The sequence below is a fragment of the Talpa occidentalis genome, unplaced genomic scaffold (genome assembly GCF_014898055.3).
Source record: "Talpa occidentalis isolate TD23 unplaced genomic scaffold, MPIMG_talOcc4v2.1 talOcc4.16, whole genome shotgun sequence".
Lineage (NCBI taxonomy): Eukaryota > Metazoa > Chordata > Mammalia > Eulipotyphla > Talpidae > Talpa > Talpa occidentalis.
In genome coordinates this window covers 30,621,743-30,765,921 of record NW_023601653.1, presented here as the reverse complement: position 1 = coordinate 30,765,921, position 144,179 = coordinate 30,621,743, and the positions used below count along the sequence as shown (strand labels likewise).

General features: G+C 39.7%; 2 protein-coding genes and 2 long non-coding RNA genes across 14 annotated transcripts; 2 read left to right on the top strand and 2 right to left on the bottom strand.

The window, feature by feature from the left end:
* Positions 1-48,372: 48,372 nt before the first annotated feature.
* PHLDA1 (pleckstrin homology like domain family A member 1) lies at positions 48,373-57,344 on the bottom strand. Its single transcript, XM_037515245.2, has 2 exons — positions 56,178-57,344; positions 48,373-55,737 (listed from the first exon to the last, which is right to left on the bottom strand). The coding sequence occupies exon 1, from the start codon at positions 57,342-57,344 to the stop codon at positions 56,202-56,204; it is 1,143 nt and encodes a 380-aa protein (XP_037371142.1). The 3' UTR covers positions 48,373-55,737; positions 56,178-56,201.
* A 409-nt stretch (positions 57,345-57,753) lies between these two features.
* LOC129145956 (uncharacterized) lies at positions 57,754-65,733 on the top strand. 3 transcript variants are annotated; one of them, XR_008552203.1, is made up of 4 exons: positions 57,754-58,166; positions 58,894-59,090; positions 65,180-65,257; positions 65,545-65,733. It is a non-coding gene; the product is annotated as an uncharacterized LOC129145956 (long non-coding RNA). The 3 variants fall into 3 exon arrangements; XR_008552201.1 differs by lacking the exon at positions 65,545-65,733 and having other exon boundaries at positions 65,180-65,510; XR_008552202.1 differs by lacking the exon at positions 65,545-65,733 and having other exon boundaries at positions 57,754-58,406; positions 65,180-65,510.
* Positions 62,380-101,452, bottom strand: NAP1L1 (nucleosome assembly protein 1 like 1). 8 transcript variants are annotated; one of them, XM_054696201.1, is made up of 16 exons: positions 98,830-99,132; positions 92,110-92,146; positions 87,912-87,997; positions 86,106-86,208; positions 80,387-80,528; positions 80,077-80,157; positions 79,021-79,149; positions 78,000-78,071; positions 76,804-76,943; positions 76,236-76,381; positions 76,125-76,144; positions 74,693-74,815; positions 74,149-74,178; positions 73,602-73,652; positions 72,486-72,557; positions 68,825-71,805 (listed from the first exon to the last, which is right to left on the bottom strand). In XM_054696201.1, the coding sequence occupies exons 1-15, from the start codon at positions 99,053-99,055 to the stop codon at positions 72,522-72,524; spliced, it is 1,422 nt and encodes a 473-aa protein (XP_054552176.1). In that variant the 5' UTR covers positions 99,056-99,132; the 3' UTR covers positions 68,825-71,805; positions 72,486-72,521. The 8 variants fall into 8 exon arrangements, with proteins under 8 accessions (XP_054552177.1, XP_054552180.1, XP_037369850.1 ...); XM_054696204.1 differs by lacking the exon at positions 98,830-99,132 and adding an exon at positions 101,361-101,452 and having other exon boundaries at positions 68,826-71,805; XM_054696202.1 differs by having other exon boundaries at positions 62,380-72,557; positions 79,021-79,146; positions 98,830-99,133.
* LOC119247488 (uncharacterized) lies at positions 101,436-102,593 on the top strand. Of its 2 annotated transcripts, XR_008552200.1 has the most exons (4): positions 101,436-101,519; positions 101,771-101,951; positions 102,174-102,280; positions 102,392-102,593. It is a non-coding gene; the product is annotated as an uncharacterized LOC119247488 (long non-coding RNA). The 2 variants fall into 2 exon arrangements; XR_005125768.2 differs by lacking the exon at positions 101,436-101,519 and having other exon boundaries at positions 101,546-101,951.
* The last annotated feature ends 41,586 nt before the right edge of the window (positions 102,594-144,179 follow it).

Here is a 144,179-nt window from a genome sequence, read left to right as displayed (position 1 = left end):
CAGAGTTTAGGTTGCCTGCCCGAGATCATAAAGCTGAAATATGGCAACTCTGGGAATTCAAACAGATTAGTTCATTCACTTATACATCCATCTATTCATTCCTCAATGTTCATCAAACAGTAACTCTGTTAAGGAGCAGATCTTGGTACTGATATATCAGCAAACTAGATGGATGCCTCTTGCCCTGAAGAGATTTCAGCCTGATACCAAATCCTACTTTTTAACCACTACATCTATCGTCTCCCAAATTGGAGAGCAAGCAAATGTTCCAGTGTAATATACTGGCCCCTTTCCTGGAAAAGTTCTCATAACTTGACTTACCTGGAGACTATAGCCTGATATACTAAATTGCCCCCCTTCTTAAACAAAAGGAAGAACTGCTTCATAGATCTGGAAAATTCAAACTATATTCTGGAATTGCCGCCCGGGAAGACTGACCTCTACATTTAATGTGGGCTGGATTTGAATCCAGCACTGAGGGCAGAGGTCCAGAGTGTCACACACAGTTGCTCACTGCCCCCCTCCAGCACAGGGGGCCAGCCCACCTAAGCAGGGGCATGTCCAGTTCACTTCCTTGTCAGGCTGGCATCCCCTTGTTCTAAGATTGTTTCTCTATCTCTCTCTCCTTTTCACAGCCAGACCAGGCAGGCAGGCTCCTATTTAGTATTCTTGTGTGATTTTGCATCACTCTTCTAAAGGTCAAGGTCACTAAAAGTCCCAGAGATAGCTAAGGTCGGAGTGGCAGAAAAGTAAGGGTGGAGCTCCTCATAGCAGCCAGCACTGAAGGAGCATGGGGAGGAGACCCAGAGACAGGAGTGCCCATGTCTGACCCCCAACACCAAATTCAGACTCATTTTCAGAATCACAAGTCCCTCAAACCAGGACAAAGTAAGTTGAAATATAAGATCCTGCTTTCTTTCCCCACTCTCTTCTCACAACATGTCCCCGCAGATAAAAATCTGACACATTTTAGAGGAAAAACTATAATTTCCATAGCACTAACCCATCATATAATTTCTAGTTTTCAGAAGATTTATTGTAATGTGCTGACACGCATATCATTTTGGGGAGACAACTCAAGTTTCGGAACAGAAGCATTCCACAAAAATGTCCGTAAGAAAATACAGCCTGTCTTCCACAACTAAGTGAGGTTTCATTTAATATTCATTAAAATGTGACTTGCTTTCAGCTCATAAATCTTGAAAACAGATTCTGGCCCCCATTGTACTGTTTTCATTGGCTAAGCCACTTTTTCTTTTCCTTGACACTTTATAGTTTATGTTTAAATATGAGACACAGCTGGTTTTGCCAGTGGGGGTTTCTGCTTTGGCTTTACAAGAAAACACAGAACAAAATCCTCAAAGATTTACAACAGGTGTTCTATTTTCTTCTCCTAGTGAAATAGTATGTTGTGCAGCAATAAAAAAGTAACACAAGGAAATATCCAACCTGGCAGGATAGAAAATATGAGACTTGGTTAATTGACAGTTCTAGAGCAGCTGCCATCTTTTAAAGGATAAGTGTACATCTCTATAGATGCATTTATTCTGTCTGTCCTGTTTAAAGAAATCATCAATACTAAGGTTATAAACGCTAAAAAAAAAAAAAAAAAGTCCAAATTACAAACCCAGGAGAGTTGGTGGGGAGGGGAAAATGGTTATAGCAAGGGAATTCTAAAGGATGCCTTGAGGACATAGACATTATTTTAACTTTTGCTTATGTGGCAGGACAACTAATGCTTTATGTGGCCAAATAGTCAACCAGGTTGAGTTTTTATCAAGCCAGAGAAATGGAACCACCAAGAATTTAGATCTAAGAGTTACTATACTATTAGAGTCAGCCTTGACATGTGAGTGATGTCCTATGTGGGGCTTAATTTTTAGGTAGCTCTTTAAAAAAAAAAGATTTATTTATTTATACAAGAACCAGGGTACAGGCCAGATGTGTGAGAGGGTGAGAGGATTCACCAGAGACAGAGCAGGGAACAGAACAGGCAGACTGACTGAAAAACACTGCTGAGGGGTGCAGCAGATGAGACAGGAGAGGTCTGATACACCATGTGGGATTCTTGCCGGCCGGCCGGGATCAAACCCACACTGCAGAGACTGCAGACAGCTTCACAGTGAGGCACTCAACCACCTGTGCTACCAGGGAGACCCCTAGGTAGCTCTTTAAGGGAAATAATAAAAAGGCTGATGACTGATTGATGAAGAAGAAGAAGAAGAAGAAGAAGAAGAAGAAGAAGAAGAAGAAGAAGAAGAAGAAGAAGAAGAAGAAGAAGAAGAAGAAGAAGAAGAAGAAGAAGAAGAAAGATAGACAGATAGATAGATAGATAGATAGATAGATAAAGATTTATCAGCTGCATAATATAGATCAGGCATTATTCTAAGCAATTTATTACTAAATATTCCTGATAACAACTCTATGTGCGGATACAATGATTATCATCATTCTACAAATGAAGAAACTGAGCACTGGGGAGTTAAGTGACTACCTGATTATCACAGAGTTAGGAAGGAACAAGCCAGGATAAAACAACAAAAGAGGGGAGTCTTTGGACAGGCTCATAATTTAAGCACCATGGTGAATATTATCTACCTTCTTGTTTAATGATTCCTGTGGACAAGTAGCAAGAAACACAGGAGATTTTGTAATTCAGGGAATCTTGAAAAGCCTTCAGAAATATTTAACTTATTCCAGAATTTTCAGTTACTCTACCCACACTAATCATTAATTACAGAAAGTGTTTAATAAGTATCTCTACATTTCTGTTTGTATTCTCATTACTCTAAATGTATTAGTCATGTGAGGTAAACACCTGTGAGGTGGGTACCATTATAATACCATTTATAGCTATGGAAACCAAGGAATGGAGAAGCTAAAGAACTTCCCAGTTAGATAGCTGGCATGTGTATTTCCCAGGATTCTAATCTGTGCTCTTCTGCATGCAGAACTCAGGAAAATGATATCACTTTTCATTCCCATACCCAAACACCCATTTTTTCAGTGATAATTTTAATTGATGTCCAATAATGTTTGTTGAGCTGAATCAATATTATTATCAACACAAACCTGGATACTCAAAGATCCTCTTGTTTCCTGGTCACTCTAAATTTTCATCTCTTTTGGAGCTTCAATGTCTCAACCTAAGAAATAAATCCAAGGAAAGAAATCCCGTGCTCCTACCTTGCATGCTCTTACTTTCTTTTTCCCTTCCTGTTGAAAGCCTACTTGACTTGTTCTTTCAAACTCTAGCATTCTCTTCTCTGGAAGATGTCCCTCATCATGGCCACAAACTGACTTGGTTGTTCCCTCATTGTACTCTACAAACACAGTTCTTCAAACTTTAGTAAGCATCCAAACCACCTGGGGATCCTGTTATGAGACATTCTGAAGCAGTAGAGCTGGGATGAGACCTGATATCCTAGATTTTTAACATCTCAGTGATGCTGACATTCTCAGGCATGGACCACATGGAGCAGATCAAAGCTCTTCATCACTTCATCATGGCTAAGAGTCAATTGAGGGCTCCACTCACCTTACGAAATTGTGAGTTCCTTGTGGGGAGAAGCTCTTATTCTTTTAACATGAAGCACTTTCAAAAATCATCACAATCTGATAGGATCTAAAGAACCAATCTCATAATCTTGATTAGGAATACTAAGACTTAGGGAACTTGAAAGACTTGCTCAGATTTACCAGGTTATCCCAAGCTCTTGCCCAAGGTCAGATTTCCAGGTCCTGCCCCATGAGCCTACCATCATTCTTAGCCAATAGGTGTCTGGAAGATGGGTGGGAATTTTCAGTGGCCACAGTGACTGGAGAGTATGCCTGAGCAGTTGGTAAGCAAAACTTGTAGGTGCTATGGAGCAGGACAGTACTGCACTGTATAGAATTGTTTTACCCAAAATGGTAGGAAGGGAAATTCACAGAAAATATTCAGTGTTTATGCAATCACTAACATTATGATCAAATCTTGGCTTTTATCTTCCAGAAGCAAAGAGCTAGCATGGCTAGTAATTAAGCCTGGACTGAGATGTAGGCTCTGCCCCTATTTATTTTACAACCACAGTCAAGTCAGCTCCATCCTTTCCTGTACCTTCCTCTGCATTTCACCAGATGGAAGGAAGGTTTAAGTGAGAAATTGGACATAAAGTATACAAAGAGTTCTCAATAACTGCTAGAAATCTTATTATTACCATCACGTTTTTTTTCCTCATATTATTAATTTCAAATGTTGTAATGGTTTGAATGGTCAAATCATTATTCATCTCCCATCTTAACTAGGGAAAAGTCATTTTCCAGCATGGTCCAGGGGTAATGTTAGTCTTCAGAGTCTGTTTTGAGCCCTGTCCCCTAACCCCCAATACACAATACTTTTCTCAAGTACCATTAATCTTCTGTAGCCCGCTGGATACTCGGGACCCCCATTTTAGCCCAAAATGAGGGCAGATGGAAGAATGGGCCTGATCTCCAGAGTTGAGTGCCTGGGGTTTTTTCTCCCTTTAACAAAACTCACTTGGCATAGTCCTATGAAACTACTGTTAAGACAGTACTTCCTCGGAGCCTTCCTGACGGCGCAAGGGTTAAGACGCACCCAATGAAGCTGTCCACAGCCTCTGCAACCAGGGAGATAGCCACATGGCGCAGCAGACCTCTCCTGACTCGCCCGCTGCTTCCCTCAGCAGTGTATTTCAGTCAATCTGCCTGTGCTGTTCCCCACTCTGTCTCTGGTGAATTTTCTCACCCCCACACCTCTGGCCTGTACCTGTACCCTGATTCTTGTATACATAAATAAATCTTTAAAAAAAAAAAAGTACTTCCTCTCAGGGAATTTATTTGTATTTTGGCAAAGCCCTGTACAAGTATAATAGTTAAATACAACTAAAAATTCAAAAGGTTTGCGAAGCTGCCCGCAGCCTCTGCAGCGCCAGTTCGATCCCAAACTTCTCCCCGGCCACCGGAGGAGGGTCCCACATGGCACGCAGACCTCTCCTGCCATCCGCTGCTCCCCTCAGCAGTGTACTTCGGTCCTTCTGCCTGCTCTGCTCCCCACTCTGGCTCTGGTGAATTCTCTCACCCTCCCGCGCTTCTGACTGTACCCAGTGCTTGTATAAATAAATAAATCAATAAAAAAAAAATCAAAAGGTATTTAGGGCTGGGGCTGTTAATATATGAGCCTCTTTCTGGAAAGCTCTTTTCTTTTCAGACATTTGATGAACTACTACTCATATTTTAATTTTTTAAGGTTTATTTTATTTATACAAGAACTGGGGTACAGGCCAGATGCGCGGGAGGGTGAGAGGATTCACCAGAGACAGAGCAGGGAGCAGAACAGGCAGACTGACAAAATACACTGCTGAGGGGAGCAGCAGGCGAGACAGGAGAGGTCTGACACCATGTGGGTTGCTCTGAGGCCGGACATTTTAATATTAACCTAGCACACCAGGTACTCATGAAGTTTTCAGACCTCCATCCCCCTACCTTCACCCGATCAAAGAAGCAACTCCTCTCCTAGGTTCCCATTACAACCAGAATATGACTCTAATACATTATCTTCTTTATTATATTCTCTGCTCCCAGAGGGTGAGGTGTCCACCTCCCCATCCTTTCCCAGGTTCCCTTTCCTCTGACATATTTGGGGAAGTTGGAGGCACAGGATGTACCCAGTTTCCACACTCCTGCTTGTTTCCAGTTGCCTTTGAGTCATCAGGTCAAGGTTCCCAGTCCCATTGACACTATTATGCAGAACAAAATGGTCTCTCTGAATTGTATTCTCTCCCTCCAGACCACAGCCCTGCCTTTAGGGGAGAGAAGGTGCACTATTCACCAGGGAAGAGTTCAGATTCAATTTCTAACAATGAAGCCATCACACCTGAGTAAATCATGTTAACCTTCTAGTGTATGAAAATAGTGACGGTCATCTACTGTCCCAACAGCAATTTTTTCCTTCCTTTCATCCTTCCTTATCCTATCCCAGCTCTGAACCAGGCATGGGTTTCTCACCCAAACAAGGTCAGGAGTTACTTGAAGGCAGGGATATGCCATACTCATCTTTACATCTCTAGGGAAAATAGGATTCCTGGTACAAAAGTTAGTGAGGAAGAAGAGGACTTGACAAGCTCCTTGCCACTCTTCTTTGGCAACTAATCCCCCCAAATATGGGTAATTCAGGCTTGCTGGGAAATTCTACTTGCCAGACCCTGAAGCAATCTGAGCCGAGAGCTGTGCCAACTATGAGAGAAGAAATATTAAAACAGGCCATGACTTGTTACTTGCATAATTATGTTTAAATTTTGATTTAGTTCTTTTTTCATGTAGTACAAAATGTGTATGTATATATGATGTACATGTCATATATATATTATTAAATTCTTATGATTTGACACACTTTGTAATAGTAACATTATAATTATATATTCAGGTTTCTGTCCATTGAAAATGGAACAAGTTTTGGCATTATAACTTGCATTTACAGTACTTGGTTGGAAAAATCATGCTACCTATTCAAAGCAAATGGAGATGAAATCTTGTCATTTGGGACAACAGATGGACCTTGAAGGGATTATGTTAAGTGAAATAAGTAAAATGAGAAAGACAAATACAAATACTATGAGAGTTCACTCACATGTGGAAAATAAAGAAACAAAGCAAATGAACAACAAAACAAACAAATTTATATTGTGATGACAGAATGGTGGTTACCAAAGGGGATGAAGAATGGGTAAAATAGGTAAAGTTGTCAGTTATACAAAAATATATGGAAATTAGACTTTGGTGGTGATTAAAAATACAATATTTGACGTATAAATACAATAATTGAAGTATAAAGCTCTACACTTGAAACTTAGGCAATATTATAAGCCAATAATCACCTGAACTAAAAGAAAAGTTTCCCATTTGGATAAACAAATAAAATGGAGATGATAGAGTCAAGAAGACTGACTTAGTCTTTTCAATCATTAAATCCGTATATTTGAAAGAAACCACTTTAAAAAAAAAAAAAGAAACCATTTTTGCACTGAGCAAAATATCATTGATATTTTCACCCTGAATATCTGTTAACTTCAAGTCTCTGTTAAACAATCAGCTCTGGGTTTTACAGTAAGGCAGACCTGGGCGCAACACTTCCCCGATGGTGACTTTGTACACAGGGGCACCTCAGTTCAGATTTCTAGGTTGCCCCATGCTAAAAATTATAATCTAGTAAGTCTGAGATGGGATATAGCGATTTTATGTAGATTCTACTTCCTAAACTTCAATTTTGAATAAAGTTTAGACTTATCCAAAAGTTACAAATCCTGCAAATATCGTATTTGTCCTCAAACATTCACAAACTGATTCTCGCATCAATGATCACTGCATTGTTCTCATGGTGATTTTCTATATCCCTGGGCTTGTAAGTAGAATCCTTCTGTAAGGAAGAATTGCTCCTTCTCTTCAGTTTATTTACTTTTCAATTTTTTATTCATATCCATATGAGCTCATGGAAATTTATTTTACTCTTAGTCCAGTACTATCATTATTTTTTTAATTCAAAATAATCTAATCTTAAATTAGATTAAAGGTAAAGGAATATTGACTTGGCCTTTCCAAGTCTGTTTCCTCATCTGTAAAATGAAAATAACACTGATCTTGAAAGGTTGTAAGGATTATTAATATCATGCATATAGTCCTCAGCTCTGCTTAAGATATAATAGACGCTCAACATATACTAGCCACAGTGTCACTGCAGCCATCATATAAACATATGTGTCAAATATAGAGAAGAGCCAATAGTGCAATGAAGTCTGGCCAGTTGTAGAGCAGATTCAGAAACACAAATCAGGCCAGAATGCCATTTTGAAGTTAGAAGAACAGGACCGGCTGCTACTAACCATCCCTGATGTTAGGCAAATCGTTTACCCATCTGGAACCTGATGCCTCATGCATAAACAGAAGGTCCTGACCAGTTCTAACATTGTGTGATACTAAACTATTTCAAATACAAAGAAAGATTTCGCAATGCACACAAAATCAGGAAACAAACCAATAATGCTCATACAGTGACTTGGAGAAGGGACAAAAACATAATGCAAGAATTTGCTGCCACCAAACAAGAAGAGCAAGGAAAGTGACATGGGACTAACTTCTCATGGGGCTCCTGCTCCTTCTCCAATGTATAACCTTTCTTATTTGCTTGCATCTGACCATTACATAACACTTTTTTAAAAAATCATTCTTTTTTTATTTAAAAGATTTATTTGTTTATTCATACAAGAACTGGGGTACAGGCCAAAAGCGTGGGGGTGAGAGGATTCACCAGAGACAGAATAGGGAGCAGGACAGGCAGATTGACACTGCTGAGGGGAGCAGCAGGCATGTCAGGAGAGGTCTGCTGTGCCATGTGGGATGCTCCCTGGCCAGGGATCGAACTCGTGCTTCAGTGGCTGCAGATTGCCTCATAGGTTGCGTCTTAATCCCTTGAGCTACCAGGGAGGGCCCCTAAAAAATCATTCTTATAGATGACAATCATAACCAACTTTTTCCATACCACTTACAATAATTGTGTTCTAAAAGCTCATGTGAAGAATAAAAACTTCCAAAGGAAAGAAATTGAGCTCTTCATCTGCATTGTTCAATTGTGTATCACCAGCCACTGGAACAGTGTCTGGCATTTCGTGTGCGTTCAAAAAATGTGCACTGATTAAATGAATGAATCAAAAAAGAACAAACCACTCTGCAAACATTAGACAGGTGGGGAAAGTGTTTTGTAAGAGGGTAACAATGTGATCACTTCAGAGGAGTTGTAAAGCTGAGCCTGGGTTGGGGAGAGAAAGAAAACTTGTTCCTTGTCTGACACAGGCTATAAGGTAACAGAGACAGGTTGAAATGGGAGCTGCCACTGCGGCTCTCTCCCCCGAGTTTCTTCCTCTGAAAAAAAAAAAAAAAAAAAAATGCTCTTTAACACCAGGACACAGAACCTTCACATAGAGAACAAAAACCAATGGCCCAAGTTTCTGGCATCAGTGATAAGATGTGAGACTTATTCAGGTTCCACATTTCATGTGATTCAGATATTACTCTCTCCTAAAGGTAAGGACATGGACAATTCCTAAGCATCTCTGAAAATAACTTTAACATGCCCATTAACACCACCTCCAGACATACACCAAAATTAAATCCCTGCCTTGTATGTTTTCCCAACATCTACTCTTCAACTGGCCAGACTGTTTCACAGAAATATTTAACCTGCTCTCCTCTAATGAGGAAACTGGCTACAGGAACCCCTCTGGAAAACTGCTTTATAGGGGAGACATAAAATCCTTGTGGTGCTTTAGTGATCACATCTTGGATAAGACCGGGATAGAATGGGAATTTTACCAAGCTGTACTGTACAGTGCATTATAGCATAGTGGATGTTTCCAGGGTAATTCCACTCCATCTCTCTTCGTTGTCTTCTAACTAAGTTCTTTCTCATTAACCTAAAAATGCTTAACACAGGCTATACATTCTGGTCACAGAGGCAACCACCCCTATGCTGTCAGGACACACAGAAAGTAGCCTTGGATCAAAAGTGAACTTCAATGACTGACCCTCCTCCTTGCAGCCCTGACTCAGTTACCATACCTGAAACCTTCATCCTGTAGGTTCCTAAGCTAAGCAGTGCCCTTAAGAGGAAATGTTTGGGATGTTGAACCCATTACTAATAATAAAACCAAGAGTTTTCATTTTATTTAATAGACATGGAAGCACTTTAAAATGTGGTTACGGGCTTCCCTCGTGGCACAAGGAGTTAAGCACCACACTATGAAGCAATCCGCAGCCTCTGCAGCACAAGTTCAATCCCCGGCCCACCAGGGAGCAACCCACATGGTGCAGCAGACCTCTCCTATCTTGTCCGCTGCTTCTCTCAGCAGTGTATTTTAGTCAGTCTGCCTGTTCTGTTCCCCACTCCGTCTCTGGTGAATCCTCTCACCTCCCAGACCTCTGGCCTGTACCCCAGCTCTTGTATGCATTAATAAATAAATCTTTTGAAAAAAATTGGTTATCATGGGCACTCCAGTATCATCAGGCAAATGAAAGAGGCGGCTTGATAGAGAAGACAAACATCCTGGCCTTGGAGTAAGGCTTTTAAATTCCTAGTTGTACCCATTTCTCACTGTGTGACCCTACCTAGCTACTTCATCTTTCCAAAACACCATGGTCTCCATGTAAAATGGAGACAATAAATAATCATCCCAATGTGTTATCAGTATTTAGTAAAATAATAGATGCAAAAGTGCCAAGCCCAAATTAAGGGTGCAATCAGTTTTCCTTTCCTTCCTTCACAAACTTGCCTTTGCCAATCAAGAAAGGAAAAGGGGGCCCCCTGTTGCCTGCAGCCTCTGCAGCAACAGTTCAATCCCCAGCCACCGGTGAGGGTCAAACATGGCGCGCAGATCTCTCCTGCTGTGCCCGCTGCTCCCCTCAGACTGTTTCATCAGTCTGCCTGTTCTGCTCCCCGCTCTGGCTCTGGTGAATTCTATCACCCTCCCGCGCTTCTGACTGTACCCAGTGCTTTATGAATAAATAAATAAATCTTTAAAAAAAAAAAAAAAAAAAAGGAAAAGGAAGACTGGAAAGTAAAATGGTTCAGACTCAGGTTTTAAGTCCCATTCCCACTTTTTTTTTTTAAGCTCATTAGAGATTATGTCAGGCCAAAGAAGGCCAAAGAAACCTTGAGAAAAATTGCACAGAAGAGTGTTTGCAAAATAAGAAGCAAAGATGGAATAGTCCAGCATCAGAAAATGGGCCCTGTTCATGACCCAGGTTCTGCAGATTTCAGAACTTGCTGGGCTACTTCCCAGGGAAATGAAGGAGAGAGGAAATCATGAGGAAAAGTGGAGAATTCCTATTTCCCATCACAAAATTATTCCCCATCACAACTGGCAACTGAGGAAACCCAGAACTGAGGAGACAGGATCAAAAGTTTCATCTCTTCACTGTCATTATTTTAAACATGTGTTGTAGCAGGAGTAGTCTTAGTTCATGACACAGTAAACACGGATAAGCAGTTCCACAGAATTTGGGGATGGGGTGAGGACACAAGTCAAACCCAATGTCATCAGGTGGTCATTACTTAATACAAATGAATTACATAGTGCCACCAGCAGGAGATACAAATGATATTGCTTTAAAAAACAATAATAACAAAGGCATTTAAAAAAGCAAGGAAGTGATAACCACAAATGTCAGGACATTGGTTACCTCTAAGGAAGGGTGAGGGGTGTGGTCTAGGAGGTAAACAAAGGAGGGGTTTGGGGCTGATGATATTCCATTTCTTGATTGATGGGTATTCACTTTGTAATTATTCATTGTACTCTACGCTATTTCATAATTTCAAAGGTTAAAAAAAGAAAGAAGATAATAACCCTCCCTTCCTTGAGATTAAAAAAAAACACTGTTGCACAGCTTAGCTCTAGTTATTTAAACAACTTCCTCAGTTGATGTTTATGTTCCTACCATAGATTGTTAGTCTGGAAGAAAAAAAAGAAGGTGAATTTTTAAGAAGCCACAAGTAGACCATTGTTAACATTCCAGTATAAGTGACATACCAGTGATGGTTTTAATGGTGGAGCATATTTGAGTTTATTTTTAAGACTACAACTAACCTAGAGTCAAATTCAGTGGAGATCCACAAGATGTCAGAAAGTTCTCCGAGAGGTTGTCAGTGTTGACCAATCAAAGTCTCCAGCACCATATAAGGGGGAGATACAAATGGGGTTATGAAATCATCAGAAAAAGTCCAAAATTTGTAGGAAATATTAAGAATCTCATTCTTCCAATCTTCTAATTCAGGGCATAGCGGAGCCTCGGGGCCTCTATGTGAAGAAAATCCCTCCTGTGTTTGGCATCTGAGTGACTCACCCAGAAAACCATCCACTGCGTGCAGTAAAGAGGAAATGAATCATGGAAGCTTCTGACCTTTGCCCTTGTCATCCCAGTATAGAGATACCACCCACAAACAGTCTCAACAGAGCTGGAGACAGAGCAGTCAAACAAAGCACACACCAAAAAAAAATGATGCAAATCCATTGGCAGAGAGCAAAATAATCAGGACAAGATAATGCAGCTCAGGGAATGCAGGATAATCACTGATTTTATGATACAGATAACTAAGCAGCTGAACTGTCATTGAGGACAATTTGGCTATGCACACTGACCTGTTATCTTAAGCAGTTATCTGAACTCCTTCTACCACCAGCTGGGGAGGATTGAGGTAAAGGGGGGCAGCATGGAGGAGAATAATGTCCTGATACTCCTTGGAATCTCCATTTTAAGTTTGGTATTTGAAGAATCTGCTTGGCTTGCTTATAGAAAGCAGACCAAACTCAGGTCAAGTATGAAAATTGGAATGAACTTGACAGACTCATTTGCAATGTCTGTATTCAAAAAGGCAAGAAGTTTACAATAACTGATAGAGGATTCCTAACACAATCTGCAGAATTTTCTACAGCATAGTCAATACTGCAGGTTATGATTTCAGTTTTAAACGAAATCAGAATTCCTTCAAAGTGCTAATCTGAACGCTAAGTATAGTTCATCCAAAAACATGGACAGAGTAGAAAAGAAACACCTAAAAAGGACGAAGGAAAACCTCTAACTATCTACATTACTGAACAGTAGTGCATTTGGGAACTATCCATGGAGGTGATATTTTTCTCAGCCTCCCTGTTCACCCAGCAGCAGTGACAGCATAGTGACTATGTGCTGAGCTTTGGAGTTCAAAGGCAATTCCCTCCTCTCCAAGATGAGGTTCTCAACATAATTTCTCTCCTCGTTTGGGTCTATAAATCATAATACAGTTTCCTATATACCTTGCTATAAACAAATACACCATCCCTAAAAAAGTTTCACTCAGGCCTTGACTAAGAAACCTTGCTGGGGCTGGTAAGGAAACTGGGAAGTAGGCACATGCATGCCGCTCAGCTGAATTCTGGGCTCTGAACCGTGCTGATAACTCAGGTTGATAGAAAGCACCGGCTCTCAGATGGTGTTCTGTGACAGCTCAAAAGGTAGATTGGGGCTAACCTTAGAAATTTTCTTTTCCTTCCATGCCACTCCCAGCTCTGTCACTTTCATATTCTCTCGTCTTACCCACACCAACATCACCTCACTTTAGAGAAAGGAGATTAGTCATTTCCAGGTAGATAGGCAAGAATTATTGGTCCACACCCTGTTACTGCCCTCAGCATTCACTAATAGAAATGGAAGTGATTCAGTCTTCCTCACTGTGGAATTGCAGCTGCAAGGTTATAAGATTTGCATACAATTGGTATCAGGGAGTTCCATTGTTATCTTTCCACTCCCTTTATGAAGTTCTATAGCCATTTTTATGGTATTTTCAAGGAATGAACTAGCATCTTATCTGTAATAATAATTTTTTTTTTTTTTTTTTATAGAGGCATGTTTTTATTTATTTATTTATTATATTTGTTTGTTTTGTTTATACATGCACTGGGTACAGTCAGAAGCGCGGGAGGGTGAGAGAATTCACCAGAGCCAGAGTGGGGAGCAGAGCAGGCAGAAGGGCCGAAGTACACTGCTGAGGGGAGCAGCGGGCGGCAGGAGAGGTCCGCGCACCATGTGGGATCCTCCTCCGGTGGCCGGGGAGCAGCCGGGGACCGAACCGGCGCCGCAGAGGCCGCGGGCAGCTTCGCAACCCAGCGCTCAACCGCTGCGCCACCGGGGAGGCCCTGTAATAATAATTTTTAAACAGATAGCATCTATTCAACACTTTCCATATGCAAGGTGTTCTACTAAAGATTTTATAGACAATAACCTTTTTTTTTTTTTTTTTTTTTTTTTTTTATAGAGGCATGCTTTATTTATTTGTTTGCTGGTTTCTTTGTTTTGTTTTTTGTTTATACATGCACTGGGTACAGTCAGAAGCGCGGGAGGGCGAGAGAATTCACCAGAGCCAGAGCGGGGAGCAGAGCAGGCAGAAGGACCGAAGTACACTGCTGAGGGGAGCAGCGGGCGGCAGGAGAGGTCTGCGCGCCATGTGGGACCCTCCTCTGGTGGCCGGGGAGCAGCCGGGGATCGAACCGGCGCCGCAGAGGCCGCGCGCAGCTTCGCAACCCAGCGCTCAACCGCTGCGCCACCGGGGAGGCCCTAGACAATAACCTTTTAATCTTCATAGTAACCATGTTATAGAGACACTGGTTTCATCCCTATTTTATAGATAAGAAACTCCCGTTAGAGAGATTGTGTAAACTGCCCCAAATCAAGGTCATACATAAAATAGCCAGGATGCTAGCAGAGAGCTTTTCAAAGCTAGAAACTGAGCTCTCCACAATCACATGGTGGGCCATAGGAGGCTGGGGGCAGAAGAAACAAGTGAATTGTATTCGTTGCCACAAGGATTTTAGTCGCCTTTCCTTATATTCAGATATGTAATCACATTGGGCAGTAGAGTGGAAATGTAGTAAAATCCTCATTCCATGTGGTCCTTCTAGCTGTCATCTGTAAATTTTCTTTATTTCTTTCTTATGTGAAAGAAATAAAAAAGGGAAGAAAACTGTCTGCAAAATTCCTCTGTTTCTAGCCTGATTTCCCTATTCCTTGATAATGGGGAATATGACCTTTCTGAAAAGATGGTCTTTCAAGCTTAGCCAATAAAAGTCCCATCAGAAACACCTCATCAAGCACACATTGTAAGAGGCCAATTGAGTTCAGCTTCTTATTTGGAATTCATCTTCTGACCTTCTGCTGAGAACAACAGTAGAGACAAGACAAATCACTCTCTCATCTACCTCCATTTTTAAACTGAGCTAACCTGTCAGCAATATATCAAGCATGTGTCATGTGCTCTAGGATTATAACAATCACCATGTAGCAATCAGGGAAGAATTAGACAGTGTGTCTTTAATGAGTACTTGCTCCCAATAGCTGTTCAGTCTTTAGCTGATATACAGTACAGCTGATTTCTGATTCTGGGTCTCACTATGATCAAAACTACATTTATATGTTTATTTTATGTTTAATTACTAGTTTAAAGAGTCAGGATTTCTTTTGGCTAATCTGACTTCTGACTCTCAGGATAGAGAAGGGATATTGGAAAAGGAACCCAACTAATAGATTTTAAATTTTACTGGTATCACAGTAGTTGGAAAAATTCTAGGGAAACTAAAATCTTTGAGATCAGGGAAGAAAATATGTTGATTCTCTTCTACTGAATTAGTTTTAAACCCCATATTATATCAGGAAGTTTTGTCCTTTAGATTTCAGATTTTAGTATCAGACAGATCTGGTACAAACTCTGGTTGTCTACACTGACAAGCTCTAATTTATCCAAGTTACTCAAGCTAACTGAGGATCAACCTCCATCTAGAAAATGGGTTGTGAAAACTTAATGCATCTCTAATGTGAAGGACTAGCATAGTGCCTGGAACAGAATAAGAGCTCAATAAATGGCAGCTTATGAAAAAGAAAAGGAAAGGAAAAGAAAAGGAAAGACACAAAGGAAGGAAGGGAGGTAGGGAGGTAGGAAGGCACATTGTATTTCTCCAGTCAACCAATCTGAAAATTGCAGATTCACAGACGGCATGGCTTGTGCAAGATGAGGCCTCACAGCACAGTGAAGACTTGCCACAAGAATCTGACTACAGATCAGATTTTGCTATAAGGAAGGTCTATTCAGGACCTGTCCAAAGGGCACTTCATGATTATTGAGATGCCCCCTTTTCATGGAAGTTCACCACTATCACATTCCCCAAGAAACCCAAAGGGAAAAACCTGTTTCAGACACCAGTGGAAGAAGATTAACAGGCAGAGAGATTCACAGAGAGAGAGAGTGGGGATTTGCCCAGATAATCAACAATAACTGGCATCAAAGAAAAAGGATTTTGAATTCAAACTAGATAATTGGCAGAAAGAGAGAGTCAGTCAAAGCATGTGGACTAGAGTCTCAGTTCCAGTTAACCGGGAGTCACTAAAAGACTTCAACCAAGTGATTTGAACCACATGGATCGCCTACATTCAGAACTCTGGATCAAATAACTTCATCCCAAAATAAAGCTGGTGGGAAAATTTAGAGTGGCATTTGATAATCTTTAAACAAAATATGAATGGCAAGTGTTATATATCTTTTCCCTGTTGGCAGTCTTATCATGAACTTGGCATGGGAGAGGGATCACCAAAATTTGCCCAAACTAACTTTCCTTATTAGGGATGTATAATTAATTTCTAAGTGAGAAACCCACAAGTAACATAATGAAGATTAAAAGAAAAACTCCATTCTGAGTCTTATTGATTAGAGTCAGATAGAACAAAAATGCAAAACAAATCGCAGTACATAACAAGCCATAAGAAATCAAACCAGGCTGGGGGAAGAATAGAGGGTAAGTAACAAAATGAGCCAAAGAGAAAATTGGCAAGTTCTCACAGAATCTACAGAGAATGGGAGGAGAAAACATAGAAGTTGACAGGAAAAGATTCAAGAAAGAAACTGTGGGAAAATGCTCAAGTGCCTTGAGGAGGAGCCAAGTTTTTAGGGGTGGGAGAGATGAAATGATAACATCTGCTGACCGGCTTAGCTCTCAAAGGCAGAATCAGGAGTCTCCTTAAGACCTTGAAGAAAGGAGAGGACTCCCAGAGATGAAACAGGGGGTTGTCCTGTGTGAGCGTTACAGAAAGAGTGTCATGCATATTGCAAAAATGAAGGAAGGACTGAGGCTGTGAACTGTAACAATATAACAATAAAAATTTGTTTCATCTCATCATGGAAAGATTTTTTTTTTCTTCTGAGGTAATCTTTAGGGAGAGCAACTCCCATGTATTTTTCTCCCAGCTCCTCTGTTGTGAGGGGAAGTGGCAGGAACAAGTTAACCTCATACTACAGAAGACTGAGGGTACCTGAGAGGTGGCAATATTTAGTGACTCAGCTTGACCCTGGCAGCTGGAAGCACGGAGGCGTGACATCCAGCTCAGAGCTTCCGGCTGCCAACTGAGGGCTCCAATGACCTGTCCTCCCTTGGGAATTCAAGAGATTGCCTGGCTTTGGCAGCTGTCCCTAGTTATCAGTATCCTAAAACAGTCACAGTCCTCAATCAAGTCCTCAAAGCAGCACTAGAGGCACCTTAAAGCACTCCTCACTGCACATCTTGCACTTGCATGAACAAATGCTATTAGTTTACCATCAGAAAATACCCACCACTTTCATTATCTCTCACACGGAGTTTTGCAAAAGCCTCTTAACTGGCCTGGGTACCTTTGTCCCTGTCCTAACCCAGCAGGCAATTGGTTTTTCTAAATTTTAAGAAAGGTCCTAGGACCTTTCTGCTCAAACCCTTCAAAAGTGTTCAGTCTTAAGGAGTAGAAGCTAAAGCCCTGGTAGTGGCCTGAAGGGCCCCACCTACTCTAGTGCCTACTATCTCTTTACCACATCAATGTCTACTTTTCACCTTCCTCTCTCTATTTATTGGTTTCCTTTCACAACTTCAAATATGCCAGGTATACCTAGAGTTGCCAGATATAAGGAAGAAAAATACAGGACACTCATTTTTCTTGTGTAAATATGCTTCAAATACTGCATGGCAAAGTTCTATTTTAAAATTATATGTTGTTTATCTGAACTCCACATTTCCTGTATTTTCTCTGGCAAGCCCAGGTATATTTCCCCCTCAAGCCCTTTGTACTACTTGTTCCTGCTGCCTAAATACACTTCCTGTGATAGGTGTGGGGCTCACTGCCTCACTTACCAACCTTTTGCTCAAATGTCACCTTGGTGAGGCTGGACAAAGTCAGCTGAAAAATTATAATCTATTTCTTCTTGCCTCTTTTCTCCCCTTTTTTTTTTAAAGATTTATTTATTTATTTATACAAGCACTGGGTGCAGTCAGAAGCGCGGGACAGTGAGAGAATTCCCCAGAACCAGAGCGGGGAGCAGAGCAGGCAGAAGGACCCAAGTACACTGCTGAGGGGAGCAGCGGGCGCGGCAGGAGAGGTCTGCGCGCCATGTGGGACCCTCTCTGGCGGCCAGGGATCAAACCGGTGCTGCCACTGCAGATGCTGTAGGCAGCTTCGCAACCCTGCCCTCAACCGCTGTGCCATGAGGGGAGGCCACTCCTCTTTTTTTTTTTTGAGATTTATTTGTTTATGCATACAAGAGCTGGGGTACAGGCCAGAGGTGAGGGTGTGGGGGGGGGAGTGTGTGTGAAAGGATTCACCAGAGACAGAGTGGGGAGCAGAACAGGCAGATTGACTGAAATACACTGCTGAGGGGAGCAGTGGGCAAGCCAGGAGAGGTCACTTGAGCCATGTAGGTTTCTCCCTGGCCGGCTGGGCATCGAACTCGTGCTACAGAGGCTGTGGGTTGCTTAATAGTGCGGTGCTTAACCCCTTGTACAACCAGGGAGGCCCTTTCCTCTTTATTTTTCTTAAAATCATAATTTGTTTATGTATTGCTGGTGTCCCCAACTGGAATATAAACCCCATGCGAGCAGGGTTGGGGTTATTTTATTGCTGTTTTTGACTTAGTTCACTGCTAGCTCCCTAGCACCTAGAACATCACTGATCCCTAGGAGACTGCCAGTGACTGTTGACTGAGTGAATGAACCTCTCAAACCTGCTGATAAGAGCTAACAATAAAACACCCCTGATCAAGGACCTTCATGCTCTGCCTTCTTTCTACTTGGAGCTTACTAAAAAGCAGCCCACCCCACTCCCAACAGAGCAGCTCCAGAATAAATCAGCTTTCTTGGCTCCCCACAACATGTGTTATTTGATTTAATATTGATTTTAAATACGAGAACTCCAAACTTCAAAAAATGTGTTTAATGCATTAGCTAACTTTGTCTAATGCTTTACATTTTACAAAATTCTTTCAACACATGTACCACTTTGAATGCCTTAAATGTACTAAAACAGATTCACAATTACCAAATGAAAAAAATGTGGATTCCATCAAGATAATTACATTTGTAAGGACAGTCGTCCTCAACCCAACCCAAAGTAATTCAGCTCAATCCCTTTCATACTCACCCTGCTGAAAGTGTCCCCTTTTGAATCAAGCTGAAACTGTTACTATTGTAACTTGTGAAAATACAACAACAGTGACTACATCTTGATTTTGCATGTGCCTGTGTGTATGCTGTGTGCGTGATTTTAAGAGACCAGTAGCCTTCATCCCCTATTGTGAGTAATGAGTCCAGGTAGTTAACTGAACTTCAACAGTCTTATAACCAGCAAAGTCTCCTAGGTGTTTATGTTAGAGCATGAGAAAAGTATACGTTGTTATGTGCTTCCCAACAAGCCAATGTACAGCCCCTCTATTTTGCAATTAGAGAGAAAAAGTCATTTAGGAACTTAATTCATTTACACACTACACGCCTAGTTCCTTGAGCACTTGTGGGAAAAGCTAGTGAGTCCACGACCAGCTACTGTAGCAGCTGCTAGCAACCTGGGCAACACCCCAGGGCTGGGGGGGGGGGGGGGGGCAGGAAGGCAGGGGGAAATGTTAATAATTCTTTACTATCCTTAGATCTTATCCCAGAGTATCCAGTATAATTGATCCAGGGCACAGCCTGGACATGCGAGTTTTTAAATCTCCCTAAGCAAGCCTATTAAAAAGACCTGGTTGAGAATTACTGTTTTTAAGTTTCCCCAAAATGCACAGCGAAGTAAGTCCTTTCCAGTTTTCACTGAGAAGTCATGTTTTCCAGGTTTTAAAAGATCCTCTCCACCTTATAAAGAAGTAGATGAATTTGAAGGTGGAAAAAAACCAACAATTCAGATATTATCTAAAATCAATGTGTACTATTTGAAGGGGGAAAAAAATCCAGCTTTACTATAAACAAAGCAAGTTTCAGTTCAGCAGCCCTGGGAAACTCCCCAATTTAACATAGTCTTTCAAGGATCCTCACATGCCATAATTGTGGCAGCAGAAATAATAAATGACAATGTGTTCTTTATTCACACCAAATACACCAGTGAACTTCAAAAGAAAATCTGCGTTTAGAGTTTAATTACTGTTTATTCCCTATATTCAAATCAGCTTTCTTTGGCTGCCCCCTTCTAGATGCTCTGAGGGGATTTAATCATCTAATGTAATGCTTCCAAAAAATAGAAAGTTATCCTTGACAAATGCACTGAAAAAACATCATCAAAGAGGGCTTCCCTAGTGGCACAAGGGGTTAAGACACAGCCTATGAAACTGTCCACAGTCACTGCAGCACAAGTTCTATCCCCAGCCAGGGAGCTACCCACATGGTACAGCAGACCTCTCCTGATTCTCTGCTGCTCCCCTCAGCAGTGTATTTCAGTCTGCCTGTTCTATTCCCCACTCTGTCTCTGGTGAAGCCTCTCACCCCTCCCCCACCCATCTCTGACCTGTACCCCAGCTCTTGTACTCATAAATAAATAAATCTATCCAAAAAAATCATCAAACAATGCAAAAGAAGTTTTATGAAAAGAAACATGTTGAGTATTTTTAAAACCTTTCTAAAGTGAAACACTTCTTTTTTTAAGACAATGATTTAGGGTTAAAAACCCCAATTCTTACTTTTTAACTGGGTTTCAAATTATTATATCTATGAGAACTAAATGAAATGCCTCAAGGAAAAATATCTGTAAAGTCATTGAGATGCCATCTATGCCTGTGCTATCCAGTAGAAATATAATACTACAGAATTTAAATTTTCTAGTAGTTATGTTAAACGAAAAAGGTTGTACACAAGGTGAATTTACTTTTAAGTTTAATTTAGTAAGTATTAATGAATTTAATTTGTAATAATTTATTGAATTTTAACCCAATACAACCAAAATAGTACCATTTCAATGAAATAGATAGTTAAACAATTAATAAAATATTTTACCTTTTTTGTACAGTCTTTCAAATTCAGGGTGTGTTTTCTATACACAGCACATCTCCATGCAGACTTGCCACACTTGAAGTATTCAGCAGTCACATGTGGGTAGCAGCTGCCATATTGGAGACTGCAGGTTTATATCAACACAATAGCCTGAAATTAAAGGGAAAATTTTCCCTTCTGGTCTTAATTTTTGGCAAAGCACCATTAGCTGGGCTAAACAGAAAACCGCAGGCTCTGTGACAAATGACACATGCTGCATTCTTCCTATGCTATTAAAAAAAAAAATTTGTGTCTTTGGTGGAAATGGAAAGTATAGTTTGGCCCTTTCTGCACAATCCTAATTCACATTACTTTTCACTAGCCAAAAGGAAAGAATCTGAATGAGTCTGGCTCTCAGTAACCTTTGAATATTAATAGCAATGAGACCTAGCCATGTAGGCATAGTCATTTTAACACCTTCTTTCCCTTTGTTAGCAATATTTGCTGATCACGCTCAAATGAATCACTCTACCTTTATGAACTAGAACATTGAAAAACACTTTACAAATGCTTGTGAAGCAGGCACAAGCATTTTCCAAATACTGGGATTTGTAATTTTATTATAGAATCCTGACAACAGTCAGCCTCTTAAACAGTGCATGGGGCTACCATTGTAGACAATGTTTTTATAATACCAGAGATACTTAGGCTTATTCTTAACTTTCAATGACCTATCCAACAGGACTTGTTCAAATTTTACCTAAATCAACTTCCCATTACATGGAAAAGAAAGTCAGGCAATCTTTATCTAGGCCTCTCTCCACACACTCTTTGAAGTTACATTATTTCTTAATCACCCTTCAGCCATTGGTAAATAGGCTTCCTTCTCCAAATCAAACAAAAAGTCTCCATGTTTTCCAAGTAATGAATGATGTCAGGGAAAAAAAGTGAAGGAAACATTTATGTGTCTGCTATAAGTCAACACATTGTGACCTTCACCTCAGCCCTCAGAAAAGCAAATCAAGAAATGGCATAGTGTTTGCCACAGGAATGGGTTTCAAGACCCCGGCTATCAGTTTTGTCAATTTACTAAGATCAATAGAGTGTAGTGATGGTGTTTTGTGCAAGTATAATTTGCCTCCTTTGCAAATTTTTCAGCGTATAAAGCTTTGCATTTTAAAGAAATTGTACACATAGCATAGCCGGGATAAAAGGGATTAAGATTTCTAAAGGTTGAAGAACATATCCATTCCTCTTTTCTGAAGAATACAATCTCACCATCAGAAAGGTTTTATGTTTTGGTATATGCAATAGACATAAAGCCAGAATAAGAAACTGCCATGGATGCCTATTACTTTACACAACAAACTTGAACTCCCTCCATAGCTTGACCTCACACAGCCCACTGTCTGTCTCACTACCAGAACCACATACTTTCTAATCAGGATGGTCTCTTTACGGCCCCTCCCCCACAATTGCCCCTGCCTGCATGACTTCATCCCATTGTTTTACCTGAAATGCCCTCTATCCTCTATCCCATGCAAATGTAGATGAAGGTAATTTATCACTTATAGATTAGATTTGAAGACTAAAATACCCAAGGCTTCTTTGTCCCCAACCGAAGTAACAACTGCCCCCACTCAACACTGAAATCCAATTAGTAAGGATGCCCACCAGAATGCTTGGCTGAATTAGAAGAAACACTTTTTTTTTTTAATTATACTTTATAAGAAAAAGCTACATGTTCAAGGAAAAAGTAATTGCATATGCATGTATTTTTATGAAATGTGTGGGTTATTTTATTGGGATAAACCACAAATAACATTATTTATCATTTCACTATTTTTTTTTTAAGATTTATTATTTATTTATACATACAAGAAACAGGGTACAGGCCAGAGGTTTGGGGGTGAGAGGATTCACCTGAGACAGAGTGGGGAGCAGAACAGGCATTTCTACTGAAATATACTGCTGAGGGGAACAGTGGGTGAGACAGGAGAGGTCTGCTGTGCCATGTGGGTTATCTCCCTGGCTGGGGATCAAACTCGTGCCGCGGTGGCTGGTGATAGCTTGATAGCTCGGAGACAACACCTGTGCCACTAGGGAGGCCCACATTTCACCATTTCTAAGTGTACTGTTCAGTGGTAGGAAGTACAACCATCACTACCGTCCATCTCCATGACTTTTCCATCTTTCCTAACTGAAGTTCAATTAAAGGATAATTCCCAGGCCTCCCCTGTGGCGCAGCGGTTGACCGCTGGGCTGCGAAGCTGCTTGCAGCCTCTTGCAGCACCGGTTAGATCCCGGGCCCCCGGCGAGGGTCCCACATGGCACGTAGACCTCTCCTGCCGCCCGCTGCTCCCCTCAGCAGTGTACTTCGGTCCTTCTGCCTGCTCTGCTCCCCGCTCTGGCTCTGGTGGATTCTCTCACCCTCCCGCGCTTCTGACTGTACCCAGTGCCTGTATAAATAAATAAATCTTTTTTTAAAAAAAGGATTAATTCCCTACTTCCTCCTCCTTTTCTACTTTCTGTCACTGAATCTGACTACTCTAGTTTCCTCATATGAGATGAAATCAGGCAGTGTTTGTCCTATGTCAGGCTTATTTCACTTATAATGTCCTCGAGATTCATCTATATTGTGGCATGTCAGAATTCCCTTCCTTCCTTCCTTCTTTAGGTTGAATAATGTTCCATTGTTTGTTACATACCATATTTTGTTTACCTCTTCATCTGTCAATGGATGCATGCCTTGTTTCCATCTTTTGATTAGTGTAAATAATGTTGTAATGAACAGGAGTGTGCAAATATCTAATCAAGTACCTGCTTTCAATTATTTGGTATGTATACCCAAAAGTGGAATTGCCAGACTATAAGGCAATTCCATGTTGTAAAGCAGGACTGGACACAGGGCAGGTTTTCTGATCCCATGCAGACCTGGTAAAGGAGGAGTCAGAGTCCTCAGTGGCTTTTGCAGGTATTTTGTTTAGATTTTCCAGGCACATGGCAGGCAAGGGTGCTGGGGGGCCAGGAGGCTGGCAGGCCTCCCAGCCCCCAGCAAATCCTCACTCTATCTGGGCTCTCTGGTGATCTCGGCTTCTCTTCGGCTTCTCTTCGGCTTCTGGCGTCCCTGTGACGCCGCCCTTAAAAGCACAGTCTTAGCGCAGGTGTACCTACTTCAGGTGCCTGCCATCAGGCATGCATTCAGGATCACAGGGTTCCCTCATCTATCCTGATGGCAGGAGGGCAGAAAAGCCTGATATCTTTTACCTTACCCTACACATGTTTAATAAACTGTCAAACTGCTTCCACAGTGCTGCCCCATTCCTACCAGCATACACATGTATTTTAAAATTACAGCAAAATATGAAGAAGTATATATAGGACTTCATTCATTGACATGTTACTGTGATTATTTTAATTACTAATTCATTCTAAATATTTTCAAGAAATAGTAAAAACAGAACTCTGCCACTAATCCTGAGCCTTTCCCAGGAAATTCATGTTTCACAGGAAGGATCCATATATCTATGGTGTCAAATGGGCTCAGGGCATGTTAGCATCAAACACGGTAGTATTGCAACAGGGTGGTCCCCAGGAAAGGGGGAGGTTCCCTGCCCCACCCAAGAGAGGGGGGAGCTGAGCAGGAAGAGGAGAAGCTGCAGAAGAGACTGAGGAAGGAAGCAGGATGGAGCCAGGAGACCTGGAGGAGGCACATGGAGCCTAGAGACACGTGAAGAAACTGCGCTTGTCTTTTGGTCGTGGACTAGGTGACACAGATGTGGGTGAGACCCGTGGGGAGGTGACAATGGCAGCTTTTATCTGGATGTTGATTTTGCTCTTTTCCTTCCGGGCTTGTCCGGTTGTTTGTGACCCTTTTTTGTGGGTCCCCACTGGAAGATGCTTTAGACTTGTGGCAGGCTTTGGGGCCTTGCTCTGGGCCGACCCCATATGGATGGAGTTTTACCCACGAGGGGACGGGTAACTTTGGGTGCTTCATTTAGAAACTAGACTCTTTGCCTTACCTGTATTGTTTCCTAGTTTTTATTAAAGTTTCTTCCCATTAAAGTGTCATATGTTTTGTGTTGATGCGGCGGATGGCAGAACCCATTTAGAATAGGCAGGTTTGCGGGGTTTGGGCTACCCCTCTCCCTGTCCTATAACAGTATCAAACACACTTGCAAGCATTTTTTTTTGTTGTTTTATTTTATTATTTTTTTTTTTAATAGAGGCATGTTTGTTTGTTTATTTATTTGTTTGTTTTTTGTTTTGTTTTTGTTTATACATGCACTGGGTACAGTCAGAAGCGCGGGAGGGTGAGAGAATTCACCAGAGCCAGAGTGGGGAGCAGAGCAGGCAGGCAGAAGGACCGAAGTACACTGCTGAGGGGAACAGCGGGCGGCAGGAGAGGTCTGCGCGCCATGTGGGACCCTCCTCCGGTGGCCGGGGAGCAGCCGGGGATCGAACCGGTGCCTCAGAGGCTGCGGGCAGCTTCGCAACCCAGCGCTCAACCGCTGCGCCACCGGGGAGGCCCTTTGTTGTTTTTTTAAATTGGCAGAAAACTAGTTTATCTGAGACAAACTATCAAAGAAAAGGACTCATGTGCCTTTTGAAGCTTCCTCCTAACAACCTCTGCTTCCTATCTCCCTTGTGGCAAAGCAGAATTCCCATACTTCATTAAAACAAAAAAAATTCAGAAGTTTCCATAGCTTGTATACATGTTGAAAATAGGCCTTTTGAAAAGGGAGAAGTATTTTATTTCCCTACTCCCGCTATCTCCCGCTCTGATCAATCTCCAACAAAGAGTTGGATTGAGTTTAAGTCTAGCTATACCAACAGCTTCTGGTTCAGCTTTGGTAAAAAACTAAGATGTTACTGAAATTGTAGTTTGTGACAGAAATGAATTTCTTAAACCACATATTAAAAAATGTCAAAAAAAAATAAATAAATAAATAAATAAAAAATGTCAAAAACCTGAAGTCAGGCCTCCCTGATGGCACAAGGGGTTAAGCACCGCACTATGAAGAAATCCACAGCCTCTGCAGCATGAGTTCGATCCCAGGCCAGCCAGGGAGCAACCCACAAGGTGCAGCAGACCTCTCCTGACTCGCCCGCTGCTCCCCTCAGCAATGTACTTCGGTCAATCTGCTTGTTCTATTCCCCACTCTGTCTCTGGTGAATCCTCTCACCCCGTTCCCCCACCACACCTCTGGCCTGTACCCCAGCTCTTGTATGCATAAAGTAAAAATAAATCTTAAAAAAAAAAAAATCTGAAGTCATGAAAAGGGAGTTTAAAAACACCTGCCCTGCTTACTTCTCATATCACTTCTCCCTTTTCATTTCCAAGGCTATCCGTGACATAGAGCACTGAATTCGATCCTGTTTTTTGATTGTCTTGATTTCTGTGTTTTCATTTTGTCATGTAAACTCTCAAAGCAGGTTCTGGATCTTATGTTTCTTTTTATTTCCTCTCTATACCTTAACAGAACACTCACTCGTTAGTCCAAAGAAAATACTTGTCTGGCAGTTTAATTGCCTGAGGTTCCTAGAGGCAAGCATTGCGGGTTCTCAATAAAACATTAAGCAAGAATCTCTTTCTCCTACATTCAAGTGAATCATTCTTGAATTTCACATTTTCTTCAAATATCCTGACTCACCAACTCGAATATCTAAACTAGTGATCTGACCACATTCAAGAGTGACAAAGCAAGGGCGCAGGTGAAGCGTAAGACTTGTCTTACACCTTGGGTGTGCTGCATTCCTGAAATGATTCAAATAGACTTCACCCTCTCTCGAAATCACCAGACAACAATCAACCAACAATTGAGGAGAAGGAAGGACAATTGAGGAGAAGGAAGGCCTATGAAGGGGCTATCAGTAATTCTGCAGAAATGGAGCTGCCAGTTTAAAGTGAAGGACAAGTTTTCAACAAGACAACTTCACAGGCTACAAAAAAAAAGCTGTCCAGTGCCAAGCACTTGTGATGTAAGTGAATGGAAAATGGCGCAATCGATTTACCCTCAGTATGGTGATGTCACCCATCAAAAATGGAAAAGTTCTCTTTCCTCACAAGCAATGATGATGATCATGGTGGTGGTAACAATGGTAGCAAATGGCAACAGGGATCATAGTAACATGACTGAGCACTGAATTTGTACCAAGTAATTTGCTAAGTCACTTGCTTACAACACCTCAGCAAGTCAGGTATTACAATATCTATTTTACAGGTGAGGTTATTTTGATTGAATACCATGGCCACTTACTCAGGAGCAGTCCTGGTATTGAAGCTTAAATCTACTGAACTCCCAAGTCCATATATTTAACAGTCAGATGAAAGCCAGAGGGAACTGAGAGTCTGCTCTAGCTTATACTTTTCCTGGGAAGACAGGTTAGCACTGATCTAATACCCTTAAAAAAATTCTGCTAAATGGGCCTCCCCAGTGGCGCAGTGGTTGAGCGCTGGGTTGTGAAGCTGCCCGCGGCCTCTGCGGTGCCGGTTCGATCCCCGGCTGCTCCGCAGCCACCAGAGGAGGGTCCCACATGGCGCGCAGACCTCTCCTGCCGCCCGCTGCTCCCCTCAGCAGTGTACTTCGGTCCTTCTGCCTGCTCTGCTCCCTGCTCTGGCTCTGGTGAATTCTCTCACCCTCCCGCGCTTCTGACTGTACCCAGTGCATGTATAAACAAAAAACAAACAAATAAATAAATAAAAACATGCCTCTATTAAAAAAAAAAAAAATTCTGCTAAATGGTCTAGAATCTCAAAAACTTGTCCAAAATACTATGAAAACATCACCTAACACAATAAGACTCTAAAGTTTACCATCAAAAACAAGGTACTGTCTGGGACATATGTAAACACAACTGGGTCACCAGAAAACAACAAGCATTAGCTGGGACTGTCCAAGGAAACTAGTATCTACCTACATATTACATAACATTTCCTTTCTAATCCTGCCATTTCTGATTGTAACACCATAAATTAGGTGGCCAATTATTTGAAGTACTGAATAGCTAAAGTATTTTTAAAACTCAACTGAATTATAATTTACATACTATAAAAATGACTTTAGGTGCACAGTGCTATGCATTTAAACAATTACAGCAACTGTAACTAATATCAAAATTATAATACAGTATATTTCACTGCCAAATTTATAGATAATTCTCCCAACCCCTGTCTGTCCCTATAGTTTTGCTTTCTAAATGTTATACTAAAAGAACCAAATAGTGTAGCTTTTGAGTCTGGCTCCTGTCAGCATAATATATTTGTAATTCATCTATGTTGTTGCATGGATTGGCTATCTGTGCAACATATGTAGTTTCCATAATATAGATGTACTATGATTTGTTTATCTATTATTCACTAGTGGGTAGACATTTGGGTGGTCTCCTTCGAGGTGATTATGAACAAAGCTATTGCAAACATTCACCTGTGAAATTCTGTGCAGACATATGTCATCATTTCTCTTGTGTAAATATCTAGAAGTGAGAATGCTGGCTTATATGCTAAATGCAGGTCTAGCATATAAACCATTTCTTACACTACCAGTTTTTCAAAGTGGTTGTCCTTTCTTGCATTCCCGCTGCCAGCGTATGAGAGTTCCATTGTTCCATTAACTCCACATTCTGGTCAGCACTGGGCATTTTCTGGGTTTTTTTAAAAGTCATTCTGATAGGTATCTCATTGTGGTTTTAATTTTCATTTCCCTAATGACAAATGATGTTGAGTATCTTTCCATGTGTTTATCTGTTATCTGTATGTCTTCACTGGTGAAATGTCAGTTTAAAACTTTCACCCGGGCCTCCCTAGTGGCACAAGGGGTTAAGTACCGCACTGTGAAGTAATTCGCAGCCTCTGCAACACGAGTTCAATCCCCTGTCCCGCCAGAGAGAAACCCACATGGTGAAACAGACCTCTCCTGTCTCGCCTGCTGCTCCCCTCAGCAGTGTGTTTCAGTCAGCTTGCCTATTCTGTTGCCCACTCTGTTTCTGGTGAATCCTCTCACCCAATTCCCTGTATCTCTGGCCTGTGCTCTAGCTCTTGTATGCATAAGTGAATAAATCTTAAAAAAAAAAAAGAGAGAGAGAAAGAGAGAGAAATTAAAAAATAAAACTTCATCTTTTTTTTACTGAATGATTTTTACCATTTGTTCTCTTATTAATAAGTAGAGTTTGTCATAGATTCTGGATAGCTAAAGTGCCTTTTAAGATGAAGAAATGTATGTTCACGATCTATTTTATAACAATGAGTAGATACTGAACTGCTCATGTGTAAAAATGGTTAAGATGGTAAAATTTATGTTATATTTTTAACGGTAAAAAAAAATATACATGATGGCTGAATATCAGAGTTTGCAGTGCTTGTTACTCCAGGAAATCATCCAAAAAGCTAAGTGTTAATATCCCCTCCTATGCCAACTCCAGTAAGGCCACAGATCCTGTCCCAGACCCATCCAAGGTGAGCCATTCTTAGAGATCTGAGAATAACCAAACACTTGGGAAATTCTTGGGGACAGATATGGTGGGATTTCCAAGATTGTTAGTGCAGAGCACTATGGGATATACAAGACTGTTGGTACAAGCAGTATGTGACATACAAGCTTCTTGGTTAAGGCACTGTAATATATCCAAATCCTCTGCTTTCAAGAAGTTCCTTTCTAGCTGAGATGAGAAGACATGAAAGTAAAATTAACAATACCAAGTTGCACAAAATTAGTGCTGAGTACTGCAGACAATAGGAGTTCTAGAAGTCCAGAATGGCAATAGGGGGGTCTCAAACTGATTTGAGAGGCAGTGAACAGAAAAAGTTTGCTGGAACTCAGAGTTTTTACCAGATATTGTACCTGAGAAAAGACAAATGCTTTTTGCTTTTACCTACTCTAAATGCTTAGCGTTCCCTGTGGCTGATACCTAATAAATGTCTTTAGAATGTTAGGCATTATTTCATCATTTCTCTCAACCCTATAACATAAATACTATTCTTATTTCAATTTTTTAACTTTTTATTTGAATTAATTTTAAACTTACATAAAAGTTGCAAAAATGGTAGACAGAATTTCCTATATCCCTCTCTCTAATTCTTCTCAGTTAACATCTGATATAGACATAGCATAATTATCAAAGACAGGAAATTAACATTATTAACTAAAATACACACCTTATTTAAATTTTTCTACTACTGTCCTTTTTCTGGTCTAGGTCAATCCAAAACCTCGTGTTACATTTATTCATCATGTTTCCTTATTCTTCTGCTGTGACTGTTCTGAGTCTTCCCTATACTACATGAGCTTGACAGTTTTGAAGAGTACTCGTCAGTTATTTGTAGAATATCTGTTGATTTGAGTTTGATGCTTTCTCATGATTAGAATGCATTTATATGCACTGAGGGCCAGCACTAGAGAAATATTGTGTTCTTCTCAATAGAGCATAAGAAGTTATTGCCTCAGTTTTCAAGATAAAGATTCCAAGAACCCAGTGGCTGAGTGGCAAAATATAAATGCGAACGCTTGTGGGTTAATCTATGTCTCTGACACTCACTACCTCTGTACAGGAATAGGGTAAGAAATACCTGGAAAGGGGCTCTATCCTCAGAGATTTGCTATGTGGTAACAACACCTAGGAATGGGGGAGTGGGGAGCTTATACTTCTAGAACACAAGCAATAATGTCAACCAAAGTTATAGCAAAAAAAAAAAAATTTAAAAAAAGATCTGAAGCAAGGTGGTATTATGTCAAGGTGTTTAGGAGAGATTAGTTGATCATAATATCAAAAAATTAATTAGAAAACAGAGGCAGTTGAATCAGTAAGGCTATATCTAATGAGACAACTCAAATTCAAGATTTTCTCTAGATGAGGATGAAGGAGCAGCCACATTTGAACCATCTCTAGATTTTTTTAAAATATAGCTACCTGAGTCACACAAAAGAATCAGAATTTCAGGTCTCCCTCATGGCGCAAAGGGTTAAGCACAGCACTGTAAAGCTATCAGCAGCCACTGCAGCAGGAGTTTGATCCCCTGAGCTACCCACATGGTGCAGCAGACCTCTCCTGTCTCACTCCCTACAGTGGGCAGTGTATTTCAGTCAGTCTGCCTGTTCCATTCCCCACTCTGTCTCTGCTGAATCCTTTCACGCCCCCCCATACCTCTGGCCTGTACCCCAGTTCTTGTATACATAAATAAATACATAAATAATTCTTTTAAAAAATCAGAATCTCTAAATATGAGTTCAAGAATTAACATTTAACTCCCCGGTGGCACAGCAGGTTGAGCGCAGCGCTGTGAAGCTGTCCACAGCCTCTGCAGTGCGGGTTCGATTCCCAGACAGCCAGGGAGATACCCACATGGTGCAGCAGACCTCTCCTGTCTCACCCACTGCTCCCCTCAGCAGTGTTTTCGGTCCATCTGCCTGGTCTGCTCCCTCCTCTGTCTCTGGTAAAATCTCTCACCCTCCCACGTTTCTAGCCTATACACCAGTTCTTGTATAAATAAAATAAATCTTTAAAAAAAAAAGAATTAACATTTTAAACATCCTCTCCAGGTAATTCTTATACACATTCAACAATTAAAATAATTACAAATAGGGCCTCCCCTGGTGGCGCAGTGGTTGAGCTCTGGGCTGCGAAGCTGCCCGCAGCCTCTGCAGCACCAGTTCCATCCCCGGTCCCCGGGTGAGGGTCCCACATGGCGCCCAGACCTCTCCAGCTGTGCCCGCTGCTCCCCTCAGCAGTGTATTTGGTCGGTCTGCCTGCTCTGTTCCCCACTCTGGCTCTGGTGAATTCTCTCACCCTCCCGCGCCTCTGACTGTACCCAGTGCTTGTATAAATAAATACATAAACCTTTAAAAAAATAATAATAATTACAAATATAACGGAAGATCAGCTAAATCAGAGATCAGCAAATTTTCTGTAAAGGGCCAGACTGTAAATATTTTAAGTTTTACTGCCTCATAAAGTCTCTGTTGCTTGATAAACTACATAATTTGGGGATTCAGTGAAAAATGAAAATTCAGAGTACTTTGTTCCCAAATTATTCATCGCTTCAAGATGGCCACAGTAGAGCGTGAAACCAAGCACAGGATCCTTGTAGGCCTGCGACTCTCTGTTCAGCTGCACACCGAGCACACCAGAGAGGCTCATACTGTTTGTCTCAAGGCTACAATTAGACTCTGCAACTATTTGTCTCTGCCAAAGTAATGCAGAAGCAACCACAGATACAAATAAACAAATGGGTAGATGGCAGGAGGATTTGGTCCAAGGCTGTAGTCTGTTGACCCCCAAGTTAGATCTTTGTGGATGAGTTCAATATATACAGAAAGCTAATGCAAAGCAAATAAAAGCAGAAACAATGCAAAATAAAATGAATTGGTAAATTTACTGAGAAAACACAATATCATACAGGGGTACTTTAGCTGGATAAACCTTCAAGTGAATTTTACTTGCATTGATAATCTTAATCAAGAGGATGAACAGGTTGCTCTGAATGGAGAAAGAAACATGGAGTGCTGAGCTACGAGCAGCCTGTGGTTCAGGGCTATTGTGATAGAAGACTTGTTCCTGGCTTATCTATCCTACGGATATGGTAACTCAGCTAAAACCTCCTTCAGAGGAATCTATAATCTGTTAAATTCTACAACATTATCCAAAAAGTAAGACAGTTTTTCCGGTTGAGTCAGAAAACGGCTTACCACAAAATGAGCTTTTCTATCAGAGTAACTTAAAAATGATTTAGAATTGAACTAAAATTGGAAAAAGAAATGGCAATTTCCAGCTGGCAATATCGAATCAGGATTTTCCCCATGCAACAGTCCAAGGATAGTGCTATATATATCTGACTGTGTCTGACTTCGTTTTACTGTCTCCTACCATGAAGCATTTCAGACCTTAGCCTCTCTCTCCACTAATAAAATGGAATCATTTATAAACATCAAGATGGTGTGTCTAAATACAGTATCATTTATGAAAAGGAACTAGTTCAGATTCACAGTAAAGGCTCAAAAATGTTTGTTGTGCTCTCTTTAACGATAAAGCTATAAAAATCCAAAATTTGAAATAAAATGTTATCAGTCCATCAGAGCAGGGGGGTAAAAAAGCTGGCATTATTTCCAGTCTTAATTGTTCTGGTGCCCATGGCCATGACTGTTTTAGAAAAACATATGCTGCACAGCTGCAAAGGCAAACCTGATTACCTCTAAATTAATAACATGTAGGAGGCAACACTCGCAGCTGTGAGATAGAGAAAGCCAAAGAGAACCCCAGTGCAATCCAATCTCCCTAACATTTGTAACTGTTTATTTTAGTATAAATATCCTTAAATAATCATAATAAAAATCCCTGAAGAGGAGAGAAACACAAAAGCAGTAATACTCACCACTGCCACTTCTATGCTCCAAGCCAGTCCCTTAGGGTAATTATCATCTGAGGCCCAGTTTATTTTCTTTCTTGAGCCTCTGATTCTGAGGACTTGGAATCTTTCAACAACTAACTGGATCACAAAGGAGGTAATGCAAGTATCTCAGGGGGAGGGAGATATAAGAAACTAGCATTTCCAGCCTATATACCTCACATCGAACACGGGAAGTTAGAGAAGTAAAACCACAGCTGGGAATTTCTGCCTAAGTTTCATTTTTCAAGAATAAAACTAATGTACCATGTTATGGGAGGACTGAGGAGAAGGCAGTGCTTCCAGCAAAGTCACAAACACAAACGTGGTGACCCTCCCCCAGTGCCCCAGGTTCTGGGTCTTACCAGAGTCAAGAGGAACAAGTAGGCAAAAATCGTATTTCTAACTCTCCAAGGAGACTTTCAGGTAAAGTAACAAAACATAAAGTTACCGAGAAAAGAAAATCCTTTTCACCACCTAAGTCTAGGAAAGTGGTGGGATCTGATGGAAGAAATGTGGCAAAATGGTTGCAGCTGGTCCTGTGAAGTTGCAACGCCAACAAGACAGCAGAACCTGCCAGCTGGACCCGATTCTGGCTCCTCTCCTCATCCTCAGAAAATGCGTGACCCAACCGGTGCCACGTGAAGATAGCAAAATAGGCAGGTGGCAGAGACATTCTCCTTCCCAGAGTACCTCCTCATCACCACAGAAACATCAGAAAAAAGGGCTTCTCCTTGAAGGCAAATGGGGAAGTCTAGAAAGGACACTGAAAGTGAGGCTGATGATAACCTTGATCACTTAGAAAGCACCTGTGTGAAAAGACCTTGAGTTCAAAGTAGACACCTGGGGGTCGGGGTCCCCACAGTCTTAGGAGGAAATAACTTGTTAGAAGGTAAACTTTGTTTGATTTACACACAATTCAATTTCAGAATTGCTAAAACGCATTTGCTCTTCACAACATTTGTTGTAATGATTGCTAGGCTTAAGTTCACTCTGTAGAAAAAAGGGCAAGATTTACATTATAACAGTGTCCCAAAGTGGTCTAGCAGCATTCTATCAGGCCCAGATCACAAATTCTTTTAAAGTGATAAAATTTAAGCCCCCCCCAATCACTTTTTTTAAAAAAGGGGCATTTAAATATTGTTGGCATTCTTGTAGTTATTTTAAATGATGCTGACTATTCTCAAAGGGTTTTTTAGTTGAAGACTAAACATTATGTATGTAGTCTTCCTTGCACATTTCCTCTTCCATCTGCCTTGGATGGCACACCAGCAGAACACTGAAAGTCATACTTTAGAGATGCCAGAACCATTGTCTACCTACATCTGTCAGAGACTTTGTGAAGCAAAGCCCCTCTCCAATCTGTAAGAATCTGGACTATTATGGGGATAGGGGGTGAGGTTATGTTCATAGTTTTAATTCTTTTTGTTATCATAGTTTAAAATGACAATCCTAGCTAATCTAGCTAGGGAGCCACATGATGAAAGCAGAATTTTAACAAAATGGCATACTGGGGATTAAAGAGGAATAATAAGAGCTAGCATTTCTTCAGTATCTTTCTAATCATCATCCATCATCAACTATATTTGTTTACAATGTGCCAGTAACTATTCTAAGCTCATTGACCTCCATTGGATGGGTCTATTATCCAATTTTACAGATGGATAAACCAAGGCATAAAGCATTTAAATAACTTGCCCAAGGTCACATAGCTTTATATATTATCTCATTTGGTTGTTTCAATGATTATATGGAGGAGATGCTATCCCCACTTTCCAGATGAGAAAACTGAGACTTAGAAGACCTAATGAAACTGAGGACACACTGCCAGGAAGATGGAGATGCTGGGCTTGGCACCAGACTGTGTCCTTTCATGCTGCCATACTCCCCCAGAGTCTAGAAGTCAGAAAATCAGCTTGCAATCTTCTTGGGAAATAAAGAGGCTGGAGGGAAGACTTTATTTACACTCTATCGTCATAGCTAATTATTCAGTGGGTTAATCTACCATTCCATCTCCCATTAGAGTTAGCACTGCTTTTCAGTAAAATAAATAACAAGATTAGATTTCACTAGTCTGTGAGAATCACATGTATGCTACATTTCCTGAGGGGATCCAGTCTTCTTTTACCTTTCTCTTATGAGAGTGGCTATGATCAAGACAGGGGACCTCTTCGGGCAACAGATTAATGATGGGTTGACTAACACATTCTTAAGAAAGCTCCTTTATAGTAAATTACCCATTTTTTTTTATTTGAAAGGAAAGCAGTGCCAACGGCACAAAAGGATATTTCAGCCAGGCAGGATTAAAATGCTCCCCAGCAGCTGCTCTTCCAAAGGTGAACAGTCCATACCAGGCACCAGTGGGAGGCTTGTCTTCTGCTCTGGCCTCTCTCTATCCTTGCACCTCCTCTTCAGCAGCTGTCACTCTCCACCTCTTTCCCTCTGCCCTGTTTTTAAATCAGGAAGGATTTAAGTCAGCCATTCTCAGTCACATTGATGGGTCATAGAACAAAGTAAGTTGCTGTTCATTACTTCAACAACATTTGTATTTATTTTTTTGTTTGTTTTTTAAAGATTTATTTATCCATGCATACAAGAGCTGGGGTACAAGTCAGAGGTGAGGGGTGAGAGGATTCACCAGAGACAGAGTGGGAACAGAACAGGCAGATCCACTGAAATACACTGATGAGGGGAGCAGCGGACAAGTCAGGAGAGGTCTGCTGTGCCATGTGGGCTGCTCCCTGGCCAGCTGGGGGATCGAACTTATGCTGCAGAGGCTGCAGACAGCCCCATAGGTTGTGTCTTAACCACTTGCACCACCAGGGAGGCCCAACATTTGTATTTAATATATCATCTATGTCTACTTTGCGAGCAAAACCTATGGTTTCCTACTAACTGAATTTCATGCAATCCCCTGACAGGTAGAGAGCAAAAATCTCTACCAGACTCCTCAAGTGACATATATTGGTTTATTTTTTAATTGAAATAATTTGGCACATAGCATTATATTTCCAGGGAACAATTGTATAATTGCAAAATGATCACCACAATAATTTAGTCAACATTCATCACTACAGATAGTAAAAAATTTTTTTTCTTGTGATGAGAACGTTTAAGATATACTCTTAGCAACTTCAAAGTACACAATACAGTATTATTAATTTCATGTAGCACCATACTTTCACATATTAATGAATGCATTTGGGATGAAAATAGTGTTACCCAAATGTTTATACCTTAGCAAAGCTCCAAGCAAATTGGAAATATTCATTAAATGTCTTCTGAGTAAATGGAGAAGTAAAATACTAATTATTGGGCCTCCCTGGTGGCATAAGGGCTATGAAGCTGTCCATAGCCACTGCAGCATGAGTTCGATCCCCGACCAGGGAGATGACCCACATGGCGCAGCAGACCTCTCCTGACTCGCCCGCTGCTCACCTCAACAGTGTATTTTGGTCAATCTTCCTGGTAAATCCTCTCACCCTCCTGCCCCCCTGGCCTGTACCCCAATTCTTCTATTAAAAAAAATAAAATCTTCCAAAAAAAAAAAAGACTGCTTGTCCTTATCACTAAATTATTTCATAAGTAGCTATAGAATAGGAATTCTCACATTCCTTCCCCTTCCCTGGTAGGACAGGGCCTGGCTCCTTTCTGCATCTCCCTGAGCCTCAATCAGCTCAAGACTGCAGCTTAAGACTCTCAGACACAATGTTGTTTCTCCTGCATTTAAATTCCCTCCAGTTAGTTCTGAATGTCCTGCTAATACTAATTTCTGTCATTCTAAATTAAATACCATTACCTTTTCTCTTATCCTCAACTCTGGTAATGGAGTCTTTAACAAGAGGGATGTTGTGGAAAAACACTGTGTAATTAAGAGTGGCTTTGTGGTATTCTTAACAATAAAACTAATGATGTTCCATGTGAATAAAATAAGTAATAGTAGCAGGTAGACTGTTTTAAGCCTCTACTAGGTGCTGAGGCCCTATGTGTACTTCCTTCGTTGTTTAATCCCCCTACAGCATTTGAAAAGGGTGGCAGCATCATATCATTATTTTCTCCACCATTATCCCTTTTTTAAAGATGAGAAGCTAAGGACCTCCCTGGTGGCATAAGGGGTTAAGCATAGCACTGTGAAGTTATCCACAGACTCTGCAGCATGAGTTCGATCCCCAGCCGGCCAGGGAGCTACCCACATGGTGCAGCAGACCTCTCCTGACTAGACCACTGCTCCCCTCAGCAGTGTATTTCAGTCAGTCTGCCTGTTCTGTTCCCCACTCTGTCTCTGGTGGATCATCCCCACCCCCACATCTCTGGCCTGTACCCCAGTTCTTGCATGCATAAATGAATAAATCTTTAAGAAAAAATAAGAAGCTGAGTCTTGGAGCCATTAAATTGTCCATAGTCACACAATGGAGAAACTGGACCTGAAAATCTACGAAATCTAACAAAATAAATGTTTTTACTACCAATACTAAGGGATTTCTGAATATGCTAATCATTATTCAGCATAGCAGTAAGAATTGTATTGGAAACACAATGACTTGTGAATCCTGATGGTGCTGCTGCTTGTTTTGGGCAAGTTCCTCGACTTCTCTGTTAAGTTGACATAGTTAATGTTCAGATAACAATAATAATTTATAGGTCTGTCATGGAAAATAAGAAAGGCAAGACACAGGCAGCATCTTACCATATTGTCTGGCACCAGTGATGAATCAATCAATAATCTGAGTCACTGTTCCCACCCACTGTTTAGGGCCTTAATCCAATGGCTAGACAGAAAAGAAAAATTCTTCAAATCCTCTCTCTTGTCCCAAGAAAAGCAGCTCACCCCAACCCTCTGGTCACACTGAATCATTTACAAACAAAGGTTCATGCTTCTCTCCCAGGGGAAGCACAGAGGTGACAGGCTACCAGACACGCTGCCGAGAAGCGGGGACAGAGCTGTGATGTTTGTTCTGCACAGACAGAGCCTTCCTAGGTTGTCAGTGACACCCCATCTAGAGACTTCTATTCAGCTGGGCGCTCTTACATATTTTAACTGAGTCACTCTACCTGATAATCATCAAAGCTATGGATTACCCCAATATCATGTATTGGCACAGGATGTATCCCAAGCTAATGATTCTGTTAATACAGTCCTCACATATATGGTCTAGAACAACAAATGCATTCTTCCTATTAAAGTGCACAGGAATTTTGGACAAATGCAAGGTGGCATAAAAGAATAGAGAAGCAGAGTGCCAATATAGAAGCAGAATCAAGAAAGATTATGTCAGGCAGTAAAATAATTAAAACAGTTGATACCTAATACGTGGGTTTCAGTTACTTGACTGTTCACCTGAAAGCAGGTTTTAATCTAGGCTATAGAGCCAACTATCCCAATTGTTAATATGCATTTAGAAATTCAGACACAGAGAGGATTAACTCCTCCTGAAATATGATATTGTTTCTTGCTCAAGAATAAATTGCTTGTGAAATATAATGAGTGAGTCAGGTAAGCAAATGTAAACAGAAATGTCAGTCTATTCAAACCTCCCTTCTCTGGCTGAGATTCTTGTTTAACTAAATTGATATTTAGCAGCACTGCAGTATCTTAAGAATCATGGTTTTCAAACAATAGTTTTATAATAAAAATGAAGACCATAAAATGTGTACATGCACAGTATTTAGCCTAATACCCAGTGTAGAATAAGCACTCACTAGCCAGTCACTACTTTAAAATCTTGCAGAAATACTTGCAGTGGCAATAAATGTCTGTATCTCTTATTTGCCAGGCACTAAAATATAGATGTTTATAAACCTTTATACTTTTAAATTAAGCCCTCTCCATGGATCAGAAATTATCATTCCCATTTTTCAGATGAGAAAACAGGTTCAGTGAGATAATCAAATCTACAAGTATAGAACTGAGTGTTGACACTGGGATTATCTGATTCCAAAGCCCACATATGCCCTGTTCTTTGAAACCAGACTGTGCTAAGCAGGGTTAAGTGGGATATTAGCAAGGTTTTGCCACAACCATGACTAACCAGAAAACTGCCCTTTGGAGACATCAAAGGACACCAGTCCAGACATCTTGACCCCCCTCACCATGTCCCCACCATCATTTTCTTCCCAACACCAGAAGAATCTGACTGAAACATGGTGTACTCACGGGATACCTGGGGGGCCTGGCACGGGGGTTAGACATGGCTCTGGTGATAGAATGCATAGTTTCCTTGATTACAGCCAGAATGTCCTGGCATAAGGGGTGCCTATGACTTGACAAAATTCAGGAGGACATTTTTCTGTTTGCTGAAGCTAATGCTTATGTTTATACATTGCTATTCTTTGAAGCGCTTCTGCTTTGTTTACAGTTATGCCCGAGGCATTAGCCAACAGGGACTCTGGGAGTAGAGTGTTCTGGGAATACTTCCTGTCAGGTTTTTCCCAGCCTGTCTTGGAATGCCTCTGCAATCCATTTCATAAGTCTGGGGGTGGTCTAGCATGCCCAGAGGGACTCTGCCTTGTGTTGCTTAAAAGGATTCCCAGCACTCAACCTCAAAAATAGCTCAGGGCTTAATGACAGTCTTTGAAATACTCCCTGTTCTTCTTTAGAATCACAAGTCTTGCTTGGTCTTTACAAGTCACCCATACAGAATTATTTTGCTGCTTACTTTTTCACTTATGTGTCACCCTAGGGTAGTTATGTATGTGCTTTTTGGAAACTGAGAGATGAAACAGGCTACTAGGATTCCTCTATCTGTGTGAGGAACCCCTACACCTCCAAGAAGAAACAGCAAGGGAATTTAGGTCTTGACATACACCTGGGACACTGGAATTAGCACTCTTAAACCAAGAGGGTGAAAAGTGCTGCCCTGATTTCCTGGAAAAGTAGAGGAGGGTGCAAGACAGCTGATGAAATAACTATTGGGGACCACCCCAAGGGAAAGGCAGCTAAGGCAGGTCCTGTGAGGGGACCCACACTGAAAGACCTCAAATAACTAATCCAGGCCAGGCCCAAGGAAGCCTTTCTAAATTTTTCAGGGGATGACAGTGTAAATTGAGAAAGGCTGACTCAATTTTGGGGATCTCAAAGGCTCTGGTGGTCCCTGGAATGACAAACTGACATGGCAGTGACAAAGGACATGGCCGCAGCCATGGCCCATAATAGTTCTCATTAAAGGTTCCACACTAAGTATCCAATAAGCTGTCCAGACTTTCCAGGAAAGGAGGTGAGAAGGTAAGGATGAGTGGATGGGGTCCAGTCGGTATCACTGTCACTGCTGCCCAAGACAGAATTATAGTGAGGGGGTCTAGGATGTTTGGATGTTCTACAGATGCTGCGATGCCAGCAAGGATGAGCTCACCTTAATTCCCTTTTCTCTCACCTGTACTCACTCCCTCCTATGGCCCACACATCCTCGGTCTTCTCATTTTATTGTTACTCTGATTCTCCACTGAGACCTTTTCCATCACCTTCTTTCCTTTGCTGTGAAATTGGAGCTGTGACATTCCTGGAAAACTGCCCTAAGCATTCCATGAAAAAAACACTCCTTCCGGAAAGTTCTATAACCACCCTCACTTAAAGTGGCCAGACATGCACTGAAGGTGTGGAGTGAAGTATGCAGGGAGAAGCAAAAGCACAGACTATGGGCAGGAGTTAAGATGAAGTTCTCTGACCACATAGTTGACAGATTATCTAAATGTTCAGTGCAAGGAACTTAGGGAGATGAGCTTGCAGGTAGAACAAGCTGACAATGGTGAGGGGAGCACAGAAGCACAACTCTAGGACAGATGGTCACTTCTGGGCAACATCATCACATGCTCTAGAAAGCAGGGATAGAGTGAAGAAAATTCCTTAATCTCCTGATTAAGAGGTTTAGAGCTGAGGTTTGCATTTGCATCAATATCTCTCCCCTTTCTGCTTCCTGGCAAAGTCTGCCTTGTCTTTTTACATCTTTGTCCTCTATAGTATCAAAATCCCTTAAAAACATGTTTTCTGGGGCCTCCCCAGTGGCACAGCGGTTGAGCGCTGGGTTGCGAAGCTGCCCGCAGCCTCTGTAGCCCCGGTTCGATCCCCAGCCACCGGGCGAGGGTCCCACATGGCGCGCAGACCTCTCCTGCCTCCCGCTGCTCCCCTCAGCAGTGTACTTCGGTCCTTCTGCCTGCTCTGCTCCCCGCTCTGGCTCTGGTGAATTCTCTCACCCTCCCGTGCTTCTGACTGTACCCAGTGCCTATATGAATAAATAAATAAATCTTTTTTCTTTTTTTAAAGAGGCATGTGTTTTTATTTATTTATTCGTTTGTTTGTTTATACAAGCACTGGGTACAGTCAGAAGTGCAGGAGGGTGAGAGAATTCACCAGAGCCAGAGCGGGGAGCAGAGCAGGCAGAAGGACCGAAGTACACTGCTGAGGGGAGCAGCGGGCGGCAGGAGAGGTCTGCGCACCATGTGGGACCCTCCTCCGGTGGCCGGGGAGTAGCCGGGGATCGAACCGGAGTGACAGAGGCCGAGGGCAGCTTCGCAACCCAGCGCTCAACCGCTGCGCCACCGGGGAGGCCCAATAAATCTTAAAAAAAAAAAAAAAAAAAAAAAACATGTTTTCTTAGGAAAATGGCTTCCACACTTCCCCCACATCATCTCTACCTGCCAACACACCCACTTCACACATTTGAAAATTGTGTGGGAGGTGGAGGGGACCCCTTATGACAAGGAAAGGGAGTGGGCGAGAGAACCCCTTAATGACAAACAGATCCTCTTTTCCTTGAAGAGAAGCCTGTATTCCAAAGCCTCCACCCTGCCGACTGAGGGGGCAGCTCTGTTTCAGGGCTCTGCAGAGGCTCTGAAGGCAAATGAGACACAAAGCTCATTTGTGGGAGGAGCCGGATCTGGGTCAGCTCCTTCTGTGCCCCCACACTGAGCTGCACCCGCCTCTGCCCTGGGTAGAAGCACTGCCTCCACTTTCTGGACTCTGAGGACTAGACCTGAACACAGCAGTCTCCCAGGAATGATGAAGAAGCTGGAGGAAACTGGCTCACGTGGTCTCACGGTGCTATCACTGCTGCAGGCACATCCAGCCAGGGGTGGCATGAAGTCAGATGAGAGAGCTGGACTGGGACAGACAGGCTGAAAGCAGCACCAAGCAGCATCTCTTCTGTAATGCCATGGAGACTTTCAGAATGCCTTTTTTTTTTTTTTAAGGGAAGAAACAAGAGAGTCTTTCATAAGTTACCAAAAAAAATCAAATTAAATTAAGATACTATGAAAAGAAAATCAAGGGACTGTGAGATCTGAGTGTAGTTTGGGTAACAAGTGGAGCAACCCCTGAGTCCTCCTACTTAGATTTTCATTCCTTTCTGCCTGTGTGCTGCGCCAGTTGCCTTCATCCCGCTGGCTGGAGAGTTCTCCTCCAAGACTTCCCATTCGCCATGATTCATGTGTTTTCCTCAGATAAGGTCAAGGGCTCAGTCCTGGCAAGGTGGGGGGGTCTCTGGGATGACAAGATGTTCTCATCAGTTCCCCAGGAAGTGATGCTTGTCATTGCAGTCAGGAGACAAGACTTCCATTCCATTCCTTATAAAGGCATGAGTTTTTCTTGAATAAATGCTAAATAAAACTAGTCTTCATGTTTTTTCCTCTTAATCCACACCCCATCATTCCATAAATAAAGTATCTGCAAATCACTCAGACTGCCTTGCAGGGTGGCCTGGGGGAGAATCAGCAGAGTGTGTGATGGCCAATGATACCCCACTCTTTTCTGGAAGTCACGCTGGTCACATGGCCACCCTCTACAGAGTTTTCTCTCTGTAGAACAAAGTGAGCTTGCTGAGATTGGTCTCCCCCAATGCTACTATCTCTGAACAACTCCCACCAGGTCCCCAATGGTGGAAGCAGGAGGGTCTCTGGAGTCTCCCAGATCTGTACCATTTTGCCTTGAATCTTATTTAAATTCTGTAGGCTTCTTTTTTCTTATGAGTAAAAGAGAGAGAACAATACCTACCTGGTAGGACTGCTATGATAAAGGATCCATTATAAAATAAAAATAGTAGCAATTACTATTGTTAAATTTTATTATTTCCTTAATCATTCTTTCCAGTTACATTATTAAAGCAAAACACTGCTTATTTGATTGTTCAGGTAATAGAGGATTCAGCTGAAATAAATTTTCTGCCTAAGTCAAGTCATTTTCACTTCAGACAATAGTGTAAAGAATAATTCTAGATTATGTTAGAAGAATACATTCCAAATTCAGCAAATAATCAGACTTTGATCAGGAGGTTTCATTGTACAGTTTTCATTACATAGGAGTGGGAGGAGGTTGAGTTGAAGGCATATTGGACTGTCAAGCAATGAAAATAAAAGAAGCCTCCTCCTGGTTCCTCAGTCTACTAAAAATGGAGCTACCATACAACCCGGCAATTCCACTACCAGGGCTGTACCCAAAGGAACAAAACATTTATTCAAAAGAACACCTGCACCCCTATGTTTATTGCAGCACTATTTACAATAGGTAAAACCTGGAAACAACCCAAATGCCCAAAAATAGATGACTGGATCAGGAAGATGTGGCATATATACACCATGGAATATTATTCAGCCATCAAAAAAGATAAACTCATGCCATTTGCAGCAACGTGGATGGAGCTGGAAGGAATTATGCTCAGCGAAATAATCCAGAAGGAAAAAGAAAAATATTGGATGGTTTCACTTATAACAGGAATATAGGGGAATCAAATAAAACATCAGTATGAAAAAATAATAACAGTACAAAATACAGCAAAACAAAAACAGAAAATTATAAATCAGAGACATACTGCAGGGAAGGAGGAGGGAGAGGGGTTAGAGGGAGGGAGGGAGAAGCACAAGGGACTGAGGTGATGGTGCACCGGTGCATTGGGGAAGGAAACTCTATGGGGACCATACCTGAGGGAGTTGGGGGAGGCAAATATTGTTTAAAAATGAACAATGATATAAGAAATAAACAAATAATTAAAGAAACAAAATTAAACTCAGAAAAAGAAAAAAATTAAATCAATGTGTATTAAATAAATAAATATAAATCATTTTCTTCCATTAATAAAGAAAAAAAAAAAAGGGCCTCCTTGAAAGCGCAGCAGTTGAACGCTGGGCTGCAAAGCTGCCTGCAGCCTCTGCAGCACTGGTTCAATCCCCGGCTGGCCAGCGAGGGTCCCACATGGCACGTAGACCTCTCCTGCCATGCCCACTACTCCCCTCAGCAGTGTACTTCGGTCCTTCTGCCTGTTCTGCTCCTCGTTCTGGCTCTGGTGGATTCTCTCACCCTCCCGCGCTTCTGACTGTACCTAGTGCTTGTATAAATAAATAAATAAATCTTTAAAAAACCAGAAAAGGAAGACTCCCTCCTTTAGAAATTCCAGCTAGTGTTTTTAAGGACTGAAAAAGAAGACTAAAAAAGTGAGTGACTAACGAAATATGTTGCTCTATTGTTGAGGCTACTGCTAAAACAAACACACACACAAACAAAAGTATACAAAATGGCACATCTTTCTTTTTCCTAAAGGAGGGGGGAAAAAGAATTAAAAAAGACCGGATGATTTTGTAAATTAATGGAGATTTTTGTTGTCTGTGGCTCCAGGAGATTGCAATAAAGAGGTGATGAGATAGGGATGCTCCTTGGCAGACATTGTGGTTACTGGAGACCTTTCTAGATGTTTTGCCTAAATAGACACAGACTTTCCAGGAGGGAAAAGAACTGTAGGTGTTGTAACATTAAAAACATTAATTTCTTAGGGCCTCCCTGGTGGTGCAAGGGGTTGAGGACAGCACTGTGAAGCTATCTGCAGCCTCTGCAGCACGTGTTCGATCCCTGGTCAGGGAGGTGACCCACATGGCGCAGCAGACCTCTCCTGTCTCACCCGCTGCTCCCTTCAGCAGTGTATTTTGGTCAGTCTGCCTGTTCTGTTCCCCACTCTGTTTGGTGAATCTTATCACCCTCCGCACCTCTGGCCTGTACCCCAGCTCTTGTATGCATAAATAAAATTTAAAAATAAAATAAATCTTCACACAAAAAAGATAATTCATAAAAAACATGTGGTAAAGGACCTGACATTTGGTAAATACACAATAAATGTTGCTACTACTGCTATTAATACTCTATTAACTACGATGATTAGAACTACACCCCCGGTAATATTACGTCTTTTCTTCCCCAGACTTCAGTTTCTTGAAAGTAAACCTTACATATTTCTCCTATTTGTAGCCCCCTATGCCTGCCATTATGCCTTGAACATAACTCATCTTTTAAAGAAAAAGTAATTTTAAGTTTACTTTTAGTTTAATGCACTGAGTGGAATCAGGCTTATTAATCACTGATAATAAAACCTAGAAAAATAGTTGTAGCTTTTACATAAGTATCTGTATTTCCTGATTCTTGATATAAAAATATGTATTGTTTTATCTATATGTGAATCAGCAACCAGTTTTAAGATGTGTTAATAAAATAGTTTTTATTAATTATTTCTGAGGTAGTATTGGGATACTGCCATCAGGTATAATAAAATAATTTTTAACAGAAAGAGTTATCTTGCCCGAACTGATTCCTCATATAAATCCTACAAAAGTATGATTACTCCACCCCTTATTATAGGGTTAGGACCTAGGAGGAAGTAACCTAATCAACGTCAGCTTTTCAAACTCAAGCCAAATTACAAAAAATATTTCTTAAGAGATTTGAACCTATACAAAAATTCAAAAAAGTTTCACTTTATTCTAAGTTGATTTCCTTTTTCAGAGACTCATTTAGGAGATAATCAGTCTTCAAACGAGAAAAGAAAGCTTAATACTTCATTTCTCTTTTCTTCTAAAATAATCTTCATTTTAAAAATGATATTTTTAATCATTTGTTAAGGGAAAAAAACAAAGCCTTAAAGGTCCGTAGGAATTGCGCATCCTGAGTAAAGGTTATTCTCCATAAAAGGAAAACTTTCACTGGTAATTATGGAAAGCATGAATTGAAGGATTCTTTAGAAAAATGCCTTCACTTTCCCTCTGTTCTCTTGTACAATCTCTTCATTTGCCAGGTTTGCCAAGATCTAGCCGCACCCCTACTCCTTGCCTATCAGGATGAACTCCTGTCCCTACCCCTTACAATTCACACACTGTCCTTTCATACATGATTCTTTCCAGACTTTTAATTCACAAACACTCTTTGTCTCTCCTCCCTGTTTATATATGTTAATTTCTATGTAATAAGTTTGAAGTAGGGATACTGATTTTATATGTCAACTTAAATGCTTGCAGATATGAGGCTATCCTGATTACCACCAGAACACTGTCAAGAATTTGTTTAGGGGACGTGGGAGAACCAGCTAATCCCACAAAAACTATTCCGAGCACCTATTTTACATAGCCATAGATTCAACTGGATCTTATTTTTTAAAGCCACATAGAAATCAAAGTGTTTTCTCAGGCTCATGAATGCCCGGGTCAAGAATGCTGACAATCTGCTGTCAGAGAGAGGCTGTCAGCATCACCCCCTATCAAGCTCCCCCAGTCATCACTTGCATAAGAACAAGCAGGCAACCCGCTGCCTTGTGACAAGTGCTGTGACTCCGGGAGGGAGCCAAGCGCCATGAATGAGGTCCTGTAAAAGGTCATTTTATGTAAGAGGAAATAATGGCATCACCCAGGACACACACATAATAGTGAATTAAAAGCTGGTTTACTGGCTGCTGGAGCATAAATACTTATTAGGGATCCCTCTCCTTTTTCCTCCCCATCCTCTCTTTAAAAGGTACAAGTTCTGAAATCTTCCCCAGGTTGTCCAGTAGGGTATTTAATGTCTTTAGTAGGACATGCACGGTTATTTATTATTGAATTTTGAGCTAGTGAGTTACATTCTCTTAGTTTCTTTCCTGGAAGGGGAGTAACAAGTTTTACCATCCCTATGTTAGGATCTCATGAATGCCCATAAATCTGTTACCCTCCACAAACTCATTTTCAGATAATATTCTCCTGACACCTACAAGAAAGTAAGAGTCAGTCAGCTACCTCCCCAAGTAACTGTGTAAACATTCAGAGCACTTCTACATTTTTTGATTCCAGAGATAACTCCAAGACCAGTAAGATTGGAAACATTCCATGAATATTTTAGGAATTGTGATAAATTCCAAACAGCTTCTTAACCCAGTTTCCAAATAAATGATTTTAATAAAGTTTGAGAAAGAATATATTCTAATAACCATATTTTTTTTTCTAATAACCATATTTTAAAATATGTGCGTTTCAAAATATAGATCTGCTTTCGTTTGTAAATTTTCCTCTCGCTTTAGGTTTGAGTAAACTCACCACTTGCATTATATTTCGAAGATCTAAGTCACAAGTTTTTTTTTAACTGTCAAATTAAACAGCTTGTTTTCAATATTTATAAACCCCTGAAGGAGATGGCTTATATAAGTTTAAATTAAAATTTATACATTGGGGAGCTCTCCTCCCAATACTGCCCATCTGTGTCTATGCAGGTGTCTCTTTTTTTTCTTTCTTTCTCTAAATAAAGCTGTCTTTTTAAAATGGAAAAATCAATTAATAAATAATTTTTTTAAGTTTATACTTTTGGGGGAGAAAAGATGATGTCTGAATGCTTCCACTAATTATTTGCAAGAATCTTGGATGTATGTAAATTATCTTCCATGACATATAAAGGAGTGCATCAGTGGAAAGAGCATTCATCAAGAATCTAGGGAGCTGGGTTTGTGTTCTAATTCTGTCTTTGACTAATTCTTATAGGTTGTGATCATGGGCAAATCACTGGCCCTCTTAGTTTCATTTTCTTCCTCTACAAAAAATGGAGGGATGAACAAGTCTTTGCTTGAACTCCTAAAATTGCATTTTCATCTCTGGTCTCAAATTCATCATTTATATGGTAGAAGAGAGGTATTACCGACTACTATTATAGAGAAAGCAAATACAAACCTGGACCTACCAGCTGTTTAGACAACCAAGCAACTCAAGTCTCCTAGTAGTTACCTGGCACTTTGTATTATAGGCATGAAGGATTTAATTAGAACTCTTGGCAGTGATTACAACTATTCTATAGCAAACCAGTGCATTGTGGCAAGAATCAAATTCACTTTCAAGGCTGCAAACATTATATATATATATATATATATATATATATATATATATATATATGTAATATGTACCTGAAGAATCTCGTTTGCTGTTATAAACTAAAAGTAAGTTACTGAATTCTTCTCCCACTGAGACTGGAGTCTTTTCCTCTCATGAGACTGAAACACAGCATCAGGAAGTAAGAGGGGCCTTGCACCGCCACAGTCCACTGCTTTCTAAAGGGCTTTATGCAGAATAGGGCTAACCCCCACAACCAGATGCTCAAAGTTCTAAAAAAGCCTGTTCTGTCCAGATGTCAAGTTCCACAGCAAAGGATTGACCCACCTGCATGAACCATGAAAGATAAGAGCGCGAAAAGTGAATATATGTTTATGTCTATGTGTGTCTGCATCTGTGTCAATGTGTCTGTGACTGTCTATGTGTCTCTCTGTCTATGTGTCTTTCTATGTGTCTGTGTCTGTCTGTCTATGTCTGTGTCTACAGAGGCACACACAGAGGCTGCATGGAAAGATTATTAAAAACAGGTATCTACTGGGGCTTCCTGGTGGTCTACGAGTTAAGTCTCAGCGCTCTCATGTTATCACCAGCCACTGCAGCATGAGTCCAATTCCCAGGCGGGGAGGTGACCTACATGGTGCAGCAGACCTTTCCTGTCTCTCCCGCTGCTCCCCTCAGCAGTGTGTTTCAGTCAATCCGCCTCTTCTGCTCCCCACTCTGTCCCTGGTGAATCCTCTCATCCAGCACCTCTGGCCTATATTCCAGTTCTTCTACACAAAAATTAAGACAAACAAACAGAAAAACAGGTATGTGTTTACAAACTACAAGCAAACTTTGTAAAAAATGAACATTTTTTTGGCAGCTAAAATCTAGAAAACAAATATACCTAACACTGCTACAATTTTGACTTCTTTGGGATTAGTCACCAAGTTGTCTGTTCTTTTCAGGTGATGAGTCAATCCTGACAGGGTAAGCCCTATTACTCAGTAGAATTTGCTGCAACAAAGTTCAAAACGCTTGCAAAATAACTGAGCTGCTGTCTTCACTAGGAACTGAACTGTATGAACTATCAGTGCCAGGAGAAAGCCAGCGGAGGATGGTGACATAATTAAAACCTCGAAACTCCTCAAGAGTCATTTCCTGTTTCTTTCTGTACAAGAGTTGAATATTCGTTTATCAGTTGGTGCGGAAGCACAGGCTCTCTGGTCTTAAGGGACTGTAGTGCGTGTTTGCTCACTCTATTATCAATGACTTTGGCAGGGTTTGAGTATAAGCAACCTAACCGCATCTACTATTTTTTCAAATTTTCATTTCCGGATTCTAACTAAACATCAGATGCTTCAGGTAAATGCTCTGGCAGAGAGCAAACCACTCCCACATCCACCCTACACCAAAGCAGGTAATTCTGACTGCACCAAGGAGTAACAAAGAGAGGCTCTCTAGCCTCAGGTCCTAAGAATCCCTTCAAGATAAAATCAGATTCAAAACCACCCTCAGATCAAGGAAAGCCCAGATGACCTAAATTTCCAAAGCCCTCTGGTGCACACCTGCACCATTTTTGATAACCAGACTCACTTTGTAGGCAAGTAAGACCAGGGCTCCAGAACATTCTCACCAAGGAGCCTTTCTATGTGTGAGGGTCCAGGAAAGTCTTTGAGTTGGAAACAAAGCAAGTAAGAACTTGTCTTGTTCTTATCTTTTTTCTAGTCTTTATTCTAATCTTGCTGAATAGACTCATGTGGCAACAGGTTTTCCTATGTCAATAATTATGGACAGTTGCAATGTTGTTTTAATGTGATTCCAGATAGACAGATAGACAGACAGACAATAAGACTTCAATGTCATTGATGGATTCCTCAAAACTTTAAATTTAAGTGAAATGATCATAACAAAATCAATTTTACCATAGACCAGTTGATAAAAACAAGAGATAAGTTCCTACTGCATATTCCTGATCCTAAAAGCATCACCAAACTTCTAAAGAAAATTCCAAAGTGCTTCTAATAATAAACAATCAATTTGTATTTCTTCCTTCCTTCCACCATTTTCCAACCCAGATATCCCAGTTCAGGGTTAAAATGTTGCTGGAGCTTATTGCAGCAGCTCAGGGCACAAGCAGGTACTTAAACCTAGACAGGAGATCCTTCCATAGCACACTCATACTGGGAACTTCACGCAGTTAGATACCCCAAATTTTCTAATGTATAAATCTTTAGAAAGTGGGAGAAAACCAGAGGCCCTGGAACACATACAAACTCCGCACAAACAGTGGCCCTAGCCAGGAATAGATATATTTATTTTTTCTTATCAGTGTTATAACAAACTGACACTGAATGAAATGATGTTATTTGAGGCTCTGCTATACTATGACTCTCAAATCCTGACTCTTAACAACTTAAACCACCGACTGCACACATTTATTTCACACAGTACTTGCAGAGACACTGCAATGGCAGCTATTTGTCCTCTCAAATTTCATTTCTTTAAAAAGAAAGAAATACAACAGTAGAATGAAAAAGATGTTAGTGTGAAACTATGTTACGGGACAGACAATTGCTTCAAATTTCTTATTTTAAAGTGTTACGATTTAAAGGCTTGGCCATACCAGTGGAGACTGTAAGAGTAACATTATGCTGCTGTCCTTTAAACATCAAGCCTCCTTCTGCTCTCAACTTAAAACCGGAAACGTGAAAGGAACCTGTTTGAAGAGTTGAGGCTTTAGCCTCTCAAGAGACCTAGGAGATTTCAAATCTCTCTGGAATTCAAGAGGGAACTGCCTTCAAGCTATCGCACTAGGACTACTCCTCATTCTCTTGAGTACTGTGGTAAATTCAACTCCAATCCATTGTATTCTGAGAGTTCATTATTTCATCAATGGATCTGAGTCAATTTCTATATTATTTATTAAAATTCCTGGGTAATTTTTTATTTTATTTTTATTTATTTTTTTGTGTGGGACCCTCGCCGGTGGCCGGGGATCGAACTGTCCCTGCAGAGGCTGCGGGCAGCCTCGCAACCCAGTGCTCAACCGCTGCACCACCAGGGGAGGCCCTCCTGGGTAATTTTTTAAAAATGAATTCCCAATCTCAAAAATGGTCCTTTTCTTCCCAGAAGGGGAATAAATACCTTTATGACAGCGAAGCCCTGTAGAACCTTCCCAAACTAAATACAGTGCTTTGGAAGGACCACCAATTGTTAAAACCTTTTCCACCAGGAGGCCAACTTCAGAGCAGATCTGGGTAGGTCACTCCAGTTTTTATTCAGATATTTTTAATGATCAGAAGTCCTTCTGCTTCCTTCATTAGACAATAATGCCCTTCCTATGAACACCCTGTTGGAGCTTATACACCACTTGGCAGATGTCTGCCAACAAAGTCACAGTTTATCTTATCATCCAATCTTATATAAATCTGGAGTGGCTATTCAATACTGCTTTTCAAAAAAGTCAAAAATGACCCTTTATCAAGTCAAAAATTTAGAAAATAGCTCTTAAACAATTCCATGGAATATATCTTGGATTGCTTTTTTAGAAGTAGGTAGGTGTATTTCTTTTGGAAAAAACACTGATGGATCAAGCTCTATAATTGCCCAATTTAAAATTTTATTTTGCCAAGAGCATTTTATCGATAAACCAAAAACCAATTAGACATTTACAAAACAAAAAGAAAACAAATGTTCAGAGACCCAACTTCATTCTACAAAGTTCTATGTTTTCTGGGACTGTTCCAGTTTCATGTCTTAGAACCCTCTTCTAAGCCTGAACATGACATTGCAGACACCTGGAGCCAAGTTAAAACTAAGCCACTCTCCCTAGGACAAAAAGTGAGTAAAGTTTGAGCTCACAGACTGGCCACAAACTTGTGCAGTGTCAGATTTTAAATGAGGGGTTTTTAAGTGTTTGATATAGGAGTAATGAGTTTAAAACAAACTTTTCAACTTAAGTCCAGCTGTCCTGACAGTGTATGCATTTTGAAAGGAACTCATTTTTGGAATGCCTTAGCTTGATTTTTCCTTTCGCAAAAACATGTTAAGTAATATTATAAAGTGGGCCTCCCCGGTGGCGCAGCGGTTGAGCGCTGGGTTGCGAAGCTGCCCCCGGCCTCTGCGGCACCGGTTCGATCCCCGGCTGCTCCACGGACACCGGAGGAGGGTCCCACATGGCGCGCAGACCTCTCCTGCCACCCCCTGCACCCCTCAGCAGTGTACTTCGGTCCTTCTGCCTGCTCTGCTCCCCGCTCTGGCTCTGGTGAATTCTCTCACCCTCCTGCGCTTCTGACTGTACCCAGTGCTTGTATAAACAAAGCAAAAAAAAAAAACAAAAAAAAAAAACAAAAAAAAAAAAAAATAAAGTTAGTTTGATTTCTACATCATGGAGAGAACCCCACCTTCTTCTGAGGGAAGAAAACCCATTCATTTTGAATAGGTCCTTTATAGCTACTTACTCTCTGACCTCAGCACCCCCTGCAGAATATAGTTTTATGTGGATTTCCGCTAAGAACGTAACGAATGTCCAAGATACTCCGTCAGGATGCTTAACCTATCCCAGTATTAGATGATCTCAGAGAACAGAGTGAGCAAAGGAGGCGCTTTTCAATTCATGACAACCCACCTCCTTAAGTGCTAGGGAGTCATAGTTTTTCCTTCTTTCATTCATTTTTCCCAACAAATAAGTTACTGAGCTTACTGCATTCCAGGCTTGGTGCCAACAAAAGTTGAAGGACAAAAGTTCAATTTCCAGTGGGACATTCCTTTTCATTTTTCAACTCTTTACATTTTACTTAGGCATGGGTTTTCTATTGGACCTGCCCTTTCTTGAGTTGCAAAAAGTATTTTTACATCTTGCCATTGGAACGTAATTTGTCAAGCTCATAATGCTTTAGATGGTTTGCACCATCTTCTTAGAGGTAGAAGAGAGCCAATGACACATTAAAAGATTTGCATTTGTATTTTGTTTTGTTGAGTTTTGTTAAGCACGCTTTTCTTTTGTTCTGGAAAAAAAACTTTTCTTTACATTTTAAAAGGGCAGTTTTATTAGGAAAAGGAGAAAGGAAAGGGAGTCATCTGCACAGATACAGGTGGGCAGGCTTGGGAAGAGAAGTGCCTGTTCTGGAAAAATTAGTAAGTCAAAATAATTTCAAAGTGTCAAACGAAAAAAAATCCTACTTTTCTCTTTTCTAATTTCTGAGGTTTCACAGTTGAATGCTAAAAGGGATTCAGACTAGGGAGCCAAACTCAACATAATTATCACAGCAGACCAAAGAATAAAACTATGGAAAGTCAAGGAACTATGATTCTGGTGGCCCCCTTAATAATGGTAGCCAGAAAAAAAAAATTCCAGTAGCGAAGAGAGGGCCTGGCCGTATTTTTTTCCCCCAAGGACACTATCTGGCCTAGATGCAAGCTAACAATATGCAAATGCCTTAAAGTCCTACATGAACCTTGTCTTGAATAGTATTTGGTATGGGCTTAATTTTTTTAAGCACAAGAATTTGAAAAAAAAAAAAAAAATCACTCCATCCATCTGGGAAAAAAATCCTGTGGTTTAATTGAGGTTATAGGATATGATCTGCATATATTAAGACTACAGTACAATGAGACATTATCTAAAAAGTACAGTAGTACTTCCAAAGAAGTCCAATCCAACTTAAGAACTCTAGATCTATCTTTCTGAGCTGCTCATCATAAATATGAGTTTTTCAATTTTTGCAGCATATTTCACAAATGCAACTAAAACAGCCCCTTGAAAGTGGAAGTCCACTTATGTTTTGCTTGCTATTTCACGAGTTTTACCTTTCCCCATGACTTTTGGGGTTAGAGTCAAGATCTCAAAATGTCATCATTTAAATATTACACTAAAATGCAATTTGACCTTAAGATTCTTTTCTACACTGAGGGAGAATAAAGACATCTCTACCATGAAATTCCATTTCCACTTTTTGACTGTGTAACTCAGCTGTGGACTTTTCCGGCCATTCCAATTCAGATGCTGGAAAAATACTGATCAAGACTTTGTGAAAGAGATAATGGAAAACAAAGACCCCATTAGTTAAAGCCTTGCAGATAGGAAGTGATTTTCAGTCCCAAGAGGATTTGGTATCATCTATGCCTTCTTAAAAAAACTTAAGTCGCATCTGCCCTTGTGGATTTTTGACCATCCTTTTGATTTAAAACAGAAGAGGGTTTGTTCTACCTTTAAAAGCACATGGTCTCCCCTCCCCCGACTCCTGAACCAGTGGCTGTTAAAACAAGACTGGGGTTGTTTTCTTACTGAAAATTCAGTGTTTATCCAGTCCTTCCTCTTTCAATTTCTGAGTTTAGGTAACCTAACAACAAAACATATACCCCTCAAATTTCTCCCAGAGCTATAAAAAGCACAAGTTAGTTTCTCTGATGAGCATTATTTTCTGTATGAAAACAAAAGTTATGACTTCTAGTCCTTTGAAATATTTACAAATTGTATCCTATGAGATTCTAGAGTAGGTTTCTAGAGCAAGTAAAAGAGTCAGAAAATGTGGCTCAAGTGTAGTGTGCAAAGCTCTTGCAGAAGGGTAATCTCTAGTACATATAAGAACACAGATGTTTTCTCAAAAGAGTTGAATGATTCCCGCCCCCATAAATCACTTTTTTTTTTAAATGAAACACCTATGTGTTCATACTCAGAAATCTTATTGAACCCTTCACAGAGATGATAAAAAGCTAGGTTTTTCCTATATTAGATCAGTCTTACCATATATTCCAGATATCACCACCCTGTCATCCATTTGGTTGTTTTAAATATTTTGAATCAGATACCATTACTACTGATTCCCTTTTAGAAAAGCAACAAGATTTTCATAACTACACAATTATGAACATTTAGTTTCTTTAAATGTCTATTCTACACAGAACTTATGTCTAAGGAAAAAAAAAATCTCAAAAAAAAGTAATATCACAGAGTTTAATTTCAACCACCTGGCATAACAATAAAGTGTCAGATCTTCTGAAAATGCCCTAGGAATAATGAATGGATTCTTAATGTTTTTCCCCTCCACCATCCTTTCACTTTTTTTTCTTTTCCAAGACTGAAACTTACTAGGGAATAGGTTTTTGAAAATGAAGTTTCCTTTTTGGAAAATGGCCTACATTCAGAAATGTCTTAGAACAAGCATTTAAAAAAAAAAACTAATAAATAAACATAAATCAAAATACGTTAAAATAAAATTACAGTACATCATCGCTCCTAGAAGGTCCACCATACTGGAAGATCCTTTCGAATGTTCATAAATAAAAGCCTTCTGGACTCTGAATCGTTTTCTGCATTGTGACCAAGAGTTTGCAGAAAACTAAGCGGAATCGTCAAGTCGCGTGATGTCCAAAGTACTTGATCTGGTGCCGGGGAGGGAGAGAGAGAGACAGTTTTGTTTCCGATCCAAGCGAAGACAATAGAAATGTGCTCGTCCCACTTCCTCAAGTCCTCAAAAGCTGGAAAGAAATGAAACAGAATTAAAGTGGTGGCTCAGGATCCTCCAAGACCCAGTACTCCGCGGGCCTGTCCAGAGGACAAAGCAAGCTCAGCAGGACACTAGCGTGGCTCCCTCGAGCGCCAGACACCCGCCCCGCGGCGCCGGCCCCGCGGAGGGCGCCCAGCTGAGCCCGCTGGGGTCCGGGTGGGCGGCGGGGAGCGGTCCTCGAGGCCACCCCGCGGGGCTGAAGCCCCCCCAGGCCTCCCTCTCTGCTCGGCCTCCCCGGTTTCCCGCTTGCTTCCCCCCCCCCACCTCTTTCCACCGCCCCGCAAAAGTTGGAAAAATTTCTCATTTTTCCACCGAAGAGCCAAACCCGCGCACAGGCTTCCCACGCCTCCCACGCTCCCCGCGCCCCACTCCTCGGCGTGGCCCTGGGCAGCCCGAGTGGCAGGACCTCACCTGTCGGGCCCGGAGCTGCCCCCTTCAGGCGGAGTTGGAGGTGCTGCGGAGAAGCCGGTGGCCGTGCGGCTGCGAGAGCGGCTGCGGGTGCGGGAGTTGGTGCGAGAGCGCGTGTGGCAGCGGGTGCGGGTGCGGGTGCGGCTGCGGATACGGGTGGAGCGGCAGGGGCTGAGGCTTGGCTTGGGGCTGCGGCTGGGGTTGAGGCTGGGGCTGCGGCTGGGGTTGGGGTTGGGGTTGGGGCTGCAGCTGGGGCTGCTGCGGCTGCGGAGGCTGCTGCTGCACCAGATGTTGCTGCTTCTGCCTCGTGGACTTCACGGCCAGGATGGCCTGGCGATTCTTGTACTGCACCATCTGCAGCGTGATCTCGGCGTTCCAGCCCTGGTCCTGCGGGCACCGAAAGTCGATCTCCTTGCCCTCAGCCATCACCACCGTGAAGTACATGTACTTGCCCTTGCGCTCCACGCAGTCCACGGTCTTCATGTTCGAAAAGTGCAATTCCTTGAGCTTGACCGGTGGCTCCAGCCCGGCCACCGCGGGGCCTCCGGGTTGGGACGACTCGGCCGGCCCCGGCCCAGGCTGCTGCTGCTGCTGCTGCTGCTGTTGCAACTGCTTGGGCGGGATGAGCAGCAGCCCCTCCTCGGTGAGGATGCAGCACTTTTTCTTCCAGAGCTGCAGCAACCCGTCGCTGCGCTTCTCCAACACGCCCTCCTTCAGCGCCTTGCAGCCGCTGCTCTCCAGCATCCTCCCGGCATAGGGGGAGCCGCCGCTCGGCCCGGTCTCTCCACTTCCAGCCGCCCGGGCCGGGGGCAGCAGCAGCAGCCGCGCGCCGTCCTCGCCCCAGCGGCGCCCGCGGCCGCGCGCCCGGAGCGCACAGAGGAGGCTCACGCGCAGGAGGCAGAGCGGCGCGGGCGGCAGCTCGGGGTCGGGACAGGGGGGCAGCCGCGTCCGGATGCGCCACCAGGTCCGGGAGCCGCGCGCCGCCGAGCCGCCGCCGTCCTCTGGCGAGCGCTCACTGAAGGACGCTGGCCGGGCCTCCTCGCGGCGCTTTTGAATGGGCCACCCTCCCAATCCCCGAGCGACGCCCAGCGGAAAAGGCGGCTCCCGGCGCCCGCCCCGCGGGGGAAAGCCCAGCTCCGAGAGGCGCTCCGCGGCCGGCGCACGCCTCATTAACTTGGGGCGCGTCCAGAGCCCGCCGCGTCCACGCCCCCGCGGCCCTCGCTCCGCCTCTCGCCGCCCACCCGCTTCCGCGCGGCGTGCGCGGGCTCCGCGGGCGGGCGGCGGGGACCCGAGCCCCGGAGACTCGGCTCCGCCGCTGCGGGCGACCGCGGGGCGCGCCGACGTCCGCGGGGCGCGGGGCGGCCATCCCCGCGGTGCCGCCCTCCCCCGCTCGGCGGGGCCCCTGCCAACAGCCTCCGAACACGCTGGGACTGCGAGGAGGCTGCGGCTGCCGGACGGCGCCGGGATCAAGTTGTGTCTCTGGCGCCGGGGCCGGCCCTGAGAGTTCGCTCTGATCGCTGGGGTCCCACAGACCCGGTGCCCTGGCCTGGGGCGAGGCGGCGGCAGGGAGTGGGGCTCTCCTGCCAGGCCCGGCGGAAGTGAGCCGCCCCCGGGCGCTTGGAAACTTCCCGTGCGCAAAGGCCGGCAGGACACGGTCTCTTGACACCACATTAGCTCATGGGCATTAACCAGCTCGTCTTGGAACAAAGCAGACGATTGTTGAAACAACGGCGCTACCGTCTGTCCCGTTTGGAAGGGAGAGATGAAGGTGACCCACCTCAGCTCTGCTTCCTTTTCTCGACCTAGAAATGTTAAGCATTAGCCTGTTTTTACCCGATTTCTTTCTTGATCCATCCGTACACCCTGCACCACCTCACCAGTTACTCTTAAATCCGGAGAATGTCCCGTGTTGAGACCCCACACTTCAAAGCACAACTTAGCCCACCGAAAGGCAGGTGGGCCTCAACTTCCTCTTCTGCAATCACCTAACAGGTCAGATCTCTGTTCTGGAATCTCATGTGGGGAAGTGACTATTCGCCCTTAATTCCCTCCTACTCCCACACTGAAACAATTTCTACAGGAATTACGGGGAACAGACAGAATAGGCTGCACATAAGCCAAAATTAAACCTTTTGGGGAGGGGGAAATTCACCAAACAGAACCCGTTATGTACCGACCGTGGGGATAAGGAAGCACAATCCCTTGAAGGATCTACAAGCCAGGGCTGGCCAGGTAAGAGGAAAGGCTGCTTGCTGCTTGTGCCTAAGAAGGAAGATGGGAACGCTTAGCTCACCTGCTAGCTAGTTGTAAGTGAAGGAAGCAAAGAATTCAAGAAGGAAAAAAAAAGTGAGAGATGAGTTTGGAGAGCTGAGCAAGAAACCAATTCTTTGTGCCATGCTAAGAAATTTCCATTAAATTGCAAGGTAATTGAGAACACAGGATAAATAAAAAATGTGGAAGGTCCTGGACCTTGATCTAAGGTACAATGTTTTAGCAGATGGAACAATTCTAGAACAATCCTGGGTCCCACTGAATTGCACTTGACTTGTTCTCAGGGCCTTAATATTGTTAATGGATTAGTAGTCTTTTAAGAAAGCAATTATTAAAAATTATATAGTTTTCTAATAAGATTATGTAAAAAAAAAAAAACACCTCCGTTGTTTGTATACCAATGACAAACCTTACACCCTACTTCTCAGTTCTTTCCTTGCCTTTGTAGGACAAGTGAGCATTCCAGAGAATTTCTGCATGATCAGCTGTTCATCTTTTTAACAGAATGGCATTCTTCAATTCATCTGGAAAGGATACTTCCTTTAAGTGTGCAATTCAGAGTCTCTGATGACAGGGTTAATTGGGAGACATATATGGAAAAATGCTGTATACCACGTTTGGTTTTAAGATAGCTAATATTCTGAGGTTTGTTGGGGCACAACAAATACGTTCAATTCTAAATTACTTTAAATGCCTGAACCAGCAGCATGATTGTCAGAATCACTTAAAGACTTTTTAAGACTTTTAAACTCAGAATTTCCAGTTGGGTATTTCACATTGTGACTCTGTGAGCAGCTCAAGGTTAAGTCTACAGTGTGCTCTCTGACCCCATAGTGCATTCATTATTGGAAGTATACAGGACTGGTGGCAAGTTTGCTATTATTTCAACAGTCACCACCATCTCACAAAAATGGCCATATGGCAATATTTAAGATACCAAAATTCCCAGGAAGTAACTGCTCTTCCCCCAGCCCCCAACACCAAGACTTCAGCTATAACCAAACAAAAATCTACAAATATCACTTATAAGTTAACTATCGTTTAGAGTTAGCTGACAAAATTGCTTAGGAAACAAATTTGAAATGATTCAAATTGCCTATTATGACTGGCTACATCAAGTTGACCAGCAGTGTCTAACACAGTTGACTATTTTCTCCCTTTGGAGAGCTCATTTGACTTCAAAGACATCACTTTTAGTTTCCCTTCTATCTTACTTGTTTCAGTCTATACAGGTTCCTCCTCTTTCCCCTAATCTTTTTAATGTTGGCATGGCCCAGGGCTCAGGTCTTGAGGACCTCTTTATATAAACTCACTCCCAGGTTGATCTCATCCAGACTCATCATTTTCAAAGATATCTATGTGCCAAAGACTCCCTAAATTATACCTGACTGCTTGTTACCAAAGAAATACCCAAATTAAAAATTGCTGACCTGTCAGGAAAGATAACACATACTGAATGCATGCACTGAGTAGGTTACTGGAGAGACAGGGGATTCTAGGTCCCTAAAAAATAGGCTTCATAAAACTTTTTCTAATAAAGAAAAGTAGCACTTTGTATATGATGGAGGAAATCACGTTTACATGATGGATTAAAACAAATTTCCAGCTAGAACTGGTTCAGTAAGGGTCTGGAGTCAAAGCTTCTAGTTTTTAAACAGCTTTAGCTGTTTGGAATGGTCACAGTGAAAAATCGGCCTTCTGTTTTGATATATTCCATGCCAGTGTTACTGTAATTTTTTTTTTTTACCCTTCTCTTTAGTACTATTTAGAGATCTAATCAAAAGTTCAAATATGTGTTCCCAAACTGACCTCCTTACTCAGACCTACATCAGCAGCCCTTCTCAATAGATTAACAATGCCACCTGTACCATTGCTCAGGCCTAAAACCGTGGCACACCACCGTCCTTGAAACTAAAAGGTCCTCATTACAAGAATCAAAGTTGAATGTGTCTACATAGAGCTCATAATCATACCAGACTACACTCCAGGCACTAAGGATTTCATAACCTGCCTAAATGTTCCAGAGAATGCATTATCTGCTGCATGCACATTGATGTGCACACAAATGTGCAAGAGGCCCTTTACCTTTTCAGAGCCAAGAATGGGAATGCAAGGGCGGGACATGAGATGAGGATCAATTCTGATCACAAGCAATGTTCTGGCACTGGAATTTTGTTAGTTTTTTTTTTTTTAAAGATTGATTTATTTATACAAGCACTGGGTACAGTCAGAAGCATGGGAGGGTGAGAGAATTCACCAGAGCCAGAGCGGGGAACAGAACAGGCAGATGGACTGAAATACACTGCTGAGGGGAGCAGCAGGCGCGGCAGGAGAGGTCTGTGCGCCATGTGGGACCCTCACCGGTGGCCGGGGATCGAACCAGTGCTGCAGAGGCTGCAGGCAGCTTCGCAGCCCAGCGCTCAACCGCTGCGCCACCAGGGGAGGCCCGTTGAAGTGTACGCCAGAGGTGTGGGGGGTGAGAGAATTCACCAGAGACAGAGCAGGGAGCAGATCAGGTGGATCTACTGAAATACACTAAGGGGAGAAGTGGGCTAGACAGGACAGGTCTGCTGCATCATGTGGGTCAGCTCCCTGGCCAGGTATCAAACTAATGCTGCAGTGGCTGCTGATAGCTTGATAGTGCTGAGACTTAACCACTTGCACCACCAGCGAGGTCCCTGGCACTGGAATTTTTAAGAATTTTAAATCTAAATCTAGTACTTCAAGCTACTTATGAAGATCTACTTATCAAGATAGTAGCATTGGATGTATTTTCAATTAACAAAACTTTTAAATACTTAACTATTGTTATCTCCATAATATGCTTGCCGTAGGACTGCACGTTTAGAATAGCTGTCTTGCAGTTAAGTAACCCTTTACCGATTTCTTTCAATAGCCAACCCACAAATTTAGTCAGGAAATCCCACTACATCTGTAGTTTTGAGTTAGCATTCATTAGCACCTTGATCCAAATCATCATTCCCCTGGAATTACTGCAGTAATCTCAATTCCCATTTTCAACATAGCAGCCATGGTCATCCAAATCACTTCAAGTCTTTGCCCAAATGTCATCTTAGTGAGACCCTATCCTAATCACTCTTAAAACTGTAGTCACCCAATTTGTTCTTCCTATTGCATGTATAATCTAACATATTACTAGAAAATTTAGTATGCCTGTTGCTTATGTCTAGTCCTCCCCTTAAAACATAAGCTCTTTAAGAGAGCAAGAATCATTATTTAGATTTATTCCAATCATCTAGTCTAAATCTTGACACATAATAGTGTTAACTCTGAAGCCCTTGTCATAAAATAAATGTAAAATCCTCTTGACAGATTTCTGTAACACGCCCTATTTTTAAAGTTTTTGTAGCAGGACTTTATGAAATAACATCCAAATCTTGCTGTACCAATACTTATTTGGTGTTTTTAAAATGAATTACTACAATACATGCTAGGCCTTCGAATCTTAAATGCTAATACATCCTGTATCACTAAAGTCCTACAATCATTTTCTCTTCTGAACAAAATGCAACTTGATATTGTGAGGCTAATTTACATAAGCTATTGTTCTATTTCCTTTTTTTAAGATTTATTTATTATTCATTTATTTATACAAGCACTGGGTACAGTCAGAAGCGCAGGAGGGTGAGAGAATTCACCAGGGCCAGAGCGGAGAGCAGAGCAGGCAGAAAGATCGAAGTACACTGCTGAGGGGAGCAGTGGGCGGCAGGAGAGGTCTGCGCGCCATGTGGGACCCTCCTCTGGTGTCCGGGGAGGAGCCGGGGATCGAACTGGTGCTGCAGAGGCTGCAGGCAGCTTCGCAACCCAGTGCTCAACCACTGCGCCACCGGGGAGGCCCTGTCCTATTTGTTTCTAATAAGAGCTATTAGAAGTATGAGAAACAATAAATTTCTCTTAGTTGGCAGTGAAACTACTAGTTTACAAGTCCATTAGTCAATACTGGCATAGGCACTGAAAAGAACTTGAAAATGTTGCTAAAGAATGTTTACTTTCATTTACAACTGGATTACAGGACTTACAACACACAGTAAAATCAAGTCCAAACTCTCCAGGATTCTTTTAGCTAGGTCACCCTGCTTCCTGATGAACTGCTGCCACCTAGTGACCAACCTGAGTAACAGTTAAGAGAAGTCTAATGTCATGCTCATGTTTTTAAACTATAACCCATGTTTTAAGTAATCAGCTCTGTGTTCATCCCATTTCGATATATTCCAATGTAGACCCTCACTCCTCCCACTGAGCATTTTCTGATAGCCTAACCACCTGAATCCATACAATCTTATTGTGCCTTGCACCAGCCCTATTCCTGAAATGAGAAAACTTTCAATCACCTCATTATCTAACATTCTAACTCCTTACCTTGCAGGGAGAGCTCTCACACAATAAGCCTACTTGCCTGCACAATTCAAACTTTTAAATGAGCCCCCCAACACTCACTATTCGCTTCACCAAATCCTACCTCTTGCGCTTCTTTTGGCTGAGTTAATTCATTCCTAATCATATTCCAGCATTGTCTGATCATTAACAGATCTTCAGTGGCAGTATTTTCATCAATGTGCCTAGCAGTTGAACAGATCATGACAGGAGGCTAAGTGCTGACTGATAACTAGTTTGAGTTCTGGCTGGAAATGTATTAATAAGGCTTCAGTTCTATAAGACAGGCCTCATATAAACATTTTGAGGATGTGTAATAGTAACTGAGATTAGAGTATACTTAATATTAACTTAGAAGTGAGAAATGAGTGAAGCAGGGACTTATTTCTGCAATAAATTCATAATATAGGCGAGAATACATCATCTGTATGTAGGTGATGACCAAGGAGAAGGTAAAAGAAACTAAGAACCAATACAATGCTGTCACGTTAACAGCTACAAATATATTGGTACTCTTGATTTCTAGGTCTTGGGGGTGGCAGAATCATCAGGTATTAATAGTGATTGACAGAAGTACTAAACTTATGATCATTCCCCTGGCAGAACAGCCCTCCATCAAAAGCTGACGTGGTCTTTCCTAGATATACTTCTCAAACTAGGTAAATGCTCCTGTTAACTCAAAACAACTGGTTGATAACCACTTGGGCAAGGGTGATTCCCTTTTACAATCTTCTTTCCAATAAAACATATTACAAGATAATCTAGTCTGAACATATATTCCACTTGATCATTGTTGGTATCTGTAAAAAAAGAAAATTTCAGTAAATGAGCAAAGATCCTTTTTTAGAAAACAAAGTGCAAACAATTCCTTTCAAAAATTGGATGAAGGGGCCTCCCTGGAGGCGCAGGGATTAAGACGCAGCCTATGAAGCAATCCGCAGCCACTTCAGCACAAGTTCAATCCCCCGCCAGCCAGGGAGCAAGTCACATGGCACATCACACCCCTCCTGGCTCGCCTGCTGCTCCCCTCAGCAGTGTACTTCAGTGGATCTGCCTGTTCTGTTCCCCACTGTCTCTGGTGAACCTCTCACCCCCAACACATCCGGCCTGTGCCCCAGCTCTTGTATGCATACTTAATTTAAAAAATTGGATGAAGGGTAAAGGTGGTATAAGCTTGCTTGGGTGGTGCAAATGGAGAACTTAGGCTTCTAAGTTAAGTAATTGGACAATGGAGGGTGTATCACAGATGACGGACAACTGGAAGGTAAGAGTAAAAGGAATAAAATATTCTTTAGGAATAGCCAGACCCATCAAGGTGAAGGGACATTTTTACCAGAAATAGAACACAGGAAATATTTTCATGGCAAGCTTTCACATTGCCACCAAAGCTACCAGAAAACGCAAATCCCCGTTATAGACAACATGCCACAATTCATAAATACCAACTATGTGCTTAACTAAATCATTATTTACTTAAAATTAGCATGCTTTGATGGATCAGAAACTTGTTCTTTTCTATTTACAGTTCATTCTGGGAAAGGTATTATACCGTGAAAGCCTTGGATGAAGGCTGACTAAACACCCTTTGGGGCTGTATTCCTAAATTACCTTTCCAGGGCTTTTAAATTTCTGAAATGTAGTATTTGCTTTGCGTGCTTTAGGTTATTTTTGATGAAACCATTTCCAAATTCGAGGTTCTTCAGTATAGATGGCCAGTGCGCACTCTCCCAATCCCTAACAAACACAGCTTCTGTGTCTAGGTCTGATGTATTTACCAGCCTTGGTGTTTTTAAGGACAAACTCCAGGCTCTTCATTAAAGATGGATGGAGGCCAGGAGTCTCACCTGCTTCAGCCTCAGGTGCAACCTTGAACCTGGACATGACAGAGGTGCAGCACGCATTTAAGACACTAATACAACTTTAAAAATTGAAGCAGTGTCTGGCCTGCCTGGTGGTGGAAGGGGTTAAGTCTCAGCACTATGAAGCTATCTGCAGCCACTACAGAGTTTGATCCCTGGCCAGGGAGCTAACCCACATGGTACAGACCTCTGCTGTCTTGCCCACTGCTCCCTTCAGCAGTGTTTCAGTTGATCCTTTTGCTCCCCACTGTCTTTGGTGAATCCTCTCACCTTCCCCCCACCTCTGGCCTACACCCCCACTGTTGTTCCCACACCAGTCCCAGAGTCTACACTTAAACAAAGAAAAAGACTATTTAAGCCACATACTATTTAGCTTGTCAGTCAATGCAGATGCAAACTTCGTGAGGTTATGAATGCCTGAATGGCTATTTCAAAGTAAGTCCACATTAACACTGGCCTCTAATATTCTTTAATTTCCAGCTTAAAGTTATTTCACCGATCATCAGATGTGTGCACAAGGTTATCGGCAAGGAAGCCAACGCAGGTCTCTCAGAGGAGGTAGGAGTAGAGGCAGAGGCCAAAGAAACTGACATCAAATACCAGTTTCATCACAAATCAATGATGTATCCTTGATAGTAAACATACCTAACTTCCATTGTTATATGAAAAGGGGGGATAAGTGTAAGATCTTAAACTTCCATTATCTTAAACAGACATCTTTGGTCTTACATAAGATTTACTGTGTAGATTTTTTTCCCTCTGAATTCACTGTAACCGTTAAAGTAAACTATACTTTGTGGTCGGCTTATAAACTTTGCCAAACTTGACTTTTTTTTTTTTTTCAGAAGTGAACTAATTACCCACACATCTAGGAATCTCAATTGTCCAAGTATCTCCAAGTAAGATTCCAATATGGTAGTCATTATTTCTCCAACAGGCATTTAATTTAACCTTTCCTGGTACTTCTGGTCATTTTGGAAGACCACTGTAGCTAACTGTATCACAAAAATAAATAAATAAATAAAAAAGGTAACTTGTAGCCACTACAATATCCTAGTTCCACTCTTTCAAAATTGGGATATAGTCCACTGCCGTTAAACTTGGGGTTTTCTGACTAGTGCTAGTCAATACAGTAATTTCTCAGGGTAGGTCACAAAAAGGATACAACTGCTTGACAAGCTCTTGGAACTCGGCCACCATTGCAATTAGGTATGTCAAATAATTCTGACTACAACCCAGCTGAGGTCTCATCCAGAACCAAACATCTGCGCCTAAGAGCCTTCAGATGATTCCTATCCCTCATCTTAAAGGCTGACCGTGCTGATGCTCAGTACAGGAGAAAAGAATTATCCTCTAAGAGCCAGCAAAATCATTTGTTAGTTTTGTATGCAATGAGTTAACTATTGATATTCCCCATATTCTCATACTCCCATTGAATTTACACCGTGCACAATCCAGTATTTATTGGTTTTTTTCACTGTGACTCAGGATGTATGAATGTAACTACAAGGGACCTTGAATTATCTTCACATAGAAATCACTTACCTTTCTACATGTTCCTATACAGTATTATGCATAGGTAATACACTAGGAAGTGCTCAAACTAATTGAGCTATGCATGCAAAAATTTGCTTAATACTTCATCTTCCAGACCCAGTCAGTACTAAAACTTAGGAAATCCAATAGTGAGCAAAAATCCCTTGAGTATTTGAACTGGTAAACCCAGTTCAGAAGTGAAGTGTATTTGCAAAAGGAGTAGATATTCATTTAACAGAAATGAATCCTATGTTGAAGTATTATGATATACACACAAAGTCCAGATGGCAGGGAGTAAAAACAGCCTAGTTGAGCCACGCTGAAACATTGTGCAGGTACAAATGCAGGTTGGATAAGCTGGGATGTTGATGTCCAAGTTAATCTAAAGGTTTTAGGTCCATTCACCAAGTCAACAGAACAGCAAAAACAAGAAATCCAGCCTTAAGTTTTGATACATAGAGTGGCCAAATCCAAATTTAAAATCATGTGTTCTCAAGACAGACACCATCTCTCATTATCCACCCCCAGGACTGTCCATTCCAATGTCCAGGGCTCCAGGTAACTATTAGGGCTGAAGAGGACTGACTAAATAATGACAACCTGGGTTTTTTGAAACATGGGACATCTAAATACAATTACACTTTTTTAGCCCAGATCACAGATTCAGCCAAAGACGAAAGTAGTAAGTAAATCAGCAAATGGAAACAATCATTTTATGAAATCTAGTTTGATTTTAGCCAAGTGCACACCACAAACTTTTGAGATAGGGGTCCACAGACTTTGTTTACCAGTAATGATGTTCCTAACACGTCTTTACCAGGAGTTATGCTTTAGAAACAAAAACAAAACTCTGCCTAGAGCTCTGAAACCACCAAAATCATTTCAGTTGACCCCAACCACAAATTCTAGGTTCTCATGTTTACAAGACACATTTCTATCAAATAATCTCAAAGTATCTCAGGAACTGTGTTCTTATTAAGCTAGACATCAAAACAAGGAAAACTATGGTTTTACCATTATGCTACCTGATAATGTGGACTACTTTCTCACATTCATTAAAATTTTATCTTTTCCATTTTCATTCATGGTTTGTTCCTTCAAGCGCAACCCCATCTACAATTCCAAGTTAGATCAAACTCCACCTACTTTATAGAGTTACAACACAAAAGTGGGGTAAGGCTAAGAAAAATCATATTGTGTTGCATCCACCTCTAGGTAATGTTTTCAATGTACCTCCCAATTGTGTCACCTGAAAAGATTTGAAACAAGGTTATATCCCAGGAACACCCTGCACTTGGTTTCTAAATACCATTCCCTATCTAAAGGAATCCTTAAAAAGCCAATTTCAGTATTGGGATCAAAAGAAGAAAGTCTGAGACGAGAAAATGTTTGAGCTACAGGTTATATAAGAGCTCAAATAAGTCAAGACACAACAAAAGTACATAGAAACCAGCTTGAAAAGGGAAACTCTGGTCAAATCCAGGGTGACTTAATCATTAAATGGGTTGAGATTTCATGGTTTAGATTTAACTGTATTGTGATCCTGTAAGAATGTCTTCATAGTGGAAAAACAGCAAGGGGAGTTGCTGTGTGTGTGTGTGTGTAGGCATTTAAACAGAACACTATCTGCAAATGTCAGTTTACAAGGAATGTGTATACACATGAAAATACAGAGCTACTAGCAAAATATAAATCGTGATTTGAGTATGCAACGTAGAATTCTTTCAACTATTATACTTTCAGAGAAAAGTGGCAGTATGGATAAAGGATCACTGTGGGAAAAAAAATAATCTGACTTTTAAAGGATTCATTACATGTAACTTTGAACTCATTATTTTAAAAATTCACCCCTTATTTTGATAAAGCTAAAATACTTTACCTAATTTCTAACTAGCCCTGAGACCACTACCTCAAGTGGTCTTATTTTCAAATGGCTTTGTCTATCCTTAGTTTGAAAATTATCTTCATTGAGAGGTCACCCTCACTTGAGGTATCCTATAAATAGGTGGTTTACAATGTCTTCAAATGCTTTTTAAGTCATTCTATAATCATGTTGTGCCAAGTTGTCCTATTTCATTCAGCACCTTCATCTGAACTGCTTTCTACTCCCATCCCTCACTTCACAATTCCTAGTCATCCCTGAAATCCCAACTAAGACCTTTCCAACAACTTCGGCGCATTATGGCAAAAACTCTTCTACCATCTATGAGTTTATTAGAGTCACAACTGCCTAATTTCATCATGAATAAAATTATGAATACTATCACTTTACTCTTGTTACTGTATCTGTCAAATGCTGATACTTGTCTTTTTGCTCTCTTATCCCCCAAATTCCTTCTTCCTATTTTATGGCTAAGATACATGAAAAACTAAAAGTACTGTCTTTATTTAAAGCAAAATTGAGTTTCAAAATAATAAAATCCAAAACAGAGAAGTTATCTACAAAAGCTACTCTCAATTTTCAACATGAAAACTTAGTATGTGGACAACTTACTTCTGGGTAGCAATTTATATTTCTAAATTTTTAGGCTCTATTTCTCATTTTATACCTAAGAATGGTCAATATATCAATTTTTAATGAAAAATTCAAAAGTAGTGATGTCAAATAAAATACTTTAAAAAAATAGTAACAGAACAAATCAATTAAAATTTCTCTTAAATACTCAACCCTTAAAATAATTTCACATTCCAGCGAGACGTTTCTCTGAAGTCATATAGATGAGCCTTCATCAGTCCAAGAACTTGGCTTTTAAGCAGGTTATAGTTTAATATCTGGATTTTTAAACCAGTATACAAAAACCACCAGTATACATCTATAAGTTAATCTCAGTTAATTCCACCATCATTTACATATACTTTTCAGCTATTAGATTTAGTGCTTTAAAGTAGCAAATTATCTAAATTAAGAACACTTATTTTCAAAATAAAATCCAGTTCACAATTACCAACTATATATACAGTGGAGATTAAAAGAAAAAACTGAATTAGCATGATTTCTTTCCTAAATAAACTATGGAGATAGAACATTTATATGCTTCTAAGCTATCCATTTATTCTGTACATTTAAAATACATTTTGCTTGATTTAAATAGTCAAAAATATAAAGGCTAAGATTTTTATAAGACTAACCAATAAAAAATGGACTCAGATTCTAAACCAAGCGTTCAAAGAATATTTGAATATTAAATAGGTTAGTATATCTGCACGGTGCTATAAGGTTTTCACAAACACTAATGCGAATTATCATTTTTAAAATGAGAATGGGCCTACAACTCAGATAAACTCACAAACTCATACTACTGTATTACAAGCAGCAGTGAACATAAACAGTGTTATCTTAAGGGCCCTTATCATACACCAATCAATATCATTAACCTATTCACAGAATAAAAATATTTCTTTTGAAGCTAACGTCTCCAGATTTACTGGTTACTAAACGATCTAAAAAGGAAAGAGGTAGAATCCCATTTTAGTCAATTCCACACAACTGAAGTATTTTCATGTCACAGAAATACTAACTAAAAGAATTCAGATATTAAACTTTCAGACATCCATGTTAAAACTAGTTTATATAGCTGTTGTTTGCCATACTTAAGTGACCATAAAATGACATAATTTTGCTTGATCAAAGTATTAATTTACAGGTGATTTTATGGAATTTTACCATTTCTAAAGGGAAAACTACTTGGGCTGCAGCAATTTATAATCTGAGATTGTAAAGACAAAATCTGAAATGTCTCAATAATGTCTGTTAAGTTAACTGAGAACAATCTGTAGGAACTCAAGAATTCCTTTTCATCCCAGTTTTCCTACTTATAAAAAAGGATTTAAGAGTTTGCCCTTAAAATTATACAAATTTACATGCTGTACTGGCCCAAGCACAGAATATCCTATTTCTAAACACCTGTTCTTCCCCACAAAAAAGTACTTATATGCTCATTAAAAAACAAAAACAAAAAACCCCAAAATATCACCAGTACGTTTTTATAAAATTAAATGCAAATTTTATTAAGGATTTCAAGTTACATATTTCAAATTTCTAAAATGGAATAGAACCATTTTGGAACTGGAGAAATGGCATATATGAACACTGATATCCTTTGGAACGCCAACTTTATTAAGAAAACAACTCCTCTGCAAACCAAATCCCCCACATGTATAACAAAACAAAATAGTATCTACCCCTTCACTTTGGCAATAGCTATTTCCTAAAGAAATGGGGGGAAAGTTATGGTTTTGCTACTTCTTTCTCATTAAAAATGGGATTCTATCTTTAGATTAAAAATTTGGAAGTTCAGAAAAAGCTGTGTTCGGATGAGTTATGGGTACCAAAACAAAGTCAGCGTAAGATGTCTAACTAAAAACAACCAAAATCATTTTGACAAATAAAAAAGGAAAAACATATGGTGTTTTCATGGCATTTTTTCCCCCCTACAAACTATTGGTTGGTTAAGGATTTCCAGTAGTTAAAAATCTTGGGAGAAACGGGACAGTGCTATACAATGAACAAAAACGCATTCACATTCCAAGACTAGATTTTCAAAAAGGAAACTCTTACCTCTAAAAATGAACCCAATGTAATTTTATTAGTAGAACTCTAGACTGTCCTGTAATTACAATCTAGTTACTGTACCCTCACTGTCAAAATTTTTAAGTTTATCACAAAAAATTAACAGTAATTAGCCTGAGGTATTTTAAATATGACTCTACAGTCTCAAATTTAAATGGCAAATTTTTCTTCCAAAAAATTATCTTATTTAGTCCCATGATCTTTGCAGTATTTACTACAATATGGCTGTAGCTACAGTATATGAAAACAATCACTGGACCTTCTGAAACAGTTGCTCATTTATCTACTTCTATTAAAGTAGGAGCCACACAATCTCGGCAAGTGTTGCCTAGCCATATCCAGAATAGAGGTACTTAACCTTTGTTTTTCCGTTTAATTTATCAAATCCTGGTACGAATAAAATTCTGAATTATCAAACTTGTGACACAAATAGGTCAAATTTTTTGAGCTTTTAATGAAAAATTTAACTTAATATGTCTTAACATATCTGTGAGGTAGTTTAAGTAAACAGTACTACCCATTTTAATACAAAGTAAATAGAAGCATGGGTAAATGACATACTCATACTTTAAGCAATGAGAATTGGATTTAACCATAGAGGTTTGGTGCCTTCTGTCTGGTTCTAACAAAAAAAAAAAAAAAAAAAAAAAAAAAACAAACAAAAAAATTAACCTTTCTCGTAATAAAACACTGTATGATTTAAGGTTTTGTCTTTTTTTTTTTTTTTAATATACTTTCTTTGGGTGTTAAACCTCTTAATGGCACCCATTTCTTCAATAATATGGTAAACTGGGTACAAAGTTAATTCAAGCAAGGTTCTGCTTCTACCTGAATTAGTACAAAATTAAGACATTATCTGATGAGAACTAAAATTATATTTGACATTTTTATTTTAGGCTGCAAAAAACAAACAAGCAAACACACAAACAACAACAAAAACTTGAAATGGGCTTGTCAAAAGCTGAAAATTCATCCTTTCCAGGGAAGCAGAAGGAAGACCCTACCACAAAGAAAAGATGCTTAGTTAATGGAGGTTAAATTTAAAGTACACTTAAAATAATGAGGTTAACTTCTGAAAATACTATGTTTTATTCACCTCCCTGTGGTAACCAATAACAAAACAATAAGTTAGGTTTCTTGCAGTTAAACATACTACCTAAAACACAAAAACCAGTAACAATCTAAGTTATTGGGTATGGTCTTACTGGAAATTCTTAACCATATTACTTCTCTTGGCCAAGTTTTCTCCTTTAATTACAAATAGTCTTATAAGTCACAGATTTCTATAACAAAATAATGAAAGGCACAGCTAATGCAAGCAAACTTAAATCCATTCAACTACCAGCTGAAAAAAAACTTTGGTTCTTCAGGAAAAAAATCAGTAAAGCAAAAATCTGTTTAACAATTTTGTTCACTTCTGTAACTGTAATCTAAGAGCTACATGATAGAAATACTCCAGAAGAACCAAACTATGTAGCAATGAATGAACATGCGTGAGAGAATTTGTGCCTTCAACATATCTGGCAGAAGAACTATAGTTAAAATGCTAAGTAGAACAAATTGGTCTTCAAATGTCCGTTCCTTTCTTTAAAAAAAAATAATAAAAAAAAAAAAGGACTGAGTCTACCAATACAAAAACATAAGGCTGTAAGTAAATAATAGTTGTGTTTAGGCTATTACAGTGCAGGTTATCCTCAAGGTCACACACATCCTGCTTCACTGCTGCTTGCACTCTGCTGGGTTTTGATCCTTCTGTTAAAGGAAAACAACAAGTCAATCTATCTTTCTCTACCTGCTTCCGTTAATTAAGATAGTTACTATTGAAAAATTATCACATGATCTCACTGTTCTGTCAAAATTCTGGCCCAAAAAAATGGTATCACAAGGATAACGAATTCATTCAAATATTAGCTAAGTTAAAATAAAGCCCAAACTTCACATTGTGGAATGGACTTTTTAAAATAAGACATACTAAGCCAATACAAAGAATCAAGCAATTCATTATCAATTATTTTTGATTTATTAAAAAAAAGTTCACCAAAAATACTAGTTCCATTCATATTTTGTTGTTAAGGAGTAATTCTTACCTGTTAAAATATTTATTTTGATTTTTAACTACCCTCTCTTACCTGCTTAGTAGGTTAAATCATCTCCTGAATATTTTATAACATATTTTACAACATTTAGCAAATGAGTAAATGCATTAAAAAGAATCCAGAAGTTTCAAATAAAGTCTGATAATGTACATTTATTTTGTGGGACATAAAGACCTTTACTAGTTCTGATATGAAAACTTCCCATAAGTAACAGACAGGGACTCTCAGAGTTGGAGAGTAGAGGTGGTTGGGTAAATTTAATACTGCTTCCCTTATTCTCGAGCACTCCTGCCTTCAAATGATTCAAAACCTGACCTTCACTTAAAGTTCGTCTCTGGAGGGAAAACCTAAGAACACAAACAATAGGTAATTTAAAAAGCTTCTAAAGAACTATGAAAAAGGGAAAAAAATGCCCAAGACAATGTGCCACTAAAATAGAATCCTAGGGTTTAGTTAACCTGAAAAGGTCAGAAACCCAAAAAAACCAACCACCCAAGCAACCAAACAAAAAAGCCACCTTAGGAACAATGCATTAAAATTGTTTTGTTGAAATGAATGCCCATGGAAATTAAAAATTTATTCAGTCAATGGGTTTCTATTAAATACTTTAATGGACAAAAATTCATTTTATACTCAAAAACATCCATCTCTTACTTAACCAGCCTTGAATTTAATAGAAAGCAGCACCAATTTTGCTCACCTTTGAGTCATAGTCTGGATCATTTTCCTCATCTCCTTCCTCTTCCCCTTCCTATATTAAAGTTCAAAATGCATCCATGAAGTAGGTACATAGTAGGAAGAAATGGCTCATAACGTAGGGTGAATTTAATAAAAGTTACTCTATAGGTCAACAGATTTTCATGATTACAGTTTGGTGACAATGCAATTTAATCTGAAAGCTTCTAATATGAAAAATTTCCCAACACAACTTGAGACATCCAGACAGCTTTTATTGAAAAGATTTACTGCAGCCAACGTTGAAAAAGTTTACTGCAGCTTTTGACTTCTTCAAAGAGCTGATAACCCTGCAGCAGAACAGAATTATTTGAAATAAAAAAAAATGTTCTGAGTGTAGCAATTTATTTATTGAAACCTTATACATACATTGTTTGGCTGTTGAACTCTAAAATCATATTTTTTTTTCCAAAAACATGTTTATCCCGTATGACAGAATGATTATAGTAATGGAATACACAAGTCTCTCAATTTTTAAACAGAGTATTATTTGCTCATTTGGTAAACATTACCTCATCCGCTTCTTCACCTTCTTCATCATACTAAAAAGGGAAGAAAAGAGTGAAATTTGAATGAAGCTAACAAATATTTGAGAGTAGCTATAGTTAAATCTATCACTGTGTCCACTAATATTCTAAAAAGAAGAAAGATTAACTTCTCCTAAAGCAAAATGATGATAAAGGAAAAAGCTAGAAGAACCTCTCAACTTAATTCCATAATCTAAACCTGACATATGTAAAAAAAATTAAAGAGCAGACAACTACTACTGTAAATATTATTTGCCTTTACTTGTAAGGGAACACTGTACAAAAAGGAGCTAAAACTCTTTGGAGTATTTGCCATCTAGCAATAAAGACACCCAAAGATTTCAGGGCAGTCTAATTATACCTTAATACTAATCAATAAAATTTTACTAATTCAGAAGTCTTCCTATTAGCAGCTAAATAAAATAAATCCAAAGATTCTAAGAGAATCTCTTTTAACAGTTAAAAATTACATCTCTCACCAATTTCGTTCCCTATCAAATGATTTCATGGCAGGATTCAGATTACTCACATCATCATCATCATCTTCAATAGCTTCTCCAGTAAAGTATAACACTGATCTTGGGATTATACGCTCACGTAAAAAGTGACCAATTTCAAAGTCTGCAGCAAGGATAGCTTCAGCATCATCATCCTGTGTTTATGTTGTTGTTTAATAAACAAAAGTACAAGATTTATTAATTTTGTTAAGTTGCATATGCAAGACTCCAGTTTAAATCATATGGAGAAACTAAACTTCACTTTTAACTTTGTCATTTAGCTTAAATGTGTGACCAAACAGTCATCTACATACACCCTAGCTTTAGAAGATTTTTAATAAAATGAAGCTAAGTCAGCAGACCAGTATACACACTCAGAAATTGTGAGAAATAAAAATCAAAACTGGTTTATGGCTTAGTTTATTTTCCTGGTTTACAAATAAAATATAAAAGCAACTTTGTTACAACTGCGTTTTTTTCTTTTAAAGTAATAAAAATAAAAAGTTTGAAAAAAAGAAAAACCAAATAGGATCAAGTAGTAAGTCTGAATCTAAAGCTTTGGTAACTAATATTAAGTATACGGCACAAAATAAAAGATCACAGAGGACTATTTTATACTTCTAAATAACAATACTCAAGGCAGCTAATAAAATACCAAATGAAACGTCCCAGTTGATAACGGATTAAGTCAATCTAGGATTTCTATTTAGTGGCAAAGCACAGAAATGGTACAATATTATTCAAATTAAAAGAATCCTGTTTTAATTCTATGATACTAAACAATGACTAACACTATAAACAGAGTTTATAGTCTCCATTTTTACCCTATAAAAACTATCTTGAATCAAGCCAGTTATTACCTTTTCGGCAGAAATACTTGCCTTTGGCAGATCTAATCTAAGCCTTACTTAGCTCAAATTATTCCAATGAACATAATTTTTAATTCTGTGTATATATAAACTATTTAAATCAGCTCAGTTCATTTAAACCAAAAAAAAAAAAAAAAAAATCTGACAAACATAAAAACATATTCAAGACAGAACTAGTCTACCCCTGCACAGATTTCTTTAGAGGTTGTTCCTCATTCCAGGCTCTACGCTAAGCACAATCTATCGTTTTTGGCTATATGGTCACACACCTGGCCACAGTATGAAACCATATTTCCGCTGTAATAACAAACACAGAGAGTTCTAACCAGACTGTGGCTAGAGGAGTCTAGTAATACTACAGTCTTGAAAATCAGTCCCCCACAACAGTATTTATAAATCTCAAAATAAAGTATTTCTTTTAGAATTTCTCAATGAGCATTCTGAATGGGATTTTTCAGATGCACAGTTTCCTATGCATTTCAAGTATCAGAACAAAATGTTAACAGCAATTATTTTACTTCCCCACTTATGAGAACCAATCCTTTAATTTTGTACAGTGAAACAAATTCAACAAATAAGGAAAAATTCAACATACCAGATCTCCACTCTCAGGAACTGCAAAATTGAGAGAAGAAATTCAAATGAGTAAGAAACTAAACAAAACACAATCAAACAACCATCCATATCCAAATAAAACAGTACTTACCTTCAGGAGGGGCAAAAAAATTAAAGAAAGAATCATTGGAAACTGTTTTGGTCACTGTACGAACTGTCCCGCGACCCTTGTGTTTCTGTTTCTTCTTAATGGTTTTCAAAGTGACATTCTTTCCTTTTTTCCAATCTATCTGGCACCTATCAAAACAAAAGGAGGAAAAAAAACTTTTAATCACTACATATTAGTTTCAATTCCTATGAGAGCTGAGATTTCTCTAAAGAATTATTATATTTAGATTTCAAATTTTAGAGGGAAATTGGTTAAATTAACTGCTTTCTATAGAAGTATAAAATGAACATTTTTATTTCTACCTCCCCATTTCCCCCCCCCCAAGAAACATGTTCATAATTAGCACAAACTCAAAATATAACAAATGTGTCATCCTTTGGACAAACAGTTGGAATACAGGATGGATAAGTTCTTCTGAAACAACATTTTATTGAAAACTTGGAGATAATCTATGTATGTCACGTACATAAGAAACACACACTAGGAAGTACCAAGTATCACAAAACAAAGGGATAAGCATCCTTTACTGAAATGGTAAAATTAAACTCACCCTGTACAACCCATAATTTCTGGTCCATCAAAAGAAAAGGGGTCAGAATCATCTGGTTCTGACCTCATCCGGTATGTCTTCGTTAATACTTCATTTGTGAAATATTCATTGGGTTCAAAGTGAAATTCTAATACAAAACTCTGTTTTAAAATAAAAAGTATAAAAATTGATGTACCACATCATCTATTTCAATGCTTTAGCTATGATTTTTATAAACAAAATTCTAAGTGATAATGTTTTTACTGCTCTGGGAAAGAATCACATAAGACCCAAATTTTTTTAAAAACAAAACAAGGTCTAAAAATAAACTGAAACTTGATTCAGTAACTTACAGTAGTGACATGTTCAGAATACAGGTCAGGCACACCAAAATAAACTGAAAAGGTCCAATGACCCTCTCCTCCTGCCATCCTAAGAGGACCTTATTTATTTATGTTTTTAAAGATTATTTTATCTGTACATACAAGTACTGGGACGTAGACCAGAGGTATGGGGGGGTGAGAGGATTCACCAGACACAATGGGGAGCAGAAAAGGCAGATCTACTGAAATACACTGCTGAGGGGAGCAGTGGGCCAAGACAGGAGAAGTCTGCTGCACCATGAACTTACACCACAGTAGCTGGTGACAGCTTGACAGCACTGAAACTTTAATCCCTGCGCCACCAGTGGGGCCCCTAAGAGGTTTTTAAATCTTAAAGACTAGAGCCCAAGTTGGACAGAGAAAAAGCCCAACATTAGGACATGCAATGTAAGAATCTATAGGCTACAATCACAAAAATGAATGCCCATTCATCATGGACTACTGACTTTTGGGGGTGAAGCTGTTGGTTTATCTTTCATCATGGGTTGAGTAGGGACCCTCTAACATGATTTATGTTATTCCGAGACACATGCCTTTTAATATAGAATGCGTTTTTTTATTTGTATTTCCTTGCTATTTTTTTTGTAATCTATTTGCAAACTAGGATCAAGAAATTACTCTATTTCCAAAATAGTTTATGTTCAGTGAAGATACTAGATACTGCATTCACAATCAGTACCCCACACCTTTACTTCCCAATAACAAGAGTACCAAGTATGAGTGTTAATTTCTTCACACTTTCTCTAACCCATAAACTTTCCCTCTAGAAAGTTCCATTTATCTACTGTAAATGTCTAATGTTATAAAACTGAAAATATTTCAAAGTTCTTTTACCATAGGCTGGCCAGCATCTGAGAACTTCACTTTAATATCTTTCAAGTGCTTCAGAATAGGTTCATCATGTTCCTTCAAATTAAAAAATATATATTAAAATGAGTTATATAATGGCATTTAAGAGTTAACATTCTGTTATGGATGATAAACACTTGGCTGACTGAGACATTTTGTAGTTTAGTTTTATATAATAAATACAAAGCTTAAAGTTTACTTTAAGTTATGACTTATACTAAAGCTAGTTTATTTATTTAAGTTCCACTTTACTGCCACTAGTTGGAAAAAAGTGACCAGAGAACTGTATCATTACAGACTAAAAGGCTGTATCATTACATAGACATTATACAGCTAAAAGGTAGAATACCAAGTCTTAGTAAGGTGTGTTTGTTTCAAAAAAATGTTTCCCAATTATAATTGCTGCCTTTTCCTGATGCTTCTTGTTGCTTTCCTTCTGGTTGATTCTTTTACACTTTGCTAAAACAGAAATACAATAAGCAGTCATTGTTTTGAGATAATTTTGATAGTAAATTCCAAAAATTACAGTTAAGACTACCAGGTAAATAGGAGTCTCTTATGATATGCTTCTAATTATGAGATGCAAAGTTTCCCAGAGGACAAAGTATCTGTGTTGGTTTCCTAGAGAAAGTGACAATTACAAAAGTTTGAGATTTTTATAATATTCTTTTAAAATGCATGTTTTTTGGATTTAAAGGTCTTTTTGGGTAAAGATAAATGAGACTGCTAAGACTCCCTCATCCTACTTCTACATTAAATATCTAAAGACTGAAGACAGGGACCACAAAAAAGCACCAGTCAATGACAAGCAATTATCAATGGGACTATTTCATTACCAAATTTTAAAATATTAATTGTAATTTACTTGACTGCAAGTAACAAAACTGCAGCTTCCTTCTACAGATAACAGCTGTTTCAAAAGAAAGCTGTCATTCTATAAACAATGAAGAAAGTAGTCATGACATTCGCTTAAGCTTTGAACTGATGTTTTTATAAATAAAATTACCTGAACCATATCACTGAGCAAGTCAACATTCTTAAAAACAGTCAACCAAAATTCAGGAATTCCCTTGGGGTCTTCTTTTTCTTCATCTTTTTTCTCATCTTCGAGCTTGGCCTTTTCTTTCATCTCCTCCTTGGATAAAGGACAGCATTTACTATTTAGATCACTTGATAAAATGGTATACATCCTTTTAACTTACATGCAGTGGCAAAAGTACGTAAGTCAACAAATCAAATTAAAAATTTCAGTAAAAGTTTTTTTGTAAACACTGCAGTTACCTCTATCAAACCTGACTTCTTTATTTTTTTAAAAAAGATTTTATTTTATTTATTTATACAAGCACTGGGTACAGTCAGAAGCAAGGGAGGGTGAGAGAATTCACCAGAGCCAGAGCGGGAAGCAGAGCAGGCAGAGGGACTGAAGCACACTGCTGAGGGGAGCAGCAGGCGGCAGGAGAGGTCCGCGCGCCATGTGGGACCCTCCTCTGGTGGCTGGGGAGCAGCCGGGGATCGAACCAGTGCTGCAGAGGCTGTGGGCAGCTTCGCAACCCAGCGCTCAACTGCTGTGCCACCGGGGAGGCCCAAACCTGACTTCTTTAAATGGTTTCTTTTTTTTCAAACAGATTTTATTTATTTATTTATTTATACAAGAACCAGGGTACAGGCCAGATGCACAGGAGGGTGAAAGGATTCACCAGAGACAGAGCGGGGAACAGAACAGGCAGATTGACGAAATACACTGCTGAGGGGAGCAGAGGGTGCAACAGGAGAAGTCTGCCGCGCCATGTGGGACCCTCGCCGGCTGGCCGGGATTGAACTGGCACTGTAGAGGCTGCAGACAGCTTCACAGCATGGCGCTCAACCCCCCTGTGCCACCAGGGGAGGCCCAAACCCGACTTCTTTAAATATTGCTACTACCGTACCTATCCAAAGAGAGAACCACCAGGGCCATGAGCTGTAGGGAAAAGTTTCAGGGGAAAACATGTACTCACTACACATCTTACAATAAAGAAAATACTTCCAAGATATAAAAACATGCTAAAATTAAGTCTGTACTAACCGAAATTTCATCTTCCTCATCTGGTTTCCATTCACATTCTTCTTCCGTAGGTTCATAAATTGCATTAATGATCTCAAATCGCTAAAATGATTTCAAAGAGACTGCATGAAAATACTGGCCTCCAAGCAAAAAACTGTTTTCTCATTAAGCTACATTTATAGTCATGTGGGATAAATCTTTAACTGCTATTATTGATAGTTTCCCAAATACCTAATAACCCATTTGCCACCTTCAAGTTTGTCTTTCTTTACAGAGCTTTTTTATCTTCTTGAATTTGGGATAAATAAAACAAAGTAGAACAAAGCATTACCTTATCAAATAGAGGCTGATAAAGAACAGCATACTTTCTTTCAAGATCATGAACTTCCTCATAGAATTTGGCCTCTATTTGTGCACATTTAACTTGAAGATTTTTGAGAGCATTCACTCGTCTTTTAACTACCCTAGGCAAGCTGAAAAGTTAAAAGGCATTAGTTACATAAGCACCATAAAACACAGCTCACACATCTTTAATCAATACTGAATCTGAAGCATGAAAGTTAATGACTAAGTTTCCTATTGCAAGCAAAGGGTATATACAAAATAATTAGAATTCAAGATAGGTAATACACGAAACTCTAGACTTTTAGAAGTTTTCATTTCAAAAGTGAAAGATGAATAAGGTACAATAAGAAAATGTAAATTAGATCATCAACCCTGTTGGCAGTGTTGGCAATAAAATTTGGTCTGTAAAATTTGGTCTGACAAGTTAAAAAGTCATGGACTGACCCATCCTAACTGAGAATAACCACCACCACCTAAGTTTTTAAAAATAATGTACATTGGCAAAAAGGATGATATCCTATACATCACTGTTTTCTATTTTAGTGTCTGTATTTAATTGGAATTTGAAAGTAAATAGCAATGTTTTATGAAGGGAGGATATGGATTATTAAAATAACAGTTTTACTGAGATATAATTCACTTTTCAAACAATTCACTATGGGGCATAGATTTTTAAAGGTTATACACAGCTAAGTTACGAGCCCAATAAAGAATGATCAAATTATGAACTCCTATACTTCCCCTAAGTGTTCACACTCAAAATTAACCTAACTTCAGGAACTCTACAACAGAACCCAAGTTAGAATTCCCTGCCATACAGATTGTTATAGATGATGTAATGTTCTTGACTACAACTTTACTTAAGGAAAAAACTTTGTATCTAACAATTAGAAGTTTAATGTGTTATTAAATGGCGGTAAAATAGCATGAACTGAGGGCCTCCCCCTCAGTTAACATCTCAAAACAAATCAACCCTAGAAACTTAGACCCAGCTGGTGCATGTACACATGTAACTTCTGAGCACAATGAATTGCAACCAAAGAAACTGCCCTCTCCCAAAGCAGTGAAGAAAAATTGCCTGGAATTGTCAGTCAACTTTGAAGTAGCAAGAGCCTTCCTTCCCATGAGGCTGATACCATCCCATCCCATCCTCCTTAATCTCCACAGGACTGTAACAAACCAGAGTGTGATCTTCAATCCTCCCAATATTATTATTAGAGTAACTGATTATCACCATTGTACCTGTGCTTCAGAGTACAATTTCTATGAAAGAATGAAATATTTTTCATCTGAACCCGCATTAATGGACTAAAATTTTAAACAAGATGTAAATACACTTAAAGAGAAGATATTTAACAATGACACAAGACCAAGAAATCTAAAACAAAATGGGAAGTATTAAAAATATAGTAATTAAAACAACCAACAGCATTAACAAGATAGGTTCAAATGGAGAAGTTCATGAGGTTGAAAAGTTGTCCAGGAAGGCAGCAAGAAAGACAGACAGAAAAGCGAGGATATATATAATATAAATGACAAAAGGAGCAACAGCTGAAAAAGCGAGAGGAGAAAAGTTGTCTGAAGATGTGAATAAATTTGAGTTAAAAGCACTATGAAAATCCTCAGGCATGATGAGATTTATGAATGCATATAAAAAAGAATACTCTAGAGATATTCAATGGAAAAGGAAGGAATCTACACAAATGAAAAAGAATCAAACTGTTATCAAGGTAACATACTAAGATGTTGAAGAACTTTTGAGTTTACATAGCCAAACTATTTAGATATGAAAGCAAAATAAAAACTAAAAAGTACAGGGTTCAGGAATTAAACCACAGCTCACTATATTCATTAAAAATAATTTCTGATGAAGTGGGGAAAAAAGAAGAATGCAGGAGATGCTATATAAGGTATGGGTTGTCAATATCTTAGTTTTACTGTTGTCTTGAAAAGAAAAAAAGAGGTCTAAAGTAAGTAAATTTGTAAACAATACAGATATTGGTAAATTTAAGAAATCAATTAAGTGTAAGTAAACCTAGGTATTAGGTTATGAGTCATTTTTAACCATAACAAAAACCAGAAAGCATTAAGTTTGAAACCAAAAGATCTATTGATCTATTCAATGGACAGCAAAAAAGAGAAGAAACAAAATATAATAAATACTTTCAAGAATTAGGAGTGATGTAGCAATTAAAAAAAAATCACTTTTGAGAATGTAAAGTGAATGGTCTGATATCACTAATATAGATGCAACCATTCATAGTAGAATATGATACAAGAATGTGGAGAAAAAGTCAGGCCAGGTAAATAAAAACCAAAAGAAAGCTGGGATAGCTATCTTAATATCAAACAAAACGTAATTTATGACAAAGAATATCATAATATACAAAGGAAGATATAACATACTAGTACAATGAACAACAGAACGAGATAAATGTCACAAACACATACATGATACAACTTTCAAAATGTACCAATCCACAACTGATAGAATTAGAGAAAAACATGGAGAGTAAAGGGAAAAGGGGCATGATGGAACACAGACAGACTATAGGTGCCTTGGTGACAGGGGTAGTGTGGTAAAACACATCTGAAGAGATGGGACCCTGTAGTTCTGAATCATAAACAGTGCTGTAAAACAATGTTACCTTTATTTTTAAAAAAATGACATAATAAAGAATTACAGGAAAAACAGATTAAGTGGAGATTCCCAAGATCCTAACATCCCTCTGAGGTCAAGAGGACAATTAGCAGAAACAAAAGAGAACCAAACAATATAATAAGCTAAGATTACTAATTTCAGCATATAGAAATTCATGCTCAACAGTCATAAAGTACTTATAAAAACATTGTATTAAGGTCATAAAAGCTACAAATTAAGAAAAAGAAACTGGAAAGAATAAGATCATGGAGTAAGCCCAAACAAGGACATTTTAACATTAAAGTCAGAGTTGCAATAACAAAAAAGAAAGGAAAGGGAAAATCAAAAGTTCATTCTAAGAAACATTACTATGATGGAGACAATAGAAACAAAGATGCAAGATACAAAATACAAAAATGAAAATCATCAGATATTTTAAAACATCATAAATTATATGCTAATCAATTTGAAATAGAAATAAAATATGTTTAAAATATAAATCTTTAAAACTGGCACAAAAGAAACTGTCAGGTCAATTGGCATGTTTAAAAAAGGGAGGTAGCATGTGGATTTCCCTATGATCTCTAGTTCTCAAACCTGAAAGGCACAAGTCAATCTTCAGAAAAAGTCTAACAACTGTTCCAGGAACAAGTAATTTTTGTCTCAGTTTGTTCCAAAATGCAGAAAAAAGTAAAATAATTCCATTAGGCAGTTGAAATCTCAACTCTAAAACCACTTAAGGATAATATTTCTTTGTCCCCCCCGCAAAGTTTCTTTTTATATACACACACACACACACACACACACACACACACACACACACACACACGCACCAAAGCTCATTTCACCAACAAGGACATAAATAAAATGTGCGATTTACTTAGGTAGTTAGTAACAATATCATGATAAAGCTTGTTCCATGAATGCAAAGCTAATTTGATATCCGAAAATCATTTCCAAAAATGTTTATATTTAATATTCAAAGAAAAAAAAAAAACAAAGCCCATCTGAATTAATACAGAATAAAAGGTCACAAAAAATTCAAACAGACTTTAAGTTAGATGGAGAGTTTATATTCATTTCCAGGAAGACTGGAAATATGCCCATTTTTAATGCTAATGTTTTAAAAAGTACTAAAAATCCTGTCCAATGTTACAAGAAAATAAACATATGGTGTGGTATAATGTGGAAGATTAGAACTAAAACTGCCATTTATTGCAGATAACATCTTTTGCTTATTCACAACAGCAACACAACTAAGGTATACAAGAATTCACCAGAATAGAACACAAAAACAGTGTAATAAGAGACACAGAATAGGATCTGAATAAAATAGTTCCTTGCTGTATTAATCTATATATTCAAAGTAATCCCTATCAAAATTTCAGTTTTCTTAAGAAAACCCTGACAACCTTACTATCAACCATATGTAGGATAAACATCTATACTTAAGGTCAACCTTGAAAGTGTTTTGTGCGGGGCAGTGGAAGAAGGTAACCCACCCTTAAAAATACTAAGACATATTATTCCAAAGAAATTAAGGCATGAAAATGACAAAACAATAAGACAAAAAAGAACAATGAAACAGAGGAGTAACTGCTAAAAGACAAATGCAAGTGTTTATAAGAAACTGATATGCAATAAAGGTTACGTACCACAAATAAATGGGGACAGAGAATGACTATTTCATGAAGTGTCATAAAAACTAGTTCACTGGGAAAAAAAAAAAAAAAAAGAAAGAAAGAAAAGAAAACCAGATGCCAAATTAACACCAAATACAAAGGTGGACTGACTCCAGAGGGATTAAATGTGAAAGGTAAACTAGTCAAAGGAAATATAGATAGAACTAGGAAGGACCTAATTTTGAAAGAACAAGTCATTAAGTAAAAAATGTCAATAAACATAAAAGTCAAGGAATTCTGGGGGCCTCCCTGGTGGCCTAGGGGTTAAGTCTCAGCGCTAATACCATAAGGGCCTACTGAGTTTCATCACTCACCATGGAGCTAACCCACGTCATGGTGCAGCAAGACCTTTCCTGTCTCACCCGCTGCTCACCTTAGCAGCATATTTCAGTAGAGCTACCTGTTCTGCTCCCCACTGTGCTCTAGTGAATCCTCTCACACCCTACCCCCGGCACCTCTGGCCTATATCCTAGTTCTACACAAAAATTGAAAAATTAAGGAATTCTGTTTAATGGAGGATGCTATGGACAGACATGGCACAATAGGTTATTTATGAAGTCCAAAACTGATATAGGATTGACATTTAAAATACCTAAGAACTCTTACAAAACAGGAAAAAGATAGCAAACTCCAATAGGAAAATGGGTACATATGAGCAAACCTAAAGGTCACAATCTTTACAAAGCTTAAAAACTCAACAGATTATTAGTAAATATTACTAAAATGAGCCTGAACCTTACACATTAGACTGGTTAAAACAAACAAAAACCAATGGAATCAAATAATGCAAACTCTAAGCACTTAATACTTCCATCTCCCAAAACTAGCAACCTTTTGGTAAATGCATATCCCAATGAAATTCTTAGATAGCTAAGAAGATATGCACAGGGATGATCACTTCAATAAAACTGTATGGAGCTTAATGGAAATCTTGTGTTCATCAAAGAAAAAGAGTATAGTAAAATACGGTGGCTGCATATCACAGAGAACAAAGCAACTCGAGATACATGAATATAGTAACATGGATGGATCTTAAAATCATAAAGGCAAGTAAAAATAATTATAAGCAAAGTAAAATAGGGAATATTACTAATGATCACCAGCAAAATAAAAAACTGCATTTCTAACAAATCTCTAAATAAAACTCGGTATGGTTAGGATCAGTATACATCCTGTGGAGCTGAACCAAAATAAAAATTTAAAGACCAACCCTAAATTGGTGGTACTTCAAACAAAATTTTAATCTCCCAATAATCCTCCACTAGATAGGATACATTAGTTTTCCAACTATTATACACAAAAATCATAGATGGTCTTAAAAATACACCTGCACTGTTGATTATAAAAAGATAAGTAAGGACTATGGAAAAGAAAACGTGTACCTTTCAATGTATCCTGTTGGTGTTTCTACCAGACCATCAAGTCTTTCTTGAAGGGCTGCAAGAATCTGAGGATTTTGCATCATCTGAACAGTCAGCTGACGCGCTTTAAAGAAAAAAAGGGCATCGAAAGAAGTATTTTATGACAATGTATTGTTATTTTAATAGGACAATCCAATCATGAGTGTTTCTGAATAGACTGTAAATTGCTAGTATGCGCAAAGATGGGCAACAGGCCAAAGAAAAGTCACTCTAGGAGAAGTTCAGATTCCTATTGATTTCAAATGTCATCAACATATTTTTTTACCCTTTCATCTTGTTTCACCCACACTGCATTTTGGGCAGCTCAAAGCATGACTCAGTTACCTATATATGATAGGTGACAATACTTTGAAGGAGAGAACACATATCATAAAACTGCAAATATAGTGACTGTTTCAAGGCTGGAACTGTGGGAATGAGTGACCTGAATGTTCAATCTTGTAATGTGCTTGGGTTTATTTGAATAATAAAAGTTCAAATAGTCAAAGGTTATAAGTGAAGCCAAACAAAATTGGTTATTAATGGTGTCTGAAAATTATACTCTACCCAATATAAGCTAATTTATGAAAAACAAGTCATCTTCTTCAATACATACATACAAAATTGCCATTAATTTTTCCCAATTATGTTTTTAAGGGTCAGTCTATCTTCTAACATTAATTTGATTATTGGGTGATGTACAGTTATGAAAACCAACATGCCTTTAAAAATAGCAATACTGGCAACTAACGATACAGTCATGTATCTTTTAAGAAAAACATTACAAGACAAAAGATGGAGCTAGTTCAGTAGTCTTTTCACAATCATCTGGCTTAAAAATGAAAAGTTGAATCATTAGAGAGCATAACCTAAAGCAGTATAATTCCCCACTACCATCACTAACCCTCACCCACACATATGAATTATCTGCTGAAGAAAATTTTGAATGATTTTGTGTCTATTTGTTAATGTTTCTTTTGTTGTTTGGTCACAATGAAAAAAAAAATACACACACACACACACTACATATATTGTATTTCTGACACGAAATACTAATAAACATTTCAAATAAATCTAAGCTAGTGTTTGTTGAGAAGCACCACCAATAACAAGTATGAATAAATATTGAATGAATAATGAATAAATATTTCTGAATGAATGAATAAATATTTCTATTGATAAATTCAGACAAAACTCATGGGCAGCTCTGTCTGACACATCTATGCCACATGCAAGCCCAGCAGCAGATACCATGACTTCTGATAAGTCACACTATATCCATATATTTTCTTTTTTTTTTTTTTTCTAGAGGCATGTCTTATTTATTTATTTATTTATTTATTATTTGTTTGTTTGTTTGGTTTATACATGCACTGGGTACAGTCAGAAGCACGGGAGGGTGAGAGAATTCACCAGAGCCAGAGCGGGGAGCAGAACAGGCAGAAGGACCGAAGTACACTGCTGAGGGGAGCAGCGGGCGGCAGGAGAGGTCTGCGCACCATGTGGGACCCTCCTCCGGTGGCCGGGGAGCAGCCGGGGATCGAACCGGCTGCAGAGGCTGCAGGCAGCTTCGCAACCCAGCGCTCAACCGCTGCGCCACCGGGGAGGCCCAATCCATATATTTTCCTCTCTTACTACTTCATCTCCATCTCCCTCTTCCCCTACCTCCCACCACGCAGTTTCTGAGCTAGGATAGGGGTGGTAAAGTGGACAATGATCCGAAAAGAGAAAGGTCAAGTAACACAAGTGCCAGGATTCGCTGGCTCCTGAAGTAAATTAAAGTAATACCTTTGATTTTTGTTTCTTCACCAGTTTCTTCTTCTTCTACTTCTTCAACATCATCCAAATCTTGATCAAGTTCAGACTGTTCTTTGCTAAAATATCATAGCATCACACCAAGGTTCAAATGGACCAATTACAAAAAAAAAATTACAGAAAAACTTCAATTCATTTTCTAGATTAATACGCCTCATTCAAAAACATGAAGTAGGAATTTAAATGGCAATTCCATTTTCCTTTTAACTTCAAATGGACACAAATACAAAACCAGAAGTACGTAGAATTTCACTTAAAAGCATATGGCCGAATATAGTTTATATTTTAAGTCTTAAAATAGAGCTTGCAACATTTTTGTTTGGGGAATGTGATAGCAAGAAATAAGCGTTTCATTCAATAATCACTCATTTTAATCTTTTTAGTAATAGCGCTTATTTTATGAGAGGGCAAAACACCAAGCTTTTTAAAAGTCCACATTCCTTAACCTACGTTTTAGTTGATGTGATTAGGTTTTTGGTAGTGAGCTAAAAAGCAGAAGTAGAATAGAAATTTAAGGAAGTCTTTATAGAAAAGTAGGAGGAAAGATATGAGACAGCAAGCTGGGAGGTTTTTTCATCTTGCTCTTTCCCTAGAATTGGTATGTAAGATGGCTAGAGCTCCAGCAGCCACAAAATGGACCATGAAACTTTCGGGAAAATGTCATCAGTTAAGGATCAAGTAGTTTGAAAAACAAAAAGGTTCTGGATCCCTTATGGCTGTGGAGCAAGGGTATCAGACTATACTCTGATCTTTCTATACAGCAAAGATGGGGAAGAACAGTGAAAGAAAATCAGAGTCTATTCATGACTAGAGCAAAGCCAGGAGGATGGCATCACTGAAGTTAAAAAGTATTAAGATTACATTCTTTCCATTTTATCCTAAAAATCTAATTTTTGAACATGAGATTACAACCAGCATTAAAAAGGAGAATACAGACATCTAAGTCAACATACAGTTTATGGTAGAATTCCTTGATTTCACATTTTACTATTTTGCTAGAGATTTCATTGCTTTCATATCTTGAAACAGCATTTGAAAACTTTCATATAGGGACAAAGACTAATAAATTTTTGTATACTAACAAGTACAGAAAAGCTCAACTCTATCCTACTAGTAAAAGTTAAGTTCCCATCAACTGAGGGAAAAATTCAACCTTCCTATCAGAATCAAGAGATTTCTGGACTATCTAGTATAAAAAGCCACTGACTGAAGGTAACAGAAATAGTTCTCCTCCAGTATAATTTCATTCATCTATTTATTAAGGCTTTAATACTAGGGTCAAAATTATGTACACTGAATGGTGAAACAGAGTCCACTCCCATTTTTATAATTTTATTGGGACAGAGGCAAATTAATTGCATTATGTATTGCCTGTTGCTATTTTCACAATACTACAAAGTTGAGTGGTTGGACCAAAAACCATATGTTCCCAAAATACTTATGACGAGGTCCTTTACAGAAAAATCATTCACTCTTGCTCCCTCCTAAAAGGCTCTCAAATATCCAAAATTAATTTATGGTGTGGGAAGCAAGGAAGCAAGGAGTCACAATCAAATTACTCTTTTTTTTTTTAAGTTTAAAACAAAAGGAGAATCCCAAGGTTAAGATGGCAGGTTGCAGATACTCAACTGCACATCCAAAATCGCCACCAAGATTATGATAAAGAGGGATTTAACAAACTTCACTGAGAACTGAAACCGAAGCTAGTGGTATGGAAAAGTGAGAACCAGTCTCAACATGTAATCTTAAAAAAGTTTGGATATTAAGCAAAAACTGGTAAGCAGTCAAATCCTTGGAGCCTCTCCCTCACTCTAGCAGATGAATGGTGGTTTCCTGTCTGGAAAGGGTTAAATAGAGAGCTCAGGCAAAAGGAGTACAGACAGGGGGGGGGGGGAGGAGGAGGAGGAATAGCTAGGACAGGATCATGTACACAATAAATGCCAAATATGAGGACTTCTCTCTTCTCCCAATTTGGCTCCCAATAGACTGAAAGTCAATTCTTTACACAAACATCTTTCAGAAGGATACCTGATCCAGAAAAAAACACTCTAATACTGGTTATTTTCACAACAAATGCCACACAGAGGATCCTGCACTAAAATCCCAAATTGAAAGTCTCCCCCTCTAATACTCAAATTTCCCAATCAATTTTTTAAAAAATTTCCCTCAAATACATGCCCCCAACCCCAGTATTAATGAGCAGACAACCAAGCACTATCTCTGATTTGAGAACAGCTTCTTGCATTAAGGCCAGAAAAAAACAAGGAAAAAAAAAAACATGTGAAAGACTAAACGGGAAAGAAAATCCAAAGATACCATAATCAATGATTAGAAGAACAAGATGCTATAGAAGCAAGAAGAGAACCAATGAGCTCATGAAAACTAAACAATTAGAAATTCAAAGCAAGAGTTGAAAGATAAATAGCTTTTCCAATTTGCTGAGAGAGTAAAAAGACAAAGATAGGAAACAGGATGTAAGGTAATTAGAAAAATCAAGTTGAACACATAACAGGAGTTCCAGAAAGAGGAAAAAGAAACAAGATAATACACAAAATAAGAATATTTCCTGGAATGGAAAGTCATTCCAGAGTTGCCAGACAAAATGGTCCCCTGAATTCCTAACACAAGAAAGAGATAAAAATAGCTAAAGCAATTTGAAAATTTCAAAATGCTGAAGCCAGAGTGGTTTCCAGAAACAAATACATAAATATTTTAAAGTCATATATAAGATCAACAATTATAATGACTTTTAACTTTGACAGAGCAACACTACGAAAAAGGCAATGATGCAGCAGAACCTTCAAAATTGTGAAGAAAAATAACCCCAAATTAGAAGTCTATACCAAACAATCAAGGATAAGGGTGAAACAGTCATTTTCAGTCATGCCATAACTCAAAATAATTTACTTCCCTGGCACTCTTCTGAGGTATTAGGCTAACAAACAAACAAACAAGGAAAACAAAATGGGACATAGCAAAGAGGAGAAACAGAAGGAAACCAGAGGAAGATAGTATACCACAGCTGAACAACAGAGAGTGGGATTCAGAGACAGTCACCTTGAGAGCCATCAGCACTAAAATGTCTGTGTGGCACTACTGTCTTATGTTGAAGACAGCACTCATGGGGGAGGACTGGCCAGACTGTTACATATACTTGGGATATGCTGCCCTTGTGTCAAAGTTTCCTGTACTCTCACCCCCACACTCTACTGCCTTTAACAGCTATTAAGTTTATCATGCCCCTCATACTTAAGAGTTGTTTTAATTACTTGAGTTTGCAGGTTACAGTGAAATTACAAGCAACAAATAGTGCAAATCAACTCATTCTTCCTCACCATATTTCTGCAAGAGGTGCAATCACACTAGAATCCTGTCAGAGGTCAACTTGATTAAACCTGTTTCCATAATTCATGGCCTCCTTCCCCAACGATTTCTCCAAAATAAGCCCCTGTAAAACTTCATGACAGTTGAAGCCATACTATGACCACCCAGATATTATCTTGCTTATTTTCCCAACCTCGTCTTCAACTAATAGTGGTAACACTGATTTTTTTCTTAGCACAGCAAAATTTGTGACTGCTATTCAGCATTTCAAAATTAAACATGGTTAAGAATTTTTAGTTGATAAAACTAAAGAAAAACAAAGAAATGAATCAGACAAAAGCCAAGATGGTGCTTTTGTTCCTGGAGTGGAAAGGCAGACAACTAAGGACAATACAATTGAGAAGGGACACAAAGGGCTTCTTAACAGTAATGTTCTAATTTTTAAAACTTGTCTACAAGTATCCTTTCAGTCTTTAAATTCTACATACACATTCTAAAACTTTTAAAATTTTGTGTATAAGTTACATTACAATGTAAGTAGTACAATCTTTGGGAAATACATGTGGTAAAAATGAATTCTGCAAATATTTATGATTCACCATTGTGCTCATCACTTTCCTAAGAATAAACATTGACAAATGGCTTACTATATTTATGACAATGCATTATGTACTATATTTTGTCTTGGATACACTGTACCCAACTTTTATAATAGTAGGTACTAAGCATTAGTCATTACCATACATTTTGATAATTCATAAATAGTACTGCTGTTAACTACATCACAGTACAAAGTGATTCCAAATCTCTAAAAAAAAAAAAAAAGAACCAACTATCTGTCACTTACTTGTCAATGTCTGCCATGTTGTAAGAACTCCAAATATCTATGGAGAGAAATGTCAATGTTAAAAAATATATAAGATTTATTTAAAAACCAATAAAAACATTTGAGGACAAAATATTTTAAATCAATACCACATTGATTTGCATATATATTAAAATGTAAACGCCCATTAAAAAAGCATCAGTGTTCAAAAGAGAAACCATGGAACATAAACTCTCCTTAGTCACCAGAAGATATTTTTTCTGAGACTACTACTTAAAACAAACAAGTTACTATCAGATTTTTAGAATCTATCATGTAAGGACTGTTAGAAGAAATAGACTCCTGGTAAAGAATCACATATATGCTAGAAAAAATACAATGCAAAGGGTCTTTAATTATTTCCTTTTAATTTTTGCTATGCAGCACCTCACAGGAAAAAAAAAAACAAAACCACTTCATTTGATGGTATTAATTTTTTATCCAATTTAGGTTAAAGCCAAATACTGCCATCTACGGTAAGCACCCAGGATTTTTGGTCAAAAATAATAATCCTCGCATCAAATTCAGCCCTTTAAAATTACTTAATGACAGTTACAAAAGCCCTGGGACTCAAATCTTTGTCAAGCAAACCTTCCCCATCTCTTCAAATCACTGTTATGTCACATTATAACCAGCAGGCATTCAACCTTCCCTGGATATGCTGGCATACTGTCAACAATGCTCTTGGTTATCAAACCTGAATACTATTAGAACTAAGCATATTCTAAGTTCTAACTCATGATAAGATGAATACTAACCTAGAGAATACTGGTTTTAGAAAGACAAAACGAGATAAAATGTTTCATCAGACAGAAAAATGGCTAATGCCCTAGGTAATGCATTACTAAAAGGCAATCTAAATCAGGCTCAGAATCAATCCCACACCAAAATCAAGTTTTTACATTTTTTTAATTTAAAATATTAGCCTTTGATTCATAGAATGCTATGTGATTCCTCAAACAAACATACTTAATATGCTTATTGCCTAGAGGTTTAGGACAAGTTACTGATTTCAGCAGTCAACTGCCAATATTTGAACTATTATTACTGATTCAATAGCCATGCTTCAGACAAATTACGAAGGAACTATTTCTTCCTAAAATATCCTACTATATTTTTAAAATATCCTCATGTTCTTTGAATCACTCCTAATTGCATCGATAAATTTCTCCAGTTGGGTAACTAAAGTAACACTGACAAAATACTTAGCAAATGATTATGAATGCTAATTCAAAAAGAAAAATAATGAATCCTAGTCAGAACAATCAAGTTGAATTCTATTGTCTATCAAATCAATAAGCATTTTTATTGGAGGAAAACTGTGGTGAATATGCATTCTTAAATATGGCTAGTATTCCCATCAATTATAATCTTTCTGGAGAGCACTGTGACCACAGGAACATCAAGAATTAATAAATATGTTCATCTCCAGCCTTCATTATTCACTTATGAGAAACTACCATGAAAAACACTATGTAAAAAATCTAAGGGTCTAGTAAACTTTTCATGTCCACCTAGATGGCTCTCTTTCAATACTATATCCTTTGGCCCACAAATTCAAACTTCTTCTGAGAGGACTTCTCCATCCCATACATTCTTGTTAAATAAGATCTCCTTATATGCACACATTCCTATAAACCTTTTTCTTCCTATAATGTTTCTGATTTGGAATTAAGTTAGTGTGATTATTTGGCCAAGTCTCTCCAGATTTACTGGTCCACAAGATTCACATTACAGGAATTATTTCTGCTGTTTTGTCAATCACTGTATTATAGAGTAGTATAAGAAGCTTATATATCTGGCACTACATATCAAAAATAAACTTAGCATTAGCATAGTATGCACACATAACAGAGTACAGTCAAAATTGAAGCAGATCTGAGTTGATATGGAAAGAGCAAGAAAAGCAGGGGTATAGGATATATGGAAAATTTTCATCTGGATGGATATATCATATATATGTACATCTGTGTATATATACACAGATGAACTTGATTTCTCATGAATGAAACACTTCTGGAATTCTATCAGAAACATAACAGTAGCTACCTATCAAAAAGATTAGGAGAAAATAGCAACTTAGGCTTCAAGACAAAACAGGATGGCACTTACTTCTGAGATGCTTTCTCCAATCTCCCATTTTAGCTAAGTTATATTTCATGGTTGTACACTTTTGTTTTTAAAAGTTAAATCTATTATGTAGATTATCTGAGTTGAATAAGCAAAATCTAACTCTGGCAAACCAATTCTGGCCTTATTTTATTATGTACAATCAAGCAGGAAAAAAACTATTCCCTCATCAGATTGTTCTTAGGAAGCAAATTCATGTAAAAGACTGTGTTTTTTATTGAGTAAACAACAAACTTAGTGATTTTTCTTTCTGTCCATTTTGAATTAACCACAGCAGAGTCAGCGTTTCTGCAAAATAATCAGCTGGGATGATGGCTGGAAAAAAAAGTCTTTCAGTTCTGACAACTGTAAAGTAACCCATCAATGTAGCAAGGTAGAAACATATGTTAACTTAGAGGCAAAATAACTATGGAGCACTGGGAACACTCTGAATTATCTCTATAACTTCCCTAAAAATCTAAATTATATAAATTATATTTAGAGACAGAGATTCCCAAATTGAGATTCTGAACCAATACATCTGATGGAATATACCCCAAAATCTGTGTTGTAAACAAGAAACAAAGCTTCTACGGCAGATAGTTTGATCACATTGAAAAATATAGGTTTAGGTTAACACCTACATTAATTTTTTTTAAATTAAGTCAACATTAAATACAACCAATGAGAATTTTACGTATCAGACATGAAATTACTTTCTGAAAAATCTGAAGAATTTCCATTCCTGGCAGTGACAAACTAGATTATGCATACCAACTCTACCAGTGAGAAATAATTTAAAATGCAGAATAAAGTATTTGTTAAAAATCCTAAAATAGGAGACTGGATCAAGAAGATGTGGTATATATACACATGGAATACTATTCAGCAATCAAAAAAGATACTCATGACATTTGCAGCAACATGGATGGAGCTAGAAGGGATTATGCTCAGTGAAATAAGCCAGGAAAAAAAAAAAAAAAAAAAAAAAAAGAAAAATATTGGATGGTTTCACTTATAAGGCAGAATATAGGAGAACCAAAAAAGGGGCAAAGAAAAAAAGTAATTATAATAAATTAAAAAAGAAAATTAACAGGCAACTATTAATCACAGACACTACAGGGGAGGCAGGAAGAGAGGGACCAAAATAGGAGAGGGAATGTGTTCTTACACAAGGGACTATGGTGATGGTACACGGTGAATAAGTGGTGAGGATTTTGCGGGGACTACACCTGAGAGGAAAAAGCATGCACTGTACAAAAAGGAAGAATGATGTAAAATATATATAAAATGAAAGAAAAAAAAAAGCTCAACAACAAAAAATCTTAAAACTGCAGAAAATTCTAGTTAGTAAGGACTCACTAATCCCAAACTAAAGGCAAATCAAGAAGCAAAATAATAAGCAGAAGGCAGGCACTGTGTCCAGAGGGCATCTGTGAATCTTAAATTTGAACTTGGGTTTTAACTACGTGAGGTGAAATGAAAATCCCTAGACCCGTTCAAGATATGAACCTTTACAGCAAACCCCCCAAATTAATCAGGAACCTTCAAGTGCTGTACTCTCCAGGATAATAAACCAGTTCTCCTGGAAAAAAAGAGCTCAAAGGCACCTCTCATGTTTGCTACCCCCTGAAACCCCAAGCAATGAGTTTAGTGATCTCTACCCAACAGAGTTCCTAGGCACTCGCAAATCCAAACGTTAGTGAAAGGTACTTCCATTCTGGATTTCAAATTCATACAAGCAATTTTCCAGGGCAAGGAAGGGAACAGAAAGGAATATAATCAACCAGTCCTACAAAGAATTGAGCACTGTAAAAAGACTATAAACAAGCTTAAAACTATAAACACAGACAAAAGATATCTATGCTCACACTAAAATAAAAAGTAGCATTTGCAGTATTATCTGTAAGCAATATCTATTAAAGGAGATATAGCAAAACTGGCAAAGAACAGCACTTCTATAAATAAAAATAATGGATATCAAACTAAATGGCAGGTTTAACAGTAGACTAAACACAGGTGCAACAGAGAACTGAGTTGGAACCAAGTTTAGAAGCAAGACATTCTAGGGCAGGGTGGAAAATACTTGCGTTAAAAGACATTTTAAGGTACAAGAAATCCTAACAAAGATTTAACTTAGCTAAGTTCTAGAAGCAGAGAATGGGCAAAATGATCAAAGATATTAAAAGGTAAGAAGTTTCTTGAACTATGGAAGATAACCCTACAAATCCAGCTCAGGATTAAAAAAAATTCAGATGTATAAAAGGCTGAAGACAAAAACAGAGAAAAGATTAACCTGAAAGGCATAGAATACTGACAGCTATATCTTCTTTAACAGACCCAAACACAAGAGAATCTTCAATATGCTGAAGATAACTGATGATCTTAAAGTTATTATACCCAACCAAAATACTAGTTAAGAATGAGGGCTGCAGTACTTTCACTGTAAATTCCACAAAAACATTATTCAGGCAGAAGACAAGTAATCACCCCTAAAGGATTTAAAGTCCAAGAAATGAGGGGCAAAAAAAATTATCTGCACATAGGCAAAATATTTTTAAACACTATAACCCCTGTGCAGTGTGCTAAAAATTAAGCTACAGCATTAACAAGGGCAAAAGGGAAGAAAATGGATTATGGTATTCTAATTTTCCCAAGTATGTATTATTGTAATTTCTGGGTTAGCTCCTAAAAAATTAGATGCAGATGATTATAACTTCCAGAGTAGAAGGAAAAAGACAATCAAGAACTTTTGCAATCAACCTAAAAGAAAAATAGAGCGGGCAAATAGAAAAAACACACCACACACGCTCAGATGTAATCCTAAATATGTCAATGTCTCAAAGTAAAATATAATCTTAATTTTTAAAGACGCTGGTAATATTGTACTAACATCAGGAGAAAAAAAAGTAAGGAAAGGCATTACTAGAGATGAAAAAGACACTTTATAATGAGATTCAATTCATTTTCAATATATGTAATCTAGAAGTCAATGGAAAGACATAGTTCAGACTAACATGACTGGGGAAAATCTTCACTTGATACTTGAACAAGAAAATCTCCACTAAAAAGAAATTAAATCAGATCATAACCTGATTATTTATGGTCATGTAACAGCTAGATATCCAGACATGCTATAAAATAACTTCTTCCCATCCAAGTAAACCTGATTCCAAATAAGTTCTCCCTTCAATAAGGAAAGAAAGTCAACACTAAATCTGAAAGGAACTATTATATATAGACTTTCCTCTTCTTTGCAGATAAAATAGTTACTTGCTCACAACAGAGCGGAAACTAAGATTTAAAACCTGACTTCCAAAACCCTTATCCAGTCCACTAGTCCAAAAACCAAGGCTAATAACTTACTGCTACACAGATTATACAGTAACAAATTAGTTATTTCTTTACCAAAAAAAAAAAAAAAAAAAACCAAAAACCTACTTCATGGTGATAGCATCATTAAGAATTCTACATTTAAAGCGAGAATTCAAGGAATGTGTAATAACCCAGCAAAAACAATTCACCCACACAGGACATGCATACATGTAGGGGTGTGTGTGTACGTACGCGCGCGTGTATATGCATGTGTGTACAGACAAAGGAGCAAACAAAAGGCCAAGGAGCCATCACCTAATTACCATGTCAACAGTTCCATGCTAAACAATCTCAAGATTAGGCGTTGTGGCTTTTACTTGGAGCACAGTGAGTGGAACCCAAAGAAGAAGGCTTATGAATTCTGAGCTGAGGAATAGCAAGAGTTTAACTCAAGGAAACTTCCCTCAAAGACCAACACAAAATCGTTATCATAAATCAAGTTTAAGTAACTACTGGTAAATCCTTTAACTGATCTATACCTCAGTGTCCCCATTAAAATGTTGATACCTACCTCCAGAAGCATTAAATGCATTTACTTACAATTTAAAACATTCACTGAATATTGACCCAGTAAATGCTGACTGTTGTATTTTTGTGCTCCTGTGTCCGCATTACCTTAGAAAATAATCAAATAAGCTCTTCAAAATTAGTCTCCTTTCCCAATAAAATTCAAAATGTACAAACAAGGATAAATGTACTTGCAAATCAGGCAGAATTGGTAATCAGAAAGTTCTGAGGCCACTTTTTATGGCATGCCCAATAATATGATCTAGAGGTCAGATGTCATTGTAAAAAACTTACAAAAGATGGGTAAAAGCAACAAAGCTCACCCTCTAACACTGCCCAAAAAGAACTTATTCAGATGTAATCAGTGTGAAATGAGACTTGGTATCACCATTATAATAAGTTCCTGCACTCTATCCCTTTCTGTTTCTTCATATCATTCATCACGACTCATTCATTCAACATTTTACAATTTGCCCAGTTTGCTCAAAATATAAGATAAACATTCCAAATAGACGCTAAAATATATATTCTAAGAATCAACTGAGAAAACAATTACAAGTTTGGATTAAACTTGAGGACCTGAAAAAAAAAAAATCACTAGTTTACTAAATTGATGAAGATTCACTCTAATCCTATCTTTCATTAATATTTCAAATTTAAAACCAAACAAAAATTAATAAAGCACAGAATTTTAATTTGAAATCTTCATACCTTGAAAAGTCAAACAGATTTTGCCTCTTTTAGCCCATTTTGCAACAAAAGGACTGTTTTGAATGTATTTTGGGAAGTTAACAAATGTCACCTGCCAACAATATAGGGAAATTAAGTAATAAAATGGGCCACTGCTCCTTTCGGCTGGAACTGCCAAAATGACCAAGACAGACACGAAAGAGGAAAGGCACCCACTATATAGTTCTCTGTGCCCTTTAGAAAACATTAAGTTGGTCCTTTGGCCACATGCATGTGAGTCTACAAGGTGATGTTGGAGACATCATGGGGACAGGCACTGTTCAAAAAGAAAGGCCCCACAAATGTTACCATGGCAAAACTAGAAGCGTCTGTAATGTTACCCAGGATGCACTTAGCATCCTGGCAAACAAACAAGGACGTATTATTGAGCATAGTGAGCACTGTAAGGGTTGTTACCTTTCTGAAACGTGTAAAAAGAAAATTATCAGAAAAATAAGGAAGCCAAAGTACTTGGGTTAAACTGAAGCACTAGCCTGGCTCTACCCAGAGAAGCACTCTGTGAAAACCAATAGAAAGGAGCACAAACTGCTGGAACTCATTCCCTATTAATTCATGGCAAGGAATGTGGAGGAGGGGAGAAACAAACCAATAAGAACAGCATTTTGGATTAAATTAGCTCTGGTACAAGGTTTTGTTTTGTTTTAATCTCTAATGGCAAGAATAATGACATGTCACATTCAGTATTAGTTTAGTAATTTTCTGTCAATAGGTCCAATGCTAAAAATTGGTACTTTGAAACACATAAATTTTACAAGGATTTTCAAACTGATAAGGTGAAATTAAAAAATTGTATCAAAACAAAGGTGATCTAGAACGAGAATCCATGAAGTCGGTTTCCTAACAATAAAAGATGTCCAAATTGAGTTCCAACTATCCTCCAGAGGTGATTAGTCTTAAAGGAAATCACATTTTAGATTCGGGCCATCAATCTAAAATCAGACTACTTCTAACAAGTGATATGTTAATAGTCCCAGAAGATCACTGTAAACTTCCTTTACCACCTGTCTTTTTCATCCATATACAATTAGAGGTGGTATCTGTTACTTCCTAACAAGGAGTATTATTTTAAACATGAAAATAGGATGTAAACACCAATTAGAAAAGGCATTTTGTTTTACAACCTTCCCGAAAAGGGCAAGGGGTGTTAAGTCGTGGGCCTTTTGAAGTGGTCTTTACAGAATCAGTGAGTGAGTCTAAAACAGGGCACCCTGAGGACATCCTGTGCCAGATTCTTTTCCTATTCTGAAAGACCACCGCCTCCAAGAAGGGCTTCATTTCTAGCCTCCCTTCACTGCTTTTTCTGAGGGAGAAGAGGCATTCTCCAGCAGCAGGCTATCTTAAGTCCACACTGAACCTTCACTCCATCCCACACTCCCCCCCCCCACTCCAATCATCTCAAAAACAAAAAGCTAAGTATTTCCTAGGACCCTCAATAAAGGGAGTAATTTGCAAGAAAGCACCCGAAGTCCTCGATGAAAGACCCTGTTGGCCGAATCCTTTCCTCCACCTTCTAACTGTTCTCGAGAATTCTATCAGGATCAATGGTCGCCAAGAAAAAAGCCGGCCAAGCTATCCAGCCTAATTCTAACTGTACCTCAGGCACACACGCTCTTTTGTTAATAACAGCTAACACGGGCGCGCTTTTCACGCCATTAATTCTTTAAAATGCCAGCAGGGGTGGACCTGCCTCACCATCCATCACCAAAAATACTGACCATTAAGAAGCAGAGGAGAGTTTAGAAATCCAGGGGCTCAGCTAGCCACTCACTGATTCATCCCCACAGCCCACCATCTCGACACTTCCAGGGAAGGACAACCCAGGGGGTGGGGGTGAGGGTGGAGGTGGGGGGTCTCCAATCTGGGCCCGGCGGAGGCCACGTGTCGAGGGAAGCCGCCGGGGTTTCCCCTCCCAGCAGCGTCGCCGCCTCCTGTGGGCGGGGAGCCCAGAAGCCTCGCCGCCTCCCCGCCCCTCCCCGCCTCGGGGCCTCGTCCCTTCGCAGCCCCTCCCTCCCGTCGGAATTCGCAGCCTCCGCCGTTCTGCCGCCCCCCCCCCCAGGCGGCCTCTCCCCGGGCATTATTTCCCAGTCCGCGGGGACGCCGAGCGGGCGGCGGGCTACGCGCTCGGGCCCGGCCTGCGCCGCGCGGCCGTCGCCCCCATAGGGCGCCCGGGCGTCGCCGCGGCCTCGCGTCACCCGCGCGGAGAAGCCGGTGGGGCTCAGGGCACCTCCGCGCAGACCAGAGCGGGCCCCCACCCTGCCCAGGCCGCGCCGCGCCCCCACAGCGGCCCCCCAAAAGGCGCCCGCCGGCCTTCGGGACCCTCTCAGGCTGCGGGGTCGCGACGCGGCGGGCGGCTCCGACGCCGGCCTCACAGGACGGCCGGGAGGCCGCCGGGGGCCCGCGGGCCCGCGCTCGGCTCCCGGGCCCTCCCCTCCGCGTAGGCCGCCGGGCCCACTCGACGCTGCCCCCGACTCTCTCAGGCCCCCATCCGTTACCGGCGGCGAGCGCGGGGAGCCAGGCGGCCGGAGCTGCGCAGGCGGTGACTCAGGGCGGCAGTGGCGGCGGGAGGAGCAGGAGGCGGCGCCGCGAGCAGATGGCGCTAAAAAAGACCCGAGAGCCCGCCGCTCGCGCTCATATACAATTAGCGTCAGCACGTAGGGCCCGCTCCTCCGCCCTCCCCCTGGCCTCGCCGTCTCCCAGCAACGCGGGCGGGAGGCGGGCCTAGGAGGGTTGCCTAGCAACCGAGCCGTCCTTCATCCCTGCCGACCTCCACGCTCAATGCACCGGGTTAGGGTTCCTCTGGTTTCCACCTCCCTCTTCTGCTACGCTCCACGCCGTCGCTTTTCATCCTCAAAGCGTTAGGGAAAAAAAAAAATATATATATATATATCTCAACCCTTGCTAGGGATAGTGCCCTGATCTGCCCACTCGCCCTGGGTGCACTTCATGCCCCTCCGCGTGGTGCAGGGAGTGGAGAGAGGACAGAGGGAATTCATCCCCAGCTGCAGGCTCGCCGCCTACTGACTACAGGAACGCGTTGGTTCCTGTCCCGGACCCGGCCTAAAGCTTGCAGCTCCAGTGCCCGGGTAACCATTTTCTTTCCCCGCCCTTCGCAACCCTCCCTACCCCTCTACTCCCCTCCCCTCCCCCAGAACAACAGTTCTCTCCTCCTGACCAATCCAACGGTATCTACTGGTGGGTGTCCTTGGCGCCCGGGGGTGCACCTCCTCCCTACCCCTCTAACCTTTCACCGCCTGCTGTCCCTTGTTTCTGCGAAAGCGCTTGATCAAAATTTGTGTATTTTCTAGATGCCTTATAATGGGGACACTGATGTTTCATCTTCTGAAAAAGTAAACCCTCTGTAATCTGCAGCCCTGTGAAACCTCCTGGCTATTGAGTGCTACTAACTCTTAAGGTAGTAGTTCTCCAAGTCTGTTGCAGGGCTCCTAGGCCTTCTCAAGAGGGAGACCAAAACTATTTCCATAATAATACAAAGATGGTGTTTGCCTTTTCTGCTGTCATTTAGTGTACAGTGGGGTTTTCCAGAGGCTACATAACATGTGATATGGAAATATTGAAAACAAGCGGATATGTGAATCCAGTCATGTGCTGTTAAACCAGAGACCGCAGATTCCCAAAAACATAAAACACTGCCACTCTACTCAATTTTTTGGTTAATTTTGGCAAGTAGCTTTTCATCTAAAAGATGTTGTGAACATTTAATTGTTTTCAAATGAAATAATGAAAAATTACTGTAAATGTCTATTTTAATTTCTATTATAATATCAGTGTCTATAATGCATATAAAAGTAATTTAGGGTCCTCATTTTAAGAGTGTAAAGGAATCCTGAGACCAAAAAGATTGAGATCCTCTTCTCTAAATGCTTCATGCCTTGAAACTTCAAATTCTAAGTTTAGAGTATTGTCATTCTCACTTTTAGCTACTAACTTTATTCCATTTTAGAGGAAACAATTTTTCCCTTGGTACTCCCCAACCTTGTTGACATTACTTGTCTTTCCTATTATTTTTTTTTTTTTTGTTTTTTGTTTTTTTTTTTTTTTTTTTTTTTTATAGAGGCATGCTTTATTTATTTATTTATTTGTTTGTTTGTTTTGTTTATACATGCACTGGGTACAGTCAGAAGCGCGGGAGGGTGAGAGAATTCACCAGAGCCAGAGCGGGGAGCAGAGCAGGCAGAAGGACCGAAGTACACTGCTGAGGGGAGCAGCGGGCGGCAGGAGAGGTCTGCGCGCCATGTGGGACCCTCCTCCAGTGGCCGGGGAGCAGCCGGGGATCGAACCGGCGCCACAGAGGCTGCGGGCAGCTTCGCAACCCAGTGCTCAACCGCTGCGCCACCGGGGAGGCCCTGTCTTTCCTATTATACCCTACAAATGCCTCTGTTTGCCAATAACATCAGCAGTGACTCCTCATCATTAAGGAGTTTGTGTAATGAGAAAGAATGCAGGATACATAAGCTAGGTAGACCAAAGTCCGCCACCCCCCTCCAAACTTGGTGCTAACTTTCAAGGAGGCCTGGAGAGCACTGCATTCTAATCAAAGCTATGCATAACACAAGGTAATTAGCACACTTAAATTTATGAAACAGCTTCACCTCCTTTCTGTAAACTTCTGTGATGGTAGAACTTCTAAGATCAAATTGAGAGGTTAGCCATCATGCGAGTTTCTAAGCCTTCGCAATTTTAGGCATTGACCTAAGGGCCCTAAGTTCTGACACTGCGCTCCAAGCTCCATATTTGAAGGCTTATTGCCAGTTTATTTCTCTTTCCCCTTTTCTGTAGCATCCACCTCTAACTTCCTCCAGGTTCCTCAACACCTTCTTTCATTGTATCCTAACTATTCAAAGAAACAAAACACTAATCAATTACTAATTATGCATGACTTTTAATGTGATCTCTTGAACCCAACTTGTAACTCTAAACCTCTAAAACCAAACACTTATGCAATTATTCAAGAATATTTATATGTGAGGAGCAACCTGAGACTCTGGAAATACATTGAACAAGAAAGATAAGGGTCTTCATTTTTTAAGTTATGTTCCAATGAGGTGGGGCAAATAATAGTCAAGTAATGGAATAATATTAGTTGTAAGTGAAAAAAAAAAAAAAGAAAATACAATAGAGGTAACTGACCTGAAGATACCATTGAACTTTTCATTTAACCCCCCCACCCCCAAATCACAAAATGTGTTAATTTAATTAATTTACATTTCAATTACAATAAATGGTGGCCCTAATCACTGATCTTGGCCCATGCTAAACTTTCAGTTAAAGTTCCTTTAAAGTTTCTTCACCTCCCACTATTATTTTATTTAGTAGATTTTTACAGCATTGTATCCTAGTGCACAGATTAGAAGTATGGCTTTGGAGTCAAACAGCCCAAGCTTCACTTCTGTTTTGTTGTGAAACAACATGTAAACTGCTGAATATGGTACCTGAAATATATGTAAATACTCAATAAAAGTTAAACATCATAAACCTACTACTTAAAATTGTTGTATTTAAAGGTTGAAGATTACCCCCTTCAGTACAGGTTTTGAAATATTTTATTAAAAGTTAACATCACAAATTTCAAATTGTATTTCCCTGAGCTGAAATAACCCATACCAATTACGTAAAAGGTACTACATTCTAAATAAAAATTAGATACACTGCAGACATCAATGACAATGACAAGGGCAGTATCTTAAATGCTCTTGTGTCTGTATTTCAGCTCTTAATTTGTAAGAAAGTGTTGGTTCGTCCCAATATTCCATGGATTTACATGAGTACTTATCTACTCCCACCCTTAGGATCCCCTCCTGTAAAATGCACTAATAATTCTAACAAAATTGCTTATTCATCAGCATGAAATAGGGAAATCTATACTCGTTCCCAGAGCAATGACTTTCACTTTGAGTATTCAATAAATGTTTATTTTCTCCCTTCACGATTAGTCAATATATATAAAATTTCTAAGGATTCCAATAATAATTATCACAAAAAACTGCATAAGATGCATTTCAATAACTTATCTCAGTTAAGAACCTGGTTGATTTTAATTTTTGCCATTTTTTCCAAATTATTATAAAATGCAATGTAAAAGAAAAATTCCAATGGGAAATGGTATACAAATTGTCTTAAATTTCTCCCTCTGCATCCTAAAAAGAATTGATAATTTTTTTTTGCTTGACCATATCTTTATTTTTGGCATCATTTTTAATTGTAATGTTCATGAAGTGATTTTACATAGATTCATACATGGTGATACAAAATAATACAGAGAGATTCATATGAGCTTTACCCAGTTTGCCACAATGGTAAGAACAAACCACAATCTTATTCAGATTTCTTCGGCTTCAACTGGATCCCTTGTATATGTTCTATTGTTTAGTTCTACACAATAATATTGCATGTGTGAGTTTGTGTATCTGTCACCACAGAGATGAAACAGAACAGTTCTCTTACCACAAGGATCCCTTACATTACCCTATTAAAATGGCCACAGTTTTTTTTTAATTTGCATGCTAAATATGATTCTTATTTCCCAGATTTTACTTCCCCCCACGTTTTTCTTTTTACAAATAAACCACTAAAGCAGAAGAGATGACTCCTTTTGTAGCTCTTCAATATTTCTTACTTCAATTATTTTCAATAGCCTTGTAATTGATCTCCCTAATACCAGTTTCTTATTTTTCTGTTGTCCATTGCCAAAGTCATGGTTCTAAAATACAAGTCTAATCAAGTCTACATTATTATACAACCTTCAATGGCTCATCTACATGATGAAATAAGTTGTACAAAATCCATCCCACTGCAAATTCGTCTATTTTTCTGGTCATACCGCCCATGAACCGAATACTTCATGATTTTGAACTAATAGCTACAAAGAATAAAGTAAGTATCTGTCACTCCATACTGATATAAAAAATATCCAATAAATAATGAATGATGGAGAAGGGAATTCCTTTTAGAAGAATTCCAAAGAGTATATGTAGACATATCCCCATGACAGTATCCCTGAGACAGCAAACACCATGGTTTACCTGTGGACTGGATCTAATGACACACTTCTGAAGAAGAGTATGGAGAGGAGAAAATAACTTTATTGTGGAGAGACCTGGCAAATACCCCCAACTAAATGGTAATAATGAGGGTATCAGGTAGAAAGCACGGTCTTAAAAAAAGAAGGATTTATGGTGATCCCACCATTTCTCCTGCCCTCAATCTCTGCATTCTTTGCAGTTTCCAGTTGTGCTGTGTGGGACAGAGCATAGAATTTCACCACTTCTTGAGGTCTGTAGGAGTCACTATGAGAAGGGCCCATAGAAAAATATACCGTTTTCACTGGTAAACAAGTGGTGGTTACTAATGATGATGACTGTATACATTGGTTCTGGATTTGCTGCACCTTTCCCTATAATAAGACACCAACTGCTTAAGAAAAAGAGGTGTTTTAGTGTATCCATACAGCAGATATGAAGAGGATTATTTTAAGAAGTGTGATCTCTTTGAAAACTCAAACTCTTCAACACAGCATACTAGATACATTTGTAAACAAACTTATGGCATGAATCTATAATGCCTATCTCCGGGGGGGAAAAAAAGAAGCTATCAAAGAAGACATCACAGGAAGTAAGAACTTATGTGACAAGAGCAGTACAGCATTCCTGCCAACAGGATCTCCATATGGCAGAAGTTTTGGTCTAACTGTTCAAGGTTATGGAGGAAAAACAATATAAAGTACAAAATTGCTAAAATAATCACTTCCTGCTTTTGGCTGGACATGGATTTCATATACACAAATATTATAGCCAAGTCCTGAAATGCTGGTATCAAGTGTTTGTTAGTTCAATTTGGGCCTATTCATTATTTTCAGTTGTCAACATTGAAAGTCTATTGAACAGCGAAATGTCACTTCTTATTAATGAAAAAATGTATTTACAAAGTTTTACACAGTCAGGGGTTGTATTCTTTATAGGTCAGTGTAAATCTATGTTCCAAAATCTTACAAAAAAAACTCTTTTAGAAACACTTGTGAAAAATATCTTACAAAATCCAGAAGACAGAAACTGACCCAGTAAGAGCTGAGACAGCAAACACTATATCTTGCTTATGTGCAGGGAATTACACTAAGTGACCTACATGTTTCAACTGTCACAACAACCCTACTCTCAATATCACTGTTTGATAGATGAGGTCACCGAGGTCCAGCGAGGTTAAGCAAATTTTGCAAAGTTGCAATCAGTTCAGTAAGTGGCAAAGCCAGAATTCCATAAAATCAGGTAATTCCAGCCTAAATAAAGGAGTGATGCTATTTGGTTCCTTAATTCATGTCTTAATTCAACAGGTAGTGTAGTATAATTTACAAAATGGAACATCTAAATTGCGAGCCAGGAACACTTCACGGGACTAAGAGCAGGACTTCCTGGCAGGCACAGGCTGCTTTACTACCTCAAAGCAGAATGCAGACCTGGAAAAATTAAAAAAGAAAAACAGAAGGGACTGAGCTTTGTTGTCTAATTCTTTCTCCTAAACTCCCAAATCAGATATATCACTCCCTGTCCCCTGGGGATAAATAATGGAACTAGAGAGAGTAAAAGCAGGCTTATCTCCTGGAGGTCCTTCCATGCTGACACCTGAGGCCAAGAAAATGGCAGCCCCCAAGAGCTTTTTCTCCTTTCTAGAGCATTGCACGGCAGATCTTACTGTTGGAGTTCAGATGAGGGTTCAGTGCCTGAGGTTCTTGGGTGTCTCTGAGAAAGAATTCAACAGAGGTTCCCTTCATTAGACACAGGCAGACAGTGATCTGCAGTTTGCATTTTTTTATAATGTTCTTTGATGAAATCATTGTGGAATTTGCCGCCTTGGGGTCAGGTTGGGTTGGTCTTTTTTTTTTTTTCTTTTTTTAAATTTTTTTTTAAGATTTATTTATTTATACAAGAACTGGGTACAGGTCAGAGGCGCGGGAGGGTGAGAGAATTCACCAGAGACAGAGCAGGGAGCAGAACAGGCAGACGGACAGAAAACACTGTTGAGGGGAGCAGCGGGAGCGACAGGAGAGGTCTGCCCTGTCATGTGGGTTACTCCCTGGCCTGCTGGGAATCGAACCCAAACTGCAGAGGCTGTGGACAGCTTCACAGCACAGCACTCAACCCACTGTGCCACCGGGGAGGCCCAGTCTTTATTTTTTTTTTTAAGATTTATCTTATGTTTGTATACAAGTACCAGGGTACAGGCCAGGGGTGTGGGGTGAGAGGATTCACCAGAGACAAAGTAGGGAACAGAACAGGCAGACTGACTGAAATACACTGCTGAGGGGAGCGGAAGGCAAGACAGGAGAGGTCTGCTGTGCCATGTAGGAATAGAACTAATGCTGCAACAGGGTGGTCCCCAGGAAAGGGGGAGGTTCCCTGTCCCACCCAAGGGAGGGTGGAGCTGAGCAGGAGGAGGAGAAGGAGAAGAAGAGACTGAGGAAGGAAGGAAGCAAGATGGAGCCAGGAGACCTGGAGGAGGCGCATGGAGCCTAGAGACATGTGAAGAAACTGCGCTTGTCTTTTGGTCGTGGACTGGGTGACACAGATGTGGGTGAGACCCGTGGGGAGGTGACAATGGCAGCTTTTATCTGGATGTTGATTTTGCTCTTTTCCTTCCGGGCTTGTCTGGTTGTTTGTGACCCTTTTCTGTGGGTCCCCACTGGAAGATGTTTTAGACTTGTGGCAGGCTTTGGGGCCTTGCTCTGGGCCGAACCCATATGGATGGAGTTTTACCCACGAGGGGACGGGTAACTTTGGGTGCTTCATTTAGAAACTAGACTCTTTGCCTTACCTGTATTGTTTCCTAGTTTTTATTAAAGTTCCTTCCCATTAAAGTCTCCTATGTTTTGTGTTGATGCGGCAGATGGCAGAACCCATTTAGAATAGGCAGGTTTGCGGGGTTTGGGCTGCCCCTCTCCCTGTCCTATAACAATGCTACAGAGGTTGCAGACAGCTTCACAGTGCTGTGCTTAACCCTTTGTCCCACTAGGGAGGCCCAGGGTTGGTCTTGTATAATTGATAACCCCCTCAGCCCCCACCTCTGGCTGATTATCTTTTCTGATCTTACCTTAGATTCCTGGAAACTTCCATAGAGGTTTAGTTTAAAAGTAGGTTAAGATTGTCCCTACCCCCACCTCTGGTGTTTGCCCTTGTGAGACTTTCCATCCTAAATTTTTCTACTTTCAGTATCCATCACTGCTATCCCTATGCCGGTACTAAATGACTAAACTTGGACTTAAAGCCAGGTCATGAGATTTCAGAAGAATGTTCTTACTATCCTGGGATATTATGCCCTGGAGGCTGGGGCTTTTATGGAATAACTTCTTAAATTCACTGTGGGCAGTTAGCAAAGAGGCAATAATTAAATATCCGAGAGAGAGAGAGAGAGAGAGAGAGAGAGAGAGAGAGAGAGAGAGAAAGCACTGTATTGGGCTTCAGAACTGGGACACGGCTGCAATAACATCATCACCTTGGCTGCTTGGTCATGGTCAAGTCTCCAAATTCTTGGTCACTTCATTTCCTCTTTTGTAAAACCAGTTTAGCAAGTCCTGCCTTTCAACCACCTAAAGAATCAAATGAGATATTTCATAAAAGCACTTTGAACCAACATCAGGTTATAGTAAAAAATACTGTTATTAGTTAGGATGAAACTATTATTTCAATAATCTTAAATAAAATGGGTAAACCAGATTGGCTTTATGAATGTTTTGTTAAAAACAAAACCCCAAAAAAACAGGCCCAAAGTGAAGTTGCTCATGTCAAGATACACCAGAACTTAAGCTGGTTGCAGTTTCAACTCTCTTTGGAGAGAACTCCAAAGCAGAAGTTTAAGCTAAGCAATCTGGAGTTTCCTGGTGAGCCTGAGGGAGGTCATCTGTATGATGGGACTAACTTAAGGAAAGATAACTTTGAAATAATCTTTGTTTTCTTCTCCTAGGAATCTCATCCCCCCCTTGTGCTGATTATAAAAACGTTCCATTTTGTACAACCTTTACATAGCCCTTCTACTCACTAGGTACAATGCTGTCCATTTACGAATCATTTAATAAAGCCAAAGAAAGCTGTAGGATTAATTTGTTTGCAATTTTGTTATTCAGTAGTTTACATTTTAAAAGTAAATGCTTTAGAGGCTAGCAGAGGTACATTTAAAATCTGAGAGTCCTTCACTCACTCACTACTTGAACTTCAAGTGGATCAGAATTTGTATAACTAGGAGTATGGCCATAAGGTGTAAGTGGCTCAGCAATGATTTTATTTCTTACTTCAGGTAGTTTTAAGCAGATAAAAATGAAAATTGGGAGGTCAAAAGGTGGAGAGAGGGCCTCCCTGGTGGCTCAAGGGGTTAAGCGTCAGCATCATGAAGCAATCTGCAGTTACTGCAGCATGAAATCAATCCCCGGCCAGGGAGGTGACCCACATGGCGCAGCAGACCTCTCCTGTCTCGCCTGCTGCTCCCCTCAGCAGGTATTTCAGTCAGTCTGCCGGTTCTGCTCCCCACTCTGTCTCTGGTGAATCCTTTCACCCTCCGCACCTGTGGCCTACACCCCAGCTCTTGTATGCATAAATAAATAAATCTTTAAAAAAAAAAAAGGTGGAGAGAAAGAACCAATCCTGCTCTGTGAAGCATCAATTCCAAAGTAAGGCAGCACTACAAATAATGAAACAATTAGGGGAAAAATTTCTCTTCAATCTTACAAATTTACTAGATGGTAAAGTTTTCAAGAACTAGTATTTTTCTCTTCGTGTATGTGTGTAAGGGGAGGGGCGGCAACATTTGTGATTTATGTGTGTGTGCACATGTGCTTATGTATGAGAGTGACAGCCAGAAACATAGACCGAGACAGAAAAAGAGATGAAGAGGTGAGAAAGCCTACAGATTTAATAGTGATTCTTTGAATAACTGGACACAGCAAAAAAAAAAAAAAAAAAAATGACTACGAATCAGGAAGTCATCCTATACCAGATACCAAAGGTGCCAGAACTGTCATCTGGACTTGTGAGAAATAAGCATTTGTTGTATAAACCACATATTATGTGATATTTTTGTTATAGCAGCCTGAACAGATTAAGACAGATGTTCCCAAGCCCACCTCACAGACATGTACACTGTTCTTTGGGACTCAGAGTGACAAAGGTCACCACAGGCAACCTAAGACGGTCCCTGAATATTCTTGGATACTGAATGACTCAAGCTCTGGGGAAGGATTTTGAGATTGGTTTTGTGGGAAGAGGATAAGTATACTGATGGGTAGACTTGATAGGGACTAGGAAGAAAGAGAAGGGCACCAAATTTGGTATCAGAATCTGCACATACACACCCAGCATAGGCTGCACACAAACACCACATGATTAATGATCTGTTTTCTTTGATCTGTCTGAGATCCCTGCCCCCGTGACGCCCGGGGAAATGTCAGACATTGATGTCATCAGAAACTAACCAGGCCCAGTAAAACAGGAGATACCTGAGTCAAGATGACCAAGGAGGTGACAACGAACTCTGGGGTTACACATGTTGAACACCAGGGACACCAACTGTGATGGGCTGTTGTGAGGGGCTGTTTGATTATGATTAACTCTCTTTGTTGAACTCACTAGAAAAAGGCCAGCTCAGGGCCTCCCTGGTGGCGCAGCGGTTGAGCGCTGGGTTGCGAAGCTGCCCACGGCCTCTGTGCCGCCGGTTCGATCCCCGGCTGCTCCCCGGCCACCGGAGGAGGGTCCCACATGGCGCGCAGACCTCTCCTGCCGCCCGCTGCTGCTCCCCTCAGCAGTGTGCCTCGGTCCTTCTGCCTGCTCTGCTCCCCGCTCTGGCTCTGGTGAATTCTCTCACCCTCCCGTGCTTCTGACTGTACCCAGTGCATGTATAAACAAAAACAAACAAATAAATAAATAAATGAATAAAATACGTGCCTCTTTAAAAAAAAAAAAAAAAGGCCAGCTCAAAATAAGATGTCAGAACATTTTTGGGGGGTAACATATCTGCTGTTCTCTAGAATTGCTGGCTTTCTGACAGCAAAAGTATACCTTGTAGCTTCAATTCCTGTCTCTGCTCATTGGCTTTGGCAGCAACAGGCAGCCTGACCCTGGCATTTCTGGCAAATGACCTACAAAAGGGGTAACCAGATATCTGAAACCAGAGACACCAGTAAGGAATCTAGAGTTTCTCTGGTCACTGCTATAGCCACTACACACCTGTAACTGTTGAGCTCTTGAAATGTGATTAGTACGAATTAAGATGCTCTGTAAGTGCGAAATATACACTAGATTCTAAAAGATAACACGAAGAATAAGAATTTAAGATATTTCATTAATTGTTAATTACATGTTGAAATGATAATTATTTTACTATACTGTGTCAAATAAAATGTATTAAAATTAATTTCACTTGTTTCTTTTTTATTTGATTTAAAATGTGGGTCACTAAAAATTTTTAAATTAGATTTGTGCCTTGCATTATATTTTTATTAGACAGCACTAGACTATGCCATAGCCCACAGACCAAATCCAGCCCAATGCCTATTTTTGTAAATAAAGTTTTATTGAAACACAACTAAACCCATTTGCTTACATATCATCTATGGCTATTTTCCCTACAATGGCAGAGTTAAATTGTTGTAAAAGAGACAAACTCTTCAAAGCCTAAACTATCAACTATGTGACCATTTACAGAAAAGGTTGCCAGCCTCTGGTCTAAACTACAGGGAAAGTTATATTTATTTATTATTTTTTAAAATGTTTATTTATTTATTTATGCATACAAGAACTGGGGTACAGGCCAGAGGTGTTGGGGGGCAGTGAGAGGATTCACCAGATACAGAGCGGGGAACAGAATAGACAGACTGATGAAATACACTGCTGAGGGGAGCAGCAGGCAAGTCATGAGAGGTCTGCTGTACCATGTGGTTAGTTCCCTGGCTGGCCAGGGATTGAACTCATGCTGCAGAGGATGCAGATAGCTTCACATTGCTGTACTTAACCCCTTTTGCCACCAGCAAGGCCCAGAAAGTTATATTTAACATAGAGTTTAAAATTATTTTCCCTTAAAGTCTATAATTTCTTTTAGTAACTTCCAACTCTAGATAAAGCCTCAAACAACTATACAGACGTTAGTGGGTTATGAGGGCAATAAAATCAAAACAACAGAAAATGTGAGATCTGACCTCTCCCATCCCCCCATTCATCCTTCTGCAGGTATTTGTAAAAAGCAGCTGCACCCTAAAAAGGAATTTTAGGTGGAGACCAACATCAAAGTGAGTGAGTGTGTGTGTGTGTGTGTGTGCAGGTGTCAAGAGTCCTGTTTGAACTGAAAATGGTAGGGAAGGACCCCATGCTGACAGAGTTCTAAAAGAAAACCTACAAAAGGAAATTTTTTATTTTTTGTGACAGAGGGTCTCAGTGTGACTAGTAATGTGGGTGGAGTGGTGCTTGCATGCTTCACTAAAAGACCATGCACTATACACAGGACAGAATAGTATCCAATTAAAGGGTGGAGAGATTGCAGAGTTTGTAATCCTGGTTTAGCCACTTACTAGTGATCCTGCTTAAAAGTTGTAAAGATTAAGTTAAATCATGCTTAAGTGACTTGCGTAGTGCATTTAGAAGTTTAATATTTTCTTTTATAAACAAAATATAGGTCTGTCAGTGAGGGAAAAGGTAAAAATGGTCTTGATTTTGAAAAAATAATAGGACTGTTGGAGTACTCTGGAAAGGGAATAAGAGGAAATATAATTTGGTTTTTGTTCCTAAATCCTACTGACAGTAAGTGAGGCTGTGTGGTAATGAATGATTCCTTTGCTGTTGGCTTTTCCTCCTGTCTTCCTATCCTCCTGCTTCCGGCCCCTAGGTCTACAGAAGGGATGGAATGATGACTAGCTCTATGTGAAATGAAATGTGCTTTACATATGCCACAAGATCCCCACTTTTTGAATTCTCCTTCTCCTCTATGGACTACTATGAGAGGCTATTTCTGTTTCTACCAAACCTGTCATCCTACTCCACCCCACCTGCCCCTGCAGAGTTATTCAGAGCCAGATAATGTAATTGACTCCAGAAGGTCACTGCTGCAATACATCTAGAAGGGAAAGAGGAGGTCCACATATTTATTTTGTTTTGTATGCGCTGAGTTTGTTTGGTGGTGGCTTTCCTGCTATTGAAATTTTCATTTGTTTCCTATTTTTAAGTTAAATGGTTTAGAATCCTCTCCCCGGGGCTTGGGCTATTGCTATTGCTGATGTGTGTGTGTAGCCATCACTGTTAGAACTGTGCATGAACAAGCATAGCTTTCTTGAACCTTCTTTCTGGGGGGTGGGGGAGCAGGATTCTCCTGCATGGCAGAAGCTTGCTCAGTTTTGACATTGTTTTTCTGCCCCAGATCAGGAAAAATAGTGCTCAGAAACAAATTTCAATCCCTGTGTTTATGAATTATGAATTCAACTTCCCAGTAGCCAATGAAAATGGATCCCCTAGGGTCTTCTGAGATTCAGAACTGCAAAATTAATGACCCGACATAAGGTCTGCATTTGACAGCAGTCTGCGAGCTGCTCCTTATCTGATAATATTGTCTACCCAGAGATCCCAATCCTCTGTTCTGCTTTCATTTAATATAAAGAAGGTTGAGTGAAAATACATTCTCTCTCCTGACTTCAGGTAAACCTCCTGAGTGCTGAAGATTTTCAGCTGTTGTGCTTAGATTTTTTCAAAAAGTATCCTTGTACGCCAATAGATTGGCTGAAGCCAATTTTGTCTACCTTTTGTGGGTGGAGATGAGGGGAATCCTAGTCATCTAATCTCTTTGATATCTTGAAAAACAGATACCATTTTAAGAGTTTTCCAGACCTGGTTATAAATGATTAGCAACTGAAATTGTCAAAAGTTCTTTTCTTGATCTCCTTAAAACACTGACTTAGATAATAATAGCAAATGTTTATTGAGCTCTTACCATCTGTCAGGCATTGTTTCAAGTGTTTCACATATGCCTACATAATTGTCATAACCTTTCGTGGTAGCTACTATTGTTTTCATTCCCACTTTACAAATGAGGAAACTGAGGCACAAAGATATTAAATTGCTCAATGTCACAAAGCTGCTAAATGTGAGTGTGATTTAAGATTCTCATTTGGCACACATAAAGGAAACACTGTTACGATTTTCTCTAATAGAGTCTATAAAGTTACTAAACCATGCACAGAGCTTTGCAACTAAGACGCAATAGGGCTGAAATTCCTGTTATCCCCACATCAACTGAATTATTTAGGACAAATTCATTACTCTACACTTTACTTTCTAACTGCATTTTGAAAATAATACCAGCCAGTCAAGTTACTTTTTTTTTTTAAAAAAAGATTTATTTATTTATTTATACAAGCACTGGGTACAGTCAGAAGCGCGGGAGGGTGAGAGAATTCACCAGAGCCAGAGCGGGGAACAGAACAGGCAGACTGACGAAATACACAGCTGAGGGGAGCAGTGGGCATGGCAGGAGAGGTCTGTCGCACCATGTGGGACCCTCGCTGGCGGCCGGAGATCGAACCGGCGCTGCAGAGGCTGCGGGCAGCTTTGCAGCCCAGCGCTCAACCGCTGCGCCACTGGGGAGGTCCTCAAGTTACTTATTTAAGACATCTCCTGCCATAAGCAGCAGAGTCAGAACATACCTTAAGAATACTGGTCATCATTTGATACAAATAAAGGAGGTGAACTTGAGGAACTGTACACCTTTCTGGTCCATTGCTGAGTAATGGTCCCCAGCGCTTGGGTAGTGATCTGGTTCTCTTTATTCACCTTCATAGCTGGTGGGCAGTAGATTCACCTAAGAGTTGTGGAGTAGAGTGGGTTTACCATCTCCCCAGGGAACTTTTGGACCTGATGCAGATGTGGGGGTAGGCAATGAAATTGGGTCCCTTGTGCTCTCTGTGTTGCGACCTAGGAAGACATCCTGCATACCCACCTCCACCCCAGGGAGCAGGTGAAGTAGGTAAATGCCTTCCACATGTGAGGAGAGAACCCCTTGTCCTTGTCAAGGGTGCCACTTGACATAGGCCACCCCCACTGTGAGCAGCCTAGAAACCTAGGACCCTGTTAGCACCATCATTTTTGACCTGGACCATCTGTTGTGTAGGTTTAATAAGCAAACCTGTGCTTCGTAGACACTTTGATAACAGAGCGTTATTTTTGGAAGGAGAAACTGTTCCCAACTGTCAGAATTTCTTAAGACATGACATTTACAAGAGGAAATGCAGAAATGTAAATTTCCCTTGATAGCTGGACAAATTATTTCTCTCAACATTATCACCTCAGAATGATCTTGGTATTTTGTAAGGTTCTAGGAACAATCTCAAATTGGCAGCCAGTCATTTTAATCATTCTAGAATAGTATAGTCAAATAAAAGATTCCACAATGATGGAAATATTCTTTATCTGCACTGTTCAATATGGTAGCCATTAGCCATAGTGACTCTTGAATGCTTGAAATGTGGCTTATGTGAATGTGAAATTGACATTTTAATTTTATTTAATTAAAGTTCATTTTAATTTAGATGGTCCCATGTGGCTGGGGACTACATAATCAGATAGCATAGCTCTGGATGTTCTAATCAATTACTTTCATTTGAAGAAAAAAATCTAGAAAAATCTCTATGTGTTAGAGGGCCTTCCCGGTGGCGCAGTGGGTTGAGCGTTGCCCGCAGCCTCTGCAGTGCAGGTTATATTCCTGGGTGCCGAGGGAGAAACCAACACGGCGTGGCAGACCTCTCCTGCCTCGCCGGCTGCTCCCCTCAGCAGTGTACTTTAGTCCTACTGCCTGTTCTGCTCCCTGCTCTGTCTCTGGTGAATTCTCTCAACCTCCCGCACCTCTGGCCTATACCCCAGTTCTTGTATAAATAAATAAATCTTTAACAAAAAAAATCTTTATGCATTAGAACTTTTTATTTCCTAATGCAGGATCAGAAGCAAAATTGCTTATCTAATGAATCAAACTGTTATAGCGGCCCCACAGCTTGGTGGCTTTGTTGGAACATGCCTCGGAAAGCAGGCATTTCCCCTTCTGCTGGCAAGCAGCCCCATTGGGGCTCCAGCAATCTACGTCAGCATGCCCGGTGGGCAGCCCCAACATTGGGACAGCTTCAGCGGCAGTGGCTGTAGTAGCTGCCCTGCCCAGAACAAGCCAGTGCCCTGGGCTCTTACAGTGGAGGGAACCCCCAACTCCTACAGCCCCTGGTTCAGGGCTGCTGGGAACAGTGTTGGGCCCTGCTAGGACAGCCTGGGAAGATTAAGATATGTCATTTTATAATCGTTACTTAAGTCTTGAGATTGGGAAAAATAATTTTGTCATTACAGTCACTTTATTCTTCTAGATTCCCCTGGATATGCTTCAATATTGTTAGCTAATAATACTTACAATCACTTATTGGCCATTTATGCTTTGTCAGAAGGATTAGATATAGTATCTCATTTAATTTGCACCTATTTATGAACAGGGATTAGTTTTACATATGCAGATTTGGAAACTGAGATTCAGAGGGAGTGAGTACATTGCCAAGATCATGCATCTTTTATAGGGTACAGCCTGCAAGCAAACCCAGATCTTTCTGACTTCAAAGTCTGAACAATTAAACACCCAACTATAGTCTGTCTTGATTAGCTGACATTCATGTACCTGGGCCATGTACTCTGTTGTCTACAAAAACATTAACATAAGTTAAATGTAAGATAGACTTTGAGGGTGTGTACATGAAATAATTCATTTGAATAGCATTTGCTTATTCTACAAAACCACAGGCGGGGTCATTTCTGTTACTTGGTGTCTTCTGTTATTTGGTGAACTCTACTGTTCAGTTTAAGGAAAATTGTATTTTCATATGCATGCTATTTTTAGAACATAAGCCCAATATGTTTTCACATGAATGGTAACTGCCAAGAAACTTTGATAAACTCATTGCTCAGCTATCACAATGAACTTACCTCAGGTGCTTAGTGATGTTGTTTATTTATTGAATATATGATTATGGGAGTTATGAGGTCTATTATGTGCCATATGCTATGAATCATATGAAGAATTCAAAATACAGTGGTGAACACGACAGAAAGTTCCTTGGGTATCTCACAGTTGAATCAAAAAGAAAGAGATTACATAAATAACAACATAAACAGTTAATTACAATTGTGACAAGAATCACAAGAAGAACATGAATTGTGGCATAACCTGGCCTGGTACTCAACCTAGCTTTATTGGTTGCTTAATAAGAAAAACCTCTGAAAATAGATTTTGTGATCATCAGTCAGCAACTCAATTACACATTGGTATTTTACTGTATATAATTTGATAGTCAATAAATACATCAGAAAAACACAATAACAATTATCTCTTTTACTTCTCAAGAAGTACATAATAATTATTCTTGCATTTATTTTTCTTTCAGTAGGATGCTAATTTTAAAAATTCATCTGGAAAGTACATAAAGCAGTCTTACTATAATCAAAATGGAAATTGAGTTGAAATGATGTCATTGCTTTTGGCATCTGCATTAATAATTTGGAGAAGACAAAGATTAATAGGGCCTTAACCTTGAAAGTTAACAGTGACAAAGACCATGCTTATGTGAAATAACCAATTCTTTTTTTTTTAAAGGTTTATTTATTTATGCATATAAGAGCTGGGGTGTAGGCCAGAGGTGGGGGGATGGGATGAGAGGATCACCGAAGACAGAGTGGGGAGCAGAACAGGCAGATTGACTGAAATACACTGCTGAGGGGAGCGGAAGGCAAGACAGGAGAGGTCTGCTGTGCCATGTGGGTTAGCTCCTCGGCTGGGGATCGAACTCGTGCTACAATAGCTGCAGATTGCTTCATAGTGCTGACACGTAACCCCTTGCACCACCAGGGAGGCCCCAATTCTTTTTTAAAATTAATTTATATATATTTATATTTTTACATCATAGTTCATTTTTGTACAATGTTTGCTTTCTCCTCTCATGTATAGTCCCCATGAAATTCCCACCACCAATTCACCTGTGCACCATCACCATAGTCCCTGGTGCTCTTCCTTCCCCTCTTTTGATCCCTTTGTCTCGCCCTCCCTTACAGAATGTCTCTGATTTATAGTTGCCTGTTAGTTTTGTTTTTTAATTTATTATTATTATTATTTTTCCCTGATCCCTTATTTGGTTCCCGTAAATTTCTCCTGTAAGTGAAACCATCTGATATTTTTCTTTTTCCTTCTGGCTTAGTGAAATAACCAATTCTTACTTCAGAAAGTTATATTCAAAAGATGACTAAGAAAAACCAGCATTTTTTGCCTTTGAAGGTTTTAGTCACTGTAAGAACTGAGCTTTAAAAATATCATCATGAGTTAAGAGTTCTAGAAATTAATTTTAGATTATTTTTCCTACTTAGAGTTCTCTTGATAAAGAGTAAATGTAATTAATTTTTTAATTGCCAGATTCAGGTGTTGGCACATTACCAAAAATAGTAGGACTTCTGAACCTGAAGAAGACTCCCATTCTCTTCACAACGTCATCTTTGCTGCACCTGCCTTGCTAGATCAAACAATTTAAGAGAATGGTGTGCTAATTTGTCTTTTCTGGTATTTTCCCTGTATTTCACTCAGGTTCAAAAGTGGAGAAGGGAACTTGCTGTAAAAACAGAACTAGGGCCTCCCTGGTGGCGCACGGATTTAAGACACAACCTATGAAGCTAACAGCAGCCACTGCAGCACGAGTTTGATCCCCGGCCAGGGAGGTGATCCACATGGCGCAGCAGACCTCTTCTGACTTGCCCCTTGCTCCCCTTATTTCAGTCAATCTGCCTGTTCTGTTCCCCACTCTGTGTCTGGTGAATACTCTCATCACCCGCACCTCTGGCCTGTACCCCATTCTTGTATGCATAAGTAATAAATAAATCTTTGGGGAAAAAAAAAAAAAACAGAACTAGGTGAGGCCTCCACAGGTTGTCTCTTCAGAAGAGTCAACCCTTCCACTCAGTAATGTGGAATTCCCATGACTCACTTCAGACCAGCCTGCCTGAAATAAATCTAGAGATACATTTGATTTATGAGATAACCTCTGGGCAAATAAAAGCATGTCAGGGAACTTTGTTCCTGGCATCTAGGAAGTAAAGAGAGTTTTGATCAGTAGGGGTTGGAAACAGGGGATTTGGGCTTATGAACCGGAGCAGATGTAGCAGGGTAACCGACAGGAGAAGAGGAGGGTCCAGGCTCCCTGTCCCACCTAAGGAAGGGTGGAGCTGGGCAGGGAGGGGAAGCTAGAAAAGACTGAGAGAAGGACTGAGAGAAAGACCAGACTGAGGAGAAGCGGAGAAAGGCAGAGATCAAGAAGGGGACCTGGAGGTGGCACATGGAGCAGAGATACAGGTGAAAAAGTTACACTTGCTTCTTGGCCTTGGACTGTACCAGAAACTTGGGGGACATGGAAGGAGACACTTAAAACAGACATGGGTGAGAGACAATAACAACCTTTGGTTTGGGTTTTGATTTTGCTCTTTCCCTTCCAGACTTGCCTGGCCCTTTTCGCCCCCTTCCTATGGTTCCCTACCAGAAAGGGCCTTAGACCTGTGGCAAGCTTTTGGGCTCAGCAGTCCTGCTTTGGGCCAACCTGTTTGTCTGGGCATTTTCCCATGAGGGGATGGGTAATACTTTGGGTTCTTGACTTGGAAACTATATTCTTTCTCTTTCTGTTCTCTCTGTCACACTCTAATCATATTAAAGTTCCTTTCCATTGATGGTCTTATGCACAAGAGTATGTTTTGTCTTGATGGGGCAGATAGCAAAACCCATCTAAAGTGGGCAGGCTTGGGGGTCCCAAAGTACCCCTCACCTTGCCCTATAACACAGAGAGCACAGAAAGATACCTTTGCCCTGGTAATGTCGGGAGAGGTGCTGGGAGAGTTGAGAATCACCAAAGAAAGTGAGCGACAGCATGAACCAAAAGGTGTCTGTTTCATGAGTGACTTTATGGTATCATTTCAAGTAGTGTCTTGCCTGAAATAGTATAAAAATAATAAGTATTTACTAATCATTGATCCTCAGCTCCCACAACAGGGAGAGAAAGTTCCATTCTTTCTCTACCTCTCTTCCTCCCTCCCTATCACATGACTGGCTGTTCCAGGGCTCAAAGATATGATTTGCACAATTCTAGGTAGAGTTTAGTGCCAGGTTCGGTAAAAAAAAGCTTCAGTGAGCTGGCCCTGAAGTCCAAACAATACCCATTCCATTGCTTCTATGCCCCTTTGCCCTATCACATCTTTCCATGACATAAAATCTAGTATAAAAACTCAGTTTTAGGGCCTCCTAGGTGGCGCAAGGAGTTAAGCACCGCACTGTGAAGCTATCTCCAACCTTTGCAGCACGAGTTCGATCCCTGGCTGGCCAGGGAGAAACCCACGTGGTGAGGCAGACCTCTCCTGTCTCGCCTGCTGCTCCCCTCAGCAGTGTGTTTCAGTCAGTCTGCCTGTTCAGCTCCCCACTCTGTCTCTGGTGAATCCTCTCACCCCCTGCATCTCTGGCCTGTGCCTGAGCCCTTGTATGCATAAATAAATAAATCTTTTTAAAAAAACAACAACTCAGTTTTAACTGTCTCTTGTCATCTTCCTTTCCTTATGAAGGTTTTGTGTTACATAAAATTTACAGCAAACATATTTATATGCTGTTCTCTTATTATGCTGACTTTTGTGAGCCTGATTTACAGAGTCCGAGTCAGCGAAATTAGAGCGATGAAAGGAAGAAGATATTTTCCCTTTCCTGTTGTTTTTCTAAACAACAAATATGTCTCCTGTAGAAAAGGATTAGATCTGTAGGTTGAGGGCTCGCTAGGTGTTGGAGACATTTTTATTTAGCTCTTCAGCATTGAAAAAAAAAGGTTTGAAAGTACTTGTAAAACTATGCTAAAATGTGTGACTTTTGGGCCTCCCAGGTGGCTCAGTGGTTGAGTGCTGAGCTGTGTAGCTGCCCGCAGCCTCTGCAGCGCTGGTTCAATCCCTGGCCGCGGCAAGGGTCCCATATGGCACGCAGATCTCTCCTGCCGCCCGCTGCTCCCCTCAGCAGTGTGCTTCGGTCCTTCTGCCTGCTCTGCTCCTGCTCTGGCTCTGATGAATTCTCTCACCCTCCTGCACATCTGACTGTACCCAGTGCTTGTATAAATAAATAAATAAAATCTTTAAAAAAGTGTGACTTTTAAAAGAATTGACAATATTTTCTCTTATAAATGAAAGAATTAAAAACCCTCACCATAGGCCAGCTGGAAAAGGATACCCCTTGTTTAAAAATGAAGTCAGACTGGCTCTGACAAGTACTGTTGAAGTCCAGGGGCTGAATCTGGAAGCAGAAACCTGAATGAGCTAAACTGTTCAGGGGAGGAAAATGAAAGGTGTCAGAGGTTTTTTTATTGCTGATGTTGAGAGGGCAGGAATAGAGAAGGAAATGACACAAAGAGAGAATGAAGCAAGCAACAGGGATGGATCCCAGATTGTAAAGAGACCTAACACCTTTTTAATGACACACTTGTGTTGGGTGGAAAAGAGGCAATGCCATTACAGTCTATGGTGATAAATGGGTTGAGAGTGGTACTTAAGCTAAGAATGGCCACTAACACCCAGAAAGAATGACTAGGGATCTTATAAGTGGAATGTGTTCTAGATTTTGTAATTAGTCATTGAGTCAAATTCCTAGAAATATGGAGAAGGTTGAGCATGAGAAATGGAGGAAAAATTGATTTCATCTAAGAAGAATGGTAGAACTCAGGGAACATTCTGAAAATTCAATCAATAGTCATTGGTGATTTAACTGGCGAAGAGCACTATTTAGGGAATGTCAACTTGTGAGTCCTTTTACTATCTTTAAGTTTGATAAGTGTGCTCACATGGATACTAGAAACAAAAGTATGGAACAAATTGTGAAAAGCAAAAATTTACCCTTTTCTATTTTCAGGGTAGTGAAAATTCTTCTGAGTTCTCAAAATAAAAAGCTCTTTAACATTATTTTTCAGCTGTTACTTCCAGCAGTTTGAATAAGTTACTGCTTTTCTTGTAAAATCAAAAAAGCAGCTTTTTACATTATACCTATGGAGCTTCCACCACAAACTACCTCCGTTGCCATTTGGACATTGCCAACAGTTTTTTTTCCTCCTTCTTGAGAGATGAGTCCCATCATCCATTCTCACTGCACTTTTTCTACATTTGCTTCAGTTTAGTTTTGGTTAAAGTCATGAAAAATAAAATGTCCTTTTTTTCTTTATCAACAAACCTTCTCTCCCATGTTGCAACCTGGTTAAAAAATAAAAAAGGCTCTCAAAAGTTTTAAATTCTGGGCTTCCTGGTGGCGCAGGGGTTAAAGGCACAGCACTATCAAGCTATCAGGCATGAGTTCAATCCTCGCCCAGGGAGATACCCACATGGCACAGCAGACCTCTTCTGTCTCGCCTGCTGCTCCCCTCAGCAGTGTATTTCAGTCAGTCTACCTGTTCTGTTCCCCACTCTGTCTCTGGTGAATCCTCTCACCACCACTCCCATATACACACACCTCTGGCCTATACCCAACCCTTATACACATAAATAAATAAATCTTTAAAAAATAAAAAGTTTTAAATTCTGCAAAGAACAACTAACTAGGGCAGCTGGCACCAGAAAGATTTAGTCATGGAAAACAGACTACATTGTTTTGTTTGCATCGATTAATATGTTGATAACACCTTGAGCAACAACAATGGTAAAGTTTACTGCTTACAACTGCTGTTTCTACCTTCCAGTATCCTGAAGTATCTTTCTACCTTCCAGTATCCTGAAGAATTCCCTTTTTATCTGCAGACCAACATTTTGAGCTGCTTCTCCCAGGATTGGAGTCTTATTCTCTTTGCTTCCTTGTTCTCTTGATACTTCCAAAGTATCTTTTTACAACATTCCACATACGAAAGAAAAAGTAGTGATTTTATGCAAAACACAAGAAACTTGGAACCTCAGCTGTCCTGAAAGGTAAATTCCCCTGGCATACAGTCTGAGAAACTCTTTAATAAGGGCACATGCACAAACAAAGGAATTAGGGGCCTCCCTGGTGGCTCAAGGGGAAAACATCAGCACTATGAAGCTGTCGGCAACTACTGCAGTATGAATTCGATTCCCGCCAGGGAAGTGACCCACATGGCACAGAAGACCTCTCCTGTTTCGCCCGCTGTTCCCCTCAGCAGTGTATTTCAGTGGATCCGCCTGTTCTGTTCCCCACTCTGTCTCTGGTGAATCATTTAACCACACCACCACCCCCAAACCTCTGGCCTACACCCCAGCTCTTATAAGCATAAATAAATAAATCTTTTAAAAAAAAAGAAAGAAAGAAATTAGACACCCGCATTTCCAAATGGAACTGGCTATATCTAGTAACCAAAGTGTCATCATCCAAAGAGGTTTTCAGTCAGAATTCAACTCTTAGCAATTCATGTTCGTAAGAAAATTCATTTTCCTCTTAGATTCTGAATGGACCCAGATAGAGATGATGACTGCCTACAAATAAAAGCCCAAGGCACCACTAACCCATTTGTGTTGGTGACCATAACTACTAGTTTGGCTCCTGACACAATTGAACAACTGTAGTAATTGCCTCCAACACTAAAGAGAATATAACCGAGTAGATCAATCATGTTCCAGTCCAGTTTGTTAGCAACAGGACTCTAAAAAGAAATAAATGTCACCTTGTAAAGCTTTAGAAAAGAAATGTTGTCTACTAAAAAGGATAAATTAGCCTTTTGTGATTTTTTCAGTCATTACTGAATGACTAGGGAAATTCATATGGCTCAGAACTACATTATTTTTATTTTGCTCCCTTAGCACTATTTTTTCTTAGGATGGATAGGAAGCAGTTTATTTTGGAGTTTCTTAAAGGGTGCATGCTTATGAAGTATACCCAGAAAATGAGTATTATATTCCTAGAGGTGGAACAGGATGGGCCTCCCCAATCAAACTAGGAGACAGATGACTTTTAAATTTATTTGATAAGCAGACTTCAGATCTCAGAGAGAAGGACTGAGGCTGAGTGGGAACTGGGGATTGACCAAGATCTCTTAGGAGCACCAGAGACAGAGAGAAAAGCTTTTGAGAGATCACAATGAGGTAGAAATAGCCTCAGGATGAGCTGAAGAGCAAACACCGGCTCATGGAGATTTTTTTTTTCTGTTTATGCAGGATTTCCATTTATGACAGTAATAGAATTCACTTTTTAAATACATATTTTAAATTTGAAAAGTGAATTTAGTTAAAGTAAAATTCTTTTTTTTTTTAAATTTATTTATTTATTTACGCAGGCACTGGGTACAGTCAGAAGCGTGGGAGGGTGAGAAAATTCACCAGAGCCAGAGCGGGGAGCACAACAGGCAGAAGGACCGAAGTACACTGCTGAGGGGAGCAGCGGGCGGCAGGAGAGGTCTGCGCGCCATGTGGGACCCTTGCCGGTGGCCGGGAATCAAACCGGCGCTGCAGAAGCTGCAGGCAACTTCGCAGCCCAGCGCTCAACTGCTGCGCCACCAGGGGAGGCCAAAAGTAAAATTCTTAATACAGCATTCAGGTATCAGAAAGTTGCTGATGCTGATTGTGAGTGGTTAGAGAGGAGAGCTATTTTTAGAGCCAGCCCACTATTGCCCCAGGGACCCTGCAGCAGTACACATACTTTCTCTGATCCTCAGGATCCTCAACTATAAAACACTTGGACAAGAGTCACACACCATAAGGACAGTTGTGAGGAACAAATATGTGCTCAACTAATGGTTAGGGAAAAGCAGTCAAACTCTCTTCTTGAGGAATCTCCTGTATAACTTCTAGACCCAGAGTAGGCAGGGACTGTTCAAATTAATAGATAATTTTGCATGCAAACAAATGTAACTAGATCTGTAACTCAATATGTTACCAAAAAAAAAAAAGTTAATATAAACATAGCACAGTTTATCCTGGGGAAATGAGCTACAGGGTGACTGCTGGGGCTGGGGAGTGGGGGCAGTAAGGAGGTGGAGGGTGGTGAGAGGATTCACCAAAGGCAAAGTAGGAAACAGAACATGGGGATTTTACTGAAATACACTGTTAAGGGGAACAGTGAGTGAAACAGGAGAGGTCTACTGTGCCATGTGGGTTAGCTCCCTGGCCAAACTCAGGCCATAGTGGTAATAGTGCTGAGACTTAACCCCTAGGCCACCAGGGAGGTCCAACAATGTCCCCTTTTAATCTGTACCTTTGTGACAATTTTTCTTTCAAGGCTTGCACCAAATCCATGTCTTCCATAAAACCAAATTCCAGATCTTTCTTTCCTTTAACCATGACCATTTGGTCTGCTCATGGGACATTCAGAGGCTACCACAGTGTCCCTCTCAATCCGAGAGCTTCTCTGGGGCCCAGCCTGTGCCTCACATTATTTTGCATCCTCAGTGATAAGCACAGAGCAGCAGACACTCTATTTGAAGATAGAAAAATCATCCAAGTCTGTTAATTTCTGTTTGTTAATGCTGTACATTGCCCCTCAATGTGGATGCTTATTACAGAAAGATTTTTCCACATTGTGGCTTTAAGGTGACCACATGGAGGGACGAAACAATGCTTGGCTACTGGCCACCTTTTCCTCCTAGCATGGTGGTCTTTTGGAAACTCAAAATTCCAATACTAAGCAATTTCCTTCTTCACATTCCTTTAAAGGGACTCATTTCCCTGAACAATTAGTCATCTCTGAAGATAATTCCCTTTTCCTCTCTTTAACAAAATTACATTGACTCAAAGACATGCTGATGTTGAAAAGTTCAGATAAATCTCTTTATAAAATATTTAGATCTGGAGTCCATAACAGCTTCTATTTTTAGTTTGTAGATTTGTGTAGGTTTATTAATTTACCATCTGTGACTGTTTTCTTATTAGTGGTAAAAATTTAGAAAGAAATTCTTACAAATATAAATAAGTTGAAACCATGTAGTAATTAAAATAATCAGACTATTCAATGGTCTCTTGTCTTGATGATATTACTACATTGTATCTAATTATCCTTTATAATATTTTTTCTTTTTTTTCAGATTTTAAAATTCATTAGTGGATTTTTTTAAAAATAAATTTTATTTTTATATTCCCCATACAATTGCAACCCCCTTATTTTGACCCCAATCCCTCCCCTCCCCGCACCCCACTCCCCGTAGAGTGTCTCTGGTTCATAGTTGTTTGCTGATTTTGATTTTCACTTTCTTATAGTTATTCATTTTCCTGGTCCCTTATTTAAGTTTTCTAGATTCCTGCTATGAGTGAGACCATCCGGTATTTTTCTTTTTCTTTCTGGCTTATTTCGCTGAGCATGATCCCTTCCAGCGCCATCCATGTTGCTGCAAATTGCATGTGTTTATCTTTTTTGAATGCTGAGTAATATTCCATGGTGTATATGTACCACATCTTCTTGATCCAGTCATCTATTTTTGGACATTTGGGTTGTTTCCAAAGCTTAGCTATTGTAAACAATATAATATTTTTTCTTTATTCTTTTTTTAAAACCCATGGTCTTTCCTTTAATTTTTTTCCCTGAGACTAAGAATATGTTTTACCACCATAACTTTTTCTAAAATCCTGATGTTTGGGGCCTCCCTGGTGGCACCGCATTATGAAGCAATCCACAGCCTCTGCAGCCTCTGCAGTTTGATCTCCGGCCGGCCATGGAGCAACCCACATGGCGAAGCAGATCCCTCCTGTCTCGCCTGCTGCTCCCCTCAGCAGTGTATTTCAGTACATCTGCCTATTCTCCCCACTCTGTCTCTGGTGAGTACTCTCACCCGCCCACATCTCTGGCCTGTACCCAGCTTTTGTATGCATAAATAAATAAATCTTAAAAATAAAAAATAAAAAAAAAACCCTGATGGTGGCCAATTAAGATCTTCATCTATTTTTAAATAGTCATCTTTTCATTAAAAAAAAAATCTTCATTCTTAGCACACATAGTTCTGCCCAATTCTTCTTAACTGGGGCAGAGTATTAGCAATCACTATTATTCACCCTTTCTGTTTTCCTAGTTCAGTGAATTAGTCCATCAGAGGTTTTTCAGGCAGACTCAAACTAAAGATTGAACTTCACATTTCAACTTGGCTTTTTCAAGGGTTTTGTTTTTTAGACTTTAAATGGGCCACTTGATCTACCAAGACAATGATGATATTCACTGTGATGTACCACTCATCACTACTTTCAAAAAGTGACCCAGGGCCTCCATGGTGATGCAAGGGATTAAGATGCAACCTATGAAGCTATCCTCAGCCACTGCAGCACGAGTATGATCCCTGGCCAGGGAGCTACCCACATGGCTCAGCAGTCCTCTCCTGACTCGCCCCCTGCTCCCCTCACCAGTGTATTTCAGTGAATCTGCCTGTTCTGCTCCCCACTCTGTCTCTGGAAATCCTCTCAACCCCCACACCTCTGGCCTGTACTCTGTTCTTGAATGCATAAATAAATCTTTAAAAAAAAAAAAAAAAAAAAGAAGTGACCCAGCGTGATTAGCACTCAGAGCTGAGACTGACCTAAAAGCAGAGAGCTGCTTCACTAATGTCAGGCCTTCCTAGGGTGGCCTACATCTAGTGGATGAGCAGGTGAAAGTGGGGATAGAAGTCTAGATGTTGTGGCCTCTTTGGACACGCTGAAGGACTATTCCTGCTCCTAATTTCCTTGCAGGATTAGCCAAAGCTCTAATGGACCTGCTCCTTACCTTTGCTCCCTCCTTTTCCTTCTACAGGTGTCAGTCCCTAACACACACTCTCAGCTCCACACTCTGTTCTCGTGTCTGCCTGCACTGATCCAAACTTGCAACACCAGATCAATTCCTGGACAACAGGTGTTGACTCTTCCACTTCTCATTCCTAAGTCCTTTCCATAACAACCAGGTGGCCTTGTGCAAGCATGTCTTATAGGCAGAAGCTTGGCAAACCAGGGAGTGAGGTGAAGGGTGACCTCTGTCAGGCCACAAAAGTAGACACTGCACCTGACCTCTGGGTAATGGAGCCAACTTGCCTGCATCTATTTGTCTATGTCATCTTGTTGATTCTTCCTAGTCAGAGTGGGTGGAAGTTTCTGTCTTCTCAATGTACATTCTACTTATTTGTTCTTAGTCTCTCCATTAGGTGAAGACTTACCTCTTTTTTAGAGGGTAAGGAATATCTTACCTCTGTACCCCAGGAACTGAGTTGGAGAAGGCCCTAATAAAAGTGTACTGGATACCAAAGAATCATCTTTTAAAAGTTTCTTGCACTGCGCCCCCTTGTGGCTCAAGAGGTTAATATAGAGCCTATGAAGCTGTCCGCAGCCACCAAATCACTAGTTCAATCCCTAGCCAGGGAGGTGACCCACATGGCCCAGCAGACATTTCCTGCCTTGCCTGCTGCTCCCCTCAGCAGTTATTTCAGTCAGTCTGACTGTTCTGCTCTCCACCCTGGCTCTGATGAATCTTCTCACCCCCTATTCCCCGGCCTGTACCCCAGTACTTGTATGCATAAATAAATACATCTTTAAAAAAAAATAAAAATTTCTTATACTCACAAAAATTAGACAAAATATATCCATTTCAAAAAATATAAAAATATAGATAAATTGAAAATTACAGTAATGTAAATGTCACCATTCAGAAATAATCGGTGTTGTTAATATTTTGGTGTATAGTTTTATAGATTTTTTGATATAGAGATCAATATAAGTATTTAATTTTCTAAATGAAAGTGGGGTTGTATTGTGTCCTTTTTAATACCAGCTATTAAAATGACAATATATTTTCAACATGTATTCGTATTATGGCTGTAGCTACATTTACACCAGATAATCATTAAGGAATTCTTGTAGTGATTTTTATAACATTAAATTTCTAAAACAGAGCGAGTGGGGAAAGTCAGAAAACTATCCTCTCTAGTTTTGGTTCTGTGTTGTCTTTTAGAGTTACCATAATATTGTTTACTTTGTTTCTTTATTTTTTCATCCATCAAAATGGAACAATAGTACGGCACACTTGTCATGTTCAATTAGAAACACCTTTATGGGTTCCAAGTGAAAATGAAAGAGTCATAGTTTAGGATATGACATTTGCAGAACCTGAATAATTTCATCTTGAAGATAATGAATTTTGTTCATTCATGCATGCTTTGGGCAAAGAGTCACCCCATTAACTGTCAACATGAACACTCTAAATCAAGTTCCTGTCCTTATAGGTGCTAGAGGTTCATCAAATATCATAAAGATATTATTTGTTTATTTGGTTTATTGTTACTTCTAAAAATTAAGATTTCTCAATTGTCTTTCAAATGAATCATCCCTAAGAATTATATCTCTATTTTTCTTAAAAGAAATATCACTTAACAATGTCATTACTCAGGGAACAAGATTATTATGGATGAAGGAATTAAAATTTTACTTGTGTATCCCATTTTATTCTAGCCATTATGATTATAGATTTTAATATTCTCATTTTGCATGTTAGGAAAATGAGGTTTGGGGTTGGCGCTTTATTTTCCTAAGGACACACAGAAAGTGAATAGCTGGAGTTAGCACCACCAAACCTTTCCTTAATCCCTCTTCAGTGTCTGCTCTTTTTCACTTCCATGCACCAGTTTGACATTCATCACAGGGTGCTCCTCCTTTGGAATATTCCCATGCCTCAAAAACTCCAAATATTTTATTCTCTTTCAAAATATCAGAATTTTGTCCGTGTAACCTTTCCCTTCACTTCCATTGGGTTTGTTTAGTCTAAAAGAGGTCAAAACAATTGCCTGCAAAGGCCCAGCAGGTAATTACAAGAGGGAACCAGTCAGATATAAACAACAGCAGAAAGTCTGAATCAGTCCTTGTTGGTATGAAGATTGTTCGTTTTTGAAAAGAATATTGGGCCATTGAATACATAGAAAAACCAAAGTGGTGAAATAAAACCCCAATGGATGTCAAAATGACTTATGTCATAAGTCTTATTATGACTTATGGTCATAATAATCCAATCTCCTCAGAGACTCAGTTTAAATGAAACAAGACTTGCATGTTTCATCCACCTGCAAACACTGTCCTTTACGTAAATCTCCATTGATTTAATCTCTGAACTTGTCATAAATACTTAGCTTTCTAATTTTTATTCCCTGAACAAAATTTTTGGTATAATTGTATATAGTATTTTCCTTAAATTGTATAGGTTTTTCTGTTTCTTGCCTCACCACATAAATGTCATCTTCTTTAGATTGCACTTTGGAGCAACCCAAGATTATACTGATTTAGCATTCACTCATTCATTAAAGATGTATTATGTAGACATTGAGTTAGGCAGTAGAATGAAGGAATAGAGTGAGGAATGGGAACATAAAGATTAATAAGACATCTCCATTACTTTCAAGAAGCTCATAATCTCTGAGAAAAACTCATAGTCAGAGGCAGAGACCTGCGTAAATGCTGTGTTATGGGTAGAAGTGGAAGTTGATTATGTGGGGTGTCAAGAAGACTTATTATAGGTGTTGAAATGTGAGTTAAGCCTTGAAGGATGAAAAATAGCTTATTATTTTGAGAAAGAGAAAAATATTCAGGGCCAAAGGAAAGTAGAGTCACAGCAAAGAAGCATGATGAAACATGGTGTGTTAGTATAAAAGTAGCAGCTGAATGAGATATACCTGGGAGAGCACCAGGAATGAGAATGGGCAGCAGACTTGGGTCAGATCATGCACTTTCCTGAAAGGTTTTTAAGCAGTGTCACAATTATATTTGTGTCAAAAAAGTCCAGTCTAGCTAACTTTATTTACTTTATTTGGTTTTATGAATATAGGGACACTTAAAATGCAAATAAGCTTTTAGTTTAGTAGATCTATAATAAAACATGACAGTTTTGGACCTGTTTTAGACTAGGAGTTTCTGAGGCATGATCTCCCTTAGATGAGAGTTCGAAAAAGACTAATACAAAGTAAAAATCAAAATCAACAAGCAACTATAAACCAGAGACACTACGGTGAGGGGGGAGGGTGGGGAGAGGAAAGATTAGGGTCAAAATAAGGGGGGAGTGCAATTGCATGGGGAATATAACCAAAATGAAAATGCACACATTGTTCAAAAATGAAAAATGATGTAAGAATTATATAAAATAAAATACTAAAAAAAAAAACCCCACAAATCTGTATTGGGGGCAAGGGGATCTGAAGCACAAATGTTTAATTCTTACTAGCAGTGAAAGTAGTTTGGGGGCCTCCCTCCCTGGTGGTGCAAGGGGTTAAGACGCAACCCATGAAGCTACCTGCAGCCACTGCAGCATGAGCGAATTCAATCCCCGGCCAGGAAGCTACCCACATGGCATGGCAGACCCCTCCTGTCTCACCTGCTGCCTTCCTCAGCAGTGTATTTCAGTCAGTTTGCCTGTTCTGCTCCCCACTCTGTCTCTGATGGATTCTCTCACCCCCCACACCTCTGGCCTGTACCCCAGTTCTTGCATGCATGCATAAATAAATCTTTTATTTAAAAAGGAAAAAGAAAGTAATTTGGCTAAAATTTCAAATTTTCTGGATTGAGCTAACCACAGTAATACTGGTACCTTTTGACCTGTGCCTCCACCCAGCTAATTTCTCCATATCAAACAGACTCACCAGATTTCTAACATAATAGTTAAAATCACTATTATGTAATATTTATTCTACTATTCAAAAATTCCTAAGGCTTCTACATTCACAATATTTGAAATGTAAAATGAAACAATAAATTGCAGTGGTTCTTGATAAAATATTTCGTGCTGAATATATTCTTACAATATCATTTTGCCCAATATTACAACTGAAATAATAAATTATAGGCATAGAGTCTACCTAGTGGATCCTGGAACAATATTTTATGATGACTATATACTTAAAAGTAATCTTGCCAAAATTACATTTGTGCTGGCTTTTAACTCTCTGAAAATAAATCATTACAAGATTATGTTTATTTTCGAGCTAATTTTCTTTCATCAAGAAATTAATCATTTAAGCATTGAAAATGCATTTCTATTATTATGCTCTATCACCTAGGCTAAGAATAAAATGATGAGATTAAATTCAATATATATAATACTAAAATTAATTTAACAGGTTTCATGTGCATTTCTTACCTTGTCTAAACCAAATGTCCCCCTTTTTAGCCCCGCAGCAGGTAAATTTTCAATGAGGGTTCAAAAAAGCAGTGCTTTATTTATGAGCTAATATGTATCATCAAATGATGAGGAGGAAAGGAGATAACAAATATTTGCAGTAGCAGATTGAAAATCAAGATAATTTAACCATCATTACTTGTCTTTTTTATTGAAATTCTTGCCCACAGCAAGTCTAACCCTTCTTTGTTTTTCATGCTAATAATAAAATAGAGGCAGAGAAATTGGTAATGACTATTTACCCTCCTTGAACTTCCCAAAGTGATTTTTGTCTACTTGGTCAATCTTTTAATCAAATTTATCCTCTAACACAAATTGGCAAATTAAAAAGCAATTTGCTACCAACCATCCTGTTGGCACACTTTGTCTGGTGTAGCATATTGTTATCCAAATGTTGTCTGCAAAGTGTTTAAAGAGAAAAAAATGTGATTTTAATTTGCTGTGATCCTTCTCTTGAGAGGTGAGGATATACACACCTCTGTTTTGTTTTGCTTTTTAATGAAGAAGGAAATAAGCTAAACACATGTCAGTCAAGTATTTCTAGACACCCCATCTTTCTCCCTACTCCCCTCCCTGACCCCTTGCACGTACACGTACTGTAATGTTCATTGAAGCATTGCGTGTAAGAGTGAAAATGGGTTGCTACCTAACTGCCCATCAGAATGGAGAATAGGGTTTAACCTATTTTTTACCAGTTAAACAGTGTTTTCTATATTCTTAGTCTTGTTTTGAGACATTTATATTCATGCTGAGTTCATAGGTGTCAATTACTTAAAATTGTGTCTGGTCCATAGTGAACACTCAGAGTATCTCAGCGGGCAATTTTATCTTTGTTTTGATTGCACTAGTTTTTCTACAATATCATCATCATACTAACACCACCTATTCTATTGTCCCCACTGACTGAGAAGGAAACTAGGACACACAGAGGGCAAGCTACTTGCCCAAAGGGCTCAACATCCCAGAACTCAACAATCAACAACAGCCAGAAAGTCATGGTGGATGTTCTTCACCTTGGAATTGTCATCATCCTCATTATAAACTACTCTCTCCTTAAATTCTTCTTCTTCTTTCCTATGACCGTTAATGAAGCAGAGATTTTTGTTATTAGTCAGACAGGACAGAAAGCCAATATAGTTCTTTTTGTCTTGGTCTCCCTGAAGGGTAGAGGAGAAATTAAGGGAAAGAAAGCAAAGACTTGTCACAGCATCTTTCCACCTGTTTGTTATACTGAGACCATCACCCTCCTCACATGCTGGCACCTCCTGTCTCAGCAGAGTGGACAATGCCCTGGGTGTTCGATCTAGGTCCAGCTGGTCTTGTTTTTCTGAAGGACATCCAGAAAGGGTGACTCGGCCTCCTGCCAAGGGAGAGGGCTGAGTGTGTGCGTGTGCACTTATATTTGAAAAAGTCCCCAATGATTCTGACCTCCCCAAATACATGACTGGATCAAAAAAAAAATGTAACTTTCAGAAAGTATAAAATCACATTTACAAAAACATCACACTCCAGGAAAGGAATGTTGTTTCTGATTTGTAAAGCTCACAGGGAGAGAGAGAGGATCCTTTCATTTGTCATTCCTTCAGATTCTGAGGCAAGGGACCTTGCTATCAAGAGCAGAAAAAAATTGCCTTGTTCTTCCTGAATTTCCATTATCATCACAGAGAAACTGTAGGTCAAAAAATCACTCTTTCTGCAGCATTCTGTCTGCCCACCTGTGACTATGCAGGTGCCTCTTTTCACCAACTCTCTCCTCTGCAGGGCAGCAGCTTCCTGCCTGCCCCTGACCTGTACCATGCTGGGACTTCTCCTCACTGAACTGCCTCAGCAGAGACAGCTCTCCTCAAGCCGCCCACCTGCAACCATGCAGGCCTCTCTTAGAAAACCTGACCCTTTTGGCTCAGTTCTTCCTGCCCACTTGTGTCTATGCAAGTGTCTTTTACTGTCCTATCCCTTTTCTAATAAACCTGCTCTTTAAATATTAAAAAAATCAATCTTTCTTTCTCCCATCTCCAAACTTGCTATTAAAGTTAGTTTAAATTTATTTTATTTATTTACTAACTTATTTAAAGTTAGTTTAAATAATCTAAATTAAAGACAAAAACATGCTAAGTGCAAGTGTGCATATCCCAAGCCAACAATTCATACGATTTGTGAAAGCTGCTATTTCATACTGATCATAAGCCCCCAAATGAGTTCTTCTATTAGCAGCTCACCTACTTGGGGCTGGGGTACAACATCAATCTTAATGTCATGGAGCATTGGGCTGCCATTAATCATTTAAAATAGTCCTTCAGAGTGATTCATGGGTAGACATGAATTTCAAAGGCACTAAAAAAATTTAAAGATAAGTTACAAACAAAAATATTGAATTGCTCTGATCTGGTAAAGTTCTTTCATTTATGAATTATTAATGATGACTTCTAAAAATGTTTTTCCTCTCAAGAACCAAAAGTACTAAGCAGTGAAATTCAGGTTTCTTCTTAGAATATCTGATTCTATAGATAGAAAGAAAACACATGTGTCCATTTCTGATGTAGAAAAATTAAGACACATGTACATATCTTTTTCTTAATCAGCACTTGAACCCCTCAGATACTATTTGAAACGTGAATGTCAGAATCCTTTCAAAGGAAACGTTACAAGACATGTATCATCTGCCATCCACCATATATATGATAAAGATTCATGGCCTAAGATTGTTTAGTAAAGATGGGGTTGAGAGTTTAGTCTTTGTGTGTGTGTGTGTGTGCGTGGCGGGGTGGGGGGGTTTCTCATATTTGACTTGGCTCAAGTTCTCTATATTATTTCAGATACTAAGCTTAAATCTCTTGGAACTCTAGATATGTTATAATGCTGAACTCAGTGCAGCTTTCTCTAACTTACGTACCCCAGAAAATAATTTATAAAGATGTTAGGTCTACACAACAGCATCACAGAAAATTATTCAGTGGACATTCCATTAGCAACTATTTATTAACTTCTTACTATATGTTCTACATTGCAATAGGTACAATACAGAAAATGGAGGGAAATAAGACTTTTACCTACTTTTAAACAACTGCAATTAGAAAACAAGATAGTAAAGAAAAATGATCATTTTAAGCTTCTCAATGTCTATATTACTAAGGGTAGAAACCCACCAGAAGGATTACTTTAAGAAAGCATATCCATGGATTTTTTTTGTAGAACTTGAGTTAACATGAGTGGGAAAGACTGACAGATTCAACTATTCAAATACTGAGATTGTTGTTTTGTTTTGTTTTGTTTTGTTTTTCCAGGCTAACCTAATGAACCAGAGGCTTGGAGTCTTGCACTTGAATTAGAGAGAAAGGCCCAATACTATTTGGTATACAACCTTAAGACAAGATGATCAGAGAGGATTTTTCAGTGGTGGGGATGACCGAAGAAATTCAAGAATTGTGGTACATAAAATGCATGTGCTATAATATCCTGCTTTATGACAGGTCTTTAAGAGTGTGCTGCAGGCCTGAGAGAGAGGAGGGCGTGTACACAAGCAGGTCCAGGCAAGGCTGAGAAGACAGCAGCCATTGAGGGGAGCAGGGGAGAAGAGCCAAGGATTAAGCTTATTTGAGAGTATTAATATAAATATTCACAAGGAACAGGAATCCTTTAGATATTTCTGCTTATGTTTTAAAATGAATGCCCCCCAATTTAAGAGATTATCATTAAACTACATCTAAACTATGCATATTAAATGTTAAAATATTCAAGATGAGAGGTTATTGAGGGCATGCACTTTGAAGTGAATCAGATTTGGGTTCAAATTCTACCTCTTTGCTTCAATTTTCTTCATTGACAATGTGGGGTACTAGTTGGGAGGATGAAATAAAAGAATAAACTCAGCACTGAGCACATGTCTGGCACTTGATTGGTGCTAAATAATGGGGTTCATTATTGCTATCTTAAATTAATTAATGAGAAATATAATTTGATACAATTCAGAACATTGGAAAAGTTCTTTTGTCCAGATGGTCATAATATTAAGAAATAAGTATAACTTTTAAATTAAATAATACATTGTTTTATATTATAAACAAATTACTTTTGTCAAACACTATCAGTTATGACTCTTCAAATTGCAAATGATATCCCCAAATGCAAGCAATGAGGTATACCAACATTACCTCAATTGAAAAAAAAAATTGCAAGAGACAGAAATCACAATTTAAATGGGCTTAAGTACAAAAGGGAATTTATTGATCTTCATAAGAGAAAAGATCAGAGGTCTTCAATCTGGTTGGATCTATGAGCACAAGCGTGTCAGCAACCTCTCATCTTTCAGTTCTGCTATCTTGAGAATTTGGATTTGGCTAACCCTCTTCATGTAGTGACCCCGTCACTGCCAGCCTGAGGTTGCCCAAACTCAATATTGAATATATACAGATCTTCTCCCAGTATTTCTCACAAAAGTTCCAGATTTGAGTCTCACTGGTGTATAATGAGTAATGTACCCATCAGCAAACCAACCCATGGGCTAAAAATAGTAGGTTGCTCTGATTGGCTAAGCCTGGGACACATGCCCACTCCTGGAGCTGATTCATCCCTAACACAAGTGTGGGAGGGGTGACACCCTAAAAAATTGCAATGTTATTAAGAGAAAAATAGGAAATGGATGTCTTATAAGCTAAAACACAGACATCTACAAAATCACTAAATGGCATTGGTGTTAGGGACTGAAGAACAATAATGCAAAGGCTTTGTGTAGTACATAGAGAATAGGATTTGACCCACGTCTTGTAGAAGGTATTTTGTAATGACATTACCTTGTCATTTATTTTACGATAATTAATCTTCTCTGGATGAGAGGAGGCATCAACATATCATCAATACATAGCCAATTATATCCATTATATAATGAATATTTTTTCTTGGTTTCTCAGCATTTCCTGATTTGTGTCATACCTTTGTATTTATTTTTACTTGTGCTGTTCTAGCAGGAAGATTTTTAAAGTGTCTCTCCAAATGAAATATTTTTAGAGGCAGCTAAAAGAATTTTCTTTCCTTGGAGCATGGATTGTTTTTTTTCCTGTTTTTAACTTCTTGAGTTCACGTCTCATATTTCCATCTTTTCTTCCAAACTTCTGATATAGTTAGTGTGTGGTAAGAGCAATCATGGAGAAAAGATAACCTTTATCTAGTCTTCATGGTCAAAGTTTCAATGAAATGATAGATTCTTATGCCACCTTAGAGCTGGGAGAAGTCACAAAATATGGTTAGAATTCAAGGTACATCCATGATTCCCCCACATGACAGCATAGCTATCTATGCATTTGCTAAGAACTACTAGTTGTATGGTTATAATACTGAAAATAGTGTGTACTCTGAGGATGTAATTCTAGTACTGTGCAGGGAGTTACTCTCTTTGGAATTAATTCTTCAGAAACCGAAGTTCAAGGAGAACACAGAGGTGAATGAGAAAGTATTCCGAGCTGATAGGATTGTTCCTTGAATGTAGGTCTGTACCAGAACAGTACAGGGGTGGTTTAGGGGTTAAAGTCTCAGTGCTATCAAGCTACTGCCAGCAACTGTGGCTAAAGTTCGGTTCCCGGCAGTAAACCTCTCCTGTCTGGCTCACTGCTTCCCTCAGCAGTGTATTTCAGTAGATCTGTTTGTTCTACTTCCGACTCTGCCTCTGGTGAATCCTTTTACACCCTCCCCATACCTTTGGCCTACACCCTAGTTTTTATATAAATAATTAAAAAAAAAAAAGAACAGTGCCAGATGAGGACCCCACAGAGGAATTTGTGCAAAAGCTTCAAGGGGAGAATGAGTTTTGAAACCCAAACAGTAATCTACTGCTGAGGGTCCTGGAAGTCAGGTGAGGTAACCCTGCCTGAAAATGAACTTGGGCATCACTTGTTCCCAAACCACCTGAAAATGAGGCATTGCAGAGATAATCTAGTGAGAAGTTTTATTACTGTTATTTAGCACCCAGAAAAAAAGATTGAGAAATAACTTCCTTTTATTAAGATGCCATTCATTTCATGTGTAATCTTTTAAAAATTAAATGATTTGCTTATTTCATTTATGTTATTTTTAGAGCAGTTTTAGATTTTCAGAAAAATTATGAAAATAGTACTGCCAGACATCCCTTACCTTATTTCCCCTATTATTAACATCTAAAATTACTATGGTTCATTTGCTACAATTAGTGAATCAATATTGATACATTAACTAAAGTCTATATATAACCTTCTTTCAAATACATTATTTAGAGCCAGCAGAACTGCCAAAGCTCAGGGTTTGCTCTTACGGTTCAAGAGATCTTAAGCAAAGGATGTGAATGGTTGAATATTAACTTATTCATCTCTAAAACAGAAATAATAAAAAAATAATGATTTTATAGGGACACGGTAAATTTGAAGAGGGTTCCATACCAAACACACTTTTCTCTTACCTGGGTCTCAGGCTTAAATATTTCAGTTAAGGAGGGCTAACGCCCACAAAGAAACACGTGACCTTTCCTTGCACACACATGGTTTATAACACCAAATCCCAAGAAAAAAACTAGGTTTACACCAAAGGAGAAACACTGGTGAGGTAAGGCCTGGCAGCACAGAGGAACAGAACACATATCAGCCAAGGGGAAGAAGAAAGTAAGGAGAGGTCTTTGGCACAATCACTTTGCCCAAAAATCTCATCAATCAGTGGTCTCCCTGGTGGCACAAGGGTTAAGACCCAACCTATGGGGCTGTCCGCAGCCGCTGCAGCATGAGTTCGATCCCTGGCAAGGGAGCAGTCCATATGGCGCAGCAGACCTCTCCTGACTCGCACGCTGCTCCCCTCAGCAGTGTACTTTGGTCAGTCTGCCTGTTCTGTTCCCTTCTCTGTCTCTGGTGAATCCTTTTACCCATCCCCCTCCCAACAACCACCCCCCCACCCCTCCCCCGCCTGTACCCCAGCTCTTGTATGCATAAATAAACAAATATTTTTTTTTTTAAATCTCATCAATCAGCTGAAATCACTGTCTCTTCTTGGGGAAAAGATTAAGAGGAGAGACCAGGACCAAATTACATATTAATAGTGATTCGGCAGCAGTAGAAGGTAGATTTACCTGATCTATATGTATAAGCTCAAATGATTGTGTACAGTAGAAGTAGACTTAAAAAAGTGTTTGCTCCAAATAATACCTTTTGCAACAGGTACCAAATTTTATTATTTATAATACCTTTTGTAACAGGTACCAAATTTTATTATTTAGCAAAGAGCAGTATTTTTGTCAGAAACATTCCTGTTGTTAACAGGGAGTAGGATTGCCAAAAAAAAAAAAAAAAAAAAGCGGGGGTTATTTTGAGATTAATCTATTTACTATGACAATAAAAATTCAGTATAATAGCTGCTTTCATGAAATGCATTTTCTTACAGCAATTTCTAAAACTGGCTCTTTTAGGGAGCCACCTCTATGAAAATACAGAATTCTAAGTTCCAAGGAACAGAATGTGCATGAGTGAGGCCAAGATCTTTATATACTTACAAACCACTGTAGGAACTCTGATGACGAGGAGTTTGGACTCACTGGTACACTCTAGAGGGATAGTAAGCACTGTAATCTGATTTGGGAAGAAAAGCAATTTTTTTTTATTAAAACACTTTGTTCTGAGTTACCAAGATGTACAGAAATACTGATTTTTTTTTTTTTGCCTTGGAAATGTTTTCAAATCAGTAAAATATTTTCTTCTCAGCAACACTATTATATCATTTGCCTGGTTATACACTAGAAAGTATTAGCCGAAAGGCTGCTGGAAAAGAAAAATCTATAAGAAGTTTACAAATTGGGAAGTAAATGTTATACCTGTGTTTATAGCCTCACCATTTCCTGAGAAGGTATACTTTTTGAATGCACTGAAATATGGATATTGTCTAGCCAACATTAAAAATAAGAGCATATTTGAAATTCACACACTCATACAACTCCATATACTTCCTGAACCCACCCTGGGCTTTCTCCAGTTTCTGTATCTGCCTAAAGAGCTGGCACGTCGCCTTTAGAGGCTTCACTCCTGCTACAGATTAATACAGAGGCTCTTGACGCTCTTCCTAACTGTGTCAGTGATGATGCGCTGTCCTTCCAGCGTCATCCGAGGAGCCCTGGATTCTCTCTGAACAAGGGTTTATTAGTCCTCACCACACTTGCACGAGGCAGGGACATCAGAAATTTTTTGGAATGAGATCTAACACAAACTCAGCAGATAGAGTAGGTCAGAGTGGAAGGAGGATCGAAATTTGGGGATATAAATTTGTTTCTAGGGCCTCCCTGGTGGCGCAAGGGGTTAAGAGGCAACCTATGAAGCTATCTGCAGCCACTGCAGCACAAGTTCGATCCCCAGCCGGCCAGGGAGCAGCCCTCATGGCGCAGCAGACCTCTCCTGTCTCGCCCGCTGCTCCCCTCAGCAGTGTATTATCACTCAGTCTGCCTGTTCTGTTCCTCACTCTGTCTCTGGTGAAACTTCTCATCCCTCCACTCACCACCGGCCTGTACCCCAGCTCTTGTATGCATAAATAAATAAATCTTTTAAAAAACAAAACAAAAAACAAATTTGTTTCTAGTGGTTCTTTTATTTAAAGTATTTTTTAATTCAGGGAAGAAAAATAAGCCTATTGTTTACTTATGTCTCTAAATTTCTACTTTATTTAGTAATTTTCTGTTGCCTTGGTCCAAATAAACAGTCATCTTTGCTATCTCACGCCCTTATTAAAACTGAATTAACAATGTTTATAAACTGGTGTCAGCAATTGCTGCAAAACAAATCACCCCACAATTAAATTAATTAAAACAACAGGCACTTATTTAGTTCACAATTCTGTGGGATGGAGAGGCCATTCTTGAATTAACTCACATCCCAAGCCCAAAGAATCGACTACCTCTTGATGCGAGGAGCTTCAAATCACATTGAGAAGGGGTGAACCTACAGGGATGGGCAAAATATATAACCATTTTAGCGCTCCACCACAAGTCACTGGTTTGTAAGGAGCTTAACACTTAAAAAGTAAGTAGATACAACATCTGCATTTGGTTTAATGGCTGGGGGTTATATTTTATTTTAGCCTGGTATACTGATTGAGCAAGACAGGAAAGTCCAGGAAAAATTTCCATTCAGTGACACAAATCCTACTTTTATTTCACCATTTAAATTTTTCAGAAACACACAGAACTGGCTGCTATTCAGAGAGGCTGCATGTGAACAGAAACGTGGCAGCTATACACAGGGTGGACAGTAAGGACAGGCTGCCCTGCTCCCCTCTCCTCACTTATGGCAGGTTTTCTATCCCCCAATTCTCCAAATGGCCTATGTATGAGATTATCTGATGAAGTACAAATAGATAGTACTTGCCAGCTGTCAACCACTCTTGGTAAAGACCCCCAATGGACACTGAAGAAATATTCCCTATTCTGAAATGCAGCAAGGTTGAGCTTTTTCTTAGTGTCTTCTGGGACAAAGCAAGGTTTAAGTGATTGCCAGATTTACAGAGTGTTGCCTGTATTTTCCATATATCTCAGTTTTTTTCTAGTTTTGGAAAAGAGGAAATGTGTGTTAAAACACCAGCATGTAAACAGAGTTTATAATTACTTGGACCAATGCTTAGAAGCAGGCACAGCCAGGGGCCCTCTGGAGCTATTGATCCCTGTGGAAGAACAGGGTCAAGGGTTTGTATGGGCTCCTTGCCCCTGTTCCACCAGAGCACTCTCTTCTTATCTGTTTCGTAAACTGGGACTTTGTAAAATATTTATTTTGATGAAGGGTTTCTGCTGCAAGGACTTTATTTAGTAACAAAGAAACTGGAGGTTCAGGGATGTGGGGGTCAAGGTCACAGTTGGTGCCAGGTACAGAGCTGAGGGCAGAAGTCAAGTCTTAATTTCTAATCCAGTGTTCTTTTTTTTTTTTTTTTTATAGAGGCATGTTTTATTTATTTATTTGTTTGTTTGTTTGTTTTTGTTTATACATGCACTGGGTACAGTCAGAAGCGCGGGAGGGTGAGAGAATTCACCAGAGCCAGAGCGGGGAGCAGAGCAGGCAGAAGGACCAAAGTACACTGCTGAGGGGAGCAGCGGGCGGCAGGAGAGGTCTGCTCGCCATGTGGGACCCTCCTCCAGTGGCCGGGGAGCAACCGGGGATCGAACCCTCACTGCAGAGGCCGCGGGCAGCTTTGCAACCCAGCGCTCAACTGCTGCGCCACCGGGGAGGCCCTCCAGTGTTCTTTGTTCTACCATGTGCCATCTTCCACTTTTCATTATCTAAACCACACAACTTCTTTTCAATACATGCTCACTCACACGATTATATAGTCAAAATGTTTGACATAGGGCCTCCCTGTTGGCGCAGTGGTTGAGCGCTGGGTTGCGAAGCTGCCTGCGGCTTCTGCAGTGCCGGTTCGATCCCCGGCTGCTCCCCGGCCACCAGAGGAGGGTCCCACATGGCGCGCAGACCTCTCCTGCCGCCTGCTGCTCCCCTCAGCACTGTACTTTGGTCCTTCTGCCTGCTCTGCTCCCTGTTCTGGCTCTGGTGAATTCTCTCACCCTCCCGTGCTTCTGACTGTACCCAGTGCTTGTATAAATAAATAAATAAATCTAAAAAAAAAAAAGTTTGACATAGATCAGAAGATGAAAATTGGTATTTCTCATTTGAACAATTGCTACAATATGATCTGGGTTTTGACTTGGAGTTATTACTCTGCCTTTCATCAAACTGGGTGGCTTAGTCTTTCTCTGTTGCAGCTTCCTCACTGTAAAATGGAGGCAGGGAAGCATCAGCAACTAGGTTACTGCTCAGCCTTTCCTAAGCTAGCAGATAACTAACACAGAACATTGCTATGATTGTTGGCTTATTGTCTTGCAGGTACTGAAAACATTTACTATTTATGAATTATAAAGACCTCCACTAGAATGAGCTGTCTATTAGCACTTTCAGAAAAAGTGGAGGTAATGTAATCAATACAGTCACCACTAGGGGGGTAAATTACTTGAGTTAATGAAAGCTTGATTAAAGGATCTGTGTTCTGTCTACAAACCATGAAGCCAGAAGGGCAATGAGAAGTGAGGACCGAGCTTTGAGAAATCATTCAATCCTGATTCTTATGAAGCTTGGAGTACTAACAGAGTACTAAAGAAGAACTCATCCACTATGTTTTAACTGGTAGAAGCATAA

Bases quoted from the DNA above. Each gene is read 5' to 3' on its own strand.
- PHLDA1 (XM_037515245.2), bottom strand. From the start codon at position 57,344: ATGAGGCGTGCGCCGGCCGCGGAGCGCCTCTCGGAGCTGGGCTTTCCC.
- NAP1L1 (XM_037513953.2), bottom strand. From the start codon at position 99,055: ATGTTTTCTAAAGGGCACAGAGAACTATATAGTGGGTGCCTTTCCTCT. The intron at 76,944-77,999 runs GTAAAAGAACTT...ATTTTAAAACAG, and splicing joins CAGATGCTGGCCAGCCTATG to AGTTTTGTATTAGAATTTCA. The intron at 73,653-74,148 runs GTAATGTTTACC...ACTTTAATATAG, and splicing joins AAGGTGAAGAAGCGGATGAG to GAAGGGGAAGAGGAAGGAGA.